This window comes from Calypte anna, chromosome 2 (genome assembly GCF_003957555.1).
Source record: "Calypte anna isolate BGI_N300 chromosome 2, bCalAnn1_v1.p, whole genome shotgun sequence".
Taxonomy (NCBI): Eukaryota; Metazoa; Chordata; class Aves; order Apodiformes; family Trochilidae; genus Calypte; species Calypte anna.
The window spans coordinates 112,501,651-112,621,008 of record NC_044245.1 but is presented as its reverse complement, the minus strand read 5'-3'; the positions used below and the strand labels follow the sequence as shown (position 1 = coordinate 112,621,008).

The 119,358-nt window shown below is 40.8% G+C and overlaps 3 protein-coding genes and 1 non-coding gene across 7 annotated transcripts; 3 read left to right on the top strand and 1 right to left on the bottom strand.

Moving 5' to 3' along the window:
• Positions 1 to 506: 506 nt before the first annotated feature.
• RPS20 (ribosomal protein S20) lies at positions 507 to 3,540 on the top strand. Its single transcript, XM_030445867.1, has 4 exons — positions 507 to 641; positions 1,653 to 1,752; positions 2,497 to 2,570; positions 3,317 to 3,540. The coding sequence occupies exons 1-4, from the start codon at positions 639 to 641 to the stop codon at positions 3,497 to 3,499; spliced, it is 360 nt and encodes a 119-aa protein (XP_030301727.1). The 5' UTR covers positions 507 to 638; the 3' UTR covers positions 3,500 to 3,540.
• Positions 2,358 to 2,422, top strand: LOC115597967. Its single transcript, XR_003987309.1, has one exon. It is a non-coding gene; the product is annotated as a small nucleolar RNA U54 (small nucleolar RNA).
• Positions 3,541 to 6,547: 3,007 nt separating the features above from the next.
• Positions 6,548 to 29,532, top strand: LOC103534670 (kinesin-like protein KIF20A). Its single transcript, XM_030445729.1, has 18 exons — positions 6,548 to 6,679; positions 7,728 to 7,802; positions 10,461 to 10,580; positions 11,454 to 11,592; positions 11,686 to 11,870; positions 15,249 to 15,345; positions 15,824 to 16,021; positions 16,104 to 16,215; positions 17,839 to 17,910; positions 19,499 to 19,645; positions 20,255 to 20,420; positions 21,694 to 21,861; positions 22,512 to 22,651; positions 23,879 to 24,044; positions 25,690 to 25,807; positions 25,891 to 25,958; positions 27,859 to 27,978; positions 29,257 to 29,532. Exons 1-18 carry the CDS (start codon positions 6,548 to 6,550, stop codon positions 29,530 to 29,532), a joined length of 2,499 nt encoding a protein of 832 aa, XP_030301589.1.
• Positions 29,533 to 31,555: 2,023 nt separating this feature from the next.
• Positions 31,556 to 88,060, bottom strand: LYN (LYN proto-oncogene, Src family tyrosine kinase). 4 transcript variants are annotated; one of them, XM_030445647.1, is made up of 13 exons: positions 87,850 to 88,060; positions 63,530 to 63,666; positions 62,254 to 62,302; positions 62,056 to 62,161; positions 61,658 to 61,756; positions 61,446 to 61,549; positions 59,794 to 59,943; positions 58,372 to 58,524; positions 51,125 to 51,307; positions 50,124 to 50,200; positions 38,910 to 39,063; positions 37,031 to 37,162; positions 31,556 to 33,195 (listed from the first exon to the last, which is right to left on the bottom strand). In XM_030445647.1, the coding sequence occupies exons 2-13, from the start codon at positions 63,659 to 63,661 to the stop codon at positions 32,993 to 32,995; spliced, it is 1,542 nt and encodes a 513-aa protein (XP_030301507.1). In that variant the 5' UTR covers positions 63,662 to 63,666; positions 87,850 to 88,060; the 3' UTR covers positions 31,556 to 32,992. The 4 variants fall into 4 exon arrangements, with proteins under 4 accessions (XP_030301507.1, XP_030301504.1, XP_030301503.1 ...); XM_030445644.1 differs by having other exon boundaries at positions 63,593 to 63,666; positions 87,850 to 87,925; XM_030445643.1 differs by lacking the exon at positions 87,850 to 88,060 and adding an exon at positions 87,582 to 87,705.
• Positions 88,061 to 119,358: the final 31,298 nt, after the last annotated feature.

Here is a 119,358-nt window from a genome sequence, read left to right as displayed (position 1 = left end):
AAAACAAGCTAATGAAAAGCACAGCAGGGAAAGCGCTCGCTATCACTCAATGTTAAAGGGGACTTGCTCGTACACCGAACCCCGGTACCAGCCCCCACAGCAAGCTCACGTCCGCTGGCTGAAAGCAACCAGGACCCCAGGGGAGCAGCTCCGTATCCTCGCTGCAGGGCGTACGGCAGCCCCACCGAATCCCTCGCCGCCGAGACCGGCTCCTGCCCCGAACCGAGTCCCTGGGCCAGGGTCCCGGGTCCTTCGCTGCCTCCACACCCGGCCAGGCGAACCTGTAGAGCCGCTCCTCATCCCCTCTCCCCTTGTCGCTCGCCGTCACTGCCCGATTAGTGCATCCGAGGCCGCTCCCGCCCGGCACCCGCCATGCAATAGACCATGGCCGGCCCTAGTTTTCCACGACCCGCCTCGGTTCCCCCTTCCCGGCGCTTCCGGACCCGGCTGGGCGGGTGAAAGGTCCCGCAGCGCCCGGATGGAGGCGGTGCCGCTCTCTATATAAACTCTCGGCCGCCTCCGCTCCTTCCTCTCCCCGCGCCGTCCGCCGCCGCCTCCTCCTGGCTCACCGCTGTTCGCTGGGCCCCGCGCCGCTCCTCGCCCGGGAATAAGTCGGTCAGGAAGGCTCCGCAGCCGCCATGGTGAGGCAGGCGGGGGGTGCCGGGGCGGGCGGTCTGAGGCGCCGCCGCTTCTTCTGGCCGCCGGTAGCGCCGCGTGGCCGCAAGGCCCCACCGGGGCCGCGTGTACTTCGCTGGTGCCGGCCCGGGCCCCGGTGTCGGGCAGGGCTGCGTGTCGGGAGCGTGTGTGTGTGTGTGTGTGTGTGGATGCCCCGCTGCACGGCGGCTCCCGGAGCGCCTTACCTGAGTCCCTCACAACTGGAGCGCAGCCGGGGCCTTGAGCCGGTTACCCCGAGTGCAGGCAGCCCGGGCCGCGGCGGCCGCAGCGCTTCCTCCCGGTAGCTTTTTCCATTCGGCTGCGGTGCCTGTGGCGGGGGCGCCGGTGCTGCCCGAGCGCAGAGGGCGCGATCCCGCCCGGCGTGAGCGGTGAAGGCGCGGCCTGGCCCGGTAGCCCTGAAATTCGGGTTTTGCTAGAGAAATGTGCGTCCGTCAGCGGGACAGGCCGCGTCTCATCCCCCAGAGAAATACTGTTCCTTAATACTGTTCCTTCCTCCGTGTTTTCTGCTTTCTTTCATTGATTCGCGTGGTGCGCGTCCGTGCCCGGTTATTTGCAAGCGTTCAGTTGCACAAGCTCTAGAAATCGGTTTCCCCAGTGACCCATTTCGTCTTTTTGGCCCGGTGCCCCGTTTTGTTCTCGGTGTCTTTAAGTTGCTGGTGTGAGGATCAGCGATGGGACAGCCCCGCTGTGTACAGGCAGACTGGGCGGGGATGTTCTTGCAGCTTCCCACAGTGAGATGCAGTTAGGAACTTTAAAAAAACATTTGTTCCACGAAGCAAGTAGGATTTTTTACCCTTTCTTTCTGTTTTCACCACTTTCTCCATGCCATCATACCCCTGGGATGTGTCATCCAGACAGCAAAATACAATAAACCCCCAGCTAAATTGTTTTTACACTCAAGGAGTTTGTTTTTTAGAAGCTGTGGATAGTGTCGGCATTGGCTGAAGTGTCTGACATTTATAACTTTAACATTTCAGGCGTTTAAAGATACTGGCAAAGCACCTGTGGAACAAGAGGTAGCAATTCATCGCATCAGAATTACTTTGACAAGTCGCAATGTAAAATCACTTGAGAAGGGTAAGTCACGCTTTCTTTCTAGCTGGGGTAGTTTGTTAAGTAATGAGTGATGTGTAAGATACAACATGCTGCAAAACAGAATGTACTGAAACCAGTTGTAATTAAGGATGTTGATGTTTGCCAGAGTGTATGTGATTTGGCTGAGCAGGTCCACCCAAAGCATTTCATACAGTGACAAGTCTATTCTGATTCAGTTTTTAATGGAAGTGGGGGGTTTGGGGCTTTTCATCATGCTGAAAACTTTGTGTCATAATGACTAACTTTAGAGCGTGCAGTTTCTTCCCTTTAATGCTTGGGAGGGATATGCTTTAGTTTTTGCTATGTGAATGGCTAAGAACTGAAAGGCATGAGTTTCTTGAAGTTCCTTGATAGATATTTTGTCGCTCTTGTTGTGAAGAGTTCAGTGTAGAAGCTCAACATACGTCCTTTAAGATGTTTAATCTTGTTCAGGAACTGGCTTTGCCAGTGTTTTAATCATACAATGTAGATGTTGTAGAATCTCTTTTTGATGAAGGATCTTCAGGCTGCTAACAGCTTAAATGCAGCTTAAATTTGTAGTAATGTTTTTTGCTTACCATGGCATAATGTTTCGACTTGTTTATGGTTGGCTATGAGGATAACCCTTATAATGAATGGCAATGATCACTTCATACGCTATTCTGAGCCAGCTTCTTGTTTGAAATATGCAATTAAGAAAACAAACAAAATACTCCAAAACATGAGCTTTTCTTTCTTTAATTTCAGTCTGTGCTGACTTGATCAGAGGTGCTAAAGAAAAAAACCTGAAGGTGAAAGGACCTGTTCGCATGCCCACCAAGGTACTTAACACTGCTTTTCTGCCTTAAAAGCTTCTTTCCTGCAAGTGTGCAGTTAAAAAAGCTTTTAAAAAAGTAGAGATTAAACCCAGTACTAAATTAAGGGAGTGATACAGTAAAAACTGATCATGGTTCCACAAGTTGCTTTGATACATGGAGCAACTCTTCAGTGCAAACATGTTGCACATTGGAAGGGATTTTTCTGTCCTTCAGTTTTTTAATAGTAATTTTAATTTAAAATAATTTAAAATAGAATATAGTGAAGGAGTGTTAACATCACTGGAATATGATTTAATAAGTAACTTTCCAATGACATGTATACATGTGGTAATCTTAGAATCATAGAATTGGCTGGGTTGGAAGGGACCTCAGAGATCATCGAGTCCAACCCTTGAACCACCGTTGCGGTTGCTAGACCATGGCACTGAGTGCCACATCCAGTCTCTTTTTAAATATCCCCAGGGACGGAGAATCCACTACTTCCCTGGGCAGCCCATTCCAATGTCTGATCACTCTCTCCGTAAAGAAATTCTAATATCTAACCTAACCATCCCCTGGCACAACTTAAGACCATGCCCTCTTGTCTTGTTGAAAGTCTTCTGGCAAAAGAGACCAACCCCCACCTGGCTACAAATCAATCTTAGGTTGATTGATTTGATTGCAAATTAGTCTTCTGTATGAACCAATTAAATACCCTGTATCTGAGTTTGTTATGTTGTTTGGTTTTGTTTTTTTTTTTTGTTCCCCAGACTCTGCGAATCACTACCAGGAAGACACCTTGTGGTGAAGGATCCAAGACCTGGGATCGTTTCCAAATGCGTATCCATAAGCGCCTCATTGACTTGCACAGCCCTTCTGAGATTGTGAAGCAGATCACTTCCATCAGCATTGAGCCAGGTGTAGAAGTTGAAGTCACCATTGCTGATGCCTAAGTGATGGTCATCCTTGAATAAAGCCGATTTACAAGTTTTCATTGCTGTTTGTTGTCGTGTGTGTGCTGAGAGTCTTGGGTAGCCCTATGACGACTTTCATGAAGGAGAAAGAGATCATAATCAAAGTGCTGTGTGAGAGGACTCTGTGATATTTAAGGAAGAAATGAGCCAGTTGTAAGCCTCAGGAAGATGGCATCATAGTTTCATTGGAGGCTGGTGACTGTATGGACACACAGCAGTTAAATTATTAAAACAGCTTCCAGAGAGGATTTAATTTTTGACTCAAATCTTAGACTATACCCAGACAAGCAGTAGCATCAAAATTGATGTTTAGGTAAATTACTAGTTGTTTAATTCCTAGTTTTTGCTGTGCAATGCTGAACTTACAATTGGCTTACTTGGCTTTTTACCTTCCCTGTGTCTTTCACAGTCAAAGGATCCTGAGGATGTTACTTATAAAAATTAAACATTTGTGCTAAATTAATTTATTTCAGCAAGTTCATTCTTTAGTCTCACATGCAGAGTCACAAAACTAAGCTGTGGCATTCTGGTTGTTGTCCTAGGTTTAGATTTCCATAATTTGAGTTTTAGAGGCAATGGTAAGCCTTGTAGGTAAAGCAGTACAAACAACCAGTTTCATTGCTGCTACTTAGGCCTCTCAGGTTTGGTGGTGGGTTGTTTTTCTTCTGCAAAATAATACTTAGCTGGGCTATGATTAAATTCTTAAACCTACAAGGCTTTGGCTTAAATGAAAGAACACTTTTTCTTCATTTAGGATCAGGTTGCTGCTTTTCCTTCAAGCATAGGAGAGAACTTGAACAAGCACAAGTGAGGAAACAATTTGGTTATGTGGACCTGGAGGTCCTATTTGTATTTTGAAAGGCCTAAAACAGTGTCCAAATCTTGAGTCCCTCACCTGCTCACTTGACTTAATTTCATTAAATGTAAAGCTGTAGATGGATTCTGTCCCTCTGGTCAGTAGGCTCAAAGAGTTTTGGTAGAAGGGAGAGGTGAGAAACTTAGTTGCATTTACAGGCATATTGCAGCAATCCTGCTTCCTTGTCAAACTAAGCAGAGAAAAACCCTTACTGTCTTCCTAAAGGTCTGTTTCTGAGAATGTGTTATAAATATGATCTGCCCAACAAATACTTGATGCCTGACACACCAGTCACATTAAAAGGGGATAAACTGAAATATACAAACAACAGACCGGCAGTAATGACCGAGGCTCACTGACCTTTGGATGATTAGTTACTAAATTTCACACAAGTCTTCCCTCTGCATCATCACAGCCATGCTTGGAAAAGACTTCTAAGATCAATTTGACAAACTAAGCCCATTAGCCGTCTGACGGAGAGCCCTTGGAAGGATCTGGAGAGAGGTGGTTGGCTCTGACGTGATTTCTGTCTGTGGTCTTTACTGTTGGCCAAAACATAGTAACATTTTAGCAGCTCACAGCTGGCTGTTCCTCTTAACACACACCATGCCCTTAAACATACCTACATGACCTGAAGACCCGTCTGTGGTTTTATTTTTGGGGAGCTGTGCTTTAAAAGCAAACTTTCTGTGGTCTTTTGAGTGCGTGTTTTCACCTGCCTTCGACTTACCTTTAGGGACAAATACAGTTATCACTTCGCATCTAGGTCTCCTGTTAAAACAGAAATAAAGCTTTCTCCTGGCTCTCTGAATATCCAGACTCAGGCAGGAGGGTTTCCCACTCGTTTCCCGAGGAGAGGGAACGGGGCAGACTTCACCCCTCCGGCCCGTGCTGCGCCGATCGTTCCGCCTGCCCCCTGCTCCCTTGCCTCGCTTTCTGAACCCTCAGCGTTTTGTGGTAATTTTTTTTTTTTTTTTTTTAAATTTTGTTTTCTACTCGGTTTGCGACAATACCGCCTGGTGTCGAAACGGTTACGTAACAGGCGCAATAACTTTATGTAACTGTTTTGATGGGAATCGTGAGGTATCCGCGTCTCCCCCTTCTGTGTCATGGTCCCCGTCCCCCCCCCCTTCCTCCGTCCCGCCCCCATCCCCCGCTTCCCTCGGCCGGGCAAGACACCCCTCCTCTGCCCGCTCAACTGCTGCTGCGGCTTCCCCGTTCCTTCGCCGTTCAAACCCCTCCTTCAAACCCCCCCTTTCCCTCCCCGCATTACCAAAACCCATAAACAAACCCTGCGTCACCAGCCCGCCCCGTCCCGTTCCCCCCGAAGCCCCCCGCCCCATCCCCGCTGCCCTTCCCGCCTCTGCCTCCTTACGCTGTGCGGCAGCGCCCCCTGCCGGGCGGAGCGCACCCGTCCCGGAGCCCTCTGTCAATCACCGGGCTGTCAATCACCGCCTCCTTAACCCCGCCCCCTCCCCGCCTCTCCGCCCAATCAGCGCTTTCCCCCCTCCCCCTCTTCTCTCGCCCAAATTCTCTCCGCGCCACCCGCGGGCTTGGCGCCTTCCCCGCGCGCGCGGCAAGGTACCGGCCGTTGGCGCCACCCTCGCGCTGGCGCGGCGGCGGGAAACTCCGAACCCGCTCCCGGTACCGCCGGCACCGGCCACCCCGGGGGCCGCAGACCTCAGGCCCTACCCGCTGCCCCTTCCCTTGGGCTTTTGCTCCGAGGAGGGTGCTCCCGTTCGGCGGTGCCTGCCCGGTCCCCTGAGGCCCTCCTTTTCCCTGCGTGTGTGTGTGTGTGAACTGGGCCGGAGGGCACGGTGGTGGTTTCGTGGCTGCGGGTTGGAGTGCGAGTCTGGGCTTGATGGCCGCCTCCTCGGCGCCTGGGGTGTGGGCTACAGGCCCCGCATTCCCAGGTCGATGAGAGGGCTGCCCCGCGGAGGCCTTTGGTGTCCTCTCGTTGAATGGTTCATAGCGCGACCCAGCTGACTGCTGGTTTTTGAGCTTCCTTCATGCCTCCTCCCCCCCATATTCTTTAGAGAAGCTTATTCAGGAGTCCTTGTTTACATACAGTCTATTTTGCTAGTTTATCCGTGTTTTGCTCCCTGTCTATTTTTGCCTTTTTTAAAATGAAGCTTTTTTTTCTCTTCCAAGTTCTTTTGTACAGAAAAATGATGGGTGATGAGAGGAAAAACTATGTTTCTGCAGAAGTATCTGATACATTGGAATCTGTTTCTTTCCTGAATGTAGCAGATAAACCTTCACCTATGGAGTCAACAGTATTGCCTAATACAGAGGAACAGGAGGTGTGGATTGGCTTTGTGATACATCAATTATTTTATTTTTTTTTTTTTTAACCCTTTAGTTGGGGCAGATATTTCTTTGTTAAGACCTGCTGTATTCCTCTGTCCCCAATGTTTATTTGTTCCTTCTACTTGCTTCTTATTGCTTACAAATAGTTGATAGCCAGTAGTAAGTGCAGGTAGTCAATAACATGTGATGAGTTGTACCAAGTTTTTGAGGAGGAAGTAGAAGACTTCAGTAATTGGAATGCAATGGGACTGTACTGCTTTTTTTTTTTTAGCAAGCTAATAAGGGATATAGACCCATCCTGAAAGCTTGCTAGGTGCTTGAAAATAAACCCATCTCTGCTTTTTTAGAAGGGTAGATTTCTTGTCTGACTTTCCTCAGGTGACTTAATTTTGTATGATTAATGCAGGGAGGGCTGTGGAGAACACTGGTAAATCCATCTACTGAATGACCAAGTCACCAAAGGAGAGATTTTGGAGCTCTGTGGAAGGAAGGAGTGCTGAGATCCCTCTAAAAATCTCCCTGTTGTTATTGCTTTACCTGCAATTGGGAGGCTTTTGTGCAAAGGAACAGGATGGAAAAGCCCACCTTAGCAACTGAGACCTGTCTCATGGTTGTCACTGCAAGGAAGATGAGGGGCTGGTGTCTGGGTGGTGGTAATGAAGCAGTTTCTTGAGGCTAAGATTGTGTCAAGCTCCATACAAAGTGCAAGTGCAGTGCTGTGGAGCAGCTCTTAGAATATACAGCTGGAATTCAATACAGAGAGAGACCAGAAGGTGGAAGCAGTGCAGTTTATGCCTTGATAGTGTGCTCTTTTAAAATTAAAATATTGGCATTGCTGTTAAAGAGTGGTAGTGGGGGGAACACAAAAGGGTTGCTTAAGGACATTAGGAGGTAATGAAGTAATGGAAAGCTTAAGGTTCTGAACAAGGTAGTAAGGCAAAAATAGGAAACACTGCATCAGAGTGTATGCTGGTATGATTTGGAGATGCTCTGTTTAAAAAGTGGCTATCATAAAGGTGCATTTTTTTTTTTTATGAATAGGTATATCAACCTTTGAAAGTCTTCTTGAGAGTGAGACCCTTTTCCGTAACAGAGCTTGAAAACCATGATTCTCAGGTTAGTTTTAGAGTTAATTAAGAAATGTTTTATTTTCCTCACCAAAAAGAACACCTAGGATTGTAAACTTGGATTTGCTTTTAAAAAAGCCATGTGTTGCTTCCAGATAGCATTAACGGACATCTGGATAAATGTGATTTTTGCTTATTTAAATCCCAGCTTTTACTAATTTACATGGTACAGACACACATCTGTAGCTCTGCTAAATTCCACAAGGCACTTTATTTAAAAGTTGGTGTCACTATTGACTCTGTACAGTGCTCAAGCAATGAAAGAATTTCACTGAGAAGAGTATGCAATTCTAGGAATAATTCAGATATCTGACCCCTGAGTTTCTTTGGTTGTTTGAATAATCTCCTACCTCATATAAGGTAGTTTGCTGCTCATCCTGTCAATTTTTTATACAAGCTCTACAGATGCCTTAGGGTTTTATACACACATGCCCGTACATATGCAAACACACAGATATTGCTTGCCCCCATATTCTGATACAAATAATTAATTTATCTGTTCTTGGAAGACAAGGTCTCTACAAAGTCTTCCTCACCCCTTGTCTTTGTGGGTCTTCACAGGTGCTCTGATAGATTTGTAGTTCCTGACCTGTTTGGAGAGGGATTTAGCATTAGTTCTAATTTGCTTCTTGTGACTTGCTTTTTAAAAAAACCCTTTATTTTTACACTTGATCTGCTGGAGTTGGAACCTTTGTGTTCTTTTTACTTATTTTGTTTCCCTTGACTTACGTTCACCTCTCCTTAGGCTTTTCTTGTTGAGAACTATGAACTGCTGCAGTGCTTCCAGTTTGGTATCATTCAGCAATCTCAGCTGGCTTTGAGGATAAATGTAATTACAAAATCAAGTCATTTTAAGGGTTGTTTATCTTGTTCCTCTTTGGAGTGAGAAATTTCTCACTACCTGACCATTAGTCAAACTAATTTTTAAAAACAGGAGGAAAAAAGTTGAAGTTTTTACTAGGTTGTTTGCTTTAATTTTTTATTTTTAGCTCTTCATGTAGTTCATGATGAAATAGTTGATCTTCCAATAAATTACCAATAAATACCATCTGTATAAACTGGTTTGCATGGTATGAAGGCTTTTAGCTCAGCCTCCAAAAACTCTGAGTGCCTGAAAGATTTTCAGTATCTTCAATGTTTTCTCCTCTCTTAATCATAACTTGAATTTGTGAGGAAGATGCTTGGTAACAAATGCGAAAACCCCAACCACCAAAGAAAAAACATTTCCCATCTCTCTAATCAATGAGATCAATGTAATTTTTAGGTCCTCTTTTCCTCCTTTAGATGCATAATTTTCAGGAAAAGCATCTGCGTTCCAAATACTTAACAAGAAAAGAAAAACGTAGAACCCAAGCCTGATTTTTTTGTTTTGTAGCTGTAGATCGATGCTTTAAACAGAGACAATCATCAGGTTAATTAATCTGTTGCTGCTTTTAGAGGTAATGATTTATGCAAGTAAAGCTTAATAGCTCTGGATGAAATGCTGTACTGTTGGTACAACTGCCAGTGATTTCCCTGGAATCACCCACTGGAGAGCTGGGTTCTTATAATGTAAGCAATGTTTACAGTGCCAGGAATGGTCCAACTCCTGCCAGCCCACCTACAGGGTTATCTGGGTTCCAGCTCTGCAGATTTGACTGCTTCAGGGCCTGGTAACAGTGTCTAGGGGTCAGCTGATGGCTCTTTCTGCTGATGTTGGATTCTTCTGTAGCTCTCCAGTACATCTGACCTGTGTTCCAGCTCCTGACAGTGTGGGAGGAATGTTGGAGAGGATATGGATTGAGAGCCTGGCAGGAGGAGCAAGCAATTGGTCTAAATTCAGTATGCAGCTTCTTAGGGCTTCTGTACCATTTGATAAGCAGACTTACTAATTGAGACTCAGTTAATTGAGCAGTGCTTCCTATGTACATGCTATAGCCATGGATTATTAGTCTTGCCAGCTCTGGCTAGCCTCTGAGCAGAAATGACACAGTTATAATCAATCCTTGGGGCTGATGCTTCAAGACACTTTTAAACTACACTGGTAGTTCAGTTTGTGTTTTTAGTAGCCTGTGTGGTGTAAAATAGATTTTCCTGTGACACTGCATTCATCTAGGTAGTGAATGCTTGATAATTGTGTTTCACCTATTGGAATGGAACCTGTTGAGAAATAGCAGTCAAGTTAGTCTTGAAAATAATTCGGTTACCTTCACTGTTGATAAAACCATCTATCAGTCAAAGGACAATTCTTCCACCTTTTTTCACTTTATTTGTTTCATACTTGGAATTACTGACGTGCAAATCCAGTAAGTTTCTATAGGGCTTTGTTTTCATAGTTGTATAGGGTACTGAGCCCCAGTCATAAAATTACAAGGTTTAGAAAGTTAGGTGTCTTTTTTTTGTTTAAAATTGCCTGGGGTAATCCTAGGAAATTTTTAAACCTCTTTGTAAACTCCAGGTAACTGCTTTAAATTGGTCTGCCCTCTGGCTTTCATGTGACATGGTTATCTCTGTAGTTGTTGAATACCTCAAGAGAGATTATATGTAAATTTTGCAACTGCTTCTAGCTCTGCTAAATAGATGAGAACACTATTTTGCTTTTTTTAGATAGCTTTCTTCCTACATAATTTTGTGTGGTGGTTTGATTTACACTGTTATGTTTTTTAAGAGTTGTGTAACTATTGAAGATCCTCAGACAGTAATTCTTAATGCACCCAAAGAGTCTCCTGCAATGAAAAACAGTGAAAGAGGGATTGGTCAGTCCGTGCACAAGTTCACCTTCTCCCAGGTAAGCAGATTTTTCCTAATTTTTAGTTATAGGGTTTTTTTCACCACTTTATTTATAAAAATTAAAGTGTCTACTGTATCATGCAATATGATTTTTATCCTCTGAATCACATGTTGTGTTTAAAAAAGCAGTCTTAAAAAACCCAGACTGCTTGTTATTTACTGTTAGGCTGACAAGAAAGCTTTATTACAATGGAGTTGCCTATTAATGAGACAGGGCAGCTTCTTCAGTAGCTCTGTTGGTTTTTTTGATTAGATATCACAGAAGCTTCTTGTAGGCACAAACTTAAGTGATTCTGCTGTTCCTGCCCTCATCTGGGAAGTGCTTAAAGGGACTTCTGTAAGTGTGTGTTTAGGGACTCACTTTTGAAAAAAATTGCAGTCTAACTGCTTAAACCTTCTGTGCTGAAAGTAAGTTTAAATCTGTCAGCTGCTGCAAGAACTTCTGTTCTTCCAGGATCAAAATATAAACTGCTCCAGGCACTGAGATTCAGACCATTGTAGTGCTGATCTTCTCATCGATTGTGTGAGACTGGTACAGAGTGAGGAAGGAGCTGGACATCATCAGCAGAGCTCTGTCTGTATTCACTGAGCAGTATGTGCTTAATAGTATTTAAATAGTTTGAGAGTAGGAAAATAGTAAAAATAAGTGCAAGGCTGAATGCCTCAGGCATGCTATGAGAATGCAACAGAAAATGTTGAATCAGAAGGGGTTCAGGCAATACAGAAAACTAAACTGGTATCTCCCACTCAGCTTTCCCTGAGAAACTAGTTATCATTAATCTCTGCCTGATATTTTGGTGTGTTAAACTTTTTTGTGCCACTTATCACTCTTTTTAGATTATTTCTCTTCTTTTTTCTTCCCTTCTCCAAGGTCTTTGGACCAGAAACTTCTCAGAGTGAATTTTTTGAAGGCTCAATGAAAGAGATAGTAAGCTCGTATATTAATGGAGTGAATGGACTGGTGTTTACCTACGGGGTTACAAATGCAGGCAAGACATTCACTATCCAAGGTATAAAATGTTTGCTGAAAAACATAACATCCAAGTCAAAATCAATGAGAAGTTTTTATGAATATCATAATATTCTCTTTTGTTATTTTTAAGGGACTTCAAAAGATTTTGGTATTTTACCTCGCTCTCTTGCTGTGATTTTTAACCACATAAAGGGAAGATGTTACCTGAAGATGAACTTCAAACCGCATTTGAGCAATGATGTTAAGGAACTAGAAGATGCACAAGTTAAGCAAGAAGAAGCCATAAAACATGCTATTCTTGCATCACTGAAAGAGGTCAGTGACCAAATACTAACTTGTTATTGAATGAAGAGTCTTTAAAACTTCCTGTCTAACAGATTGTCTTTAATAAAATATGCTTCACTGTTGATTCTTTAGATTTGCCTAAATTTGCTGTTTGGATATTTTGTAAACCTTGGAATAATAAGGCTGGTTTTGGAGCTAAGGGTAAACTGGAAGAACTTTCTGCAGCAGGCAGCACCCGACCTGTTGCAAATCCTGGATTTGTATAGGGCAGTGGTTCTGACACTGATGCCAACCTTTGAAAAGTCTGAGAGCTGACCTAAAATCTGCTTCTTAAGTGAATCTTTGCATCAGGTTGCCAGGCTGGGTTTTGGGCAGTTGCTAGAATTCCAGCACTAGCTCAGGAGAGATGAAGACAAACTTTTAGCAGGGGCAACAAAGAGGCCAGAAAAGTTCCTTTTGGTGAAAGACAGTCTTAAGGAAGATGAAAAAGTTGGTAAATCTGTGATTTATTTAACTTCATACAGAAACTTCTCTGTTACAGCAAGTGAGGTGAGATGCCACAAAATTAATTTCCTAAAAGGATTACAGCCTGCTTTAAAGGATTGTATGTATCTTTTAACTCTGATCTCTGGAGGCTGCTATGGTAAAGACTCCTGTTCTCATTATCTCTCCATTTCTGTTTCTAGTGCAAGAAATGGGTCTCACTATAAAATGGGCACCCTTGTGCTTGTGACTGTTCCATACTTCTAAGCCCCGTTGCTACTTGTCACAATGTCTGGATTTTATCCCGATGTCCCTATGATTTTTTCCTATGTTCAAAATATTTTTAACCTTAACTGCGAGCATATTGTGTTTTATTGTGGATTATAATTTAAAGCAGCTCTGAAGTCTGGGAAGTATAGAAGTAATTACTGACTGAGTTTTTTTTTCTGTGACCTACAAGACCAATGTTGTTAAAGTATTCAATTTAGCTCTGAAAGAATAACTTTCTATGAATCAAATTAATAAGTAAACTATCACTCTAATTTCTATTGCTTGATTTAAACTCTGCAAAATGAATTTTTGTAATGTGAGTCTGATTAACTTTTGAGGAAAGACTTAAGATGAAAAATCTAAAAGATGCCTAAGATCAGTTATTTATTTTGAGTGTCTTAAAAGCTCATTTGTACTGTCTGTATGTGCAGAGGGTGAGAGTCTTAAAGAAAAATTGAGGTGATCAGGAGGATAGTAGATAAATATTTTTAAAAACTATGGAACCTACAAGCAAGCAGGAGCTCAAGGTCTAAAACAGGATGTCAAATATTCTATTTTAAGGACAACTCTATAATTACAAATAGTCCTTTCTGTTGAATCAGTCTGACCTCATGACTAGCTTAGTTACTGAGTATTGCAGTGGGTGATCGAGGTGCTGTGAAAGAACAAGCAAGACTCCACCATTAGGAAGGAAAGGTAAAAATTCATTTAGAAAATAATACACAACAAGACCTTGCTTATGTATTACAATGCTTCCATAGTGATAGCTCAGCTATCTCCAGTACTGAAGCTGTGCTTCTTGATAGTCTGTGAATAGTATCACTGTTCGTATGTTCACCCAGGCTTGTAATCTGAGAGCAGATACGGTTTGGTGGGCTTGGTTTTGGTTTATGTGGACTTCTGTAGGCCCTTTTCCCAGGCTCAGTTTACATGCCATGCAGAAAGAGCCTGCTGTTCCTTTCATTCTCTGTTTAAACTCCTCTGACTTGTATTTAATGTTCTGCTGTGTATGTTCTCTATACGGTACTGCTGCAAACACTCTTGCTTGGCATGGTTCACACCCTCTTTTTCCTTCCCCTTCTTCTACTCACTGAATTTTATTGGTTTTTACTGGAGGGAAAGCTGCTTTTTTTTGCACACCTATTTCCATCTGTCTTTGTATTTACTATTAAATGTCAGCTTCTGTCACTGGCAGATGATGTCAGTTCCTGTTCCCAGTTGCTTTCAGGCAGTCATCCTCATGTTCTTTTCTGTATTTGGTCTTACTGTTTGAAGAACAACATAGCTAATTCACTCACTTTTGTTGAAATACCTTTACAAAACTTATCCTGTGCTCAAGTACCGTTTTTTTTCACATTATATTACGTCTTCTGATGACATGCATAGCCATGCTGTGCAGGTCAATCTCTTACCCTGTGTTAGAGTTCTGCTTTGTACTTTACAAAGAGAATTTATAGAATCCATGCTTGTGCTTGTATTTGTAACTACTTAAGCAATGAAAAATTATACAGTGCAGTCTTATCAAAATTATAATTTATAGAATAAATGACAATGAAACCAAGTGCTATTTATCTTTGGATGTGGAAATTTGGAAGTATGACTTCATATTTTCATGTTTGTAAAAGTTCCATTTTGGATATGCCAGGTGAGTAACAGAGGCATCAGTAGACAACTTATACTGAAGCACTGCATTCTAATAATTAAACTTTACTTTTTCAAATCTGTTCCCCTCTTCTACTTCATGATGACCATCAATCAGGGGTGGATTTTTGTAAATGAGGGTGATTTGTCCTAATGAAAATTCATATCAGTATATGTAATATGGGGAAGGAGGGAGGTAGTATGTGGAGATGCCTGAACCTCTAAATAGTGGGACTTGCTACTTTATTACACCTTTTTTCCTAGAGGTGATTTGAAAACTTATGTTCTGACAAGTTTTGCCAGGTTTTGGAATAATTTTATTGATGTAAAAGAAATTCTGTAAATGTGTGTCCTTAAAGAAACCATGCTGTTACTTGTACAGAATTTTAATGGTCTTTTAATTCAGTGTGAATTAAACCAACACAAACTGCTGGTTTATCAGATGTCTAAATCCTTTATGAAGCATCATTTTACTCTGAGATCTTTACGTTTTACTCAAACTCTCACAGACATGGCACAAGTATGTGATTTGCAAAATTGTTTGACAACAAACAATCAAATGAGGAATCTCTGCTGCTTTTGTCTTTGCCCACCACCTTGACACCTGCCCTTGAAATGAACTTATTTCTCCAGTTGTTTCGGATGACTAAATACTGTTCAGATTTGTCCAGTAGTTTATAAAGGGGTTCTAGTCTGCTGCAGTCTGACAGAGTATCTTCAGATGCCAGGGCTGTAAAGCAAGTCTGCTATGTTAGCAGCAACTGGCCTACAAAAAAGGTTGCTGGGAGTACCAGAGAGCTGTAATTCTCATGGGGGAATGAGCGTTTATTGATTTTTTTCATTTGTTATTGTTAAAAACATTTCATTTGCAGCCAGAGTAAAGGGGGGGGGGAGGCTTAACACTTCATACTACTTCAATACTTAAATCTCTGATACTGGAATTAGTGTCATTTTTTACTTCTGCTACTCCTACAGTCTGTTCATGTGAATGTAACAGTCTCTTATTTTTTGAAGGAGACAGAAAACATCTCAAACAATGTTATAAATGTGTGTGATGTGGAGTCGGCTTTTTCCAACTGTACTTCAAAAAGACTTCCTTCTGATTCTCTAGGTAAAGCAGAGGGGAAAATTTCTGAGAGGGTGTGTAAGAATAGAAATTTAGGAATAGACATGGGTTACTATTGTTGGATTTAAAAATCTCTATGCTACAAAGTAAATATATAGTTAAAACCAAATTTTAATGGCTCAAAAAAAGGGAATAAAAATGAGTAACAATGTAAAAATATTTTGATAGTTTTGCTCCTTTTGAGGAAAGAAAGAGGCTAATATAGAAATATAAGCTAATATAGAAACTGCTGGAGGCTTTTGGTAGAGAGGAGCAATAGTTTAGAACTCGGGCATATTCTGGTTACAGGTGACTGTCGAGACATTTGAATGTTCCTGGGCAAACTTGAAGTTATACAGCACTCTGTATCTCATTTTGCAACAAAACTATATATAAGCCTCCCCCTTTTAGATGGGTCTATATACTGCAAATGAAATTTATCAGTGAGTTGTTTGCTCATTGGGCTCTCTCTGTTTTGGGTTAGCAGAGAACGACTTTGTTCCACTTGACATATATAGGACTAATATTCACCAGAGAACACAAGCATCTGTGTGGGTTTCCTTTTGTGAAATTTATAACGAATATGTGTATGACCTGTTAAATGTGTTATCCACATCAAAACCTCAGAAGCGCAGAGTCTTAAGAGTTTGTGAGGATCAAGGAGGAAATTCTTACATTAAAGGTAATAATACTGTTTTATGACTATGCCAGTTTCACGGAATTTCTTTGATCAGAAATGTATGTAAATGGTCTCTCTTTCACAGATTTAAAGTGGATTAACATTCAGAGCACTGAAGAAGCCTGCAAAATACTAAAAATAGGAAACAAGAACCGAAGCTTTGCTTGTACTAGAGTGAATGAGCAATCAAGTAGGAGGTTTGTTCTTCTAATTATAAGCATACTCTGTCTCTTGCCTTTTAAGAGGAGGAAGGAGGGGAAGAGAAGGGAAGACTTTAAAATATGTTTGAAATGTACCACTCTTCAGTAACAGCTTAAGTCTTGATTAATCAAAAAGCTAGGAGAGGCCCTATAACTTTAATAGTAGCTGGACTTGGGTTGCTATTTGTGGCTTTAGCAAACTCAAAAGATCAAATCACATTCATTTTTGAGTGCCAACAGTGCTACACATCTTGGCAAATGCTAATGGTGCTCAGAGGGAATGGCTATGTAAAGCATGTTGAAGGAAAAGCTGGATAATTCTTCATCACTGGCAGTATAATTCTTGGAAACCTGAAGTATGACAGTAGGGGATGCAGGAAGGAGGAAGAGTGAGTTGTGCAGTACAGTGCTGCTGGATTATCTAGGTGCTTTTAGACTGATGTATTCAAGCTTAGTTTACCTGGTACCTTAAAAATTGAGCACCTAGCTCTTACCCAGCTCTGGGAGATGGGTCAGGGAGATGGAGTGGGAGGAAATAGAGAAGGTGGCATACTTTCTGTTGAAAATGCCTTTTTAATTGACTTTAATATTCTCTTGTTAATTTGTCCTTTTAAGTGTGGGAGAGCCAAGTTATATATTTAGCTAATATAATCATACTGCTACTAAGCTTGGCTTTTCTCTGAAAAGCAAGTTATGCTGTTCTGTATTAGCTAAAGACAGCTGCCATTAAATTTCATTCTATGATCCCACCTGAATTTCACTCAAGCTTAAAGTAGTGCAGAAAGGAACTGGATTTTTTTTTTTTTTTGCAGGGTTTTGTGCCTAGAGTGTCTTTTTTTTTGTTTTGTTTTCAGAGAGTGTGCTGACTTCCACTTAGGTTGTTTCTGTTGTGGGTGGATTTTTTTTTTTGGTTGGTTGGTTTGGTTTTTCCTCAGAAATTGCATTAGTAAATTGTGTGTTGGTGCTATGGAGTAAACCACTGCTTTAAATTTATCCTAGAGAAGACTGTCTTCTGCATTTCCTGATTTACTGTGTAAACTGGGACAAGGTGCTTCTGCTTCTGGAATTTTCTCTTTGGCTTCAGACAACATGTCCACTGCTTTTGTAGCAGATATATAAAATGCAGTAACTGATTTTTGAGTGTTACAAATTCAACCTTTCTAGAAAACAGTAATTTCAAAACTGAAAAAATAACTATGTTGAAGTAGGCAGTATTATATGACTGTCAAACCTTAACTTAATCTCCTCCCCCCACACCAGTTTATTTCTAAGGTAGTTCTTTGTATTTACTGAGCTCATATACTGTCTATAGTTAACATACTGTGAGTATTTGAGTACTCATCTTCTGGTCAGCAGGCTTAAGTGGGTTGGCTTGTTCATTGTCTGAGCCATCTGGTAGGCTTTGTGTGATAGATTTTCCTCTCCTGTATTGAAAAATGGGAAGTCACAAAATGATACTTTCTGCTTTTTGCTGCTGAATTAATGTATTGCAAAGGTGGATTTGTGAACAAATTTCTTTCTTCAGTACTGAACTTCTGTAGCATAAAGATTTTACCTTGCTTCAACAACTGCTTATTTTTAATAATTGTGGTTATTGAAATGGACCTTTTTCCATTCCAGTCACAGCATATTTTCAATCAGGCTACTAAGGCTAACTGATGAGCATCAGCCATGTGTTCTTGGAGTTTCAGAGTAAGTGATTGCTTCAGCTGATTACCAGAGTGTAAATATTTTATTTCTTTATTAAACAAATCCTCTTAGAGCTGATAAGGAAATCAGAACTTCACTGGCTGTATAAAACTGACTGGAAAACTAATAGGGACAGTGCTCCTGTTTCTCTTGTTGAGGTTTACAAGCTGTGCCAGTCTATCTGCTTTGGGGAGGTTGTGGGTTGAACGCTTGTGGCACTGCCTATGATGTGCTGCTGCAACACAAATTCAAGGCTCTCATCCCAAAAGTCTGCAGGTGACAGTCTCTGGGACTCCTACAGTCATAGGGGACCATCAGGTGATGTGCAGATTTTTGTTTCCCTGATTAATTGTCCATTTACCTTTATATGAAAAAATGAGGACACTCCAGCAACAGTGTTTAGTTCAGTCCTAGCTCCTACTGATTTCTCTCTTGTCTCTGCTGAGCAGAGATTGTAATAAATATACCTCATTGAGATAACACCTTTTAATAACACCTTTTAATGGTTATCATTATGGTGATAAATACTCTAAGGAAAAATAACTTGAGGAAACAACTGCATCTGTATTCCTTGCTGTTCCCTGTCTTGGTGTATTTCCCTGGCAAAGCTTGAAGCAGCTGTTCAATGAATGTCAATTTCTATGTTGCTTAAGGAAGAAAAAAGATCTTCCTCTGAAAAAGATAAAGATAAGATCATAGCCTTTCACACAGTTGAAATATGTCTTATTAATATGTATAGTATTAATATGTACTTATTTCAGATATGTGAAAGGCTATGATCTTAGAAAGGTGTTATTTCATGTAAATAAATGTATGTATAAGTGAGTAATAGTAGGGTTACAGAAATTATCATCCAACTTCCAGAGCTTCCTGTATTTCAGGGGCTTTCTTAATATAAAGTAAAAGTGATGAAATTCCTTGATTATCCAGGATAATTGTCTCTGATTGTAACTTGCTGTACTATGAGGGACAATTTAGTGGCCTGAGTTCAGTAGCACATAATTGTTACAGCCAAATAAAAAGCTGCAGTGTGATATGGGGAGGATTTCTGGCCTTTTATTTGCAATAATGAACAAATGGTTCTGCATCTAAAAGAGGCAGACTGCAGAGTATTGAAGCATACAACTGTCCTGCAGCCCTCTCTGTGCAGTTGAAGGCAACTGGCACAGTGCTGCTGTAGTATAGCCCCACTGAGTCAAACTGTTTCAGAAATTCCTCTTATCTTGTCCTGGAAGTATTTACTTTAGGTTTGCAACAAAGTCTGGGTTTTTAAACAGAATCCTTTATGTAAGAATGTCTACAAAATGTTGAATGAATGGTAGGAGCAGGCTTCTTTGAATGTGCTGAACAGGCTGTCTTAGGAGCAGCAATCTTTTTCAAGTGGGAAGAAGATAGGTTAGTGTCATTATTCTAAATAGTGCCTTCAGGACAAAACATCAGCATTCAAGTACAACTTATTCTGTGGTCTTTGTAGGCTGAAATGAGTCACCTGTTTGCACTTTAGACAAGTAAAGAAATAAGATATGCAATTTTATTCTAGTATGGTTTAGAAACAAGTTTATATGTGTTCTGGATCACTTTTTTCATGCAGATTGTCTTTCTGTGATTTGGCTGGATCAGAGAGGTGTAATAAAACACAAGCCTTTGGAGACAGACTAAAAGAAGCAGGAAATATTAATAATTCTCTTCATATCCTTGGAAAATGCATTTCAGCACTGAAGCAAAATCAAAACCCAAAGTAAGTGACAAGTTGTAAACAACATGATGAGTTTTGGGTTGAAAACCTAAGCATCCTTTTATGTTTCTGCGGGGAGTTTGCATCATCAGAGGAAAATGAAAATACAGAATCTTGTAAGCCTTCTTATTATACATGTCACTGGAATACCTAAAGTTAACATTCTCTAAAACTGTTGTTTGTGAAGAACACAATAGGGCAGTTAGCAGCAAACGACCAAGCTTTATTTAGAGAGTGTGTATGTGTTTATGAGCAATGCACTCTGAACTCCCCTTCTGTCTTTCCATTCCATCTCCTAATCATACAGATAGATTCATCAGACAACTGGCAGGTGTCCTGTCCTTAGCTTTTGGCTTGCTCCAGCATTTGCTTTGTAGCACCAGGGAACTATGATGCAGACACTGTGGTGCTTTTATACTAAATACTTGAGTTTGTTGAAGAGTTTGGGATCCAGGAAAGACCTTGTTCTTTGTGAAATTACTTAGGCTTAAATATGAGCATCCTACAGGTTCTATTTCCTGGAAGAAGGAAACAAAATTAAGGTAAATTACAGTACTACACAATTTTACAGGTGGTTTTTATTTCACAATTTCATTATTCTTTCTCCATGAGGGTGAAGCCAAGCTATATTCCATTCAGAGAGAGCAAATTGACTCGCCTGTTTCAGCCATTCTTTTGTGGAAAAGGCAAAGCATGTATGATTGTAAACATTAACCAGCATGCTTCCACATATGATGAAACATTACATGTAATGAAATTTTCAGCTATAGCCAAGCAGGTAAGAGTGAATCTACTTTCTTTGCTATTCTTATTTGTGTAGGTTTATGAAGTTATTAGGTTGCATGGACTTGAGTGTGATTAGGACATTTGGTGAATCACACTAGTTCTTCTGCATGTGTTTTCCCTCTAAAAGGCTTCCAGGAACCTTGCCCATCCTTAAACATATTCGTGGTAGAAAGTCAAGACAGCTGCAGCTGTCTGTGGCTTGTTCAGTTCTACACTACAGATATTTCTGTGTTTCATGACACTTTCAGATGTGACTGGCTATAACATGTATCTAAGCAAATGCAAGATTTTGGTTCAAGCTTGTGATGAATTGTCTAACCTGTGTGCATTAAATATGTGTGCACAAGATGGCAATTTTTTAAAACTTCTTTGACAGCTAGTGAGGGTAATAAAAGAAGTAGGCTCTTATTTTGTAGATTGAATGAGACCTCTTGTACCTGCATTGCTCCTATTTGGCTAAGGGCAACAAATTAGTATGAAAAAGGGAAGAGCTTTTTTTATCTTATTTTGTAAGTTAATGCTTGAAGACTGTGCTCCTTTCTTTTGAAGGAAAAAATCCATCTCCTAAGTATTTTGTGCTTTCTGCTAGCTCTGCTTGTCATCTTCCCATTAAATTCAGGACTTGGGGCTGATGTGTGCTCTTAAATTCACACAGCTTCTTGCAGGGAGTGGGATGGTGGGCTGTACTGGTTTTCATAGGAGAAATAAAATCTATTTCTGGTCTGGAGCCAGGGGGCAATTGAGACATTCTGAAACTGTAATTACATGTCTAATATAATCTCAGAGAAACATTTTTCTAATACTGTTTGGATGCAAATTTGATCACAAAATAAGGCAGGCACACTGAGGAGACAAGCTTTTCTGACATGTTGTCCTGTGGCATACATACTTGGCATGAATTTCCGAATGATAATCACAGCATCTTGGGAAGTAGCAAATGTTTTAGGGATTTGCTGCTTTTCATTAACCTTCCAGAAAACTACAGTAAACGGTTGGATCTTAAGGAGAGAGAAAACACCTTTGTAGAGAAGCATACTAAATTTGTTAGTGGCTAATCTTTCCTATTCTCACTTTGTTAGAGTACCAAATGTTACATCCACATTGGTGTTTCTGTCTGCTAAAGGCATGTAAAATTTGTTCAACATTTTGTAAAAATCCAATACAGTGTGAATACAAAAGTGCATTCATGCCACTTCTTCATAGCATCCTGATAATGCAGTATTGACAGCACTGATAAAATCAGTTCATTCGACTGAATTTCACAGGTAATCCAGACAATCCTACCCAGAAACTTTGGTTATTTTTCACCCAAGCTCCTTGGAGGCAACAGCAAACCTATCGTGCACGTTGATGCCAACACATCTGTAGATGACTTTGACAGTACTGAAACCTTTGCAGAAGAGGAAGTGGACATCACCATTCTGAATCATGAGGTACTCAAATCATCTACTCAAAATTGTACCCAGGAAAGCCATTGCTAGTACTTCTTATATTAAAATCTTTTACCATAAGAGATGTGCTGGAAGTTGTGTCAAATGAAAACTGTAAGGTTCTGCTCAGTGTCAGGCAGATCTAAACGTGAAGTTCTGAGGGAACAAGTGTAGTTGTGGAAGGCCACCTGTGGCTTTGTAGTTAGGTCAAATGCTAAATTTGGAATTCAACTGATTGTTCAACAAGAAGAGGAAGGAAACAGTGTGTGTGTGTGTAAAAAAAAAAAGCCATTATTTAGTTGTTTGTGCTCTTTTAGGAACAGCAGGAACAAGTTAAGGAACAGCACTTTAAAAAACAAAGCAATACTATCTAAAAGCAAGAAACTATAAAAATCAGGCTTTATGTTAAATGGTTGGACAAATTAATATTTAAATGGCGAAACAGTAGTAAACTACTTGATGGCAGAAACCATCAAGGTGGAGAAATGTTGTCTTTGCAATTGAAATTCATGTTTGAAAATATTTAACCTTTGGTGCAGCTTTTAGAAGTGCCCTCCATGGGTCAAGGGCTTTATGAATATTTCATTGGACATGCATAACATACCAATATGTGTCTCTAGCTTGTTTTCTGAACTGAAATATGTTAAATTTAGGATCTCTTGAAAACTACAGAGAACTTAAAGAAGCAGCTAGATGCAGAAAGACAAAGTAAACTCCTTCTGGAGGTGAAGATACGTAGAGAAATGGCAGAAGCAATGTACCGACAGCTGTTGGAAACAGAGGAAGCCTGGAGGCAAGCTATGTTTACAGTCCTCTTAAAGAGTGAAAGGATTTCCACATATATACATGCATACTTTTATACATAGACAATTATATATATATATATGTATTAGTGTATACGTATATAGAGACTTACATACTCGTGTTATTTAGAGAAGTTAGGGCTGGGCAGTCTCAAAGCTTCTAATGCAAAGGGAAGAAGGAACATGAAAATAAACTTGTACAGATCAGACTCTTCCCATGTGCACTGAAAAAGTAATGCTGCTTTCTGTTGAACTTTCCTCTGTTTAATTTTGAGTTACTGAAGGTTGCCCTGACTTGTTTTTAGCATTTAACAGATAGGCCAGACTGTTACAGATTCCCCACTGAGGCTGTGATTTTTCAAACCTTATACTTGGTCGTGTTGATGTGCATGTATGTGCTTAAGGTGTGGCTGGAACTGTATTTCTTTGAGCTCTCCTGGATTCTTGCTGCTGGGTGATAGATGGCCCATTGTTAGCTTCCTATCTTATACTGTGGCTGCCTGCACTGACATTACTAAGGTGGGGATTTTTTGTCAAATGTGTCCAGATTGCTTAAACTGAATTAACTTCCTCTTAATTCTTCTCTCGAAATTAGTTTCCTAATTTTTTTTTAACTGCTAACAGAGACTAACCCCAAGTTAAGTTGCCAGCTGAACACACTGTGGTTTAACAGCTGCAATGACTTTAAAATGGGGTGCTTTCGGCCAAACTCATGGAACAGCAGTGATACTTTTCCTCTGTTGAGGGCATGTTCTGTGTCACTGCTGGGGCATTTTTTTAAATCCATAGAGTCATCTATTATATTGAAATAATAAGGCAAAGTGAATTTGGCCTATATTTTTAATAGAAAAAAACAAAACAACCTAACAATATAAAAGACACCCCTGGGAAATACACTTCAAATATCAGGTCTGGTTGGGTGACAGCCATTAGTAATAGATTTAGATTTTTTTACAAAACTTTTGTTTGACATATCTAAAGTATGTGTTCTATGGCACTTTTCCTGGTAAATGCCTAATAGAAATTATGCCGTGGTGCAAGTCTATAGGTTCATTGAGAATGAAAAGTAGGAAAGGGAAAAACTTACTTCTTGGACTCTCAACTTCACAATTTATGATTAGATTAATAACTTCTGACATTGCCAGTTGCAAACATGTAGTCAAATTGTAATAGCTGGAATGCAAAAATATTAAATATAGCTGACTTGTTTTCCTCAGCAACCGCTTGGAAGATTTGAAAGACAGTTATGAAGAAAAACTGGAGAGCAAATTTGAAATGTATAAAGAGGCCATCAAAAAACATGCATATACGTGTGCCATGGAACAAATTGAAGATCATTATGTTCCTGTAGAAGAATTTCTAGCTGAACAAGAGAAAGTTGAGGTATGACTTGACTGCTATTAGAAAACGTGTGCTAACCTTTTACCTGGAAGGTTTGTTTTTCCCTAGCAGAATCATTCAGGAATCCTAAATGTGACAATGAAGAGTCAAAATAGCCAGCAGCTCAGCCTACCCGTTCTCATGCCCAATGCTCACCATAAGGATAGAGATTTCTTCTGTCTTGTGCTACCTGTAGTGAAAACCTACACTTCCTGATCTTTTGAGGGCACAGTTCAGCTAAATTCAGTTAATCTTTATCTCTGTAGTACAATGACTGGAACACCTAGAGGAGTGGTGTAGGCAGCAGTCTGGCTTAGGAGATCCTTGGAATTGTAGGGTGTAGTGTAAAAAGCTGGTCTGATAGGGCTGCTGGGGAATTTAGTAAGGGTAACTAATTAAATCAGGATCTCTGCCTGATGGTCCAGAGGCAGGATTGTAGGTAAGAAACTGTGTTGAGAAATCAGACTTCACGCAGGAGAGAACTTAATCTCCTGAAGGTACTTATACCTAGAACTGCTCAGAGTTGGTATCAGCAAGTTGCTTTGATTTTTGCAAGAGAGCAGTGTCAGTCCTGTGCAGCTCTTGTCAGCTGCTTCCAGCCTCTGCATAGGTAGCTGAGGGTACCCAGGCAACAGATGTGACCTGTGGATCTTGGTCTTTTCAGAAGGTTTGTAGTGCAGGAATAGAACAACTGTGAGATACACCAGAGGTGCTTTCTCACTGCACTTTCCTGTCCAGGCACTGATAAGACATCTCAAGCCACTGGTAGGGAAGCTCTTTTCAAGAAATGAGAGAAGTGGGTTTCTCTTGCTGATTGTGGTATATAAATATTTCTGCTTTTACAGCTCTCCATTCAGGTGCTTACAACCAATGCTCTATAGTATAATCTGTTTTTCCAGATCCTTTACACTTTTTTCCCCCATTTAGCCTCTGATTTTATGTTCACTTAAGCCCTAGCTATCTACCATGTTGAGGTGGGGGAAAAGCCCAGTGCTCTCTGTATTTTTAGCTGCCTTCCATGCTAGCTGTAAGGTTGCCTATGGGGAGATTCAAAGAACCCAGATGGTCTTGTTACCAAGGCAGATAAGAAACTGATGAAATCCTTAGGATGGAAAGGTCTAAATTGACAAGGAGAGGGCAACATGAAATCTGAACAGACAGCTTCAGAGAATCAGAATTAGAATAATAACTTGATTGATTTTTCAGTGTTTGATTTCTCATTCTGAGCAGTTTCTCACCCTAACAATCTGACAGGTACTGAAACACTGAGAGATTGTAGGTACAAATTAGTTCATTGAAGAATGTTCTGCCTTATTTAGCAAGCTATCTGGCGATAGTGTTTAATACAAAGACAAAAAGTTTCCTTTTTGCCATATGGCTACTTTTAAAACACTTGAGAAATCTCCAGACTGGAGTTACTCCAATGCAAAGTAACTTCTTCCTAGGTCTCCTGATCTGTATGTTACTCCTTACTGTGATGTCTCAACCATAATCATCACAACTTCCACCTGATTTTAAAACTGTATATATGAGTACAATATAATTGAAGGGTGAACATACAGGCAGTAGTGCATCAAGTTAAGCACAAATTTTGACAAATGCTACCATTTTGTGGTTTGTGGTTTTTTGTGTGGTTTTTTTTTTTCAGGATAGAGAGCGTAAAATACAACAGCTGGAAAAGCAACTTGATGAACAGTCAGGGAGGCTGTTGGCTCTGGGAAGTCTGAATTTGGATATACTGACAACTGAAAGTAAGAAGGAACTAGGTGAGAATCTAATCTGGATACTCAAAATTCCATTTACTTTCTGCTATTGTGTATAAACAAGCAAACCTTTCTTCTGTCTGCAGACCTGGCGAACAAGACAATGAAGAGAGCCAATGAAGGACTGCAGAAACAGTGCAAAGAGAAAGAAGAGGTAGGTCTTGCTTAGTATTTAACAAATCTGGGGATAACTGTCCTGGTTCTTTGTAGTGAAATGAGGCAACCAGGTGCCACTAATTCCCAGGGAGTGGCATGAGCTTGTGTTAAGCCCACCTGTGCCTAATTAGAGTGGGCCCCCACTGCACATGAGCAGGATTAGAGGGCCAACCCTAATCAGGTCCAGGTGGGCTTAACACAAGCTCATGCCACTCACTGGGAATTAGTGGCACCTGGTTTGCCTCATTTCACTACAGTTCTTAAAGAACCTAAAGATTTACACTGTAAAAAAAAAAAAAGCATGAAGATTCCTGCAAATGAGTGTCAAGTTTACAAAAAAGCCCTTGGCCTGTTGTGGATGACTTTTTGCCAGAGAAAGGCTGTGTTCTGGCTTTACTCCAGTTTGTAAAGGCATCTACTACTGTAACAGGTCACATGTGAACATGATGGGAGTTGGAAGGAGGGAAGTAGATATGGCTTTGTATTGGAATTTGTGGTAAACATTGCTGCCATGGTCTCAGTGCTTTCCTTCCTGAAATGCTGCCTGCTCATCCACAGGGAAACATTTACAGACACTGTTAACAGTTTAGATCTAAAACCAAAACACTTCCTTAAACTCTTTTTGGAAATATCAAACTCTGCTATCCCTTTAAACTTAAGGGTAATGTTTCTTTTATTTAAACATGCAAGATCTCTGTGTTCTGAATAGCATATAGGGGTGGAAATTATGAATTATAGATTGTTATGGAAAATAAATATTTATGTATGCATTTTTAGTCTATACAATGAATAAACTTCTTGTGCTTAGAAGATGGGGAGGAGGGAAGAAACAAGCCTTGCTCCTTTCACTAATAAATAATAGGAGTGGAGGCTGGAGAAATAGTCCCAACTGGTTCTAATAAACAATGTAAGTGGAAAGCAGACTTAAATCTCTTTCTATTGAGAGCATGTACTCCAAAAAATCCTTTTTTTCTTACCAGCTTTACTTCTTATGGGAAAGCAGACTTAAATCTCTTTCTGTTGAGAGCATGTACTCCAAAAACTCCTTTTTTTCTTACCAACTTTACTGTCTCGTGGTATGGCACTGGCATTTGTTTTCCATTACTGTTCTTGAGAGTTCTACATTGTTTTCCATTTCCTATGTGAATTTCAAATTCTGATACTAGAAAGGAAGTTGGGCTTTTATGTTTGATATGGGGATACAGTATTGATCACTTTGTGTGGCTAGACAGTGTTAGATGGGATTGCTGCCCAGCAGTAACTGAAGTTTAAAGCAACTGTTTCCAGCAGTGCCCTTCTGTTGCTTTGTCTCATATCTGAGTACTTCACTGCTTTTTTTCTTCCTATTCAGCCACTAAACATGGGTTGTTTGGTTTTGTTTGTTTTTTTTTAGCAACCCAGATATTTTTGCCTCCAGCCAAGTAGAAGGAAATTAATTAATATATTATTTTTCTTGGTTCAGAGTTCCTTTTACCTCTCAGGACTTAATCCATTTACGTTCCCATCAGACAGGTGAAGCCTGTAACTGTGTTCTGATTCAGCACATGAATAGTGTCAATGAGATGAGAGCATTCTTTTAACTACCCTTCCTGAAAAGGAGCAGAGTGTTCCAGAAGTAGCTTAGTTTCTGCTTGCTGTTCTTTGATTGACAGCTCTGTGTAAATCTGGTAGCTTCAGCACAATAGCCCTTGAATGCTCCAGCTGTATTTTACCATCAGAAGTGATGGGCTGGGACACAGGAGGCTGAGAGAAGCAAACTACTTCATTGCTGTGATCTTGCACTTTGCACTGCTCAATATTAATCGAAAAGGCTTACTGTGTCTCTGAGTTCTTCTCATAAACAAAACTAATGTGCAATGTGGAATTTTAGCTTGGGTGTGTATTGGATTTTTTTTCAGCTTATAAAATCTCTGAAGTTTAAAATAAAGAAATTAAATGAAACCCTGCTAGAAGCTAATGAAAACTACAGAAAAATGGAAGAAGAGAACAGTCAACTGAAGCGTGAAATCATGATCAAGGTTTGTCAATTATTTAAAAGCAACTTTAATATGGCTTGGATCTATAGCAGTACTGGATGTTTCTGCATCTGTGTACATGTAAAAACCTGTTCAGTTTTATTAATTTCTTCTGGTGCTAGCATTTTTTCCACCCTTAACTTCATGAACTATGAGCTCAGAGCCCTTGTGCTTCATGCTCCTTGACTTTGTATCTTGTAAGGCAAGACACATTTTTCAGTTTATCAATTAAAACTTGGTCGATATAGTAACTGTCCTGACAGATCATGCTAATCTAAAGATTCCATAAATTGTCTAACAAATACATTTACTGAGGGCAAGCAAGCTGTCAGTGCAAGAAGACCTAACTGCTGCAAAGGTGGCCAAGCTGGGTAAGTGATATGGGCAGATAAACTACTTAATACCAAAACAGAAACCAATCTTTCCTTCAAAAGCAGGGACTTCAGAAAGTTGACAGCATCTGACCTGTCATGGCAGCTAAGTTCCTAAATAAAAAGATGAAAATTTTGAATTCTAGACATTTTGCATCTATGCAAAACTCTCCCACTAAAACAGGATCACCTAGAGCACATTACACAGGACTGCATCCAGGAAGGTTTTGAGTATCTCCAGAGAAGGGGACTACACAACCTCCCTGGGCACCCTGTTCCACTGCCTTGTCACTCTCATAGTAGTTTTTTTCTTATGTTTAGATAGAACTTATTATGTTACATCTTCCAAGACTGTATAGTAATTTCTTTTCTTAGATCATTACATTACCTTCTGCATGCTTTTTAGTTTGCGACTGAAAATTATTAATCTTGAACTTTCTAAATTGGTTCTAGGACATAAGGTGACTTTTTGTTGATTGCATGGATTAGAGAGCATCTTCAAGACTGTTTATTCTGCCCACTCAGTATTTATTCATTCCTGGTTAGCAGACTTATGACTATGTAAGAGTTTTCACTTGATCAGTTTTGCTTTCAGTAATTGCAGGTTAAGACACAAAAGCCTTCTTTATTTAGTTCCTAGAAAAACACCAATTCTTTGCATAGTGTGGTTAAGTATTTTAGCATAAGCTTTTTAGTCAGACTTGGTCTCTAATTAGATCTGATGGCACTGTAGTTTGCTGTTCTCTAAATTACATAGAAGTAATTCAGAAGAAATAAGTACTGAATAGCCATTTAGCATAATAATAATCAGGGTGTTTACTGGCAAAGTAAAATAATCTGGAAGGGAATTTAACTACATTAAAAACCCCTTTGGAGTATTCACATACCTAACACAGCCTTATCCTCATAGGATCAAGAAATGAATAGTCTTCAGAACTGGGCTAAAAGAGTTTTTGAGCTTGAAGAAACAGTGTCTTCCCTGCAGAAAGAACTTGATGAACAGAAAAAGCATTTCTCTGTAGAGGAGCCAAAACAACAAAAGCCCAGGAGAGGTTTGTTGGCTAACCTGAAATCCACAGTAGCAGCCACTGCCAGTACACCTCTTGGTAAAGTCTGGGGGAAGCATGAAGATGCTTCATCCTCTTCAAGGAAACAAGTACTGTTGGCTCATAAAGTGAAAGAATAATTTTTGATTAATAAAAGCATGCAATTATCGGGCTTTTTCATAAACTTAAAGCTCTTGGTAGCTTTTTCTCACTCTTGATGCCATCTTCATTGTCATGTTAACTGGCAGAAAGAAGTTTAATACAGAACTTTTAAAAATTAAATCAGGGTTGAATTTGGAGCTGTGTTATTACAGACCTAATCTTGTGCTTTTTTAATTGATTACTTATGTGATTTGAGAAATTCATTATATATATATTCTTGAGTAACTGCTGTCATGGTCTTCTTAACTAATATACTTGTGCATCATGCAAAGTGGGATGTTCCTCATCTACTGCTTCTCTGCTTGTTACCTCTTTAAGTATTTAATTTAATTGTTGATTCCTAGAATCTGGATAACTTGTAAATGTAATCTCAAGTAGTTGACATAGCCTGGTTCTTCAATTAATATTCTGGCTTTAAACCGGTAACTGTCATCTTGGGACCAAACTGAGCAAATTGCATAAAGAGGCAACAAAATGGTCTTCTCTTCTCCTTGCTGTTTTCCAGATAACTTGGCTTTGTAAAGGAACTTGTTTTAATATAATTGGAATTTCCACTGAGAATATGCATTAAACTTTTAAAATATTTATAATATTAATAATAAAATTTTCCATTGCCAAATCAAGCTCTCTGCTCATTTCATAGAAGTGAGAAAATCAGTGAAATCAGGGTAAGGAAATGCCAGATTGAAGAGATTGACATAAGATGACTTAGAGCTGAAATAATCATAGCTGTGATTGTATTACTTACCTTTGCCTAATAACTCAGGGAAGGAAGACTGGAGCATGATTAAAATTTGAAATAGCTTCCTTAGAGTTTCTCCCATCAATGAGGGGGTGAAGGTTTTTGTGTCACTACTCTGAAAACACCATGTCTGCTAGTGCAGGAGAGTTGTTTTAGAACAAAGCAGAGCACATAGGTAATTGGATTGATCAATCCCTGTGCTGATGTTTCTTATAGTGGAAGGTGACCCAGTTCAGAGCAAGAACCTCCTGCTCCCTGTGGAGACACCAGGTGGTGGTGCAGCCTTCTTGTTTGACACACAGCAGCCCTTCTCTGGTGGGAATGTTCTTGCTGGGTCTGAGTTTTGGAGTTTTTGTTTGGTCTGTGCAAAGGCAGTGGTGAGTGATCACTGACTGACATGTCTTACACCAGGCTGGAGATGTAGCACCTGAGCCAGTGCTGTTCTCGTGATTTGAACTCTTAAACAGAGGTTTTCCAGCTTCAGCATTTCTGTAATTCCTCCAGGATAGAACTTCTAAAATATTATTCCACTTCTGCACAAACTATTCCAGCTATTAAAAAGAGATTTTCCTGAAGTGACACAATACACTGAATATTGATCCCTCGAATAAGGGAGCTGTTACATACTTTACATAGATACATCCATTGCTTTAAGCAACATATTCCAACAGAAGGAAAAAAAATCATCAGAACAGGCAAATGCTGGAAATCTTTAATACCATTTCAAAAGATCTAGTGCTACACCTCAACAGTCTGCCACATGTCTGAGAGCATATGTTAGTTTATATTAACACTAACACCTCTTATTTTCTGAATAACTGCTGTTTCTGTGTTCCCTACTTTGCACAACTCTTTGGTTGGCTACTGAAAATTATTTGAAAGACAAGGTTACATGATTTTAGGCTATTTTTATTTTCCTTAAAATGAAGCCTGTAGTGAAGTACTGACCAATTCTTAACTAATGTTTTTCCAAAGAGCTGTGATGGGCTGTGTGGCTATGATGTTAAAGACTTCTGTTTTAAAGAACAGCTGAGGAATTAATTCCTCTCCTCCTGCCCCCGTACCAAAAAGAAATCCTAACAAGGATGTAGAAGTGGTTTGGTCCTTTTCAGCTTCTCAAAATTGAATGGGTGTAAGGAAACCAGAATCCATTCATCTCGTTAGTGGTAGTGAACAAATGTTCCTCTGTTCCACACGAAGCTATCACTCTGGATAGAACACCAGCCAGTTCTATCTTGAATCACTATCATACAACTTGCTTCAGATTAAGTGTTTATTAAAATTAAAAATCACCATACAATAGAAACTATTTACATATTTAACTGATAGGCTGCTGAAACTGCACAGTTTGACTGAAGAAAGCCAATGGAAAAGAAAAGCAATGAATATTGATGCTGCTGCACTTCAACTGCTGGCACACTGAAGCTTTATTAAAGGGTGTTAAGCTTCTGCAAAGTACCATTGCCTAAATAATTGGCTGAGCGGTGGCAAAAGGTATTTCAGATGTAAAAAAAAAAAGTCACTTTGGAGAAAACCAAAAAGTAATCTATGCTGTAGTTACACTGCAATTCCACTACCTCTCAGCTGTTTTGATAAGTTACTTGGTAAAACTTTCAAATAGGGAGAGCTTAGCAAACTGCATTCTTTTATGAATTCAATTTGTATACTGAGCAACAAACCTATAGTGTCACTGCAATGTAACTTGATATCCTACTGCATATTTCCACAAATGTGTTTTGATAGTGCTAGGGCTAGTCTTTGCTTTAAAACAGATTTGAGGTTAGTTGATTAAAGCAGCAAAAATATAAGGAGTATTCTTGAATTATCACAGAGGATTAAAAATTAAGATTTAAAATGTTTTCACTGGTATGAGTCTCAGTGACTGCAATGGAAGTATTACCTTCCTTCAAAATCCTTTTCTTCAGGTGATGACTTTGGCCTTGTGGGAAGGCAAAGGTTGAATACAGTTTGGTATGCTGCTGTTTTCTGTCTTCATGTGTGTTCATATTGCACTTCTGCATCTGTGATGGCTATGAGATGCTTTGGAAATGATTTTTAATTTAATATGAGTAATGCAGCAGTGAAACAGAATCATCTGCAGTGTAAATAATTACATACATAATCCTTCCTTAAAAGAAACCATGACACCATTTTGAAAGTCTTACAAGAGGTGACCGTACTCCATCTGCTAATGTGAAATAAGTTTATAAAAATAATGTTCACAATATGCTGTATTTCAAGAAAGATGATTTAAGACCATCACTGTGTCTTAAATGTGTAAGTTCTCCTTCATGACTTTTTCATTAGAAAATAGCTGTTCATACATCTTCTCACCCCATTTATAGAGGTCTCTTTCTAAGTATTCTATGACTTAGATCCTAAGAAGGCATTGTCAAACTGTACGTGTGCAGATTGATTTCCTCCCTTCTCCCTCCCACCCCATAAAGCCTGCTTGTTTTGGGATGTTTCTGCAGATGCAAAACATAGAGCATTTAAGGAGAACTTCAGTCTTTAGAGGAACTGTTTTAACCAAATAAGACCATTATCATTTCTCTGTAGAACTACTTTGTTCTTCAGCATTTCAGCTTCCACACGCAATTAAGACTTCCAAACTTGAGAAGCAATTGGTTTGAGCAGTCTGTCCAAATAATAGTCTGTGCTAACGTTCCATGTCAATAGAAAAAATGTTCTTTATTCTATGGCTGTTGTTGATATTGCCCTTCTGTTGCTGTGTAGAAGTCATCAAGCACACTCTGTAGATAGTCAAATGTTGGCCTCTCTTCTGCTTTGTCTTTCCAGCAGGTTTTCATGATATCATAAAGCTCCACTGGACAGGTTTCCATGCGTGGCATTCGGTACCCGCGCTGAAGAGCAACCATCACATCTGAATTGCTCATACCTCCAACAGAGAAAGAAAGTTTTGATCAAATTATCTCAGTTCCTAAAGAAACATTTTTCTTTTTTTCTTTTACTTTACTCTAAAGATCTTTACCCAAAACCAGGAGAGTAATGTTATTTATTATGGATAACTACTAGCACAAGTTAGAAGACAGCAGCCAACTTGTTTGGCCATCCTGCTTCAAGGTCACCCTGTCCAGTGTGATAATACTCTTTCAGATTTTCTTTGTCAGCTTTTGTGTAAGTGCTGCTGATTGCAAGATACTCAGAATTGTCACTTGTGATATTGTTATTTGTAACAAGCAATTTCCCTTCCTTTCTTCCTCATACTATCCCTATTGTGCAAACCCTTGCTAGCTGCACTGAGCTTTGCTGGTTTTCCCCATTGTGGTTTTCTTTCAGAGGATAAGAACCAACAGCAGTGCCCTCAAGTGCCAGCTAACATAGTGTGAGAGGGTTGTTCTGGATTCTATCCTCCTCTTTTTTTTTTTCCCCCTCACCTCCCCATCCTTGAAAGACTGGTTCACAGAATTATTTCAACACTTAATCTCAGAGGTCAGCTATGTTAGGGCCAGCAAAAAGGCACACCACTTCCTACCCAGAAACCTGCCTTTCAGCTTGCCCCTTCTTCTGCAAATCATATGCAAACCAGTAATTGTGCCAGGATTACTTTTTCCAGGACACTGACTCTGAGCTTTCTGCCCGAGCATGCAGCAAGCACCTGTATTTCAGACTAGGTATTTGCTACCACCAGTAGCACCATTAACTTTATGTAAACTAAATGTTAAAAAAGGATTTAAGCTCACGAGACAAAAATAAAGAGACTTTTATCAGTATCCCATAGTAAATACGTCATGAACATATTTGCAGATGGTTTTTTTTTAAAAAAAAAAGGCTTACCTGCCTACCCCCTAGTCCATGCAATATTCTTGAAACACCTACTTGCTTAATGTTTTGTTTCATTTTATATTTTGTTATATTTTTATATATGTTAAGTTATATTTATTGTGTTATATTTGTTGTGGGTTTTTTTTTTTTTGGTTGGTTGGGTTTTGGTGGGTTTTTTTTTTGTTTGTTTGTTTTTTTGGCTAGAGAATTACCTGTCTAGTTAAAACTACATCCTAATCAGTAAAAGTACATCCCATTTGCATATTTGTTACACCCTCATGAATGCTAGCTATACAGGTTTGGAGTATGTCTGTTATTTTACACTGTGGTTCTTATAAAGCATCACAGATCAAGATGCTCTTGCTTATATTGGAGCCTGGGAAATTATGTGAATGCAGTGGTATGGAGGAAGAATCCCACCATATGGAAAGTGGAGTATCTTGTGAAGAGTGCTGATGTAATTGGAATGCAAGTATGGATGCTGCCAATATTTGACATACTATATAATAACCTGGAAATTAGTTTTGACAGCCCGTTTAATGTACTTGCCCAAAGATTCAAATACTTGTTTCATATTTCAGAGATAGTTAGTGAGACTATAGTTTCAGAAACTGCTGTGAGGTTCTCAGAAAGAGAAACAGCTGTTGCAATTTAAGAACAAAGCTCTCAGAAGCCCCACATTTCTTGGCTGGAAATGCTTCCCACCAAGTTGCCTGCCTAGCTTTTCTTCACGAGTATTAACTACTTGCCATTTTCAACTCAAATTCTTTCATATGCAATTTATGCTGAACACTGTCTTGTTGTTGGAACTGGTTAATAATTGAAAATAATACTTTGAATCATTCCCATCAGAACTGAAAAATCAATTTACTGTTTCTCTGCAGTGGCTGCTGGTTACAACCTATCACAAGGTTACCCTTGCAACCCATGTGGGGGTAATTTGCCCATACCTGTCACATCTCTTCATGTAAAGTAAATTGGTTACTCATTTATTTTGCTTTTCTTCTGATTCTTCAGTGTCAGCTTTCAGTCTAATAGGTAATTTCCATTTATACTTTATTTAAAGTAGACATATATCCCTCTCCCAATTTAGCTCAAGCAGTAACTGCAAACTATTAAAATCTTCCAGTATGCAGTCAAAAGGATTCTGCTTCTATTTGCTGGCTGACAAACGAACCCACAGAGTATGGCCTAGTTATGATGCTCATAAAAAGGCTCCTATATTAAGAAAAAAATATTGTCCCAGACTTCCCCTAGGAGAGATTTTCCCACAGCATTACAGTGTCTGCTGCACAGACTCCTTTTTTTTTTTCTTAAAATAAAAATGAGAGAGCAGACTTAGCTGCAGAATTAAGTACTGGGTTGGGCTTTGTACTTTTGTAGTGCTGGTTTCCAGGTGAGCTTGCAGGTTTGCCTGGGGGAGGACAATTTCTAAGGCATCCAGAAATAACCTCATGAGCCCAACTTGAGGTAGGCAACTGCCTGAGCACACAGGCATGTACTAACAGGAAAGAAAAGATAACTTGGCTGTGCAAAGTACCAAGCATTACCCTGCAGCATACAGCTCCCATCTGATCCTTCCTGGGGATGTGAGCACTGTTTAGAATAGCTTTAGGAGGACCTGCTGCTCAGTCACATATTTTACAGCCCTTACCTAAAAAGCAGTCAGGAGTGTATGTTTAAACACTTAGCTGTGCAAGCAGACCTATCACCTCTTGAAGTTTAAGGGGACTACCCTTCAGCTAAAGTGTTTTCCTGGACTGGAGCCTTATCAAGCCATGAAAATGTCTGGTTTAGTTCTACCTCTTTTATGGAAAGTTGATGTGTTCTTCCATAACACAGAGTAAAGCTGGCCACCATCACCCCTTCCCTGCTGCCTCAGTCTCCCTGCATCCAGATGTGCATTTCAGGACTGTCATTTCAGGACCTTTGACTCAGGTCCCTGAGGTCTACCCCTTTGCCATCCCTGGCAGGGATGCAGAATTCCAGCTGCTCAGGAAGTGGCCCTGAAAATATTTTCACAATTTAAACAGCAAGAACTGCTGTATTAGAAGTATTGGGAAAGCTTTGCTTGGATGAAGTATCTGCTCTGTGTTTAATGCCTGCAAGCTGCAAGATCCTAAGGGTTCTTCTCATAAGTTACTCCATCTGTGAGATGTGCAGTAGAGGTGACTGTGGCTGTACTTTACCCATTTGCCCACAAGCTAAGACAATTTAGGTTAATTTTCCATAACCTCAGTAAACTTAAATGAATGTGATCTGCTGCCCAGAATTATCAGCTGTGCCTGAGATGAGACAATTTTGTGTGCAAAAAATATCCTCCATACAATCTGTTTCTGCCTGCTGGAAATATTAATATGCATTCTGTTTTACAGGAAGAAAAATCATAAAGTCCACAATCCTTTCACAGCTGCGTAATGCAGCTATGATTGATGTGCTTCTCTGTGGTCTTGTACCTGAACTATTTGGAACAACGAAGAGTAAATATTCCTAGCAGTACATCAGTGCTGCTTTAGGGCCTGCTCCTGCATTTGTTTAGATCAGCTAACACTGACAAATTATCACAGCCTATTTGCTTATCAAAACACACTTTCTTAGGACTTCACATGTTATGATATTAAAAAACTCCAGCATCTTACAGGCGCCATTAGAGTCTGTGCTGCTGCCCATAAAGCTGGTGACCATTCAGCACTTGCTGCAGTTGTCACACCTTCTAACTTTATAAAAATAACTTTGTGTTCATGGTGCCTTTAGACTGTTTGCTAAAACTTCCCCCAGAGAGACACATGGTTTACACATAACTAAAAGTTTCAAACCCCCAACATGACCTGCAAGACATTTTCCAAATTGCTGCTGCTGTCAGTTGCCAGCTGTTCCCCTGGGTATCACCTTTATTTTTTAACACCAAAGTATAAATACAGAGTAAAGGTATAAACACATGCCCATACCTGGATAAGGAATCTTTCCATATGTAACAATTTCATACAGGAGAATCCCAAACGACCACACATCAGATTTAATAGTGAAAGATCCATAGTTAATCGCCTCTGGTGCTGTCCATTTAATAGGGAATTTTGCACCTAAAAAAACAATACAATCTCAATCAAGAGCAAATTTAAACACTTGATATCAAATCACTAAAAGGTATTAAGTAACTTTCCTATGCTATGCCTAGATTAACAAAGTTGACAGTAACTCAGTAACTCAGCTGCCCAAGAGTTACCAGCAGAGATTTGCTGTGAGGAACATCCACACTGCCTATCCTGTGTTGGAGGTGTGAACAAGATGTTGAAGTTACAAAGCACCTCTTGAGTCTTCAGTGGGGTGAATTTCTGTTAAAATTACAGTCAGCCTTTTCCCTTCTACCCAGCAGTCAGGCAACAATCTTACAATTCCCATCAGCTTGAGCTTTCTAATATTTTTACTAACTTCTCCTATTTTAAAGGAAATCAGTCTAGTTTCAACATCTACTTTAACATTCAGCTATATGTGCAGTAGCAAGTCATCTTAAAAAGCCATATCTTTAAATGCTTTGATGCCTAATTAACTGATTCCAGAAAATGTCATATAAAAGCAAACAGCTTCCAGTTAAATAAGAAAAGTTCAAGCAGCTTTTGTTGGGAAATATTACATTAGCTCTTTAGACAATAAAGAGTAACGCGAGCAGATTCTCTCTATGCCCTTTTTAGCCACCTCTATAATTCTGGCACAAAATACCACATAAGCTAGGAAACTTTTCTGAATGGAAGAAAACACATCAAAGAAACCTAGTATAAAGAATTTACAACCTGAAAGGTTCATTTAATTAATACAAAGTGTCCAGAGCTAGCTAAAAAACACAGATATGGGTTCTGTATGTCTGAAAACTGTTTAATCAGACCCTCCCCTCTGATCTATTGAATTGCTGTTACTCATGGACTGCTCATCTTTCTTTCATCTCAATTGTACCACATGGTTCTCTTTCTTCTTTATACTTTAGCTCTTTCCCTCTCACCCTACATTACCACAGTTTCCGTCCAGACTGTGTGAAAATATGAGGTAGTTTCTTTAAAATGAGAGGGGCAAAGCCAGCCAACAAACCTGCTCAGAAAAGTTACCCTAATGCAATCCATGCATGGAAGCAGAAATAAAAGTATTTTGCTAAAGCAGCATTGACACCACACTTCTTGGAAGTTGACAACATTATTAAAACACACATGGCAAACCCCAGACAGCTATCTTTAATGTTATCATTTTCCCTCTTGCAAGCCCTGACCCTGCTGCTCTGTTACCTCCCACCCATGTGCTGAACAGGGGCATGACCCAGCATCCATCCCTACATGTGGCAGCAGAGCTGCTGACCATGCAAATCCATGCTGCAGCTCCTAAAGATGCTTCAAAACTTCTGCTAAAGGTTCTCTTGTTACCAGCACCTTCACCTGCCTGGGCTCCTTCCTTGCCCTGAGTGAGAGGCAGTGCAGGTGGCAACTAAAGACTGCAACATGAAGTAAGATCATGCTTTCTTGCATTTAACTCAGTGGGATGGAAGCTGTGGCTGTGTAGTTTATTTATCGATTTAGAAAAACTTGTGTGCAGTCAAGCACTTTCAATTTTGCTTGGGTTTTTTTATTATTATTTCTTTGTTTATTTAAAACTTTTCAAAAAGCCTGGAAAACACTGAAATATTATTTGTTTCCTTACTATTTAAAAAAAATTTTAGGCATTTGAACACTGCCTCTAGGAAATTATCATGGCGTTTTCTGCCTTTGGTGACCATATTGTTGTTAGATACAACATCGCTACCTCCCAGAAGTTGAAGTTTTAAAGACAAGAAAACCCAATACATACCTTCCCTGGCAGTATATTCATTGTCTTCGATGACTCTTGCAAGTCCAAAATCAGCAATTTTGCACATCAGTAAGTCCGAAACCAGAACATTTGCTGCTCTCAAATCCCGATGGATGTAATTTTTTCTTTCTATGTATGCCATCCCTTCAGCAATCTGTGAAAAAAAAAAGCCCAGCTATATTGATATTTCCCAACACCATCAGCAGGTCTGACCTCTCAGCTCTTTCTATTGTATCAGCAAAGCTGCATCAGTTTATTCTTTACCAGTATCTTTGGAGCACAAGCAAGGTGATTGTCATGAAAAATGTATGTGTAGATCCAGTCCTGCAAAACTATACTTACAGCATCAGCTTCAAAAGAATTGTTTGGCTGAATAATAGCTGACAGGATTAGAGATGAGCATGAGAAACACTTCCTGAAATAAAATTGCAATTAAAATGTTCCTAAGATTTCTACTAAAATAATTCCTTGAATTATTTACCAGTTTATTTTTCAAACACTACAATAATGAAAGCAATGAATAAGTTAAAGAAGGTATGGATCTTCTTTTAAGAGTTGATGAAACAGCAGTGCAGATAGGGTTAAAAAAACCAACCATCAACATTCTATTTACCCAGTATAGGCCTGGATAATTAGGAAACATTTACTAAGATGAGGTGAACAAGTTTATCTTTAGTTTCTTCTACAACAACATGTACCTGTTCATACATGAGGACTGTTTGGCAACAGCCAGCTCTCAGATACTATCATAAGTAAACTTAATTTGTATTTCAGCAGCCCAAATTAATTTCCAAACCAAGCTAGAGATGATAATGTCCTCGAAATATGCACTGGGGATGATTTATACAGTATTTACCCAGACTAGCTAGTTTTTTTTTCTCCCTGAAAAAAAACATTCTACTTTTCAGAAACTGAAATAATAGTTTCTAAACTCAGAGCAATAAGCTGATATGTAGATAGCATGCTGTCCAAATGTTCCAGATGAGCTAGGAGAAAAAGAAAAATAAACCCAGTGCTTGTGAGCTGTCAGTTTTTCTCTCCCTTCTGAGACTCTGACAATGGGTTATTCTCAGGCAAGGCCCACAGTCCAAATGGGTGCCACAGGTACCTCTCCAGCATGTCTGCAGGTGGGTGACAAACAACCCATCCTCAGCCACAGGCTTTGGGTGATGCCCAAGCTCTCAGGTTTGCTGATGAAGCAGCAGTAAAGCCACAAGGGTTCTTCTCCAGTGCCAGTCCCCAGCACACTCGTGCACGGATTCCTTCCTCTCCACCCTGGGAGAAGCCACGTGCCCAGATTCCTCCTCAGGGCCAGAGGTTCTCATTTCAGCCACGCAGTAAAGCAGCCAGGCAGGAACACCTGGCCACACTTTAAGAAAACATTAACATCACTTCTGCTTATCCATTTTTAAAAAAAAGTCCCCGGGGGGGTACTGCGAAGGCACACACTGCCACCACTCACAACACAAAACCACACGGTCTTTGTTCCGCTTTTTCGGTTTAGGCAATGGAAAAATCGAGCCACTTGCCCTCCCACTGCAAACCTCCTCTTACAGGCTGATACAGAGGAGAGTGTTACATTGCCCTTGTACAAGGGAGCTCTGACACTAAACCAGAAAAAAAAAACAAAAACCCAAGAAAACTGCAATGAGGAAGAATATGAAGAACACCTGCATTTTACATTGTCTAGAAATGTCATTTGGTAAGGAAGGAAGCAGCTACTAGTGAAGCATTGCCACAGAGAGTCTTATTAAAGACTTACAAACAGATGAGTTGTATTTGATTAGAGCTCATTCTGCTTCTTGGAGGAAGGTGAGATGAAAGGGAAGGTTTTGCTCTAAGATCAGTTCTGAGATTGGGCTGGCCAGCTGGGCAGAGATAGTTCCACCAGCATCACCAGACATGCATCAACCACCACAAAAAAATCATCCTTTCTCCTAACTTCCCTGCACAGGTTTAATATTTGAGCAAACTGCTGGCTGGGGAGTGAAGAAGCATTCTAAGAAAGAGATGTCTGTGGCAGTCATACTTAGCTTCCAAGCCCAACCAAGCAATGGCATTGGAAAGACCATTTTATTTCTTCTTATTGGTTCTAGAGTCATTGAAGTCATCATCTAATTAGTCACAAATGAAGAATGTGACATCAAAGAACCCATTATGGTTTCAGCAAATAAAAATTACATTTCCTTGAAACTCCAGGACAATGGCTTTGATTGAATCAGAGAGATTCAAAGAAACCATGTATGAGCAAGCAAAAAATTCCCTAGTAGGAAAAGAATAATGGGCAAGGAATGGGAGAGGGAGGAGAAATAGAACTGGACAACTGAATTCACAGTTTAAGTTTAACCTTTGCTTGTGGGAAAAAAAAAAAAAGCCCATGTGATAACTCTTTATGGTAATTGTTGGGTTTTCATTGCAAATGATAAGGTAAATGTAGAGAAATTCTTGGGAACAAAAGAAAATTAAAGCCCTTTCCCCCTTCTTTTAATGATCATTGCTACCTGTCAAGACTGTTCGGCTACATGTAACTACTACTCAGAAGCAGGACAGAAAAGCTAATTAGGGATTCTGGAATATTCTTTTTTTCTGGCTTTTAAGAGAGGATTCTGCCTACACAACTCTTACCACCAGGAAGAGAGTAGTTTCCCCTTTAATGAACTACTTGTAGAAATACCCAAGTTAAATCCTTTTTAAAAAAGAGCCAACAAATCTTTAAATATTAGGAAGTATGTAGCTAGGGCAAGAGTGGAAGAAAATTCTCCTGGAAGAAATAAATCACTCCACAAGAAAGCCTCCGTGCTGTAAAGCTTCAGCTAAAAGTCACGCAAGAAATGAATGATTCAGAGCCACAGTTCTGCAGACAGCTCTGGCACCAGTCTGGGGGGTGATTTCAGCTGGCAGTGCTCTTTCCTCCCTAGTTCTGCTCTTTCCACCTGTAAAACAGGGTAATTACCTAACTTTCCAGACAACTGTGGGTCAGCATTTCACAAATAGATATAAAACTCTTTCAAAAGCCTGAAAGAAAATGGGAACAAAAGCACGGAGCACAGTGTTGCTTTGAGAACACACATTCCCTGCTTTCTGACTCTCCTTTGTAGCTCAGAAGATGCAAGGTGTTTGAGGAAAACAGCAAAAGCAGCAGAGGACTGCAATGAAGGGAGGGGACAGCCTGATAAACCATCATTTCAGGAGAGGATACTGCTGCTGCAGAAGAGTTACGCCTTCTGAAAAGGTCACTTGGTCACAACTCACAGGCTGCCTTGATGAAACATCACAGCTGATGTGTGACAGAGAGATGGGCAGTTCTGTGCTTTTTTTCAAAAGGTGAAATTCAGCTGTTTTAATTTTTTTTTTTTCTCACAAACCATTCCAAGGTCTGCGAGAGTTATTTCAAACTAGCCATGCTTTTACACATAGGTTGCAATGCTGTTTCTTCATGCAGGGAAGGAGCTATGACAACACATGGATGGATTCCTCTTGTGCATTTTTGTAAAAACATGGCATACTAAAGAGGCCTGATGGGTTTTCTTAGGGTCAGCCTGAAAGGATGCTTTTACAACATGCTGAGAAAGTATTATGGCACATACAGTCAGATGACTAGAGCCCTAAGTGACAGGGATCATGAAACAGAGTGGAGTGGAAATGAAGGGATTGAAAAAATGGTCAAATATAGAATCATAGACTCATAGAATTGGCTGGGTTGGAAGGGACCTCAGAGATCATCGAGTCCAACCCTTGATCCACCATTGCGGTTGCTAGACCATGGCACTGAGTGCCACATCCAGTCTCTTTTTAAATATCTCCAGGGACGGAGAATCCACTACTTCCCTGGGCAGCCCATTCCAATGCCTGATCACTCTCTCCGTAAAGAAATTCTTTCTAATATCTAACCTAAATTTCCCCTGGCACAACTTAAGACCATGCCCTCTTGTCTTGTTGAAAGTCGTCTGGCAAAAGAGACCAACGTCCACCCGGTTACAACCTCCTTTCAGGGAGTTGTAGACAGCGATGAGGTCTCCCCTGAGCCTCCTCTTCTCCAGGCTGAACAACCCCAGCTCCCTCAGCCTCTCCTCATAGGGTCTGTGCTCGAGTCCCTTCACCAGCCTGGTTGCCCTCCTTTGGACCTGCTCCAGGACCTCGATATCCCTCCTGAACTGGGGGGCAATTTTTTTTTTTTTTTCTGAGGACAAAGAGTAAAGGTAAATATGAAGATTTTAATTTTTTTTTCCTCAGGAAAGCAAATTTTAAACAGCCTGGAGGGCTGACAGGTACAGCCTCATAGGGAAAAAGTCTCAGGAACAATCACACCATCAAAAACCTCAGCACTTACAAGTGCAAAGATATATCACACTTATTGTAAAGACAGTGCCCAATAAGAAAAATTTGGCCACATCTTGCATGATCAGAAACACCTGAAAATGAAAACACCAAAAATAACAAACCCAATTATGACAAAAGTTGGAAGAGCCCAGCTACAAACAATGCTACAAATAGTAAGTCAAAGCAAGGCTGCATTAATAATGGGACAAGAACAGGGAAAACATGCACATTAAATGAATTATAAAATTAAATGATGGAGAAGGCTACATGCAAATAATAAAGAGAAGTTTTACATTGCCTGCCTTTGCTTCAGTCTCCACTAAAAGGGCCAAGAATGCATTTGTTGTTAAAATGAATGACAAAGGAGTAAATACACAGGATGGAAAAGAGAAAGAACACGGTTAGGACAATTTCTGTGGATAGAGGTGGTTTATGAGACACCTGAAAACCATCAATAAATCCAACCTCAGCCATCCTCACTCACCTGCAAATCAGGCAAGGAAAATGTGGAAAAATATAAGGGATGAATCAGTATTCAAAGTTGAGCCTAGTTTTTGTTTGGTTACAAATAAAGTAAATTCTAAAAATCCAAAAGGGGATGTTCTACAGTTTATAAAATATTGACAAAAACTAGGACAAGAACCTCCACAATTCCCTTCAGTCCTATTTGATCCATTATTTAAAACTAAAACAATGTAGAAATCATTAATTAAGAGATGGTTTAGGTATGTTTCTAAAAGGCTTCACTTGGTGTTGACAGATGTGGCCTTTTATGTTTTTCAGGATCTGTACTAAAAAAACCACACATGAAAGTAGAGGCAGCAGGAGGCAGGGATTCATGCACAAAGGCAGCTTTAAAATCCTGTCTGGAGTGCTGCTGCCTGCAAGACAACTGGGCCTGAAGTGCTGCACCCACAACCTGGGGCTGCTCCAGGGCTGGGTTGCTGCCCCTCAGGGTCCAGCCATGACCAGAACATCCCTCATCCTGGGTAGGGGACAGTGGCCTCAGAGAGGCTCTCAGCTGGCCACCAGCCTAGGTCCAGGGCTCAGAAGAAAATCAGCCTGGAAATGAGTGCTAAGTATTACAGTGGGAGGGAGCATCCTGCTTGCAAGCAGAGAAAGAACTGAAGCATATCCTAAAGCTCACACTGCCTTGAATTTTGTAGTTCTCAGTTCCTTAGGGAAAATCCTTACTAGAAACAGCCTTCAGTTTTGAAAGTTTTGAAGTAACATTTGTTATTGATCTGCACAAGATTGTTTTTGGTCTGGGATTAACCAAAACCATATTCCTTTCAATAATGTCCAGACATAGCTTTCTTCAACTACCCCAAAGGAGATTGGAATGAGGAGGGAAACAGCCTCTTCCCCTTAGTGGCTTGTGACAGGACCAGAGGAAATGGATGCAATCTATGCCAGGGAAGGCTTAGGCTGGATATTAGGAAACATTTTTTCACTGAAAAGGTTGTCAAACATTGGAATAGTCTGCTCAGGGCAGTGGTAGAATCACCATCCCTGGAGGTTTTTAAATGGTGTGTGGACCTGGTCCTTAGGGACACGGTTTAGTTGTGACCTTAGAGTTGTTGGTCAAAGGTTGGACTGGATGATCTTGGAGGTCTCTTCCAACCAAAGACATTCTGTGATTCTGTGACATAAAATAAAATGTGCTTATTGACCACAGTTTTCAAAAAGAGAGTTCATCTTCACATGACTTTTTCTTTGGAGAGAGTGTAGATCCTTTATTTATGGCAGTTGAAAACTGTTGAGAAAATGTCACATTTTGATCTTCAAGTGATATATTAGTGTAATATCAGTTTTCAATTTGCAGCATTGCTTATCCTACAGGTGAAGTCAGGAAAGGCTGCAAAAACATATTCCTCTTGTTCCAGTCAAGCAGCTACGTAGTCAAAGCAGACCCACAAGGAAAAGAAAGACTGTTAAAGTAACATATAATTATGCTCTGGAACATTAGAGGGTATCATTAAAAATGAAAGAAACTTGAAAAAGAGTGTGGTGAGACTGCAGTAGAAATCTCCTAGTGCCAAATAAGAGTTAAAATTCATTCTGATTTAGGACTTTTGCCTCTCCCCTTCAAAAAGAGATGAGAGAGGGATTAAAACAGCATTAAAAATACCTGGTAATTTTATTCTAAGTTTATCATTATTTTAATTCATAGCCTTAGAAGGAAGAAAGAAGAGGAAAAGAGTTGCCTAATAAGTTGTAGATCATAGAACAATTAATGAAAATACTAGTGATGCACAGGAAAGAAGACTGGTTTTGGGACAAAAGCTTTGAGCAGTCTGAAAGGTATGACACGAGCATGTCCAGCAACAACTGATGCCATTTTCCTACCCACAGACACCATGTCTGTGTGTGCTACATGGCAGATAACAGCAAGAAGGATGCCAAAGGTCATAGGTTTTCAGCAGCTCTCATCAAACAGAAGCAGGGATGATTTTGAGAACTGTGAGACAAAGAATTGGGAGCTCTTTGGGTAATTTGCCACTGAGGCAAGACAAAACCCAACTGGTAAAATCCAAAGCTTGCCAGTCTCTTTAGTGTTGAAGGACCAGGCTGTTGCCTGTGGATGACCACAGTGAACGTGGGCAATGTCCACATGGACTGCTGCATTAGCAAGATGTGGCAGTACAGCTCCTGGACAAAGCAACAAAATTTGCTTACCCTCCCACTTGTGACTGGGAACCAGGAGCACTTTTGGGTTCCCTTAGCCTGCTGGCTATGTTGAAAGGCAGAAGTTCTAGGAAAGGGAACTGCTGGCCAAGCATGGCAGCTGATTGCTGCCAAACTGCTGAGCCACCCAGCAGCAGTGGTCATGCAGGCAGGGAAGTGGGCTCAGGTTTTGCTTTCTCCATATTCCTGACTCTTTCTGGCATGTCTGAAATACTGGCGTGTTCTTCTGACTTCTAGAGGAGCTGCCACAGCTCTGCTCTGCACTCAAACAGGTAGTTATGTGCCTGGAGATAGCTTTGTAAAACTGAGCTTCCTTTAAAACACACTCCTTTCAGAGACTTACAGTGTTCATATCTAGTGGCCAAAATCACTAGGTTTCCTCAGCCCCTACTCATATGCACTAATTAAACACCAAAGAGAAACTTCAGCTCTTTCAGAGGGCAGATTGCTTTAGAAACTGAGCTGAACCACCTTCCTAGCAAGAATTTTCTTGCCATGCTTTCCATGAGCCTAATTTCATAAATTGTGATTGTTAGTATGGCAAAAAAGCCATAAAAAGCCTGAATCCACAGCTGACTAAAGCAGTCACTAGATGTAAGTGTAATTATAATTTTTGGTTGGGTTTGAATGGATCTTTAAAGGTCATCTAGTCCAACCCCCGGCAGTGAGCTGGGACATCTTCAACTAAATCAGGTTGCTCAGAGCCCCATCAACCTGACCTTGACTGTTTCCAGGAATGGGGCATCTACCACCCCTCTGTGCAACCCATTCCAGTGTTTCACCACCTTCATTCAGTTGAAGTCTACCCTCTTTTAGTTTAAAACCTTTTCCTCTTGCCCTATTGCTAGAGAACCTACTAAAATGTCTGTCTTCAGTACTCAGGTACCACTGTCAAAAACAGAGTGTGGATGTCAAGCAAAGCAAACACCAACACCAGCATGGCAGAGTAGGAGTGTATTTGATTACTTGCTTGAAAAATGTTATGTTTCTAAAAGGTAGGGGGAAGTCCTTACTTTTTGCAAAATCAGAACATTTCACCCCTTTTAAACACAGATTTCTTTCAAAGATGGAGAAGGCAAAGGTGTCAATGAGGTCAGTGAGTGGAGCACTAGCAGCAGCCTGGCAGTGGAAACACCAACCCACAGCACTCTTCAACACCACCTGGAAAGTCAGCTTCAGATGGGGGTTCATGTTTAACTACCTGCACTACATTCTTCAGCCATCTGATAGCCACAGAAACTACATCCTCTTCTCCTATTTCCTTGTCCTTCCTTGTCTGACAAAGCCACTGTAAGGTGGCAAAGGCCATTCCTCTGGATAAGAAGGCAACATACCATGTGGAACCTCTCCTTTCCCATCTTCTATGTGATGTATCACAAGTATCACATGTCCAACACTAAGATACCCTGCTGCAATAGGTCAGCAAACTTTGTTGCAATAGGTGCACACGTGGGTGCCAGCCAGCCAGATGCTAGGATCAGGCCAGCCTCCTCCTCCTCCAGTGCATGTGCACAAGGGGGAAAATAAGGCAATCCTTGGCTACCATTTGTTGTATTTTCAGTCTTTCTGAGAAGCTGGGGTAGTCTGGTAAGCTGCCTTGCCAGAGTGGTGTCATTACACAGACATGAAGAGATCAAGTGTGTCTCCATCAAGGAAAAAAATCTGCTTGATCTTATTTAAGTAGCTCACCATGAGCTTCCTTCTGTGATTTTTTTTCCTTGCTTTTTTTTTTTTTTTTTTTGTGTGTGTGTGTGGTTTTGTTTGTTTGTTTATTTTAAAATCTCTTCTGAAACAAAGCTGTCCAAAATTTCCCCTCAGGCTGTACAAAGAGGTTAACAAGACTACTTTAAGGATAAGTTAGTGTTCCATTTGTACAAACCAGAGTCATACCAAAAATACTAGACACGTTTCGTGTTCTCCTTTATACACAGCCTACTTTCTGGTGAAGTCTGGTCAACATGTCTGCAGTAAAATCAGTTACCTTAGCAGTAGGCCAACTGAGTTTGAGAATATTTTTGTCTGTCTTTTGCCCTAAAGACCCATCAGTTAACATTCAGACTGGCAGGGAAAACCACTGGAACATCTGTGTTGTTTGGAGAGAAATTTCTGGTCTGGGAACCACAGGTGGAGTGCAAGTTTTTTCACACAGTGCTGTTATTACTCAGTGGCATTAAGGGCTCTTTACAGATGTTCTTAAAAAACCCCTACAAATACTTTCCGTAAGAAAAATCTTGGAATATCTCTTCCAAAGTTTTCTTGGGCTGCAGCTAGAAATCCCCAGAGAGGCCTTTCTGAGTGTCTCTTTAGGATCACCCAATGAATGGCTTAATCTCAGGAAATTCTGTCAACAGTCAACAGGCTAAGAAAAGAGAGGGACTTCTTCTGTGCTGCACAAAATCTTGCTCCTCTGAGGCCAAGTGCAGGAAGTGCCTCTGAGAGGTTGATGTCACATTGGGGTGACAAGTGGTGTCCATTCCAAGTGACTTGACCTTTAAAGATTTGTAAGTGATGACCACTGACCTCTGTCACCTTGGAAGTGATTTAGTCAAGTTGTACACAGTTACAGATGCTCTCTAGTTCATTAAGCTTTTTGAGCCTTAAATTCCTGAAAACACAATACTAATTTCAAAATAACACAGCGTCCCTAACTCAAGAGAAAGGTGTACTTTTTTAAAACCCCACATGCTTTACCCTCATTATCCCAGGTCACCTTTCACATCAATGCTCACAGATATTCTTTTCATGACACACTATTTTCACAGCTATTTTTTTTTTCTGCTCACTGTTATTCATCTCTCCAAGCCATCACCTGGGATCCAGCAGATATTTCACATCTAAGACATTTTTGCCTCACTAAATACTCAAGAACAAGCTATCCAAAGACCTCAGAAAAGTTGCAAAGCCTATAGCTACACTGAACCAACAATTATAGCAAAACCAGCTCCAGCATTCAATCTACGTTAAACAAAAATCTGTATTTGATATACTGAACATCTATATAAAAATATGTGATACATTATATACCCAAGAATAGAATGATGCCAGTTGGAAAGAACCTCCAATGACCATCTAGTCAATGACCATCTGCTTGGCTTCGGGCCACTTTAACCAAAAGTTAAAACATGTTATCAATGGTATTGTCCAAATGGCTCTTAAACTCTGACAGGCTTGAGATATTGACCACTCTCTATGAAGCCTGTTCCAGTGTTGTCACCCTCTTGGTGAAGAAATTCTTCCTAATATCTAGTCTGATATTTATTTATAAAAAACAGTTATATTAAAAAGGTAGATAATACTCTCATAGTGATTTTTAAAAAAAATCTCTAATGTTTTATTACATCTTTTTAAAGCTTTCTCATCTTCCCTTATTAATTGTAACAAGTTAGCTTAATAGTATACTTTAGACTGCAAACTTTAATGCATGTTGAAAGCCCTAAAAGCTTGGTGAAACAATAACCTAGCAGAAATGCCTTCATTACCTAACAGTAACATGAATTATAACTTGAAAAAGTACAATTTTTGCTCTGTTTTCTATTTTCTAGATATTTAATGCCAGTAACTGTCTGAGGTGAAACACTGGGCTCCAGCCACCTTTGATCCAGGTTTTGTAACAAATCACCCTAGGTCCTCTTTCTATTTCCTTTCATGATATGGGAAACCTTGTATATTTTGGAACAGCCATTTCAGTTCATAAATCAAATGCTTATAACTGAAACATAATTTGATTAGATTGCATTTATTTCACAGTAATTTATGTGAAAATTGCAAACCCACAACAGTCCCTTGAGGCGAGGAGAAGTTTGACCCATTGACCTAACTTAAGAAGGAAAAATGACACATTTATTAATGCTGGAGGAAGCTCATAAGCACAAGCTCTCAAACTTGTACCAACACTTTTAACTCACAGCCACTTGAACTGAAAGCAGCCTTTCCACAAAAACAAGTGGCTATTTACCACCACCACCTCAGCAGGTCACCAGCAGTATCTAAGAGTTCAGCATAACTTTACATGGTCACTTTGAAGCCTCTTTTACCTATTCCCTCCTTTCAAGTAATCTTACTTTCTCAGACCATAAATTATCTGAAAATTAGTTTCTTTTTTGTTTTAATGAAAAAAAAAACCTTAGGATAAAATTGCCCAGCATGAGTTTTAGACTCAGAGATAAATAAACCCCCTTAACTTTAAGCATGTTTCTTAAAACTTACCTGAGCAGAGAAGTCAATGAGCTTTGGAAGCAACAATTTACTTCCTTCATCACTCTTCAGAAAATCCAGCAAACTTCCTGGTACAACAGAGAAAGATTCGGGTCAGTGCAGCTTATTACCAAAATAAAGGTCTCACCAGCCTCCAGATTTCCTGGACCACCACACTTTTTGCAGAGAAGCAAGTTTTGATGTATTTTCAAGTAGACTGCCGTGCAAGGCAGTCTCTTTACATGTTTTAACAACAATAACATCCAATGTCAGGAATCCAAATTTAACCATTTTCCTGAGTGCAGAAAAATCCCATCAGACCAAACCTTAGGTCAGTGTTGTTGAGTTTGCTAAGTACCCCAGGCTACAGACTATCAGGAAAACCATTGAGGAGAATCACACATATTGATCCTTTCCAATAAAGAATAAGTGGCTCAACACTTGTTCATGAAGTTACAAGCAGAACTGCTTGAAAACAGAACAAACCAAGAAAAAACTACCACCCAGAACAATCTGAGAGGGAAACTTCACTTATTTTGTGTAGTGGTGCTCTCATAAGTGTTGCCCGTTTCTAACTGCAGCCATTGTTGCAAGAGTACTCATCATCCATTTTATTACACACATATTTATCAATTCAAGTGTCCCATCAGGCAATTTCTAAGGTTTGTTTTAGTTGCCTTGCTATGACACCAGACACAAAAGTTAGGCAGGGAGCCCAAAAGAACGTGAGCTATTTGAGGGTTTATGCTTTCCATCTGAAACAATAAAAAATGTTACATCTAAGAAAAATGTAAAAATGGTTTATTACACAAATGCAGCAACAAATTAAACAATTAAAGCCCCAGTCCTCCTCTACTATAGTTGCTCCTTCACTTTGTATTGGAGCATTCAAAAGAAAAATGATAAAATCTCTTTTTTTAAAAAATTTCCTCCTTTTTGACAAAAGGGGACTGATTAATGAGAAGCAGAAGAGTTTACTAAAACACCACCCACAGACCTGATGTTGTCCTCACCTTTAGCCATGAATTCTGTTATAATATAAATAGGTTCTTCTTTGGTCACTACAGCATAAAGCCTAACAAGCTTATCATGCTGAAGTGTTTTCATGAGGTTGGCTTCCTCCAGGAAGGCTTGCACAGACATCGTTCCAGGCTTCAGAGTCTTCACAGCCACTTTTGTACTGTTGTGGTAGTAACCTAAAAGGAGTGGAAACACAATCAGGGCACTTGAAGTCACTCTGTGCCACACAGTGCCCCGACTAGCAGGAATTTGTAAAGCAGGTGAGGTTGGATTCCAGTAATAGCTGAGGGCCTGAGAGCAAGTGCCAGATGTAGGACAAATATTTACCCTAGCATTCCTTTTCATTTGGCAACTGATACCATGTTGCAGTGAAAAAGGCTCCATTCCCAATTTTTCTAAAGCAAATTCTCTCACTTCATACCAAGTTTTCATTTACAAGTAATTGATCAAATCTTCAAACAGTCAAGAGATATTCTAATGGATGTCCACATAAATTGTCTTGGTATGGCTCATGGATTACTTGCCAGATCCTGGAGCATCTTGAAATACCATGCTTGTATCTATTTTATGTGTGCCAGCCTCATGCTTGCAATGCTTTCTATAACTCTCAGTGCTCAAAATGAAGCATTACAGGAAAGTGCAATCAAATCAGGATTCTCATCACCAACCAAGATATGTTGCCAGGACTGCAATCCTCCAGTGCTCAGAGTAAGATTTAAAATGTGATAACTTCTTATCACATAGCCCATGCCAGGAGAGGGAGAAACTGTGGCTGTTTAATTTTTCTGTTTATCAAACCTTTGAATGTAATATTCTAATTATATCAAAAGCAACTATCAGTAAAGAGAAAAGCAGTGAATTATTCTCTGCTTTTATGTTTTCTAAGCATAAATGTTAAAATAGCACTTAAAAAAAAGGAGTAGCAAGCACCAATCCTAAAGTTAATCTTGTGAAGTCATTTAATTTGAAGAGTAAAACGAGAGAGAGAGAGAGGGAGAGGGATATAAATGCAACTTTTTTCCCCTCACTATACCCATTTCAACCTTGCAGAAATATTTCTTGGAAGAGGTAAAACTTTCATGAATTAATGAAATAGCCTCATTTTCTTACTTGGCAACAATCTAGACAGTATTAACACAATACATGCACCTCTAAATTGGAGCTCACAATTCCCTTATGCTATTTATCATCATAACATAAGAAATGAGTAGCTAAGCAAGGAACTAATTTCCAGATCTTATGGGACTGCTCTAAGCACTGCATCTTCTATCACCTTTTCTTTCAAAGAAGGATCATCATCTGAAAAAAGCCACTACATTTAGAACAAAATATTCACCTATGTGATTATTAAATTATATATTTTCCAACAGGGTCAGGTCAAAGCATAACACAGATATGTCTCTAATTGATCTAATAACCAGAAATTACAACTACAGGTCAAATCTGCTTGTAAAGCTCGGGTATATATCTATCAGAAATAGAGATATTAGCTATATTTCTGTTTAAGAGGCTTATTTCTACTATTCTACCCCATACCCTGAAGCACTAGCTCCACTCCCAATTTGTTGAATACTCTACTGAACATACTAATTAATTTCATTATCTATGTGAAGCAATTCTGATGTTGTAACAGTATTTTACATTCACCAAAGAGACCCATAAAACTACTAACAAGCTTATCATGTTGAAGTGTTTTCATGAGGTTCTGGGTTCTACTTAGAGATCTACAACACCTCACTCATACTGATGTTTTCGGCAGAAAGATGGTCTGATGGTAACACATGAAGTAAATTAACTGAGTGGTTAAAGTAACCACTATAGATAATTGGTCCTGGCCTCTCTTCACTTCTCTTTATTTCACCAGGTAGTGGGAGGGATGGGACCACTGGTGGTCATTGTCTGTAAAGAACGAACCCTTAATAGTCCAGCAAAACTGGACCTTGCTACCTCTCTCATCCACCCATCACCAGCAAAACCAGTGTGAGCTTGATTCAGGCTGACTATATAATACCTGGGGAAGGCAGCATCTTTTTAGTATGTGTCTTCAACACCTAGTTTAACCCCTATTCCTCATGTCAGATGTCATGAAATGTCATGTCTTTACCATGAGAACCTCTGTGGTAGCTTCCATAGGGGCTGTCTGCTTTGCAAGAATGCTCTTACTGTACAGGTGAGAAACTGCAGCCTTTGTGCAGGCAGAGGGAAAACTGGTGACCTCTAAGCACTTGAGTGGCACCAAATTTAATGTTCAATCTCCATCACAGAAGGATTCCAGTGCTGTGTGGGGAGCTGTGGGATGGGGTGGCTACAGCACTGATCATGCTCCACAGAGAGCTTTGCAGCAGCTCTGAACCCTTTGCCAACATCTGGCTTGGCTGAGATGAACCTGGCTCCAGATGTAAACCCAGCCAATGCTGTGTCATGGTTATTCCTTGCCAGATGATATGAATAAACATATGGTCTGTTTGCTGCCTAAGTGTGAATTCAGAAAAGATAGGCAAGCAGTGAAATCCTTGCTTATGTCTATCACACCTGACATAAAAGTCAGATTATTTGCAACCAATATTCAGCTCACGGATGAACTGTAAAAATCCATTTCTGATACTGATGAGATGTCCCAGTGAGCATTCATTCATTTTAGATACTTTTTACTTCAACAACAGTGTTTCTGCAGTACAACTTATACTGATTTTTCTAACAGCTGCATATGAAAAATACAGATTCAAAATATGTGTGACATATTCTTCTTGGGGGGTAACCAAATGGGAGAATCTTCTACACCTGAGATGCAAGCCTTATGTGTCTCATTAATAAAATACACTATAATGGCTCCATTTGTCTTGTTATCTTCTCTCTTAGCCCTGCTTGAGAACTCTTTTCATGGATTATTAATACCATAGAGCACTATGGTTCACATCATATCAGTGCACACTAGGAACAAAAATGCATAATACATAGACCTGGCTCTTGCAGTGCTACTCTGCTTCACCACTTCAGTGGAGAAGCTGTTGTGATGCATTCAACTCCATGGTCAAAAAGCCTTCCATACCATGGCAGGAAGCAAGCCTCTCTTTCCAGTTGAGATTTCTGTTAAAAATTAAACGTGATGCAAGCAATAGTACGTAAGTCTGAGCAATGTGATGATGTCTGACACAGAGGGCCATGTTCTTCTCTACATGTTGGAACAGAATCCTGCAAACTTTGTTTCAGGTATTTTTAAAGCAGGGATTGTAGTGATAGGACAAGGGATAACAGTTTTAAACCAAAAGAGGGTAGATCCAGACTAGATATAAGGAAGAAATCTGTTACAGTGAGGATGGTGAGACACTGGGACAGCTTGCCCAGAGAGGTGGTAGATGCCAAAGTCAGGTTGGATGGGACTCTGAGCAACCTGATCTAGTTGAAGATATCCCCGCTCACTGCAGGGGGTTGGATTTTATGGCTTTTAAGGTCCTTTCCAACCCAAACCATTCTATAATTTTATTAATTTTGGATTTGATTATGATTGATTTGACAGAATAGTATCTTGTACAAGTCATGTTGCCAAGATTCTTGTGTGGGCTTAATCAGGCCAAGTTGGGGCCAAGTTGCTATATGAATTTATAACAGACAATAGTGAGGTTGAGCCTACCACTTCTCACCAGATCACCAGGACTCAAGATGAACAACTTTGTGAACAAGGCTACAAGATGCAGCTCTCTCCTTCCTCAGCTTTCACAGTAATTTCCCTGCAGGGTTATACTGGGAACAACTGGTTTGAGCTATGGAGGTATGACACTGTTAGAAGCCAGGTAATGCCTCAGGATGTTACAATTGTAGGAGAATCTTCTCTTGGGGAAGAGACTGAGAAGCAGCAGCTTCCTGTTGCACATCAGCACACGGCTCCTTCACCAGCCATCACTCAGCTGAAGGTCAGAGGAGAGCAACAGTAGCTCCTTCTCCAGCTCAGCTCCACATCACCCATTAAATATGAAGGCAGAAAGCACAAGCTGCAGCTTTCTAACCTCTTCTGTGGGGTGTAAAATGTGGATGCAACCCTGCCATGCTGATTTCATCTATCATGTCAGCACAGCCGATGCCTAAAACATACACATAAACACTAACTTGGTTGCCTAAAACCAGAGAAGTCTTTATAAAATGTTTAAAATGAAACGTAGCAGTAATGAAGAAAGAAATACAGTGCACTTGCAGTGATAAACCAAAACTGGGAACTTGATCATCCTTTATAGCAAGTTTTCTCTGTCAGAGTTGGAGATTCACCTGCTCACTTTGTAAGTGGCAAAGATTCTCTGCACAGGTCACTCAGGAGCAAAGCTGAATGCTTGGAGGATATGAGGGTCTGCTTTTTGTTCCTAGGGTGTTCTTAGTCCTCCCATACCATAAGCTACACTTATTCCAAAACGTGCAAGAGGAAGAGGTCAACTTGGAAGCCCAAAGAGTAGTTAGGGCCAAACCAAAAAGACTATATCAGATACTGCAATATGAAGATATATCAGTGTACAAGTATTATCTCTATCTTCCCATAGATCACAGAGTCAGAGAAGGGTTGACATTGCCATCTGGTCCAACTCCCCTGGGCCACTCATGGATGGTTATCCAGGACAGTGTCCAGTTGTCTTTTTAATACCTCCAAGGATGGAAACTCCACCTCTGTGGTCAACCTGTGCCTGTTCTTGGTCACTAACACAATAAAAAAACATTTTCTGATGTTCAGAGGGAACCTCCAGTGTTTCAGTGTGTTCATGTTGCCTCTGGTCCTGCCACTAGGCACCACTGAGAAAAGAGCCTGGCTCTGTCCTCTTTGCACCCTCCCTTCAAGTATTTACATGTACTGATAAGATCCCTCCACGCCTTGTCTTCTCCAGGCTAAACAGTCCTAAGTCTCTCAGCCTTTCCTTACAGGAGAGATGCTCCAGCCCCTTCATCATTTTTGTGGCCCTTCGCTGGACTCTCCCCAATATCTCCACATCTCTCTTTAGTGGGAAGCCCAGTTCCTCCGAATGGGCTGCTGTTCCCTCCAAAACCACAATTCTGAGTATCTTTCATCAAGAAGAAATTTATATATACCTAACAATTGTATTGCAGAGCAATATTTCTTCCTAATACTACGGCCAAAAAATAATTTTGTTCTAGATGGGTACCAACCAGCTCTCTAGCCAGAACAGCTAGGTTATTTTTCAGTACCCCTACATAACTCCTGATGCCCTGAACTGACCATTACAACCTGACCTAATACATCTTGAATTTCCTTGTCTCTAAGAAGAACCATGCTCCTGATTCAAGAAGCCCTGCACCATGCAAATCAGCTGCTCTTGCTTCAAGAAAGGAACCAGAGAAGGGGAAACACAGAGATCACTTTCACAGTACATTAATTTTTCTCACAGTGCAGCAATTCAGTTGCAAGGGTTAGGCCCAATTTAGGCATTAAAATAATGACACAAACAAGAGGAAACATCTTGAAGCAGAAACACCCTTTTCAAGTTTTTATGCCTTTGTGTGTGCATGTCTGCAGAAGTAGTCACTTCCCAAAACGATTTACATTTTAGGCAGGTGATCACCTTCTGCCACAAAGTCTTTAACAGTGTTTCAGTGTCAGTTAAACATTTCATGCTCTGCTTTATTGGACAGAAAACACCCTGTGCAATCGCTGATGCTGGTATGTAAACTGTCACTCATATATAACATAGCTAGAGGCTTTCTTAAGCCTTTTCTTCTGAAGGCAGATAAAAGGCTGAATTTGGCTATATGATATTATAGAGGTGTGTTGCTTTCATTTTTTTACATGATTTATATCAAAAGATTGCACCTATGACTGAGTTGGAGTGACTGAGACTATAGTTGTGTGTGCTATTTGCCACTCAAACAGCATCACTTGATACTTTACTTTTCTAAACAAGAGCATCTCTTCAAAGCAATGCCATTCCTGTTAGCTCCTGTGGGTCATCAGAGATCCCTTTGATTTCCATTTTCTAAAAAGTTTTGGGATATACTTTTAGGTTGCTCAGAAATGCCCTCCCTATAGAATCTTGAATAAAAAACATCATCACCATCATTACAATCATCATTGCAATAAACCATTCCATTATTATCATAAAAAGTTTATTACTATTTAAATAAAATCTCAAAAAGAGAGATTCAGAGAAGGGTTGAGACAATGTTCTGGCCTGAAATAACACCATAAATGAAGACTTGGGGAGAAATGTATAGTAAGCAGTAACAAGTGTGTAATGAGTAGCACACAGAACATGCAATATGGAATCCAACAGAATACTCCTGAATAGACAGCACTTTGAGAGGATCAAATATTTTTGCAGAATGTGATAAGAGAGTGGTGATAGCCCCTTGCCACAGGAAGCCACAGAAGCTGAGAAAATAAGACTGTCCATAAGCAAAACTTATTATGGTTATAATAATTAAAGCTATCATTTTTGCTGGGTATTTATTAACATTTACAACTTGCAAGGCTTATGACACTTTCACTATTGGGAACCTGCATGATAGTTCAAGGTACAGAGTGATCAATCTCTAATCTTCTTACCACATGAATCACTCACTTTCTCAGCAGCAATCTGGCAGGCAATAATCTTGGATTGTGTCCCTCCTTTTCACCCAGTATGGCAGCCTAATGCATTATATTGCAGCCTCTTTATCAAGAGATAATGAAAACTCTCTGTATAATTCACTTAATAATATGAGCTCCGTCCCTGGAGCTATTTAAAAAGAGACTGGATGTGGCACTCAGTGCCATGGTCTAGCAACCGCAACGGTGGTAAAAGGGTTGGACTCGATAATCTCTGAGGTCCCTTCCAACCCAGCCAATTCTATGATTCTATGATTTCTGTCTATTTCAGGTTCTTTAAGTCTTTCTGATTTAAAACAAAATTCTGAGGTGCCCACTGATCTGGAGAATCAGGAGTCACACCCTGCTATAACCTTCTACTTTCCCACAAAACACAAGTGAAAAACCCCTATTGTATTCCATCCTCTAAATGACAGTGCTTACTCTCTCCTTTTTCTTTTTTTCCTTTCCATTTAAAAGACACCCAAGGATTTGTCCCATGATATCAGGTATCTTTGCCCTCACAAATCCTCTCTCCTTACAAGAAGGTATATTCTGAGCCTGCCTGTGCTGTTTCACTAGTATATTAAAGCAGGTTCATGTTCCCCATGATTCCAAAGAACTTTGAAATGACACTTCTTTCAGCAGACTTAAATACTCTTTCCAAAGGAATAAACTTACCCATCCAGACTTCTCCAAACTGACCAGCTCCAAGTTTCTTCACTAATTTAATTGATTCCCGTGGAATTTCCCACGCATCTTTATCCCATGGTTTTTGAGGCTTGGGAGTAATACAAGGTTTTTCCAGCTTTCTGCATAAGCCATCTGATTGCTCTGTTTTTCAAAGGAAAAGCAAAAAACCAAAATCCTTTACACTTCTGTGCTTCATGAATTGAGACAAACATTACTTAAGTGCAGGTGAGCATTCACCAGCTCAAAATAATGTTCAAAAGAATCAGATGCTTTCATGAAAATGTGACCTTTCTGGTGCTTTCACATACCTTTAAGCACCTCTGAACTAAAATTTGGTATTCAGAGACAATGCATCTGGTTGCCATCAAATGATTAAGCTATTATAGTACAACTTATACCAAATAAATACAATGCAAGATCTGATTACTGACAGTATGCTGGTGAAGCTACACACTGAAGTCAGGCTTGGGACCTGTATTCTGTGTCATTAAATTTTCTTGCAGCATGGTTTCAGATACATGTGCATGCAAGCATAAGTAGGTCACCATTATTTTTACTGCAGACACTGATTAGCTATAACTTTAATACAAATGTCAAATAATTCTCAGGTTTTCCAGCTGAACCGAACAATTACTACATATGTCTAACAGCTCAGAGAAATCTCATGGCCAAGTCCTTAGCGTGGCTTTGAAAAAAACATTGTGATTTTCTGTCCTACATTTTTCATCTTCTCTGTCTTCTCAGTTACAAGACTGAAAAACACCCATGTTTTGGAGCTATTCACCAGGAGCTGATGCAGAATGAAAAGTCACTTTTGTAGCTAAAGCATAGGTAGAAACTTGTCCCTTCCCTCTCCCACTTTCCCCACTTTTTTTAAAAGCATTTTTAAAAATATATCTAATAAATGTTTATATTCTACGTGGCTGCAATTTTCTTCCATTGAAGTCAATGGAATTTTACTTTCTTGAAAAAGCCATTAACTACAAATAAATTTCTAGGAAAAATTAAAACAGTTCCACACTCAACACCAGATACAAGAAGACATACAAATCTATACGTATTTCTGCTAATTATGAATAATCTACTCTTAAATACAGAATTAATTTCTTTAAAATGCAGACAATTTGTATTATGGCTTCACATCATCATACTTTGATGAGGTGCTTTATATAAAGTTAATCTTTATTTAACAGTGGTATGCCAGAGAACAAGCAGCATTAGGTCAGACCCTGATAACAGTGTTACTTGAGTTCCAACCAATTTTACTTTATCTTTGATAACATGCATGCCTGGGTTATTAAAGGAAAAAAAAAAGACTAAAATGTTTGAAACAAAAGCTTTATTTTATTTTCCTTAACAGGAAACAATGGCTGTGGTCTATTATGTAATTCACTAATGGATTTAACTTACTTTGATAATGCTTGATCATATCATTGATGTTGGGAAAAGTTATTCTTGGGGAGATATAAAATCCTCCATTGTCTAGACTCCTAATTTTGTAGTGCTTAATAACATCACCATGCTGTGGATCATAGTCTCTTATGGAGAGAGAATAGCTGCCTGTGGATAAAGAAAGAATGATCATTATTAGATAGCAAAAGTCTACAGTGTCTATGTCAGTGTTGATCCTAGCAAAATCACCATTTTGTCTGCTTTCTTTTTTACTCCCTTATTTCCTCAAAAAGCATTTTGCAACCAACAGGAGGAAGTTAGCCAACAGCTGGGCCTGAGCTGGTCACCCAGATGCTTACAGTCATACTTTCTTTCTCAATCTTATTCAACAAACCCAGGAGTTCCATAACTCAGGCAGCTTCATGTCCAACGCCCACTTCTGCAGAAATTTCCCCAGCTGGAGGAGAACTGGGGGGCAAAGCAAGGCCAGAGGTGACACACTCTTCAGGCAGAAACTGAAATTTAGAGATCAGCATTTTGGAAAAGGAACATGCTGGTTGTCACAGCCCAAACAGCAAAAGAATAGTTTGGAAATGGCTTCAGGCACATAGGAAGGAGAGCAGAGGTGTTAGTCTTAGGGAGCCTAACCTCAGTGGGGATTTAAAAGGAGGCAGCAGAGCATCTACCCTCAGCTACAGGGCTCTTCATTTCTTCTACTCACACTATTCTTCTTGCCCATTTTCAAACCATGTCACTCCTCCTCTCTCCCCCACACGCAGATCCAGTGGCAGAATTGGATGGAAATAAATATTTTGAGCATACTCTGTCTTACTCTCTGCAGCCTATGTTGAATTTAGGAGTCTTCCTCTGAGAATTTAATTCAGGAATCTTCATTTGAGAGCACAGAAACAACAACATGTGCCAATCACAGAGAGCTACTTAATCAAGAGTCTGCAGTGTTAGGACAAGAAGAGCTAATGCTGTAGAGAAGACAGACATTATCTGCTGAAGGGACTAATGCATCTGCCTCTGGAGAATACCATGCTAGAGAATACCATGTTCCAACAGCCAAGCTGCTGTCGGAGTCCAGATGCTGAGGCAGAACCTCATATGCCCTTCTCTAACTCTCAGCTGAGGAGTTTGGAGATTTCACTAAGCTTTTCAGCACAAAGAGCACTGCCTATAGCACAAACCTTCACCAAAAAAATGTTTGAAAGAAAATCACACTACAGTGCAGAAACATAACCCCTCATATTATTCACTAACCTCATTTTAAATCTTGTAGCAATGGATACAGACCCAGCAACAGAAGACTATAAAATGCAGCATCTACTCTTTATAGGGAAAAGTGTCCTTCAATAAAGGTATCAGAAATGTTAGGAAGAGTAATATCTCTCAATTAATTCAACTTCTACTTCTTGTCAGTGTAATCATACACAGGCATTTTGTTTTACCCCTATCTCAACTACAGATGTTAAACTGTAACTCTTCTCTATTGTCCTGTTGATTTTCTCATCCTTCTCATCCTGGCAGAACTGCAGTAAATTCACACAATAGGACACATTGGGACTGCCCCACACTCAGTGCCACCTGATGCCAACATTTATGAAGACAGACTGTACAGCTTTAATTCTATTACCAATTTCAAAGCTACCCACCCCAGAGCCTACCTTTTAAGGTTTCACTTTCTCTGATAAGGAAAGCTCCAGGACTATTTCCGGGAGCCAGGAGTTGTCTTTCAGCATCTTTTCGGGTTATGTCTTTGAAGAACCATCTGAAAAGCATTTCAAAGATTTAGAACTATTTCTCTCCCCCACCTCCAAAGGATATACCAACAGGCTGAGAAGTATTTTTCCAGCACTTAGAGCCTGGGAATACTCACTCTTCTGTTTCCAGGGTGTCTACTTTTGCTACGTAGTTGCTGGGAATGAAGCCTTCCTTCCTGGATGTAAGAGATTTTGCTCTCCACCATTCTCCCACCCTGAAAAACAGAAATAACAGGAGTTTTCAAAGAAAATTAAAATGAAAAAGTGTTATTTGGGTTCTATTGTGCTGAGACTTTTGCCCACACTGAAGAGAAAAGAACCACGTTCCTTTAAACTCAAGCCCCCTGAGAAGCCCTTGGCTCTGGCAGATCAATGTTTGGTGGCTGTGAACAGCTGCAAAATCCTACCAACAGCTCCATGTGCAAATATTATGAATAGGATATAAATAAAATTAGACAGGGAATTAGATGAGTCCAAAGAAAAACTACAGTACAATCAGTACTTCCATACTTACTCCTCAATAACTTTCAATTTTTCTCCTTTTTTGAAGGACAAATCATCTTCATGAATGCCATCATAAGGGTATAAAGCTACCACAATGACTCCATGGTCCTCTGTTTCTACAAAGGTAGAAAGCCAAAGGCATGGTTGCATTATTCCACAGGCTGACATGGGCACAGCACACAGCAGTAAGATTCCCATGAAAACCTACCTTCCTTGACAAACCTCTGTCCTGGTAAGAGCTGTGCTTCTGGATTTACCTACAATAAAATAAATCCTTAATTAAGCAGTTTTAGATCTTTGTGACAATCTTACATTACAATTGCATGTTATTCAGTTGGTTTGGTATCATTTGATAGGTCCTCAAATTAAAAGAAAATGGTCCCATATATTTTCCCACCATTCTTCGAACGTGATTTACAACATAAAAATATAGTAAGTCCCCACTAGATTTTTAATTGAGCAATTCAGCCCTTGGGAAGATGTGTCACAAGCTGTGGGGAGGAAGTCCACAGCTTTGTGACTTCTACTGAAGAGGCTTTAGGCTGGGCAGTTTAAGAGGATTGTTATTCACGTGTAGCTTTCATGCCAGAGAATGACAAGCACAGTTACATGGCATAGATTCTGCAAGACTAACAAAGTAATTAAAACAAGAAAAAGGGAACCACAGTTTGTGATGTGTGTAGGTTGACTGAAAGCATGCTGAGTCCACCACATCAGGGTGTGAGAGGGGAGCAAGTGGTGTCCTGCACATCCACAGGGATCCCTGGAATAGGGACAGTCTGGAAATATGGTATCCTCAAGCACAGGATAGAGGGTGGAAGAGAAAGGCACCAGAGACTCTAAAAAGTGGCAAACCTACTTGGCACCTGAGGGGATTTCCCTTTGCAGCACCTTTCCTTCCCAATGCCAGGCAGCACACAGGGAAATGCCATTAGCCCCAGTGCTGCTCCCTTCACCCCTGCACCCTCTGCTCCCCTCCCCTCCTAACCTACAGCTCTGGTGCAACCTTGAGTAGTGACTTTCAGTGAAAAAACAAAAGGAAATTTGAGCTAGAGCTACTAAAGAATTGCCCCTGATCACCTCAGCCTTTTTAAACAGAATAACCAACACCTGGATCCCATAGCTATTAAAAACCCAGCACTGATGCTTTTAAAAATGGTTCTGAACTGCTTCAATGTCCTATAGTGACCTAGCATTCTTCTATAGACATAGCTATATCTAGATCAAACATCACCAAGGATTACTGTTTTCATGCAGAAAACTTTGGCAAACATAAAGTCATTAAGAAACAAAGGGCCAATTTTTATTTTCCATTTCTTTGAAGTATTTATCCATCAAGGATGAACAGCACAACACTTTAAGTCCAATTGTGAACTACAGATCATTTGAGTGTCTTCATTCATGTGCTTTGGATTGAGATTTTAGTTATGCCAGTCATGCTTTCATCTTGCTAGTGGAATTCTCCCCTGAGACTATCTACTTACTGGCCTTTGCTGTTTATTGGACGTTGGATCCCTCACATAAATAGTTCGTTCAGTTTTACGTACTGGTTGATTCTTCAAATCTAGCCCATCTCCATGAAGATTCTCTTTCCTTTTTGATTTTATACATCCCATATTTCCTGTTGGAATAAAAAAGGTATTAAACAAAAACATTATGCCATAAACCAAGCTGTTTCCTGTGCACTCATTTGGGCGATGAAGGAAAAACATGCTGCCTTTTCATACACAATAGTTCATGGGGAGAACAACTGAAGGGTAGGAACTCATGCTGAAAGTTCTCTTTTGCTGCAAAGGAAAGAATTGACTTCTGGTGCCAATGCACAGATGAAGTAAATATTTCAAAGCAGTTATTTGTCATTTCAACATTTTCCAATTCATCACCTTTCCCTCCCAGTCTTTACTTCAAAAGCCCCTTACATCTTTCTGATACTTCTGCGAGAAAATATAATTACTGTAGTCAAACCTATTTTTGTATGTTTTAGAGAAAAGGCTGCTTTGCAAGATGCAGGAGGAAAAATCCAGTTCAAATGACAAGAACTGCAGCTGGAGTTAGCAATGTCTGTATCTCCCCACTTTGTTTTGCATCTGCCAGTATAGCAGGGAGCTCAGTTTGGCTCAAATCCCCATCTCACACGAGACTGATGACTTGAGCAGCTCCATCTCCATGGCAGATATGCTGCTGCTGTGACCTTCAGCAATGAATCTTTTGTTTTGAACAGGCTTGTAACAGGAATCTAAAACAGCCAATGTATTTCTTCTTCAGTACTACTTAGAAGGATAATCCTTCACTCAGGATGTGCATCCATGCTAAATCAGATGAGATACAGCTGTTTGCATCTACACAACTGGAACCTGACTGCTAATTCCATGATGTAATTATGCAGTACTTCAGCAAACATACATACAACATTATGTCTATATTCCTCCCTCAGAGGACAGCAATTATATTTGCTCTTCAAAGAACCCACCACAAATGCTTGTCAAACCTCTGCTTCCTTCCTCTCTCTGTTCAGGTCAGTGCTCTAATGCTGGGTTCAGAGTCACATTTTCCCTTGCAGGCACACACTCTTACTCCCCTGCTGCCCTAATTAATCTTTAAAGCCACTTCTTTGAAGAACAATATAAAACCTAAAATAAGAGCTCAGTGTGTTTACAGGCTCGAGTAAACCAGCACTGACTGAAACACAGCTGGAAAAAGCTAAAGCAGATTGTTACACCCTATACTGCATCTCCCTCTTACCTTCATCTCTAGGAGAGAAAAGGTCATCACAGTAAACAGTTAAAGTAGGAGAGGTGTCCTACTTGCAGACACAACTGTTTAAGTGGGATGATGACTTATACACCTAATCTCTGTAAGGGGAGAAGTTAGCCAGATTGGTCTGGGTCCACATTAAGGCTTGTACTTTTGTTACAATACTGATAAAATTCATAATCTTATTTTACTACAACAATAAATCAAAGCCACAAGTAGTCCCATATGGCAGGTCTCCACTTCCCACCTCACCTTCATTTAATCTCCCATCCTGCTGTTGAAGAAGCACCTCATAACAGCAGATGTACTGTCCTATCCTTGGACCAAACATTTTTTTTTCAACATGAGAGGAGGGCAACTCCTCTCCTACCATTTCTGCAAATCAGCTGCCACCTATTGCCAGCAAATCTTGGGAGCCCATAAGATTTCAGCAGTGATGAAGAGAACTGTGGCACTGGTTTAGAAGCAGCATGAGAAATCATTGCTCCCTTTTTCTTCTCTAGAGTTTAACAGAAAAGGAATCGTACAGAAAATCAATATGCACTGACCGAACCTTACCATCCCAGAGAGACAGATAATTCAGTTTTCCCTCCTTGTGTGTCAGCATTTCTATGTTCCCGTACTCATTTGAAGGCACTGGAGGGACATCTTCATCCAGGATCTCCCCTTAGAAGCATCTTTAATGCTTAATTTTAGTTTGCAAGAACACCTCTCAGGAGATTTTTCCAAATTCTCACCTTTATATGGGTTACCCACTGATTGTTTTGAAATGCAGACAAGGCCTTTCTTAAAAAAGAAAAATGCATTCGTTTCTTTATAATTACAAGTATATGGATGACTCTTGTTTTGTAGCCAAATGGTTTATAAGAAATTTCTGTACACCAACAGGCTGGCTGGTGTTTGCATGCTCACCCTGGACAACAGGAAGCTCAGTGTTTAATTACCTGCTGTATTGGCAAGATCAGGTGTTTAGCCACCTAAGTGCTAACCTTTTTGCTCTTGAATAATTCTGCTTGGAGAGAACAAACAGCTAAAGTAGAGGATATAAGGTAATTTGATCCAAGTTGTCAGCCAAAAATCCCTTTCCCTATTGCTGTAAGAAGATATCTTTAGACACTGCAGTGTGCCCAGTACCGGTGTAAAGTTAGAGAAGAGCATTTTTACTCAGATTTTTTTTTGCAGCTTAAAGCACGTGAACAACTGTAACATAAGCCTGCTGAGAGGTTGTGCTGGTAAGATCAAGGCTAGCATTTGTTCATGGCAGTAATTACAATGGATCAGTAATGCCAGTGTGCAGGTGCTCCATAATCTCACTGAAGTCTATTCAAGGTTGTGTGAAATCACAAAATATGGTACATGAGATAACACGTGATGGCACCAAAGAGAAGGTCAGAGCTTCATCATGAAGCACTGGGAGTGTTTGGTTTTCTTGGGTTTTTTTTTCCCCTATGGAGATGAAAGTCCATACTCCTCACAGGGCTTAGCTAGATCTACATTAGCAAACAGACCCAACAATTGGTGCTGAAGCTCATACCTGATTCTAAGGGGGGGTCATTGTTCCACTCACTCCAGTAAAGCCCCAAGGACTGACCATTCAGTAGACACAAGACCATAGTGAGGGTTTATGTACAGATAAGCCCCATACTACATCTTCCTAAAGCAGTCTCATTCTTGAACCCCGAGTCTGCTTCACAACATGAATGACAGCCTGGCAAGGGGGGGGGCAACTCCTTCAGGAGTGGGATACTGATCTAACTAAAATGCTACTGAGGACACATCCTGAGACCTTTAGCTTCTTTATAAAACAAGCCTCTTGAACAATAAAAGAATAAACCCCCTTGGACAAGCTGGATCAATGGGCTGAAGTCAATTGTATCAGTTTCAACAGAGCCAAGTGCTGGGTCTTCCACTTTCATCACAAGAACCCCAGGCAAAGCTACTTGGGAGGAGTGGCTGGAAAGCTGCCTGGCAGAGAAGGACCTGGGGGTGCTGGACAACACCTGGCTGAATAAGAGTCAGCAATTTGCCCAGGTGGCCAAGAAGGCCAACAGCATCTTGGCCTCTATCAGGAATAGTGTGGCCAGCAGGAGAGGGGAAGTGATGGTGCCCCTGTACTCGGTGATGGTGAGGCCACCCCTCAAGTGCTGTGTTCAGTTCTGGGCCCCTCACCAGAAGAAAGACCTTGAGGTGCTGGAGCAAGTTCAGAGAAGTACAATGAAGCCAGTGAAGGGACTAAAGCACAAGTCTTATGAGGAGTGGCTGAGTGAACTGGAGCTGTTTAGCCCAAAGAAAAGGAAACCGAGAGGACAGCTTACCACCCAACATAGTACCTGACAGGATGTTGTAGTGAGGTGGGTGTTGGTCTGTTCTCCCAAGTAATCAGTGATAGAACAAGAAGAAATGGCCTCAAGTTGTGCCAGGGCAGGTTTGGGATTAAATATTAGAAAAAAAAAATTACTGAAGGACTTGTCGAGCCAGGTTGCCCACGGAAGTAATGGAGTCACCATCCCTGGTGGTGTTCAGAAAACTTCTAGATGTGGCACTTCAGGACACGGTTGAGCAGGTATGGTGGTGTAGGCTGATGATTCAACTTGATGACCTTAAAGGTATTTTCCAACTTTATTGTTTCTATGATATTATATGTCAATATAGTAAAGCACATGATACATAATGTTGAATTTTCTGACCTTATATCATTTCTAAACAAGTACAGGACAATGATGGAGATAAAGCCTAAACAAAAAAATAATGGGTTTTAATCACTAGAAACTGGATCAATGAGCACATGTTCTTTTGATACTCTATAGAATGAAATATTTTTGAACTCTTCAAAGGCCAACAGACCTTGTGTTTCCATAGATGCTAACCCTCTGTAAGGCTGTGTACTCTGGGTTCTGTACTGCACATTTAAAATTCCATAAGATCAGTCATACACCCAGAGCAAACATTACTGTGTTGGTTCCAAAAGCTTCTGCTCAGTGACTGCTCAGTTCACCTGCAATGCCAGGTGCATTTTTTCCAGCACAATGTTTTATATTTTTAGTGAAATCTGATCTGGGTCTTTCCCAGGGTATTGAAAGTGCTATCAAAGATTCATACAACCAGCAGGCACTGATGCACAGCTTTCAATCAACAGACATTAAATAATGGGTTTCAAAATACAAAATGCTACATAATTATCAAAGTTAACTTCACACATATTCAATCCATACAAAAAAAGAAGCTTTGAAATAACAAATAAGCATGTGGTGTACATGTGTACATCTTTCTTAGTTTATAAAGTAGTCATATGGAAAATCTGAAGGGGAGGAAGTTCATTCAGGCATAAATAAACTATTTCACTAGGTGTAAAAATTTATTTGCATAGCTTTCTGTTGCCATATCACAATGAGCATCAAGGAAGTGTTTTGTGAAGACATAAAGAGAAAAAGAATATGGCAAGCAAAGCAACTCAGAGGGCACAGCATCATAACCAAGGAAACTGTGTTATTGGTCACCAGAGATTAAAATAATTTTGAGATTAGAGGAAAGGCTGTCAGTCCCTGCTCAGACATTTCCCATTCCAGCAGCTTTGCAATACAGGAGATACTACTTCCCATCCATGCTTTTCATTTATAGTTCTGTTCACACATGAAGAAAAACTTCTGTGTAACAGAGCTGTTAGTTGTTCTAAACAGGTATCCAAAAAAGTATGAGCTTCTCTTTTAACAAAGAGCATATTCTATCTCAAGGCAAAAAGATAAAGTACTTGAGTTAACATGTGCAGTGTGGTGACAAGGATCTAAGATCAGGTACCCTTCAAAATGCCACAGAAGTATCCATAAGAACAGCCAACCCAGAGAGAAGCTCTGCAGCAGGCTGTTCCACAGACACCAATTTTCATGTCCACGGAGGCATTTGCCTTGAATTTACCTTCTGAATCCCTTTTTCCATCTTGCTATTGCAGCACTTAGGTCTTAATTTCAAAACAGATTACAGAGAAGGGGCTAGAGCATCGTTTTTCCAGGGTTGAAAACTGCCATCTGTCCCCAAAACAAGGCCACTTTATCTGCCTTGTGCTGTATTAACAGCAGAATAATGTGTCTAAAGCCACAACCCTTCACACAGCATACAGTCAGGGGTTGGGTGACCATCACCTGTCCACCCACCATCAGCAGCACTTGAAGTTTCATTTCCTCCCAGAGCATTTCCTTTGCGTCACCTACAAAGCCAGTCTCATTTTTTGGTCTGTTCATGGTCACAACCATTCTCCTCTTTGGAATTTTGATAGGTGTGATGTTTACAATGCACATTAGAAAATAAAAACCCACCTGACAAGCCTGGGCTTTTCTTCAGCGAAGTCGTAGCTCCATGAAAATGATTTTCAAACCCTCACGGATTTATATATATGTATAATATATCCCTTAGACTTACAAACAAGATAGAGACAGTGCATTAAAAAGTATGAGGGATAAAAGAATAAAATCAAGACCCCCAAATTATTCTGTGCCTTGACTGTTGCTCTGTATTTAAGCTTCTGAATCAAAGAACAGGAAGCAATTTTTTGCACCTCTATCTACAGAAAATCAACTGGTTTTAAACCTAGAGCTTTAAAGCAGCTGAGAGGGCAGAGGGACAAATAATACTACTTTTAACATCTCTTTCAAAAATAAAAAATAATATATATTTCCTTCTCTGTTTTAGCTGTTTCCTAATTTAATTCTTTTTTATGTGAGTCTGGCCTTTAATGCCACCTGGTTTGTTGCTACTTCGTAAGTTATAAAGCCAGAAGCAATACGGTGATGCCTTCACCAAATATCCTGAATAATCGAGAATGTGAGACTTCTCTGCATTACCCTCAAGGTCAAGGCAGGAGTGTCTTGAAAAACAAGCATCTAAAACTGCTGGGAAGGAAGAATTCTAAGCCCATTCTGCCCAAGGACACAGACAGCTGCTTTTTCAGTACCTTTACCCAGCTTTCTACCTCACCTTAATCAACTGCTCAAGTTTTCCATTCCAAGAAAAAAAAAAAAAAGTAGGAAAAAAAGTATCTTAAATTAAGGAATTTTTAAATCTTAACCTTTATTGCTGACTTCCACCCTATGTTTATCTTCTTCCACGCTGTCTGTGATATCTGAGTTTTGCAATGATCTTCTGTAACTCTGCTATTGGGACTATGAAATCTGAAGAGCCTGGGAAACCTGGGTTCATTTCTGACTCACCATCACACGGTGCAGAACAGCAAAGCAACCTCCAAGGAACACAGCAGAGGTGTTTAATTTGAGGTGGTAGGGCGTAAAAAAGCTCCATCTGTACTGCCCTACACATATTGCTGTAATAGCAGTGAAGATAGGCTGCTAGACCAAAGTAAGAATAAAAGTGACCAAAATAAATTATTTGCCATTGTGAGTACTGTGAAAGAATTAAGTTGGGGAACAACAAAATAGAAGTGGATTCCTATTCTTTGTTTGTCTCAAAAATAATTTTGGTTTTGTGTGACCACGCTCATACACTTGCAAATATTTTTTTTTTTAATTACATAAATAAAAAACAATATTATATATATATATATACACATCTAAATTTTACTGTAAGTCCTGACTGCCTGGTAACTTTCAACAAACTAGGCACTTGCAAACACAGCAATCCTGGGTCAGCTTTCATCTTCTGCTTGTTTCACTTCCTCCTTTTTTTTTCTTTTCTTCACTGGAGACCAACTAGGGGAACTTAAACAGTTTGTTCTTCATAGAATCATAGAATCATAGAATTAGCCGGGTTGGAAGGGACCTCAGAGATCATCTAGTCCAACCCTTGACCCACCGGAGCAGTTGCTAGACCATGGCACTGAGTGCCACATCCAGTCTTTTTTTAAATGTCTCCAGGGACGGAGAATCTACCACCTTACCGGGCAGTCCATTCCATAGCCCAATCACCCTCTCCGTGAAGAAATTCTTTCTAATATCTAACCTAAATTCTTTCTAATATCTAACCTAAACGTCCCCTGAACCTTCCCTTGCCTTTCTGCTGAAATGGTTTTGTATGCCTCAGTTACTCCTTGCCTCATGTACTTTATTTTTTTTAAATTAAGTTTAGGTGCAGATTACAATGACCTCTCAGACATATTCTATCTCTTACATGATACATATAGACAAAGACATTCATGTATATGGACATACACACACAGAGGCACAAAGCACCATGTGCTCCTGGCAGTGCATACAAAAGGAGCATGGATAGCCAAAATCTACTCACTTTTTAACTACCACAGACTTGTATAGAATCTTATTGTTCCTGCAATGTGAGAAGCAGTAGTCCAGATGCCAGCATTTTTTTAGAAAGGGAGGAAAACTGGGGGATTCTTTAGCAGCTTCAACATTTTTCTTTTTTTAAAAGGTGAGACAAAGTTAAAATAATATTCTAACATACATATCTATATGTAGATAGAGGCAAAGAAGAAACAGATAACTCCCACTGTAAGCATCAAAATCCAAGCATTACTGTAGTGCAAAAGTACGCTACAAGCATATTCCTGTGAGATTTCCTCAAACTTATTCCCATTTCAAGAGAAATGAGAAATAACTCTCAAGTCAAACCCTCAAAATTTCAAAGACCACACTTGCATCAGAGCTATCAATCTAACAGAGCTATCTAGTTCATCACCCATGATTACAGCACAGGACCAAAAATTACTTTCTGGGAAAGGCAGACCCAGCCTGAGCAGCACAATCTCATTGTACAAGCTCAGAACTGAGCTTGCCAAGCTCTCTTTTTAGAGAGGTTTATGGCTGGTGGGGGGGATAACACCATTTATAACAAAATATTATTGTTGAAAGATTTCAGAACCTCACTCCACTTGAAACTGTCTCATAACTCCCAGTCTTAAACACATTTTGGTGAAAGTGGTGGCATTTAGCTCTTTATCCTTTGGGTGATTAGGAAGAAGTTACATCTTTTTCAGCCTCTTTTCTAGGCTTTAACACCAAGCTTTCTCAGTCTTTTCCATTTCTATTGGTCATTCTAGGAGCTCTTTCAACATCTGTTTGAGTTTGAACTCATTCCCCTAAAGGGCAGGAGGCTGGAGTTGGTCAGGTGTTCCAGATGACTTTCAGCAATGCAAGTATTTCTGTTTCTTCCATTATAGAAATAAGTTGACCAATAAATTCCAGCAATTAATTGATTGTTATCACACGGGCCTTTTAGAATCCTCTTTTGATCTAAGACACCCAAGTTTGTTTCATTTTTCACCATGACAAACTTATCACAGCAGACTTTCACATCTCCACTGACATGATCTTGCTCCCTGATATTAAATTCCTCCCCAATGCTTTGTCAGACCATTCTTTCCACACAATATTCTCAGCTGCTTTTGTGTTTCTAATACCTTCCAATTTCTAATATAAAGATTTTTTTAAAAATTAAAATTTGCATTAGAGAAAGGGAAAAAAGGTGTGCTGCCATCTGACTACAGTGGAAGTCAACAGTGTATTACATCATACAGCAAAAATTCCCCACCAGCTGACATAATAACAGGAAACTTCTGGTGAGATAAATTACCTGGTGTTGCTGTATTGATGTTGTATTAATGTGCTTCAATGAACACACAGGAAAACCTTTTTCTCCTATATGAAGTGATATATATATATATATAAATCTGTATTTCTATATAACTGAGGGCTGAGGATTATGCACTTCCCTCCATAGCCTTTGAAATAGGAGTGCTTTGGGAAAACTACCTTTATCAGTTCAGGCAAACAGTTTCCTATATTCAAACCATGCTGACACAAAGTCCAACTTTGCCCATCTCTAAGTTTTTTGGGGAGGATAAGTTTGTACAGCGCTCAGCTAAACAATACATCACCTTTGTTGGAACTCTTCCATGATAGCATAATGTGTACAATAAATATCATCATAATTGATGACATGAAAGGTAGCTCTAACATGGGTAGTGGGCTTGACCAAGAAAGAAGCATCTTATGTTTTTCTATAAGACAACCATATTTATTGTCTAGATTTCTGAAAAGCTTGGTTTCATGGGGGAATTTCAGTAGTAGTAAAAAAAATTTTAAAAAGAAGAACTAAAAAAAATCAAGAAACACTGAAAAGAACTAATGTCAGTGTGGTAGTGTAATAATGTTATAATGCTTACAAAAGGATGACAAAAATTTCTAAAACAAAACATTACACTGAAGTGGAATATCATTTATACCACACACTGATGCTTTTCCTTACTTATTCAATTGAAGAAAAAAACTGAAACACAAGAAAGTTAATGCAAACAAGACTGAAATTTTGTTAAGATTGCATAATAGATTTTGTATATTATGAAAACGTTCCATATTCATGAAGTTGATATTTTTGGCACTGATTATTAACAGAGTCCTACATTAAGCTAACATCTGTTTTCTGACCTTATAACACTCATTTCGTTTTATTACAATAATTTGCCTCGACTGCATCCTCCAGAATTTAATATCAATATCAACAATGAATTAATTCACTTTGCCAGCCCTTAGGTAATGCATCTTCCATTTCCTCAACCTTCTTCCACTGTACTATATCTTTTGAAGATAGGGGAAAAGGTCAAACAACATCTTAATTTGACATAACAGAATAAATACTTCTATCAAATTCTTCAAAAGGATCATATGAAATGGAAGAGAGAAAACCTGTACTACCACATTAACCAGCTTAAATGAAAGGTTCTGAAGATACTTCACAGACTTAAAAGTTTGATGCAAGGACTACATTCCAAGCTGAGTGTATTTGTGACTGACATATGGGGTTTTTTTAGCTTTAAATTGACCACTTTGGCCAAGAACAGCAGCCTGCTAAAGTTTCAGTAGTCTAGTATTTACCTTGAGCTTTATATGTCTATGTCTACCAACAGTGTAAGTATTTTTCTCCCTTCCCTTTTTAAGGACTAATGCAATCACTGTGGCATAGGAAAATCAACACAGAATCATAAAATGATTTTACAAGGAAGGGACATAAAGATAATCTAGTTCCAACCCCCCACAACTCCCACTAGACTGGGTTGCTCAAAACCCCATGTGACCTGGCCTTGAACACTTCCAGGGACATCCACAAGCTCTCTGGGCAACCTGTACCAGTGCACTTAGACTAAAGAATTCCTTCCCAATATCTAGCCTAAATCTACCCTCTTCCAGATTAAAAACATCAACACTTGTCCTATCACTACATGCCTTTTTAAAAAGTGCCTACCCCAGCTTCCTTACAGGTCCCCTCCAGGTACTGGATGACTGCTCTAAGGCCTCCCCAGATCCTTCTTTTCTGCAGGCTGTACAACCCCAAGTCTCTCAGTCTGTCCTGAAGAAGGTGCTCCAGCCCTCTGATCATTATGACCTCCAGCTCTGTGGCTCTGTGTCCCTTCAAGAGCTCCATATCCTTCCTGTCCTGAGGACTCCAAGGCTGGACACAGTATTCCAGGTGGGATCTCAGAAGAACAGATGGGGAGAATCACCTCCCTTGAGCTGCTGGCCATGCTTGTTTTGATGCAGCCCAGCATATGGTTGGCTTTCTGGGCTGCAAGTGCACATTGCTGGCTCATGTTGAGTTTTGGTCATTGATCAAAATGAGAAACTACCCATGGAGACAATAGGGTTTTGGGGGCAGGTCCAGCAGGAGCCTAAATGAAGTCCTTGTTAATAATAAGAGGTGCTACGGAAGGGCAGAAGGACAAGCTTCACACAGTTTCTTTGGAGAATACGGATCTGAAACCTACTCTTCTTCACTTCTAACTGTACCAGCCAAGCCACACACATACACAAAACACACACTTTGCCTCCCCAAACAAGGTGTCATTGGGAGGCACGCAGCAAAGGTTTCTACCCAAGTCCAAAAGGTCTCATCCATACATATGGTGGTTTTACTTAGGCACAGATTTTAACATATTTTAACATAGTTGTAGTTAAATTAGGACACAGTGACTTGTATGTCAATGGATCTTAACCCTATACCATCAAGTGCATCAATGCACTTGGAACCAAAGGCACAGCCACACAAACAAATGACACTGAGTAACAACGGGCTCTTCATAAGGTGCTGTGCAGTACCCAGTGTCTGCATTTAGTACAAGACACTGAGAGAGAAGTGAAGGTTGGCTTCTCCCTGATTCAGTGAGCCACAGAAGACACCATGGGATGAAGCAAGCAGCTTGCTAACTTTTAGTGAGTTTGGGGAAAATGAAGGCATCTCTTTAGTGTCATCATCTGGCTGCACTCCAAGGAGTTCTTCAGCTGAAATTTCTCACTCTGTCTGCTTGCTTCAGAAGTCACCTAGGAAGGTATCTCTGCAAGTAGCAGCTGATACTTGAAAACTTCACCTCATTCAATAAGGCAGCCTAGTGCTCAACCTCCACATGCCCAAATGAATGTATTGACAGGACATTTGTTAAAGAGAATCATTAATAGCCATTGTGACTAAAGGGAGGAGCTGGTTATTTATGAATGTGGCCTTCAGCTAGTTAAAGATGTTGCAGATGTGATCTCTTGCTTTAGAACGTGTCTGTAATTCAAACCAACAGCTATAATGTAAATAGAAATCGAAGATCTTGAAATTATCACACCATGTCACAGAAAACATAATGGAGGACAGCAAATTCACAGCCAAGAAGCCCTGGTGCAGGTTTTAAAAGTGGCCTCATAGAAAGCATACCACTTCTCCTTTGGGTTTATCTTCTGTTTGTGGGGGATGGAGAAGGAGGAGAAAATAATTTATGTCTATTTGGTTCTCAAAAATTCAAGCAAATGCACTCTAAGGAATAAACCTAATTATTACAAACTTCACCTGGTTTTATACATTCTACAATCTGCTTTAAAGATGGATTAAGATAGTCGTGGTTAAATTAGGACAGAGTGACTCGTATGTCAATAGATCTTAACCCTATACCATGCTGGTCATTTCATTTTCTAACCCATAGTATTTTGCACCATGCTGCATCTATCATCCTGCTTCATTAGGCAGAAGGCTTCTTCAGCTGTTGGCATCTCCATGTTTAATTGCTGACATGTACTCATGACCAAACTTGCCACTTAAACATAGCATTTTGATATAATAGCACCATATAAACCCCTTGGGCACCTGTCTAAAGTACCAAATTTCACAAAAGCAGAACAGATCTTTTTTCACCGTTTTCACATAGCAGCATTTAATTCAGCTGAAAAAACCAAAAAACAATAGCAACAAAACCCCAAAACAACAACAACAACAACAAAAAAACAGCAAACCCCAAAACCCAGTTACTTCTCCAGTAGATTGTTTTGTGTTTCATTAACTGTACAGCACTATGTACATACAGAGGAACCCCCCAGAAACACAGACCATAGTGCTGGGGTGTGCAGTGTGGATTTAAGAATGGACTCCAAGCACAGATTAAAATTTGGGGTTAAATCATTCATGCTGATGTGTCTTACTAGAGAGTTCAGTTCCTCCTGGAAGTTTGCAAGCCTTGGACGTGTTTTCTTAAGTTGCAAGAGGAAGTTGCGAGAGTTCTCAAGAAAGATCAGAAAATGTTGAATTTGGTGCCAGTAAATTACACTTGCAGAAATTATGCTTTGTGCTATTTAATCTTTACAGGGAAACTAGAAGAACATTCACCAGAAACTATTAAGTACTCACACGAGAAACCACTTTTTTGTTCTGACTGATTTAAGTAGCAACAACCTCCCTTAAGTTAAGGGCTGTAAGATCTTACTCCAGGTTCTGACACTTCACAAAGGTCTATTTAGAACTCATTTCTTTAAGTTAATTTTAAAGTGTCTGCTAATTTTATTCCTTTGAGCGCACGAATCTAAACCAGGAGTGTTCCAGTTGATTTCTCGGTCAGTTTAGTAAACAGTCCTAAGCAACTGTTGCAATATAGGATACATGCAAGGGTACCAAAGGATACTGAATCATAGAGTTACAAAATGGTTTGAGTTGGAAGCAACCTCAAAAGATACTAGCTCCTACCCCCCCTGGCCATGGGCAGGGACACCTCACACTAGACCAGGTTGCTGTTGTGAGACAAACCTTTCTGTAGGGATCCATGCCTCAAGGTCTAATTAGGTGTAGCAGTTTAGACTTGTGAGTTGTGCTCTAAGTCTATCACTCACGTAGTGGAACTAGCAAGATCGGACCGTGGCTCGATGAGCTACCAGCCTCTCTTGTGACTAGCCCAAGAGTGAGCTAGTCTGTGGGTGTGAGCCTCACCTTTTATTGGCCCCCTGGTCTTGCACATGCTCAATAGGGGGCCTGCCCTAATTGGGCACAGGTGGATTTGATACCAGCTCACACCCACTTCTCGGTAATCAGACGCATTTGATTGCTTTGTTCCACTACAGGTTGCTCCAAGCCCCATCCAACTTGGCCTTAAGCACTTCCAGGGATGGAGCATCCACAGCTTCCCTGGGCAACCTGTGTCTCATCACCCTCACATGAAAGAAATTCTTCTTAATATCTAATCTAAATCTATCCTCTTTCAGTTTAAAACTGCTCCCCCTTGTGCTATTGCTACATGCCCTTGAAAAACTCCCTCCCCAGCTTTCTTATAAGCCTCCCTGAACCAATAGTTTGCTGCAAATATGATAAATAGAACTAAGGGAGCTGTATGATGAACAATTTTTGGAGGTTTTTTTGACTAAGTCCTTCAGATTAGGGGGCTTTGCACAGATCCGAGCACACTCTGCATAAACCTAAGAAAATATCCTAAAGGACTGCAAACTGCCATGGATTCAGGTCTGAAAGCCTGACCTGTGAACTCAGAATCATACTTCAAGTCTTGGGAAATGACATGCTTGTAACTGGGGTGTTGGTAGGAGTATGCAAGAAAAAACACCGCTGAATGAACACAGTGTAAGAATTCACATCCAAGTTTCTAAGCCTTATTTTCACATTTGCTGCATACATGAGCATGAATAAGAAGTTTCGCCAAAATTGACCAAAGTGAAAAATATTTGATAAAAGAAGAGTGTGAATGGGAAACTGGAAAGTCTCCTTTGAGGGAGGGTTGTGAATCACTGCTGTGACACTTCTCTTGACTGTTCCTGCTTCCGATGTTTTAGGGAAGGACTGAAGCCCTTGGATTTTAAGCACATCTGTGTCTTTCCAGATGATCTTTCTCAAGGGCAAAAATGAAAAATTGTTCTCCAAATCACCAGAACAGAAGCTGTGCAAAAACAGCACCTTGATTAAAGTTCTTTTACATTTGACAGAATATATTGTACATTAAATAAAAGTTCTGTATAGAGGACTGACTTTAAGAAGCCTGTTGCATTTGTTCAACGTGTTAATTTATTTCATTTTCAAAACCTGATTAATCCTTCAACTGTCACCACTATATAATTTGTCTTGACATTTCTTGATTGCTTTCTCTAAAAACAATGAGCAGTGCTGTATTCATAACATATTATTACTGGATAGCACAGCATTTAGTACTTTGCTGCTTCTATTTCTGCTTGATTGTCAAGAGCCTTGAGACTGACAGAAGATTAAGTCCTAGCAATCACAACCATAGCCACTTCCACTGAGCCAGGCTCCCATCCTGTGAGTTACTGCACACAGCTTGTAGGAGACCTGCAGACTTTGAGAGACTGAGGCCAGAGTTCCTAAACAAACTCCAGGACACAGATGCTAAAGAGCATGAGAGCTGCAGGATAAGTTTGGCAGATTTAGACTGGGAGAATTGTACTCACATTCATACTGCAAGAATTTTGTAACACTCATATTATGACCACACTGACTGCTGATTAAAGTTTAGAGCCCTTGTAACTTCAGGTATTGAATATGTAGCTCACAGGCAGGCCAAATGATGATATTGTACCTAACAAAACCATCTAAGACAATGAGTAAACCCCACTTTTTATATGTGACTTTAGCACTCATGGCCCATGCTGCAAGTTTTCCAAGTAAGGTCTTCAAATAAATCAGTGTTCACAGCAGTTCCTCGAGTTTGTTTCAGAAGAATTGCAACGAATCCACAATGAACTTACATTTGAATGAAATGTTGTGAAAAGCAGATGCTTTAAAAAACAGTAAGACTGCTTTGTTGCTGGGCACACATGGAAAGTTTCTGGGACAATATAAAGCATATCAGAAAAGGTATAGGAGAGGAGGCTGAGATACTGAGAAGTCAGAATTGGGGTTGATGCTGAGAAGTAAATGAAGAAGGAAGACTGCAGAAGCAGAGAGATAATCAGAGAAAAAAAATTAAATAGGAATGCAAAGGATGATAACTAATGGGGTAGAGACAATTCCAGTTCTTAGGAAAGCACACATATGACAAGATACAGAACATGCAATAAACATAATATGGTCATCTCACTGAAACTGTATTCTGTGCTCAATGGAGAAATTACCTTCTCATGTCATAGTATACTAAGCATCCTGATATTTTTGCTTTTATTGCAGGAGCAAGAAAAAAGACTTTTCACCCACATAAGTCTATCAGAAGACTGCCATAGTACATAGTGAAATACATTACAGAAGAGGATACCGTTCTGATCTCTAATTTGAGCAAGCTATTCAAATGCTAAATTTTGCATTTTCTGACGCTTAAATCCAATGCCCTCAGACTTGATTAAATACTCCACTGTGAGCAAAACCATCTCACTTGAAGCACCTTTCTCCCACTTATTCACTCCAGCAGCCAAATCTCTTTTCTGCTGGTGCCCACTCTGCTGAAGTTGGTTCTTCAAAACTTCCACTGGCTTCTCAAAGCTAAATTTCTTAAGTTTCACTTTCTGTGGGGACAGGGATCACAGGGCATGTTGACACCAAAGAGCACAGCACAGAAATCCTGGAGCAAGCACTGTTGCCTTAATACCACACCCCCACTGTACCAAGCCTTGGCTTCTTCATCACAGTCAAAACACATGCCTATAAATCCATGCTCTGCTTCACTAAATGAGGTGGGTTTCCCAGTAGGATCAATGATGGCTCAAAAACCTTTTACATGTTCCACTGCACACCACTGAAAGTCCCCCTGTGTACAACAGAAATAAAGTTGAGCAGAGAAGGTCGAAGCGACACTGGGGAATGGCAAACAAAGAGGTAGCAGACAACATACACTGAGCAGCTTCAAGATAGAAACTAACATGCTTCAAGTTAGGTTGGGTTCACCATTTTAAATTTCACATGGTTAACAGTGATAGAAGATATTAAAGAGAGATTACACCTACACGTGAAACACACTATAGATTGAAGCATCTTGCTGACCATCTATAGAAATCCAGAGAAGCTCTTTCAGGAGGACAGGCTTCTTAAAACACTGTGAAGACCATGTCAGTACTGCCAGGCTGGAACTCCACTGGACTTCACACCTCTTCAAGAGGCTGGGGCTACATATTTCTGTGTGCATATTTCCTGATAAGGTAGCACAAGTAGATTACTAATTATGATTAGATTATGAAAAGTGCTGAGGCTTATTATTCTGGAAGGGGGGGAAGAAAAGTTGTTGCAGAGACATCTTTATCAAAAGAAATAAGTATCTTATACCACTGACAGTCCTGAAGAAGACAGAGATGGGGTACAGATTAGGCCCTATGTAATCCATGAAGAAATGGTTATGGACTCATGAGTCGGTGCCAGATGGTTTACACCCTAAAACCAACTGCATGAAATTCAATAAGGCCAAGTGTTGGCTCCTGAATTTTGGTCACAACAACCCCAGACAGCACTACAGGGTTGGAGAGGAATGGCTGCTAAGAGATTTGGCAGATGTGGCTGCCAAGCCCCTCTCCATCATCTTTCAGAAGTCCTGGCTAACCAGGGATGTCCCATTGGACTGGAGACTGGAAAATGTGACACCCATCTTCAAGAAAGTCCAAAAGAGGATCCTATTAACTCCAGACCTGTCAGTCTCACCTCAGTGCCAGGGAAGGTCATAGATGAGATAATCTCAAGAGCCATTATAGATCAGTTAAAGGTCAACCAAATAATCATGCCCAGTCAGCATGGGTTCATAGAAGACAGATCCTGCTTGACAAACCTGTTCTTGTTCCATGACAAGGTGACCTGCTTGGTGGATGAGGGAAAGGCTGTTGATGTAGTCTGCCTGGACTTCAGTAAAGCCTTTGCCAATATACCCCAAAACATCCTCATGAAAAAGCTGGCTGCCCATGGCTTGGATGGTCATATACTCTGCTGGATTAAACACTGGCTGGATGGCCAGGCCCAAAGAGTTGTGGTCAATGGAGTTATATCCAGTTGGCAGCCAGTCATGAGTGGTGTCCCCCAGGGCTCAGCGCTGGGGCCACTCCTATTTAATATCTTTATTAATGCTCTTGATGAGGGGATTGAATGCACCCTCAATAAGTTGGCAGATGACACCAAATTGGGAGGGAGTGGCAATCTGCTGGGTGGTGGAAAGGTTTTACAGAGGGACATGGACAGACTGAATCATTGGGCTAAAACCAACTCTATGAAATTCAATAAGGCAAGTGTTGGCTCCTGAATTTTGGTCACAACAACCCCAGAGAGCACTACAGGGTTGGAGAGAAGTGGCTGGAAAGCTGCCTGTCAGAGAAGGACCTTGGTGTATTGACTGACAGTAGGCTGAAAACGAGCCAGAAATGTGGCCAAGAAGGCCCATGGCATTTTGGCTTGTATCAAAAATGGTGTGACCAGCAGGAATAGGGAAGTCATCCTGCCCCTGTGCCTGACATTGGTGAGGCCCCACCTCAAGTACTGTGTTCAGTTTTGGTCACTCCAATACAAAAAGGACATAGATGAATTGGAGCAAGTCTAAAGAAGAGCAACAAAGCTGGTGAAGGGTTTGGAAAACATCCCTTATGAGGAGCATCTGAGGGTGATGGGGCTGTTTAGTCTGGGGAAATAGAGGCTGAGGGGAGACCTTATCAGTCTTTAAAAATACCTGAAAGGAGGTTGTAGTTAGAGTGGGGTTGGTCTCTTGTCACTGGTGCCAGATCATAGAACAAGGGAAAATGGCTTTGAGTTGCATCAGGGGAGATTTGGGTTGGATATGAGGAGAAGCTTCTTTACATAAAGGGCTGTTAAGCACTGGAACAGGCTCCCCTGGGAGGTGGTTTGTTCTCCATCTCTGAATGTGTTTAAAAACCAGCTGCCATGCCTGGGGACATCATTTAGTGGTGGGTCGTCAGGAATAGGGTAATAGGGTTACGATGAGGCTGGACTCGATGATCTTGAAGGTCTTTTCGAGCCTGAGCAATTCTATGATTCTATGATGCTGGGGGAATAAACGAACAATGTAAGGTAAAAAAAGGAAACAGCAATTGGAAGGGAGTATGGCCACAGCAGGATAACGACTGAAACATGGCTTTTCCCAGTAAAATGGAGAGATGAAACCACAAACAGTACATTATTACTAATGTAGACTTTTGAAGCAGTGTGGCTTTAAGCCTTTTTCAGATTCACTGGTAAGCATCACGGCAGAGGGACAGAAACTGCTTCCAAGGAAATTTAGTGGGAAATTTTCAGAAGAGGAAAGGTCTTCTGGTCAGGCTCAGTGGGAGTTCTGCTGTCCACACTAGCCTAGCAGAAACCATCAATCTGGCCATCTACATCCCAAGAGAAATGGGCTTAGCATGCACCAAAGGATGGCCTGGTGCTTCTCCACTAGTTCCAGGACAGCTGCTGCAATCTCTCTCACAGCCAGTGACAGAGCAAAGACCTCACAAGACAGAAAAAGGAAGACAAAGTGCCACACCAGCAATACAGCAGGCGAGTTGCTTAAAAGGCAAGTTTTCCTCCACCCCTCACAGGCTGCAATGCTTTACATTGCATTTACAGCCTTTACATGGCTTAGCAGATCTTTTGCAATAGGAGGTCTGCAGTTACAAAAAATGTACTTTGAATCCCATTTATTTGCATGCTCTGCTATGCCATAATGGCACATTCAAATGACTCTTGCAATGTATTTTGAACAAGTTGAACTGAGAACATCCAACAGAAGATTTCCTCTTTCTCCTGCCCATCCCCTTCCTGTGTGTTTACCAAAAAATTTCACTTCCTCAGTGGCACTGACACCAGCTCTGATGATCACTTAAGTGTGTTCTCTAACTCTTGCCTGCTCACACCTAAATCCCAGTCACCCTAGGTCATCTAGCTTACTTACTGAAGGGTTTTAGAAACCCCATCAAGACACATGGGAAGGCTGGGGTTTCCCTGGAGAAAACCCTTCTCTGTCCACTGAATGTAGTGACTGTAATCCTCATGATGCTGGCAAGGGACGGGACACTTTAGCAATTTCAACGAATGTAGAAGGTGCACTACTACCCAGACCTTTTCCTACTCAGCTGATATTCCCAGGAAATTTTCTCTTTGTCTGAACAGAGTAAAACTTAGTCATAGGTCAGACTTACCGATTTATAAATATGTTATCATCATGTAGGAAGTTACTCAAATATACTCTTTATTTTTTAGTATTAATTTGCTTCTAAACCCCTAGTACAGTCATACACGGAAAGAAAAACCTGCTTAGTATCCAAACATAGTTTCACACTAACTCCTGTAATACCATACTGTTTCAGTTTATGTTATTTATGTTATTTATTTCAGTTCAATTTATCTTACTCAAGAAAAATCTTGAATAAGATTTCATTTTAAAATTGATCAAACAGGTTTGAATGCACCTGTCTACAAAAACTAATGATGGAAACATGAAAAGCAAAGCAATATATTATAGATGCCACATCAGAAAACCCACTTAACAGACTATGTTTCTGTTGACGAACTTCCTGAAACAACCTACAAAGGAGTAGTTAAGAACACATCCCAGAGGGAGTCTATGCCCTCCAAACTTTTATCATGTCCGGGCTCATGTCCAAGCTTTCAGTAGCCCTGTTACACAGAAATGCAGAAAAGGACATTGCAGAAGAGTGGTTGCATCCTGTGCATCAGCCCCTGTGGTGAGCTATCACGTTTTCCCATTTAAGAAAGCACAATTTGCTATAAGGGGCACATTCAAGAAACAGCTTGGTCAGAAGTATGTGTACAGCAAAAAGCTGGCCTTTGCAAATTCGAGTAGCAAGTTCTCCAACGTTTCAACCACAATTTAGACAGGAAGAAGTAGCCTCATGCTACACGCAGCAGAGACCATAGAGGAAGGAGGACGCATTGTTCAGAGTGTTTATCGTTTGAGTCCTTTGAACTGAAGAAGTGAGATAGTATGCTCTGCAAACACAAGAACCAATTGTAAATACTTAAGATGCCAGCAGTTTGAAAAAGATAGACAATGCTGACCTAAGGGATGCCAAATACAGGCCTGAATGCTTCTGATCTACACTTTTTCTGACAGAGAAAAAAGATCTACAAATTGCTCCCCTTCCCTTTCCTTCGTCTCCTTCTCGCCCTCTCAAAGTGCTACTGTCAAAATACAGTCTCTCTCTTCTGACATTTGTTTGACAAAAATAACCAATCTATTTACCTCTCTGAGTACTATTTGTTTTGTGCCCTAAAGAACAAGTATTTCATAAATATCTGAAGGAAATGCTTCCAAGACAAGAGGAATTCTGCCTTTGCATTTTGTCCCATGAACCCACATTTTCAGGAAAGATGCTGATCATGACCGTGAATGATTCAGCCTCGGAAATTACAGCATTTAATGACAATGTCAACAGGAAATGTATTTGAATTGGGCAAAAATAAATATGAAAGCACAGACCTTTCCATCCTTCCCTTAAGTACAATTAAGTTAAACTAGGAGCAGTCACACTAAGGACAGTTACTTGGAATTAGCCTTTTATCAGTAGAAGCTGAGTTCTTCGAGAAGGAACCATTACTGTCAGTTGTCTTCTTGCATGCTTCACTAAGACTCTTTTATATACAAATATAATGTTTTATCTACACAGTTTCCTGTGGCACAGCTCAGCAAGACTGGAAGCCTTTCTCTCTAGCACTTGTACACTCAGATGGAAGAGGGGACACAAATAAATGGGAGAAATAGGAAGTAAAATATGATCAGCAGGAGAAAAATCCTAATGCTCGGCTAGGAAAATTGTTCTTCCACAGAATGGAGCTCTTCATCTTAGAGATAGAAATCCTATAGGAGATAAATAACCATGCTATTTAACGGTGGCATGTGGCTTGGTGTAATAATTTACACACCCAGCTCCATAGTTTCAGAAGGAATCATAGAATCATAGAATCAGCTGGGTTGGAAGGGACCTCAGAGATCATCTAGTCCAACCCTTGACCCACCGGAGCAGTTGCTAGACCATGGCACTGAGTGCCACATCCAGCCTTTTTTTAAATGTCTCCAGGAAGGTATCATCTCCTACACAAAAAGCTCACACAAACTTTAGGATCCCTGGATGCCAGGTTCTTCTCTCATCCTTCCCATAAGCATGTGAGATCTTGCCATCTTTGAGGGATGCTGCAGAAATACACCTGTGTATACCAGTGTACCTCTGTACACCTCATCTGCTTGTTTTCTGCTTTCATTCACTTTTGCAAAGGGCTCCCTGAACCTCAAGAGTAAAACTAGCTCTACAATTCCCTGAACACAAGAAATAAAGTCACTATGAATATGCGTGTATGAGAAGGAAGAAAGACTTCGGTTCTTCCCCAAAACACTTCCTTTTGAGGAAAAGAAAAATTGGTTCACAGTCAACACATTTCCATCCAAAAACCTCTGAGAGGCCCATTAAGAGGCCAGATAACAGGTGAAGTAAAGAGAGGAAAACCTTTCCTTTTTGTGACAGAAAAAGAATGACATCTGAGATTAAATACTGTGGTTCTTAAATTCTTCTCAGTAGATACAGAGAGGTCAAATGCTGCTCTTTGATGTGGAACACAAGGGCCAGATGCAGCACCTGTGGTCTTATTAGCCACCCCACTGGAGATCAGCTACTAAGTTGAGCCAAGAGAACTTTAGACATTTTTCACTGCCCATTTTAGGCATTACTTCCTCCAACACCTGATATTCTCTGACACCATTTCTCTTACAATAGCCAACAAGGCCACAGAGAGGTAGCTCACTTCATTTACACAGATACAGGAAGGGGGGGATATACTATGAAAGAGTTACTTGTATGTTCATAAATTCATGCAAGAAAGGATTTCACATTTTTGGAAACTTCTTGAAAGGGTAACATTGAAAACCAGAACATTAAACATCTTAAAGGCAATGGCGTTTGCCTTTGTAGGTGAAAGTTTCACAATTCATTGCATTGTTAGAAAAAACTGTTGCACAACTCAACTGGTCAAAGAACTTACAAGAAAAGACTTAAGCCTTACCTTGTTCCCTGTATATCTATATATGAAAAAGAACTTTGTTTACTCAGTAAGAAATGCAGAAGAAAAATAGAATAACTTCAAGGCAGTCAGCTACAATACAAAGATGATAGATAGTTCCACACTATTGTGGCTAAAAAAAAATAAATATCTCTCAACAGATTAAAATTAAACAATTAAAGTTAAACAAATAAAATTAAACAATTAAAACAGATCCTTATGTTATGAAATCAGGAATTCTTCTTAACTAGTTTGTGGCTCACAAAGCTGAAATGGAGAAAGAAAAAAGCTGTAAATCTCAGAAGAGATCCATAGAATGAGACATCTGCTGAGCTCGAGAGTTCATTAATTTTAATCCTTGCCCAAGATTTCATAATGTCCTATTAACAGCAACCAACTGATTTCTAGTTTGTTGCTAATTTTTCAGGGAAAACTACTTAATTTTTTTCTCATCCATACTTTCCATGCTGTTTATATTACCTGTTATAAAGTCACAAAGTCACAAAACATAAAATATAAGTAACACCTAATCTGCATTCAATACTGAATTGGTAACAATTCACACAAACAAAATTTAGTCTATCCCTTCAGTAAAACTGAGCTATATTTTCCCAACATGGCTTTGCAATTTCCCAACCAAAAAAATTAGATATATTTTAATAACACTTTAGTGATAATGCAATGAGAGCAGACTGATCTATTGGGCACTCATACTTTACAGGTAATTAAACTAACATTAAGATATCTAAATTACAAAGGTCTTCCGGACACTTTACAGGATCAACACGAGCTAAAAAATATAACTTCCAGTTTGTATTACACTGTGCTAAAATATATTAAGATTGGTCTGATAGATGAAAGGCAATAGATGGGATATTGATATGGGGTCTCAGGTGAAACAACAGAGCAACAACTCAACATTGTGAGTTGTATCCACAGTAGTATGATCTGGCTAAACAAGTTCTGAGTGTTAATCTCTCTGGTCTTTAGTGCCAACAGAGGCCATCGAAGCAGGGGGATGAGTTCTTGCCAACCCATTCACTGCAAACACAGAAAAGATGCCAATTTCAACAGAAACCCTAACTGCTTTACTGATAGTACAGCATCAGCTAGGGAGCTCTAGCCTGACTTTCAGATAGTAAATTAAAACTGGAAGGAGAAAACCCTTCAGGACTTTCCCTGTGGCATACAGTACTATTGCAGCAGTAGTCAGTAAGAAACACCATACACCAAACATCACAATATCATTTTCTCATCCTTTTTTTTTTAAGCTAAAGCACATTTAAACATACAATTAAGAGGAAGCAGCTTCAACTTGGCACTCCAGGAACTACTCTCCTATAAAAAATCAGTGCGAGAAGGAATACCCAGAGGCCAGATTGCCTCTCCTAAATCAAGGCTATTGCCTTGGCTTGAAACACCCACTGCAGACTTTGATCAGCTAATTTTACACACTTTCCAACGTGAAACAGCCAGAAGGCACCCGAGCCGTCAAGACCACAGCAGAAGCCCAGCAAAGCGGTAAATCATGCTTTTAAGAATGGTTTTGTTTTTTAAATGCCGTATTTCCCTCAAGACCCCATCCAGTCCTACCGGGAAGGTCAGGCGGGCACCAGCACCTCCTCCGGGAGGCAGAAGCGGGAGCAAGCCGCCCTGCAAACCACCTTGTTCCCTCCGTGCCGTCCCGGAGAGGGGAGAGGGCAAGCAGGCAGCCGGGCCGGGCACCCCCTGCCCCGCCCCTCCCCGCCCCGCTCCGCTCCTCCCGGTGAACTCCCGGTGGGAGAATCCGGAGAATCGCCGGAGCTGCCGCTTTCCCCCCCCCCCGCCCCGTCTCGTCCTTGGGATGAATTCAGGCACTTACTTCGCCGTGTGCGAAAGTTGAGCGGCAGGCAGTGAACTCCACGGTGACCGGCGGGGAGACGAGAGGGGTGTCCCGGGGGCGGCGGTGCTGGTGCGGGTGTAGGGGATGGATGGGGTCGCGGCGCCGGTGCTGCCCCGCCGGGCGTGAGGGGAGGGCAGGCGGCGGAGGAGGCTGGCAGGGCCGGCAAGCGGTTGGCTCGCAGCCTCTCGCTTTACTTCCTGGTGCCGGCTTCGATTTGCATGCGGAGAGAACGGGGAGAGAAATGAGAGAGCGAGGGGAAGGAGCTGGCACCGGAGGGGAGCGGAGCGGAGGAGCCGAGGCCGCTGGCAGCGGTGGGGAGGCGAAGCTCCGCCGGCTGAAGTGCGGAGGGGAGGCAGCCAGGGGGGCGAGGTGGGGAAGGAGATGAGGAAAAAAGGGGGGGTGATGGCTCTGCCGGGAGCTGAGGCGGTCGAGGAGGGGGAGTGCCCCTGCGTGCGGGTGGGCTCGCCTGCGGGAAAAGTTGTGGCCAAATAAACCGGCCTTAGTCCCAGAGCCAAAACAGAAGTGGGCTGGCTTGTTCCACCAACAGGCTAAAAGAAAACCATATGAACTTTTCCAAAACTCAACTGTGGTAGCTTCTAAGGTCCAGCAGAAGCTGGGTTAGAAAAAAAGAAAGAACAAGTAAGGTTTTTTTTGTTTGTTTCTTTGGGTTTGGTTTTTTTTCCATCAGAATGATTTATTAGCCTGTTGAAAAGTGAAAAAAAATATCATAGGTCAGCAAAACAGGAAATACGAATGTGTGGACATAACACTCAGAGGATGCAGCTGAAAAGCTTTACAAGACCTGGAGTCAACATGTTGCATGTGTGCTGCCAGCACACCTGGATCTCAGGTCACAGAGATTTCAAAGGCAGAATTTCAAAAGAAAGACATTTAAGCTTTCCATATAAAGTGTTGAAGACAGCAGAGCAAGTTTGGGGAACAAAGTGGTGCTAGCTACTAGATGCAAGATGCTCAAAGGTATCTGTGTACCCTTTCTTGAAGCTCACCAATAAGGTCTAGCTGTGAGCAGACTGAGGAGCTGGCAAGGACTTCTAGCAGGGCATCTAAAAAGCCAAAAATGGCTCAGTGCAGCTCACACCCCGTGAGGATAGGAGAAGAAACTGAATCATATCCAGAAAAGTAATCTCTTATATCAGGACTTGCAGATATTTGGCACTGGAGCAAAGGCTGGTCACACATTGTCTTCTGTATCTGGCACCATCCATCCCTTCACTGTGGCACGTGCTGCACTCCTGTCTCACGACCCTGACTCCAGTGTGCAGGTCACTATCTTGAGCCAGCTGAAGAGGTTCTGCAGAAGCATTCAGGGCATAGTTTGTCATATATCTACATGAGTCTCAGATGTCCCTGCGCATCTCTAGAACTCTGAAAAGTGGAGAACAATGGTTGCTTGCCTATTGTGAATTTTATCAGTGATAAAAATAACGCCATGTAGACAGTCATACTTAGGGCAGCAGGTAAAAATTTCGTGGGGTGAGACTGGAGTTCCTTCAGGGTCTATTAAAAAGTTTGCAGCTGTTTTCTCCCATCTCCTTATTTTAAAGTGTTTTAAAATGGAAAAAAGACCACAAAAAACAAAACAAAACAAAACAAACCCAAAACAGCCAAACAAACTGCAATCCAACTTCTTTCCCTATGAAAAGTTTATACAAAAAAAAAAAAAAAAAAGATCTGATTTGATTTGTCTTGGGTTGGGGATTTTTTTTTCTGGCTGGAAATTTTGATTTCAAAACTTTATGTAAAATGCCCTGTTTCTGTTTGGAAATGCTGTCACAGAGGCTCAAGCTGATGTACTTTTAGTGCCACATGTTTCCATTTTTCTCTGTAGGGAAATACCTTGATCTTGTACCTCTGTTCTTGGAGAGGGGAAATGATGCACAGAGCCCACTGAGGCAGTACAGCCTCAGACTGTCAGCACCGAACAATTGCTGATAATTTCAACATAAGCTTTGGGCTGTGTGCAAGGACAGTGCTGCTTAAAGCATATTTTGTAACCACAAGGAACAGCACGTTAGAACACTCGAAGGTTAAGGAGTAAGCAAGACGATTAGATTAAGGGACTCGGCACGATAGCAACATCCACGAAGAAGCTCGAATGTGTGAAAGATAAGCTTTGTTAGTTAATTGTTGCTAAAGGTTTTGTAGCCAATCAAGTTAAAACGTGTGTAACGAGATGTAGAAATCACCAATCAGCAATATGTATACGTGGCATTAGCTCTTAGATTAGTGTATAAATATTGCCTTCTGATTCAATAAAGTTGGACATTTGTTTGCATCAAACTGAGTCTCCGTCTCGCATCTGTTTGCATCAAACTTTCACTGCGACAAATGGTGGACCCCGACGTAGAACGGGCTAGAGACTGTAAATAAAAACTTAAAAATTGCCAAAGAAATATTAAAGAAAAAAGAAGATTGAAGATTGAAGATTATCCGGTCGCAGGTCTCCAAGAACTCGGGAGTGAAGAAAAAGGCTGAAAGGAAGCCGGTAATTGTGGTGCGCACCTTCATCACCTCCTCGCGATTGGCAGGTGAGCTTGGAGAAACTTTTTGTTATGGATTTAAAAGAAGAACGAGACGTTTATTATACCTTAAAGACTTTACTTAATAAGGATAAAAAAGTTATACCTGGCCATGATCTAAAACTGCTTTTAAAATGGACTCGTGAGCATTTTTCTGACATCAATTCAGTCTCTATTTATGACCCTACATTTTGGGACGAGGTTGGAGTTAAATTATGGGATGCCACTACACGGGGCAATAATGAAACCGCCAAACCCTTAGCACCTTGCCGAACACTTTTTGAAACTTTAAAAGGAAAAGAGTCTACTACTTCATCTGCCCCCCCTTCTGCCCCCCTACTGCCAACAACTGCCGCTATGGTGAATGCGGATTTGGACCCAGAACCCTTTGACCCTGGGGGCTGGATGAAAACTAAAATGGGACTGAGAAGCAAAACCAAAAGCAACCGAAAACACCACCAGAATCATCGGAGTTCACAGAGGGAGAGAAGCCGGAGAACACAGGCGAGGAATCTTGGAATGCAGACTCCCTCCCTCGTGCCTGCCTACCGCGGCTCCCGACTGCTCTGCCACCTTTCCACCTCGGAAGCCTGATTTATCTTCTTGACCACAGTTGCCATCAATTAATCCTCTGCTTCACCTGTCAACACCATCAGTTCCTGCTATAGAGCAACAGCCAAGGAAGGAACTAGGACTCCACCGTGCTGTGATCCGGGAGGGGTCTGGGGACGCTTTTGGGGCCCCCCGACCAATTTTTGTTGGATAAGCCTCCTCTACCCCCTTGGTTCTATGCGCCAGTGGACATCTGAACTTCCTCATACTAAAAAGTTGTTAAAGTCCTTCCACTGCAGTGTGAAATGTCCTTTTAGTATTGTGTTGTACTGATAACATGTTTTGTTAATGTTGTAATTCATGTGATCGTTTATATGTCGACTTAGGGATCCCTCGTCTATATGTTGGTTGTTGATTGTGCTATTCTGTTGTACTGCTCTTTTTATTGTTAGCTTTTAGGTCATATTTGTGAAGATTTTAATGGAATGTGTTGTATGAATCTTTCTGATCACTCTCAATCTATACATGCTGCAATACAATCACTTAAAGAAGGGGTTGCACATTTGCAATCACATTTGCTTTCTTGCTTTTGCTAACATTGCTACCTTGTATCTTCCAATGTTTTCAACGGATGCTCAATCCTGTCATGAAAAGAGTTTATCTTGTTCAGTCAGAAGGGGGAATTGAGGCAGTACAGCCTCAGACTGTCAGCACCGAACAATTGCTGATAATTTCAACATAAGCTTTGGGCTGTGTGCAAGGACAGTGCTGCTTAAAGCATATTTTGTAACCACAAGGAACAGCACGTTAGAACACTCGAAGGTTAAGGAGTAAGCAAGACGATTAGATTAAGGGACTCGGCACGATAGCAACATCCACGAAGAAGCTCGAATGTGTGAAAGATAAGCTTTGTTAGTTAATTGTTGCTAAAGGTTTTGTAGCCAATCAAGTTAAAACGTGTGTAACGAGATGTAGAAATCACCAATCAGCAATATGTATACGTGGCATTAGCTCTTAGATTAGTGTATAAATATTGCCTTCTGATTCAATAAAGTTGGACATTTGTTTGCATCAAACTGAGTCTCCGTCTCGCATCTGTTTGCATCAAACTTTCACTGCGACAGCCCACATTGCTCTTGGCCTCCCTCCTTTCCACCCTCTTTCTTTTTTTTTAATTATCAAGAATTCTTCTGGGTTTAAAATTCACCTTCTTCTATCAAAACATTACTGTAAATAAAACAAAATTTAGTCTTAGAAATGCATAATGAAGTCTAGCTGTCTAATGAAAGACAATCTTACTACAGTGTTAATAATTCAGAAAAATAAAAAAAAAAAGCTGACTTGCCTTCAGTAGGTTGCTGTGCAATATGAAACTGGGGAGGTGTATCACAAACTCATCAGTTCTGCCCCAAAAGAACTAATATGAAGAAGGGTTGGAGTAGAGTAAACACACTGTGCTTTATAAGAAGAAGCAGCACAGGTTGTTTCTACATTTGAAATAAGTGGTGGATTTGTGCATCTTCATTCCACTGATAAGAGGAATATGTACAAAATCTACCTGGAAAGCATATGCAGGAAAAGAACTCTCCATTATATATTTACCGAGAGAGAGAGAGAAAAAAACAACCTGGTTCCAGCATTCCTAAGTCTGTAGGTCTGCTGTTAGTCACATGTTTTAAAATATCAAGAAGCTGGGGGATGGTGGAAAATGGGGCAAGAAAGAAACTTGAAGCCTGTCACTGAAGTGGAAGTCCTTGTACGAAGGACTTTGAGCCACGTTAGGCAGCTTGTTTTCATGCTCAGCAATTGATTTTCCTCTTTGGGCAGATTTGAATCCCAGACTATGCCTTTTCTGCTGAATTAAACAAAGCTCTGCTCCAGTACTGAGGCCATCTGGTGCTGTCAGAGTCCATGTCTGTGCTGGTGGCATCCAAACCACAGGGACTACACCAAAATGGTGGCTTAATAGTGATAGAATTGTGCAATCAAAGTATGGATTGTGTTGGAAGGGACCTTAAAGATCTTATATTTCCAACTCCCCTGCATAGGCAGGAACACCTCCCACTAGACCAGGTTGCTCAAAGCCCCGTCCAGCCTGGCCTTGAACATTTCCAGGGACGGGGCATCCACAACTTCCCTGGGCAACCTCTTCCAGTGTTGGTCACCGAGTCCCTGCACCAGTTTAACTTCCAGACCAGCTCTGGAAATTTTTTAAGACTGATTTGTGGGATCAGTCCAGCAATTTGTCAGTAGACTGAGGAATGTCCAGGAAAGTTTTCTTGGGCACCATTGATGATGACCTGTATATAGTCCTATCGAGTCCAGTTCAGTCCAGCTGGACACCTCTGTAGGCAGCTGCTGATTATTTTTTGGATTGCACCCAGGAGTATGAAGTGGCAGAAACTGTAGGGAACAGTGGTTCTGGGCAATAAATAAAACTTTATCATGAACAATGAAAACAGGTAACAGGCTTCACTCTATGTTTTTATATATTCCTTAATCTCATGGTTGATGAGTACTTTCTTGATGAGTATGCTTGAAACCAAAGATGGAGCAGTGATAGAAGAACACTGTTAGTCATGCAAACTTATGTGGCACAGCCAGAGTAGTAATTTGAGAGAGATTCCAAGGATCACCTGGATTAATTCAATTAAAAAAAAAAAAGAAGGTAGGAAAAATATCACTTTGTTCAAAAATAGGCTTACAAGGTTTTAAATTCTTTAAAGAATAACAGGGAATGTGAGAGCAAAGGTACATGTAAAACTAAAACATTGAGACATCTGGCCTTTTTGAATGAGCTGGAGATGTGGAAATTCATTGTCAATTTGTTGACTCAGTAAAACATCTTTTCTCTAGAAATTCCAGCATTTAACATGGTCACCACTTGCACTGCTTTTCTGTATTTTATTTCTTCCTCAAGGGATTATTATTAAGTAGTTAAAGTCCAAATTGTTAGCCTGATTTGTAATAACGTGGCAATTTGTAAACAAGTAGTGAAGAATGGATTATAAAAAATGAGATCCAAGTCACATGCTCATTCTTCACACAGTGTTGCTGGAGAAAAAAATCCCCCTCCAAGCCCTAGAAAATAAAAGCAGACTGTTGTGGCATTCACTGGGCATCACTTCCTTCCTTATTGTAACCTATGATTCTAGAGAAAGCTATATTAACTTAGGTAAGAAGAGTATTTATGAATTTTATTCTAAGAAATGGGCTTTTCATGTGACCCAGGCTTTTTGGTTTTGCTTGTTTGCCCAAGGAAAAATTATATAAGACATAGATGATACTTTCAAGTATAAAGCAACAAGTTAGTGCACTCTTATGTGTGGGTATTCTTCAGTTCCTGTTCTTGTTTCCAGCTTGGAGCCTGGAAAAATAAGTATTGGGACATTAGTGAGAAATGAAAAAAAAAACCCCACCTTTACTTTCAATTGTAGTTCCATTGCAGTTATTTGAAAAGTATCACATAATAATTTAGGATCTTGACTGGTTTTATGACTAATATTTTAAAATTATTTAAAAATGTGATGGAGAATAATGCACAGATCCCCTCAGCCTGCATCTGACCTGTCATTTGGACTAATACTACACATGCTCAGTAGGTTAAATTAGGAAAAGCTGGCATCTTTCCTGTAGACAGTGGTCTGCCTAATGCACAGCCGTTTAAATTTTATTACATTGACATTTTCCGGCCATAAATCCTAAATTCACTCTTTTATTTCATCTTGCAAATCCTAATTCCCATGAATGAGCTGTAATAGTACAGCACATAGAAAAAGTACTTGCCTTGAGGCAATTCTGAAAGCTAATAAAAGCTGCTTCTTCTGTGTCTTTGGTGATTTTTAATATTTTAAATATATGCCTGGTATTACTCTTTTTAATACACAATAATCTTTCCCATTTTTATTGCAGTTATTTCATGGCTGAAATTTAGAAAAATTGCTAGTTAGCAAATAAAAAAGTGTCCAACAGTGGAAGCCATTTTGAGAACCAGTTGCCACAAGCTAGACTGTATTGGTGTCACAGCACTGATGCTTGTCATAGTGGAGGCAGAAAATGGCCTGCATGTGCTTTTCTGAATATGCCAATTGCCTTTCTGTAGCAATGGCAGCTCAAATAAATGGTTGGCTTGGTTCTCATGAATATCTTCTTACTCTCAGAGTCAAGAACAGCAGAACTGATGGCTCCCTCATGGCCCATTCAGGTAGGCAACGATAAGGGTGAGCTGGGAAACAGGTTGTACCAGGAGCCCTTTGCCTTCAAAAATTTGTGGTCATTTGCACAATTGCTCTGAAGAAGTTGCCCCCACTATTAAAGTCTGTGTTTAATCTAGGTTTAGTTTAGTTCTGTGATCACTAATATTTAATTACCTGGAAGAAGGGATCTGAGCAAATTCAGGAGCAGGAGTATCATCAGATGGAAGTCCACCCTGCCTCTTGCCACATGAATTGTTAGTTCAGAAGCAACCTGGTGTTTCTGGAGCCAGCTTCCAGAGTAGGATGGTGTTGAATTGTAGCTTTCCCTTCCCCAGATCAGCCAGTAACTACAGAAAATTTCCTCACAGAGATTCACCTGACCATCATTAACATCCCCACTGTGCAAAAGCTATGCAGCACTTGAGCTGCCTTTGGACATCTGCAGTAGCAGTAGGCAGGTAGTCCCGTCCTGGTCACAGTCATACAGCAGCGTGAGGCACCCCTGCATCAATTGCAGCTTTCATTTTCTTCTTCTGCACTTTCTTCTGCAGAGCATTAGGCAATGAAAGTAGGCATTGAGTTAATGAAGTCAGAGCTGGTTGAATTGGTGAAAACATTTGGTGCCCATTAAAGTTATCAGCTCCCTCCCTTTGTTGCACAAGGTTTGTGAGAAGTAGTTCTTATCTGGGATAAGATAGTTAGCACTGCAGTGCTGCTGAGCATCAAGACAAAGGTTGTTTTGGTTATATGAAACCTGTGAGCACCTAAGTTTTGCTGGTGCATTACCTGTCAGCCTGGGCTTGGGAAGGTGACAATTACAGCTGTCAGGAGGTGACACCTGCCACACATGAAGTTCTCAGCCTGCACCCTCTGCTGACATGGAGGATATGTGGAAAGGCTGTGCTGCTTGTAACAGCAGCTTGGTAGGGTGATCTCTTTATTCCCTGTCTCCTCAGCTGGCAGTTTTCCATCCCAAGAGGAGCCATCATGGATCACTGCAGATACTTTACTGCTGTCTGCTCAGGCGGGTCTGTCTGTCTGGCAAGGCGTATAACACTCACATTTTTCATATCTCCTGCCCACCTGATGCTGTGCAGTTATGCCAAGTACAAACCTGCTGCTGAGCCCATTTGGAGTGTGGAGTTGCTGAATCACCCTAACACTGTATGAGCCTGCTGCATTTAGCAGCAATCTAGCTGTTGCTAGAGCCTCCTCCATTACCACCTCAGGTAGGGCTTAAGAATGTCAGTGCCACATGTCTAAAAGGATGCTGGAGGGCTGCATTACCTGGAGTACTGTGTCTAGTTCTGGAGCCCCTATTACAAAAAAGGCATGGATGTGCTGGAGCATGTCCAGAGAAGGGCCACGAAGATGATCAGAGGGATGGAGCACCTCTCCTATGAAGATAGACTGAGAGAGTTGGGGGTTATTCAGTCAGGAGAGGAGAAGGCTCCGAGGAGACCTTATTGTAGCCTTCCAGTATCTGAAGGGGGCTACAAGAAAGCTGATGATAGACTTTTTAGGATAAAAAGTAGTGATAGGACTAGGGGGGATGGTTTCAAACTAGAGGGTAGATTTAGGTTAGATATTAGAAAGAAGTTCTTCATCATGAAGGTGGTGAAACACTGGAACAGGTTTGGCCAGAGAGGTGGTGGAAGCCCCATCCCTGGAAGTTTTTAAGGCCAGGCTGAACAGGGCCATGAGCAACCTGATCTAGTGGGAGGTGTCCCTGCCCATGGCAGGGGGGTTGGAACTAGATGATCCTAAAAGTCCTTTCCAACCCAGAAAATTCTATGATCTGATGATTCTATGATACTAAACTGCCCTCTGAACCAGGCTCCTCATTGCATACTGCATCCTTCACAAAAACCGGGAGAGCTAAAAGAGCAGATGGTCGTGGGCTGGGAGTATAACCTGTGGAAATAGAGCCAGTTCCTCCACCAGCTGCAGCTCACTCGTTTCCTGTGAAAACTGGGAGGGCCACATTGTCAGGGACAACCTGACTAGTTGTTTTCTGCTGAGTGGTTGACAGCTGTTTGCTGTAACTTGAAATCATGCATGTGTCAGAGATGAACAGTAAATCAGCTTTACTCTGACTTTCCTGTTCCCAGTTGCTGTTTCCCTCTGAAACCCTTTGTATCCCATTCTTGGAGCCTGGCCCTACTGCCTTTAAAATCCCAGCTGTGCTGTCCCATCCATTGCAGCTCTTCAGCTCTTTGCCCCAGGCTTTGACATGTTTGAAATTTCAACGCTTAGCATTTCTGTTGCCATCCAGCCCTGCTGTGAATGCTCCCAAATAAGGCTCTCAGCTGGAAACAAATGAAAAGTAGGAAGTGTTTGAATAACAGAGGCAAAAAAGGAAATAAAATCTTGAATAGAACTGGACACAACAACCATTTCCAGACACACTTGAAGTGAAGGCGTGAAAGATGGGTGCTGCCCAAATTCTTGTCAAGGATCAGGTTGCAGCAAGAATCTCACACAGTGTCTCCTGCAGGCAACACTTGCTCTACTAGGAGTTGTTCCTTAGCAGCTTGAGAGAGCCTTGAATATGTTTCTGAGAGTGGAGGTGTTTAGGATAGGATATGAGGGTGTCAGAAAGGCTAAGTCTGAGGTAGCAGGAACTTCTGAGTGAGTAGGAGTTACTGATGTTCACTATGGCCAACACTGGCCTTCTCTGAGTCTATACAAGCATTTGTGATCTCAACAGCAGCTATGTTTGTCCCCTAGCTCCTCCTTTTGGATGTCCCAGGACACTTTATTCATTCCAGGACAGAATTTGTTCTTTCTCATCATCACAACCATTTCTTTCCTGAATCTACACATTTGCTGCCACAGAACTGCTCACCCTCCTGGCTGCCACGCACACCCTGTACTTAGTGTTTTGCTTTCTGCTGCCATCAGGAGAATTGGTTTAAGCAAGAGAATAAAAGCAATCCTTGTTCTTTGCTTTCTTAGACAGGTCATTAACACTTCCAGAGGTTATTTGAATGTCTACACTCTCAGCTTCTGCTCAACCATTGGCAGCTTCCATGTGCATATACTTTAGATAGGTTGCTCCAAAACCATGAAGGGATATGGACTGAAGTCAGTGAGAGGTGGCAAACCTATGTTAGGGTAAGACTTTGGGGAAAGGAGACCTCCTAAGATGAGTGGAAGTGTATACATCTCTGAAGGATGCATGGCATGATGTTTGAGACTGAAAATACATGAACTTGCAACAAGATGGAGGCAGTGAAGGTAGATTTATCCATTGTGAAACCTCTTCTTTACAGACAAGCATATCTCAATAATGTGGCAAGTGGTGTTTTCAAAGAGAGGGGACTGCTGAGAAAGCAATAAGAGAGCAATACTGGGGAATACTGGGCTCACAGACCTGGCAGGCATGCAACTCAACCTGACACAAAGTATGCTGGTGCAGGGGTCAGAAGGGGAGTTATAGGGGGTACCATATGGCACCAGCTTGGGACAAACCTCTGGCACAGATTTTGGGGCACAAAAGAGTTAGGGACTTACATTCCTCACATACTAGTTAGTTAGTTAGCTAGTCAAGCATTCTGAACCAGAATGAATGCCTAAAAGGTGCTAGGAGAACCCAGGAAAAGAGAAAAAAACCCAGACCTTCTTGGAACATTTGGTATTGATGGTACTTTTGGCTACTAAGAATGTTCAGTTTCTGTCTCGTCCACATGGGTAGGTTTTAATGCTCAAATTTGTCCTTTACCTTAAAGGGAGTACTTTAGGTAGAATAAAGGGAAACCCTAGATCCTTTGCCATAGAGTCCCTTTTCTTCTATGTATGTGAATGTCCCCCTCAGGACACTGTCCATGACTCTAATGACAGCAAACCTGTCAGCAACATCTCACCTGTCTGTTCTTTTCCACTATTCTCCCTAACCACCTTGCAGAGCTTTTCAGAGACATGTCTTTTGCTTTTATCTCTCCAAGTCCCTTTGATGTTCCCACCTGAAGCATCTGTGGGAATTGGTGAACTTGTATTTTGATATGTAATGCCCACAAACATCTGCAGTGTGGTGCAGAGTAAGGGGTGGTTTCTGGGGAATATCAACTCTATTTATGGTTTGCACAGATTTATGGCTTGACTTCAGTCAGCTTCTCTGTGAGTCTGGCAGCACTGTGTTGGCAGACTGGGTGTGTGAGAGCTGAGGCCAAGGCAAGGGTTAAGTAAAAGGTCTGCTGAAGAGACCTGATGCAAGGCAGGAATCTAGGATAAGATCTGTGGCAAAGCCTGACTGATGATCATCCACTGGAGATGGCCAATACATGTTAAGATTACAAGCTTGCAGATGACATCCAAGGATCATTATCTTTGAATAGAATGAGCAGAGCAGGGGCAAGAGGGCATTGAAGTGGAATCTTGGGATAGTTCTAGCAGTGAGAGAGCCACTGAATTTATACTACAGCAAAGCCAGCTTAAAATTCATTTGTAACAACGTAATCCAACAAAACTTTTCTCTGTGTGCATCAGGACAGTGCTTTATGTTAGGTGGACACTGGGATTTTCATCCAATACTATTGGAAATGAGGTTTACTGTTGTATTGGACCACAGCCTTAGAGACAAGGGTGGAACTATAAGTACAACTCAAATGTCAAAAGCAATTTAAAACTGAGCTGAGGGTGGGGGGTAGGGGTGGGATATGCTAATCTTGTAGATGACATGCATGTTAAGAGATGTCTGATTAACTAAGTTAGTTTTCATCCATATGAAGTAAAATGGCAAGAATATGGACATCTTTTTCTGTGGTCTGTGATGTATCACAAAAAAACCAACAACAAACCACTCCACACATGTGCACACATTGCTGTCACTGAGTCAGCCCTCTTCCTTGTAAAATGTAAATTTAAGTGAGCTGGTATGCTGAATTAAGTCATGTTTGCTCACAAAAAGAAGCACTGAAGTGCACTGCGTAGTCTCCCAATGCATACAGCACATGAGGCATGCAAATTGCCTGATGAAAAGTGTGGCTGATCTGTTATTTGTGTGTATATATCAGCATTTCGTCAGGTACAGCTGTGAGAGTGTTTGTCAGAGGTAAACAGAATGAACCCAACCTTTAATGTTCTTTACTAAAATATACGTGGTAGCTGCTAGTCTAATTCTAATCTACTGCCTAAATTACTGTAGAGACAGTTTTCCCAATATTACAATTTTTGCTCAACAAAGCTGGTGAAAGAAGACAGAAAAAACATATTATTTTGGATCTAAATATCTCTGAACTGCTGATAAATCAAGAAGACTATATGTACTTTCTAAGACTTACACCTCCCAAGAAGACCACCAAAGATGGAGCTACAGGAAGGGTGTATGGCATCTGTACTGTCCAGAAGGTCGGAAGGGGCTCTGAGGATCTTGGATAACATGGCCAAAAAGCTCAACTGGATTCTGTCTCTTTCAAGCTCTTAAATGGCTTCAAATGAGACATGGCTCACCATATCTGACTCTGCTCCTTTTCCTATTTCTGTGTCTTTTGATTTACTCTACAGTTTTGTATTTAGACTTAACGCATAGTACATAGAACAACAAAGATTTTAGCTCTTTCTGTAAATTTTCTAATGCTTTTTTACTCATAATGTTATTGCTTCAGTATAGATCACAGTTTTGGATAAGAGCTCACATTCATTTAGATGATTATGCAGCTTGATTAGTCATTAACATATTTTTAAAGTGGAAGAAACCCCCATCAGAGATAGATACACACTTTATCATTTGCAGGTATAGCTGAAAATGTAAAATATCCACTTGAGCAAGTAACACACTAAACAAGAAAAAACTAGCAGAAAATCCCTAAAAACATATACCAGGTGAGATTTGTGGATAATTATACAAATGTTTTCTCTAAAAAGGCAAATGTGTTTTTTGGGGTTTTTTGTGGGTTTTTTTTCGGTTTTTTTTGTTTGTTTGTTTGGTTGGTTGGTTGGTTTTTTGAGTGAATAATACGCACACATCCTAAAACACAGTAGCTGTTGATCCATTGCCTGGTGATGCTTCTCAAAGTGTTGCCCTGCTTTGCCATCACCCCTGCATGAATGTAGAGCACCGTCAGGGACTGCCATTACCAATGCTCCAAAGTAGTTGTCTGCCCTGATGTGTCAAATCAATGTCTGCCAGCTATAGTGATGGGGTCACTGAGCAACAGCCAGTTGATCTGTCAAGCTCATGATCAGAGGAATGGTTCACAGCAGTCCCAGAGCAGTAGAAGAAATTTCTCTTAGTGACAGCTACAGTCCTGACAACCATTTTTGAGCAAAAATTCCAAGTGACTTTTGTCACAAAGCTAGAGGGCAGCTTTCACGAGATGAGGATGGTTCAGAGCAAATGGGAACAGGGCTGCACAGCAAGATCATGGCCACACCTGCTGCAATAAAGAAAATCAAGGAATCACAGCCTGGGCATCACTATCTGCCACCCCCACATCTCTGTCTCAGAGGTGTCTTAGACATCCATGTTTGTGGGCGATTAAGCCTAACACAAACATCATCACTGCTCACTTTTCTTGGTAACTATCTTATGTGAATAACCTCCCATTTCATACTCTTCATAATTCATGCACACTACTGCAAAATTAATTAGATTTTTAGTAAGACATTTTTGAAAGAAATCCATGTCAACACTAACCTTTAAAATGAATCAGTGGAACAACAGCTCTCTCAGATAAAAGCTTTTTGAGCTGAATTTTTGAGATGCGCTATTAACACAGCTACTACAGGGCACAGCTGGGTCTGTGCTTTCCTCATGCTATTTTTTTGCCTTCCTACCTTCCATCTTTTCTTTTTCATAGTGTCCTAATTGGTCTGGGCTTTGCTTTTTGGAGGTTTCCCTCACCATTCTCTTTTGCCTCCTACCTTTTTCCTATCCTATTACCTTTTACCTCTTCCTCATTAGGGATCAATTTGCAAATTGGAGAAGGTTCAGCAGAGGGCCACAAAGATGATTAGAGAGCTGGATTGCATGAACCATGAGGAGAAGCTGAGACCTGTGTTCATCATGGAGAAGGGGTGACTCGGTGGATGTCTGATTATAATCTTCAGATACTTGAAGGTGTGCTATAGAGATGAAGGTACCAGATTCTTGGAAATGCAGAGCGAAATGACAGGAGGCAACAGGCAAAGTTACAGCAATAAAAATTCCAACTGGATCTAACAGAAAATACTCTTATCATGAGAGTGGTTAAACCTGCAACAGGTAACTAGAGAGCCTGTAGAATCTCCACCCTTGGAGATACTCAGAATTACCAGACAAGGCCCCTGACAACCAGATCTAGCTTTGAAGCTAGTGTTGATTTGAGTGGGAAATTGGACTCCAACCTAATTATTCTGTGATTCCATCCTCTGTGTGATAATCTCAGTTTTCTTTAACCCTCCCCACACAAGCCTCCTGCCCTACCTGGTCAGCTGTTAGCAGCACTGACCTCAAAGTGAGACCATGCTTTTGATGCATGTGCACACTTTCTACTCTCCAGTTTTTTATCATGGTCTCCCATTACCAGTTGTCTTTGGTCTGGAAGAATTTACTTTAACTCTCAGCTGCTCTGCAGGCAGCAGCTGGAAAAAATCTCTTGAACAATAAGAAAACTGCTGAAAGCGTTAGGTGCAGCTTGTTGCTTACCAGGTTGAGGCCACCCATCTGGATTGCATCCAGATGCTGTATCCAGTGTTTGAGTAGGACAGCACTGTCTGACACTGCATGCTGCTATTTCATTGCTTAATATTTGAAAGACAGATAGAAATATGGTACTTAGAATCCTGGCTGGCATAGTGACAAAAATAGCAAAATCCTGATGAAAAAATATAAAACCATAACAAATATATTGACACATTTGTTCTCATCCAAGTATATCACTGAGACAAAATGTATGAAAAAACAAGTCTCCTAGTTCATTGTATGGGTTTAACCTTGACTGATAGGACAAAATATTGGTGCTCCCTTGAAGACTAAATGGCATTTAAAAATCAAGAATAAAGTAGCAAACATCTGATAACTGCACGGTAGTACCTGTAGTTAGTGGTATATTGTTTCTTGAAAGGTGAGTTATGAATAGCAGTTTTGGCAAGAGTCTGTTTTAGACTCTCAGCAATGGTATTAATCTGCTATTATGGCACACAGGACAAAGTTAAGTCTACTTGCTAATAGTAAGCACAGAGAAAAACCTAACAAGCTGATGCTTCCTGTAAGAATTAGCCCAGAACAGAAACTGCCTAGAATTACAAAAATATTAAATTCTAGTTGTTGACCAGACAGATCCCTTGAGCATGGCAGATAAAGCCTTCAAGGACTGAGTAGTCCATTTCCTTTTGACCTTGAGTCTTCCCCCACATCTATGCAGTGGAGCATAGAAATGAAGATAAGCAGGAACAATCGTGGGCTGCTCCTTTAAAAAGAGAAACATCAAAAATCTCTGCGAAGAAGTCCCATGAGACTCTCACTGCTCAAAGAAGCTGTCAGGTTGAATGAGACAACCAGAGGAAGAAGGGACACAGTGGTGTAGGGGACATCACTGAGAAGCAACACTTTCTTGGCACGTGCCAGGAGGGAGCTGTGAAAGACCTCCCAAGACTTTGTGGATCCTTGGACAGGGACTATGTGGATTTGATGAGGCCTGGGAGGATGTCAGAGCCCCTGGCCATGGGGCAAATTTGAGCCTGGTTCCCTGGACCACTTTCCTGTTTGTCATGCTTGTAAGGGGGAGTTTGTCTGCCTCACTTTATCATGGCAAGATTTGAAGGCAAAGGTAGAAGCAGATGTTTTCAAGGCAGAACAATATCTGTAGGACAGTCTGATGATAATCTTTCAGCTGGCTGTTGTGGAACTGGAATGCTGTGCTGGGTGTTCTATCCAGCTTTGGTTCCAAGGTGGTCAGGAAGCACACGCACAGGAGAATCACAGTGTGCACCTACCTCTACCAGCAGCTGCCTACAGCCTTCTGAGGCTGAGCACATCAGCCAGGATCAGACTCCTGCACAGAACAGTCGGGTTGCATCTGCCAGAGCAGCTCAGGGCAGAGACCCCAAAGGCCACGGCTGCTGGGAGGCAACACCACATCACCTCCCGAAATGCTGCCCTTCTGCAGCCCCAGGTTTCCTCACCAGACTGTCCAACCCCAGCAGATTGGGGTGAAGCCCAGCCTTGAAAGACTTCCCTTGTTTTCTTATCACTCTCCTGTATTGCCTGGACACAGTGATGTGAAGCCTGAGGATGGTTTGTGCTGGATTTAAGGAAGGGGACAGTGGTGACTCCACCAGTTCTCTGACTGTGATGCATTTTGGCCATGCTGAAGTAGGCTGGATATGGACAGCTGGTGGAGAATTACCCACTCTCTCATGCAAAAACCATCATCCCACTTCTGAACATGCTGCTGCATAAGCATTGTGGGTATGACCCTTCTTGACACTGAAGCAGGCTTCCCAAAAGTAAACACAATGATAAATGTGAAAAGCAAACAGCAAATTCTCTTCCCCTTCCCAGCTTCATTATTTATTTTCTGTGGCAATTAAAAAAACCCAATTTTTCAATTAACTACTCAGAAAATACTGACTATTTTTGTGAGCTGGCTCAACTATCAGTCATCAAAGGTAAAGGAAACAACCTAATTCTGCATTGGTGAGGCTGCACCTGGAGTATTGTGTCCAGTTCTGGGCCCCTCAGTTCAAGAAGGACAGGGAAGTGCTTGAAAGAGTCCAGCGCAGAGCTACTAAGATGATTAAGGGAGTGGAACATCTCCCTTATGAGGAAAGGCTGAGGGAGCTGGGTCTCTTTAGTTTGGAGAAAAGGAGACTGAGGGGTGACCTCATCAATGTTTTCAAATATGTAAGGGGTGAGTGTCAGGGAGATGGAGTTAGGCTCTTCTCAGTAGTGACCAGTGATAGGACAAGGGGTAATGGGTGTAAATTGGAGCATAGGAGGTTCAAGTTGAATATTCAAAAAAATTTTTTTACTGTAAGGGTGACAGAGCCCTGGAACAGGCTGCCCAGGGGGGTCGTGGAGTCTCCTTCACTGGAGACATTCAAAACCCGCCCGGACACGTTCCTATGCGAAGTGCTCTAGGTGGACCTGCTCTGGCAGGGGGGGTTGGACTAGATGATCTATCGAGGTCCCTTCCAACCCCAAGGATTCTATGATTCTATGATTCTATGATTCTAAACTGATGTATTAGGTGTGTTCTGAGATATGAAGAGAAGTAACTGGTTATGGTGGTTACACAAGGCTAGGTGATAAGAATACAGCAGAAAATTGATGCCACAATCACCACCAACAAACACTGAAAGCAGGTTAGTAGGTAAACTAAAAAGTGTTCCCAGCTATTACAGAAATAAAAATACCATCTGGAACAAAGCAGCACTTTCTTTCCTGGTGTGCTTTTCTTAGCATGTTTCACTAAGCCAACTAAATCAAAGGTTTTAGAAAACAATTGTTTGAGAACAATTAAGAGAGGAAGATAAGGTTCAAGTAATATTTGAAGAAAGGCAGGGAAAACCAAGTTATTCAGGAAGGCTATCACAATTAAAAGGGAAAAAAATAAAAGGCTACTGGTGTCTAACAGCCTCAACAGAGGCTGCGGAGCCTGAAGCTGGATGAAAGAAGAGCTCAGGGATTAGGAGGGCCATGAAGAAACTCTTAATAACCTTTACCTTTTGGTTAAGATCAGAAAGTAGTGTTTCAAGTGGTTCCTGGAATTAAGAGGTTAAAGCTTTTTCACCCACACCAGCATTAGCTGCTGTAATAGGACTTTGAGGTTTGGAGCTGAGGCTTTTTGAGGATAAATAAACACACATACATGTCAATCCAGAGACAGTCCCTGCTTCAGAGACTTCCCAGTCTAGACTTAAGCATGAATCCTGATTTGAAAAGCAGATAGGGTATGGAAGAGGTTTTGCTGACAAAAACAGTTGAGAAATAGATGGCACTGGAAGAGGACAGGAAGAACTGGTGATTGAAAAGTGGGGAAAAAAAAAAAAAAAAAAAAAAGTTGCCAATGTAAAGAACAAAATGTCTGCTGATAATAAACTCATGACCAGATCAGGAAAAGACTCAAGCAATGAGGAAATGGGAGAAGTGTTTCTGGGAGGTGTGTAAGAGAACTACAGGGAACTTCTTACTCTGGAGAAAATATGGATGTAAATAGCCTCACCTTCATTGTTCTGCCTCCTGAGGCTGGGTGTGTATGGGAGAAAGAACAGTGCCAGAATCAAACAGTACATCCCTGAAGTTAGACACTGACTTTTCCTCATTTCACTGTCAGATCGTGAAGTTGAGACTGTTATTTACTGCCAGGTTTGGTTCCTGGTAATTAGTGGGGTTTATTGAAGAAAACACCACAACTGAAGACCACTCTGCTATGTAGTGTGGAAACACTGAAAGACACTTCCTGACACTCAGTAAAGGGCAATTAAAATAAAAAAAGTATAAAAAGTGGCAATAAAAAATAATTAAAAAAAAGAAATAAAATCCTCTGTACCTCAGAAACACATGACCACTGATGTTTCACCAGCTGCTTCTGGGTGTTACAGTAGAGACAAGTATTGAAAAGGGATTCTGAGTATGGAATTTCAGGAGTTTCCAGTTATTTCATGTGAAGTCATGCCTCTGAAATTCTGTCATGAGCTGTTACCAAAAGTTAGGCTTTATTCATTTGTTATCTCTCCACTAATTCCCTTTTACTTTGTCTGTCATCATAAAGCATTTTTAAAAAGCTTTTTAGTGATTATATTTTTAGTGATTATATATGTACACACACAAAAAAACCCCTGTCTCTCATGCTCTAAGATTTCTGCCTAGATGTTTATCAGCTTCATATCAGATACTTTTTCCAAGGCCTTTGGGTAAGATCAGATTGACTTTTGATAGATCTAATGTTCAAAGCTCTGTTTGTACTTGCAGATAGAGTAGAAAGAGGAAATCTCTATCTTTTAACCAGTTCTTCCTCTTTTCCTTCTTTCTTGGTTACCTTTAAATATGCCAGCTCTGTGTCCAGAATTATTATGTTCTGATGCACTGTTTTGTTTTTCTGGGAGCAGAATTTGATTTCAGTTTTGTCACTCTTACTGGCATTTTGGTCAGCTGTATTGCTTTATCAGCAACAACAACAAAAAAGAAGCTAAATACCTTAAAAATTCTTCTACTAACATGCAAAAGCTAGGAAAAAAAAAAGGTTGAGGGGAGATTATTCTATAAGATGGGTATGAGAAAAAACTTCTGGCACAGACCCCCCCTCCCCTTCCAGGTCTTTTCCAGGAAAGCTCCAGTGAAGACTCACGGCTATGCTCTCCCTCTGATGCTAGTAACTCCTGAAACTCCTCTAGGACTCAAAAGGCTGAGGAAAACAACACCAGGGCCTCTAACCTCCCATAGGAGGCTTTGCCTTGGAATTCTCTGCTGCTGGCCAGGAGGAGACCACAGTCTGTCTGTCTGTCTGTCTGTCTGTCTCAGCACCAAGGCGGGCAGTCACTCCAACAGATCTGTGACTTTTCTCTCCTGGTGCAGGAAAGGATCCATACATAAGGAGTGCCTGGACACGACTTTACTGCCACTTTCTTTGCTACTTCACTATTTATGTTGTAGGGAAAAAAAAAAAAAGAAGTCAAAGAAACTGCACAACAGTTACAGGATGTCCTGTTACATTTATCTAGTTATGCAGGCGAATGACTCACCCAAAATATTTGATGATAGGAAACTATTATGTTTTTCTTTCTTTCTCACATTTCTTCCTGAAAATATCAAGCATCCAAACTCTGAAACGTAGGTAAAGGGAGAATCTTAAAGCTATGAGAATTCAAGGAAAGAATAAGGAAACTAATTCTGTCTTTGAAAGCTTACCGTAATCCAGAAAAAAATCACGTGATGAAAATGTGCTGGCCCATCCCTGGAAGCTGTGTTACCAGAAAGAAAATGGTATCATCCAATAATCATTGGAAAAAAACTGCCCAGAGAATGTTCTTGGACATAGATTGTATACTGAGTTTATTAGCCTGGTCTTTTGTTTTTTCCTGATAAAGACACGTTCATAAATGGGTAGTCATGTTAGCCACAATACACACCATTAACAACCTGAAACTGATCCTAATTCTTGTTTTATGGAACCAAGTGCAAGGTTCCTCAGCTTCAAGTGTCCAGGCAGTAAGCTGCTGGCACGTGGACTGTGCACAGCTGTAGGGATGCTCGGTGTCTGCTTCCTCCTTTTGTCACATCTCCTCTGGGCCAGCCTGGGAACAGGGAGAAAAGCTGCACCCCAATCCCTACTCCAAGAGAGATATAGAGTAAATGGAGATGAGTTGTAAAGCCTGGTTGTGTATGTATCCATCCACAAGAGTCCAACACAGACCAGGAAAGGAAATAAAAATTATCCTCACTTCATGCAGAAAAAATGGAGGAATTGTTATGCTGACTTTCTCAAAGCTATACAGGAAATCTTTGATAGTGAAGCCTATTGCCAGTGTAATAGACTGAGCACTTAACATTTAAAGAAGAAGAGCCTACAAGGCTTTTACTAAAGGTACAGAGAGAACAAGCTGTGTGTAAATTCTGAGAGTATCCAACACGCTTTTCTGTAGGCTGACTACCAGCCCATAAGTTTAGAATTGTAAATGTGGAAAAAAAAATCATGAACATGGCTGATTGGGCATGAGAACAAAGGCTGTCCTAGGATATTTCACTAGGAACCAATTTCTTTTTGTGTGGTCATGTCTAAGAAGCTGCCAAGAATGGCATGTTAACTCAAGAGGAGTGAATAAGGGGTCAGAAGGATCATCAGATGATTTTATTTACCTTTAGAAATTAAGACTGTCTTGCATCATATTTTCTCAGCAACCACAAAGCTAGAAATATGCATGTGATTTTTTTTTTTTTAATCAAGTCAAGATTATCATGTGGTTCCTTGATTATCATCAGCTGAAGTATTAAGAAAACATCAGATCCCATGACATTCATGAGATTGTGAGAGTTGCTAGAACTGGCTCTAAGCACACAGAATTATCTCTAAATGCTAAGCCTGTTTTTGGTACTGAGTGGTCAGCTATTTCTAGATAAACTTTCTACCTCTGTCTTTTGGTTGCAAGAAGGAATTTTTCAGTGCTATGCAATAGAGAAGCAGATAGGAAACAGCAGTTCCTGTTCTAGGGACAAGGCAGAAAAAATGGTGGGAGGCAGAAGAAGAACAATTTAATCAGCTTGACAGCTTGGCCAGACATAGAGCTCTGTTTTGACTTTCAGTTCTGAGCTTTGGACCCCAGCACCATTTCCAAAGAAGATATTGTTTTAGAAAAGTCCACTGGGTTATGCAAAGCGAAGCATAACTTAAGGCAGTCTAAGAATATCATACTTAAACCTCACAATGTCTGCATCCTAAAAAGTCCTTTTATGGGCCTTTTACAAAATAATAGCTCCCTCAGGCTCAAATGCCTCATACCCAAGCAAAGATTTTGTTTAATTCATAAAGAAGTTGATTTGTCTGCTAGATTGTTTTCCATGGATCAGCCTGTTCGCAAACACAAAGCATACCGGCATCCAGCTGGGTGTTACTGCTGCCAATTCCAAGACAATAAATGGTTCAGTACAGAGCATAATCCAAAACTTTTATTCCACAGGGCAATAAAAGCAGTAGAGATTGCCTACTGACACACTGCCAGAGTAAATATTACCTACTGTATAAGTTTCCATTCAGAACTTTCATCAGGTCAAAAGACAGCCACAGATATTATCAAGCTTTTACGCTGCATTAAAAGAGCTTTAATGAATGATTGAAAAACATTTTAATTAATTTTTCAAACACATTACGCATTGCATTTCAATGAGCTGCACAGCAGCGTATAACGAGTTGAGCTGTTCTCCTGAAGATAGGAGATTTTGGGGGGATGAGGCCTTCAGGGAAGAGTTAAATGGTTTTTGTGGCATTCCTGGCACGTCAGGACAGGCGTGCCCAGAAGATAAAAAACAAGGGGAAGTGTCTGAGTTCAGCACATCTGTGACATGGCCACTGGCAGGAGCCAAGCCAGAAGCAGAGTTTTGAGCTCACTATTATTACTTGGTTGTTGTTTGCTTTATTAATACACCCAAATACCACAGAAAGGAGGATGTGTTGCTTGTAAGCAGTAAGTGGACCATTGGTGGGTTAGGTTAGGGAGTTGTCTCCTAGTGTTGGTGGACACACTTGTTACAAATAGGCCTCTTAGAAATCAAATAAATGTGTTAGAAATAGGAACATTTGCATTGGTTTTTTATTGGGTTCTGGTTTTGTTTTTTTGGGGTTTATTCTTGTTTGGTTTTGTTTTGTTTTTGTTGTTGTTTTTTGGGGGATTTTTGTTTGATTGATGGGTTTTCTTCCCCATAAAATTAAACCCAGTTTATGTTCTTCCCTTGTGTTGTTTAACAAAAAGTCATTTTGGCTCATTCTGCGCCTTCAGTAAATCCATGTTACCAGTTCACAGCTTTGTCTTACAGATGGAGTGAGATGTCCTGTGTGCAAATACACCCAGGCACCCATCTGGTTCTGTCCTGAGCTCCAGTATGGCCATTTCATCTCTTCCCATGGTGGTAGTTACAAGGAGATTGTATTTACTATTTGAGCAATCTGAGCTAGTGCATAGGTAGAAAATCCTCTGTCAGGTGTGAGAAAAACCCAGGCTTTTGACTGGGCCGTGAAGGTGAAGGAACCTAGTTGATGGCAAAGCCAAGGTGTGAGTTTCAGACCTGATGACTTGCCATGATGAGTATCTGTCAGCAGCTCCTTTACTTTAATACTGTAAGAAAACCAGCTGAGATGCTTTCTCTGGAAATAAGAAAGCAGAAAAAAATCTGGGTAGGTAACAAGATGAATAAGCTTTAGTGTCTGAATGTATATTCTGATGAGGAGGACAACAGTTTGCCTAATAGAATACCAGTGACTGTACCACAGTCCAAGGGCTCCCTACAATTACAAAAGCAGATTTTTATTATCTCTGAGAAAGTGATAGTCCACATCCAGGAGGTGGACCATAAAATGTATATGGAGCCTTCTGATAAAGTTTTAAAAGAAATTAATTTGGTCACTTCCATTGGATAATCCAGTCTCTTTTCCATGGCTCAATGCTTGCAAGTCCTTGTGGCCCATCATCCAAGGTTTCAACTAGTGTGGATTTTTATTTTTTTCTTTATTTGGTTTGTTTTTCCTTTTAAGTGTTCCTTTGGAGCTTCCTCTGATTTTTTTCAGGAAAACATATTTCTGGTTTAATAACAGACCTTAAGCTGTTGTTGCACTCAGCTTGCCACAGCACTGAATCCTCCCCTTTCTTTTATTGACTTGCTCTGATACTTTGCTTCTTTTTAGGTCAGAATCAGATACATTTTTAGGGGAGTTTTTAAAGTCAAGCCTTTTTTTTTGGCCTTTGCAAGCCATATTGCTTAGTGGGTGAGAAACACTTAAGACAAGACAGGAATGAGCCATGGAAAAGCCAGAGGGTAGGAGGGAGGGAAGGGCTTTGGGGCATCAAGAGTTAAAACTGGGAGGTTGTAATCTATTTATGGAAAAGAGCTAAGAGCTTTGTGTATGTGGTAAGCAGTCCCAGCTCTTGGAGCCATCAAGGTGGCAGAATCAAACTCAGAATACTAATTACTGTAACTGAAGAATGAGTACACTTATTATCTGATATAAAGCAATTTTAGAAACACCCACAGTTTAAAAATAATAGTAATAACAGTAATTGAAAACATGAACTGACAAGTCACTAACAACCCATTTTATCACAGCAGTGGGGAAGAGCCTCATAACTTTCCAAAGCACCCTTCTGTCAATCCTTGACAAATATACACACCCTGACATGGTCTAAAGAGCTGCTGCAAAGATGTTTAAATATGTCCCAGTCAAACACCCAAATCCTGGTGTTTCTGCTAGGTCTTTGTGTTACTGGGGTGAGGCGGAACTCAGAAAAACTTACCATAGCTGGTTTCAAAAAGCCATATAATTTTGTCTAAACAGGTTTGTCCCTTGGTGTAAATAAAAATAATTTTCCTTAGCTACCTGTTTTCACTTGGAGCCAGACAGGGGTCTCAGACTTCTCTTATTTGGGCTCATATAGGATAAAAATAAAACTTAAGGACACCAGAGGCTGAAAGACTGGCCCTATTTATCACACAGAGTGAGTCAGAAAGTTGGTTGCACAGGGGCTTGCTACTTGAGCCAGAAGTGTCCCTCTCCCCAGGGAGCTGCAACTCCTCTGTGCCTGCATGTTTCCTGAGTCAATGCAGCTGAGACGAGGCAGCAGGACATGAGTTTACTCTCTTATTTCTTCAGCCTGAATTGGAAGGGAAAAAGAAAAAACATTTTGCAACCAAGGAACCTAGTCAAATAAATAAATAAAAAAATTAAAAGAAGATTTCTTTGTTTCCTGTCCATTCTTGTCTTCATTTCATGGAATACAGTTCTTTGAAGTAGTAGCATAAGGCAACTGAGAAACAGCTACATAAAATTTCCCCTTTCCTATTCCACACTGGCATTCAGCAGCTTTGGGGTACTGTGTCCTGTGGCTGCCCATGGAGAGTGACAAACAGAGGAAGGGGTGGAGGAAGAGGGAATGTATCTGCATTCCTCATACTTTCTGATTGATTTGGGCATTTTAATATGCTATAATCTAAAGGATGATCCAGTCTCTAATTAGCCCCAGAGCTAATGAGCTGCCGGAGCAGTGCAAGTCATTTTTAGTTCCTACAGCCCTTCTGTGTATCCTGCCCCAAGAGCAGTTGCATCGCATCCAGATGCCATTTAATTTGTGTAACCTTAGAAGATAAGATCAATCTGGACCTTCATCCTGATTTTCAGTTATGCATAGGATGCTGGGGAATAGGGAGGCTGTAATCTATTTGTGAAAAAAGAGCCAAGAGCTTCATGTATGTGGTAACCAGCCTCAGCTTTTGGAGCCATTGAAGTGACAGAATCAAACTTTGTCAGCATTTTCCCATGAGCTCACAAGCAGGGCTGTGATTTGTGAGTTTCCAACTGGGGACAGCCCCAGCCTGCTTACTGCCATGTACAATGCAGCTAAGCTTTGCTCTCTCTCCTTCCATCTTTCCGGATGTCAGCCATCTGGCAGACCCAGCTCACATTTACAGTATTCTCCAAAGGGGGTGACGGATTGACTTGCCACCAGCCTCACAAACCCACACATTGTAGGGGCTGGCTCTGTGCCTGAATTCTCCCAGAGCAGTCCGCCCATCCCGTTCATCTCAGCCCAGATGCATTACTAGCTTGGTATACAATAAGAATTCATTCTTCTTTCAAAACAACCTTGCCCTACTTGCTGCCACTTCATTAATTTCTTAGACTGAGTTGCATCATTTCTTTTCTGAGTTACACCCAGCAGCTCCACTTCTGCATCGCAGCTCCAGAGCTCCCTTGGTCTGAGCACCTCTGGGCATGGGGACGGCCAGCATCTGTGGGCTCTTGGTGCCTCTCCAGACTGAGAAGAATAGGAAAGAGGTGGAGGTGGTATGTGAGATAACCTACCTAGATAACTGTGGTGTTTACCTGATACTGAAAGCATCTGATACTTTAGGAAAACCCACGGTAGATATATAATTAACAGAATAATATTTATTATTAAATTAATCTCCCAGCCAACGTCTGTAAGGGTGCAGCTCTCACATGAGGTAACATGCAGTTTTAGTCTATAGAAAATGCCATGGAAGGGAAAGAATGATAATTTTTGGAGAGACAGCCAGGATCTGGGTATTCCCTGTCCTGTGCTGTGCCAGCAATACTCACAGCTTGGTGGAGGAGCAGCCCTGTGTCGCCCCCACATTCACAGGGACCCTGCCTGCAGCTGGTGCTTTCACAGTCCCAGCTGGGACTGCTCATCTGAGTGAGACACTACTGGTAGTTTGCCAGCCACCCTGAACTCACTCTGCTCAAACTGAAATTACTTTTAAGTGAAATTTTACAGACATGCAAAGTAGAAGCATTCAGTTGCTTTCTGTAAAGACAGACAGACAGACATATGAATAAGGAGAAGAATCACAGATGGCTAGCAGTGATTAGTTAATTTTTTAGCTCTAGCTGGCCCTCCAGTTCTTCCAGCTAGAAAGCATCAGGATGCTGAGGAGGAGCTCAGTCTCTGCATAAGGCATCCCTTATCTCTAGGTATCTCTAGATTGGTGATCAATTTGGATTAAGAACACATTTTAAAAACTAATTTTGTGGTTGCCCTCCTTACCATTGCTCATATTGCATGTGTAGTCTTAGAGCATGCAAGTTGCATTCCTGCCAGGGGAAACATACCCAGAAGATCACTTTGGCCACTAATGTGCACTCAGCCCACAGGACTGGATCAGAGATGTTTTGTGATAAAACCCCAGCCATGGGTGCTGCCTGGGGCCTCTGTATTGGCTGCTTTCTTCTGTAGCTCCCTTCTTAGGGTGCTGCATCGCCCAAGTAGATCCAGCTGAAGTAACCTTTACTGTATGGCTGGACACTGGTTTGGGGATTGGAATCTGATAGGAAGGCAACACAAGAGGAAGAAACCTGAGAATCTCGCTTTGTCTCAATGGAAGGGATTTGAGGGGGTCACAGTACCAAGTAAGCATTCAGCTAGAATTATCAGGTATCAGCAAGAAGTCATGACTTCAGAAATTCTGCCATATACTCTTGCATTTTCTGTTTATTCTCAGATCTCTGTCTTACCCCCAATGGTAAATACATTTCCTAGTGCATGCAACAAAAAGCAGCACTGAAATTTTCTCTTCCATCCACAAGCTGTCACACCTCAGCAGCTAGGTCTCACTGCCTCAGGCCACTGAATCTTTTTTTTTTTTTTTTTTTTCTTCACTGTTTTTAATGGAAAACTGACCAGGAAAGAACAGCACAGGTGCTAGCCTACATAGATGGGGTCTGGCCTCTGGCTGCACTCTGTCCTTCCCCTGATTTTCTTCAGAGATCCATGGGGAGCTTGTAGTGTTTTGGATGCTGTTAAAGAGGGTACCTGGTACTACCCTGCTGCATATTCGAGTCACTTTACCTCCAGCACAGGACAGCTGGCTCCAAGGTCTACCAGCTGAAGTATCTGTTCAATATTCCCCTAAATGCAGTTTGCCTGATGTACTACAGCACTTGGGAGTCCTGCTGCAGCCAACACAGAGCAGCAAATGTATTTGCTTCTTCTGCTATAAGCTGTAGAAAATGATACTGCTGCTGGGGATCCTAGAATTGCCTCTCAGCATGTAGTCTCAAAAATGGGGCTATATACCTGCCACCAAGTCATCCAATTGCTCTTCTCCTGTAAATGAAAAATAAAGTTCCCTGCATAGCCCAAAATAGTCTGATTTTCTTTCTCTCTCTCGTAAGACTCATGAACTTTCTGCAAGATGAGATATCCATAAACCATGATCTATACATTCTGGTTCTTTTTATTTCTCACTTAAGTGACTGACTGCCAAGCTGAGGTGCACTGCTCCTCAGAATGGCTTCTCCTGGCAGTTTTCCCAGGTCCCTAATCCCCTCCACTGATCATGTCTGTCCACATGCTCTGATCTACCCAAACACTCAGGTTCACTACTCTCATGGTTCATAGCTGTCAAACAGCTGCTCATCACTGCTTCCTCCTTTGGGCTGAGCTCATTAATCTTCTAGGGTTTTCTGAGTCTACTGTGCTGTCATTGCTCTTTTTTTTTTTTTTTTTTAATCTAACTGGACATCAGTAATTTTGCCAAATCAGCCATACGGATTACTTCTTGGCAGACCTCGACTCTGCAGCCACTGCATCCATTTATGAACTGGTTTTCTACTTGCAAAGAGATTAAATTATCTCTCCACTTCCAATTTTTATAACAAGTGACAATAATTTTGGATTAGATCATTATTCTCATTAACTGAGAAAATTAGCCTGCAAGAAGTAAAAATATTTCCTGCTTTAACTTATTTACAGTAAATGTCCCCAGTTCTTTAAACAAAGCTGATAAATCAGAGCAGCAGCATGGCCAGTTTCAACTGCTGAGAAATCATCTCAGCCTCTCTTCATCTCTGTGCCTCAAGCCAAAACATGAGGTGGACCTGCCTACAAAGCAATTGCAAAATAGTTACATTTTGGACATTCTTATCTGATCTCTGAGCTATTATAATGCATCCAGGTCTTGTTTTTTTGTCAGCTGTTTTTGTTTCAGGTTTGGTTTCATTTTTTTTTTAACTGAAGAGGATGCTGCAGATTTTTTTTAGATGAAAGCTCCATATTTTTCCCCAGACAATGCTCTTTACAAGCTGCATAAAAAATACCAAAAGACTGACAGTGTAGTCACAGAACTTGGCAGCAAGCAGCAAAAGTGGACACAAACAGCATCACTTGCAGAAGCTACAACCCAGGCACCATGGCATTCAGCTCTGCAGCTCAGTGGGCCTTCCTCTCTCTCCTAGTCCCAGCACTCAGCATTTTCCTGAACTATCAGGAGCACTTAGAATCATAGAATCATTAAGGTTGGAAAAGACGTCTAAGGCCATCAAGTCCAACTGTCAACTCAACACGACCAGCCAGCTAAACCATGTCCACAAGTGCTATGTCAATAGGTTTTCTGAACACCTCCAGGGATGGTGACTCCACCACTTTCCTGGGCAGCCTGTTTCAGCGCCTGACCACTCTTTTCATAAGGAACTTTTTCCTAATATCCAATCTAAACCTCCAGTAGTGCACCTTGAGTCTATTTCCTGTTGTCCTATCACCAGTTATGTAGGAGAAGAGACCAACCTCCACCTCACTACAACCTCCTTCCACGTAGTTCCAGAGTGCAATAAGGTCTTCTCTCAGCCTCCTCTTCTCTAGAATAAACAAACCCAATTCCCTCAACCACTACTCATAAGACTTATGCTTTAGACCCTCCACCACCTTCATAGCTCTTCCCTGGAGTTGCTTGTAGGAGATGTCCCATGATCACCCAGTTTGTTCTCAAACCTGACTTTTAAGAGCACCTCTTCTAGACAAGGTTAATCAATACCCTGCATGGTAGTTTCTGTATGAGGTGAAGAAACTCCATCAAACTTGCTTATCTTAGGAGAACTGGGCTTCTTGGTGTCAAAACCCAGCACTACAGGCATTTCCTGGTGTGTGGTTTCTCCCCCCATGGGAGGGGCAGCCTGGGGTTCCCCACACAGACGCTTCCTGGGGAACTCCAGCTTCCCCCTGGGGACGGCTGCTTTCCAGAAGTACAGGTCTGAGCCTGAGCTGCAATTACCATTGCATCTGCTGGGAACATCCAAACACTCTTAGGGTCCAAGGAAAGCCCTTGAAAAAACTCCAGCTGCAACTTGCATGCACTGAAAATCACACCCACACCAACATAGACTTTTATTGGGCATGGGCTGTCATCCCCTGAGTGACCCTCCAGGGTGATGGAGTCTGACAGTCTGGAGTTCTCTTGGGCAAAGCTCTCCATGTTTAACCTTCCTAGACAGCCTTTCAGAGTAAGTTGTACCCCAGGAAAGTGGAATGTACGCTTTGCTCCCCTGGTTGACATAATCATAGGCTTTCCTGGCATCGGGACAATTTAATGAATACCTTAGGATGGATTTTGCTGTCAGGTCATAATACCCCCTTCACAAAAGCTCTTGCCACTGTCACCATCCCTGTGTCTGACACTGTGACAATCCGATGAAACCCCAGAGCTCTAGGTAGCAGTGCACTGACATGATAAATGTATTTATTCAACCTGCAGAGGAATATTCTCTCTGATGCCCATTATTTGGCCATATTTCTAGGTTAAAAGATTGTGGAAAGCTGTTTTATTACTCTCAACACAACAGGCACACTGTGAACCTCTTTACTCATCATTGCACTCCCCTAATAAACCACAGGGGTTTCACAAGAAGGTTGCAGTGCAGCCCTGAGAAAAAGGAAGAAAATGTGTTGAGCCACAGAAAGAGAGACAGGAAGGATCACACTGTCAGCAACTGAGGCTGCCTTCAACAGCACTTCTTTTTTCCTCAGTGGCCTGAGAACCCAGAAACCTGGAGCAACATTTTGAGTTCTCAGTGAAGCCCACGTGATTCACCACACTGAGCTGCTGGGAAACACTTTGAAACTCACTCCAGTTTTGGGAAAAGGCAAGGTGATGGGCCAAGACCCCAGAGACGTGCTGAAAGAGCTCGGGAGATGCATTTGCAGGAAGCTTGAAGAAGACTGCTCAAAGAGCTGATGGCAGAACTTGAAACCCAGAGATACCCTGTGTCATGACAGACACTGATCCCTGGGTCTTTATAGAGAGAATTCCAGAGGTGACTTAGGTTGGTAGGGGAAGGTGAAGAAGGGCAGTGGTGAGACCTTGCTGTATGTTGCAGGGGTGTTCTGCAGAGTTGTCTGTACAGCCTGGCTGGTAAATTCCCTCACTGGGAAACCCTCCAGCAGAGCCCAGACAACTCTGCTGCTCTCCCCACCTCTGCCCTTGGCAACAGCCCTGCTCACAGCATCACTCAAGCTGTGATCACAGCATCACCACCAAAGCCTAGGACATCTTCAAGAGACACCACAGAACCAGTGAAAGCACAGATGAAAACCAAACCCTGGGGTGGACAAGCCCTGTTTGCAGACTCAGCTTTTGATTCTGCCTCCTCCCTTCATGGTTGCAAGGATTCTCACTGCTTGGGTGGGTACATCTCCAGCCTCACTAGATTCAATCACTCCCTCTGGTTTTAGCCACTCCTGTTGCTTCCTTTCAGCTAGTGACCATTTCTGTACCCTCCTGAGTAACAAGATGCTAATTTTTTTTTAAATTATTATTAATTATTTGGGGCATTTGGGGAACTTCACTTGACTGAATCAACACAGCATCATTCTTTCAAATATTTCCCAGTAAGTAATACACTGATGAAGCAAGCTGAGCCACTTGACAGCTTCACCATCTGCCAGCTGAAACAGGAGAGGGTTTAAAGCAATTTCAGCTCTGGTTTTATAGCATTTATTCCTTCACCATTGCACCACACACTTGAAAAAAAAAACACCCCTCTCTTATGTTTTCATAGAGGAATTTGAAACTTCACCATGCAAAATCAACTTTTTCAAAGTACCCTGGACTGAACTGAGATATTCCAACAGCAGGAATTTTTTTGTGTGTGCTGGAAAGGCTACACTAGAAATGTTACCTAAGTTCATGAATATCCTCCTTCTTTGGTATTTGTAGGTGGAAATATTTGGGGTGGGAGAAGGACAGTTAAAGCAAAGAGTAAATATGAGGCATATGAAAG

Excerpts from the sequence above, each read along its gene's own strand:
- LYN (XM_030445647.1), bottom strand. The coding sequence starts at position 63,661 with ATGGGATGTATAAAATCAAAAAGGAAAGAGAATCTTCATGGAGATGGG. Across the intron at positions 50,201-51,124 it reads AACAGAATTCATGGCTAAAG|GAAGTTTGCTGGATTTTCTG; the intron begins GTGAGGACAACA and ends CTGTTGTACCAG. Across the intron at positions 33,196-37,030 it reads TGGAAAGATTCCTTATCCAG|GTATGAGCAATTCAGATGTG; the intron begins GTATGGGCATGT and ends TCTCTGTTGGAG.
- LOC103534670 (XM_030445729.1), top strand. The coding sequence starts at position 6,548 with ATGGGTGATGAGAGGAAAAACTATGTTTCTGCAGAAGTATCTGATACA. Across the intron at positions 19,646-20,254 it reads AAGCAAAATCAAAACCCAAA|GGTGAAGCCAAGCTATATTC; the intron begins GTAAGTGACAAG and ends TTTCTCCATGAG. Across the intron at positions 27,979-29,256 it reads AGCGTGAAATCATGATCAAG|GATCAAGAAATGAATAGTCT; the intron begins GTTTGTCAATTA and ends TTATCCTCATAG.
- RPS20 (XM_030445867.1), top strand. Across the intron at positions 1,753-2,496 it reads TGTAAAATCACTTGAGAAGG|TCTGTGCTGACTTGATCAGA; the intron begins GTAAGTCACGCT and ends CTTTAATTTCAG. Across the intron at positions 2,571-3,316 it reads CTGTTCGCATGCCCACCAAG|ACTCTGCGAATCACTACCAG; the intron begins GTACTTAACACT and ends TTTGTTCCCCAG.